The sequence below is a fragment of the Xenopus laevis genome, chromosome 2S, assembly GCF_017654675.1.
Source record: "Xenopus laevis strain J_2021 chromosome 2S, Xenopus_laevis_v10.1, whole genome shotgun sequence".
Classification (NCBI taxonomy): domain Eukaryota; kingdom Metazoa; phylum Chordata; class Amphibia; order Anura; family Pipidae; genus Xenopus; species Xenopus laevis.
The window spans coordinates 61,143,912-61,288,090 of NC_054374.1; the positions used below are offsets into that span (position 1 = coordinate 61,143,912).

The 144,179-nt window shown below is 39.7% G+C and overlaps 2 protein-coding genes and 1 long non-coding RNA gene across 4 annotated transcripts; 2 read left to right on the forward strand and 1 right to left on the reverse strand.

Annotated features, from left to right (window-relative positions):
• Nucleotides 1-11,202: 11,202 nt before the first annotated feature.
• eps8l3.S (EPS8-like 3 S homeolog) lies at nt 11,203-85,546 on the reverse strand. Of its 2 annotated transcripts, none has more exons than XM_018248397.2 (17): nt 85,353-85,546; nt 70,706-70,747; nt 70,332-70,405; nt 68,332-68,396; nt 65,974-66,129; nt 64,976-65,119; nt 63,858-63,934; nt 63,582-63,700; nt 63,253-63,377; nt 60,646-60,721; nt 60,470-60,534; nt 59,456-59,530; nt 59,219-59,367; nt 56,102-56,201; nt 54,268-54,302; nt 54,061-54,151; nt 11,203-11,731 (listed from the first exon to the last, which is right to left on the reverse strand). In XM_018248397.2, the coding sequence occupies exons 2-17, from the start codon at nt 70,729-70,731 to the stop codon at nt 11,624-11,626; spliced, it is 1,485 nt and encodes a 494-aa protein (XP_018103886.1). In that variant the 5' UTR covers nt 70,732-70,747; nt 85,353-85,546; the 3' UTR covers nt 11,203-11,623.
• Nucleotides 33,544-41,145, forward strand: gstm1.S (glutathione S-transferase mu 1 S homeolog). Its single transcript, NM_001087371.2, is given in 8 exon segments — nt 33,544-33,602; nt 33,747-33,822; nt 36,353-36,417; nt 37,282-37,363; nt 38,571-38,671; nt 38,754-38,849; nt 38,999-39,109; nt 40,891-41,145. Coding segments are annotated over 8 exon segments (660 nt in total). The 5' UTR covers nt 33,544-33,566; the 3' UTR covers nt 40,984-41,145.
• Nucleotides 45,534-52,431, forward strand: LOC121400546. Its single transcript, XR_005965804.1, has 2 exons — nt 45,534-45,945; nt 52,032-52,431. It is a non-coding gene; the product is annotated as an uncharacterized LOC121400546 (long non-coding RNA).
• Nucleotides 85,547-144,179: the final 58,633 nt, after the last annotated feature.

The window sequence follows — 144,179 nt, forward strand, 5'->3', positions numbered from 1 at the left end:
GTGTGTTTAAAAAAGCGAATAAAGCTCAAAATCCTTATAATAGCTTTTATTTCCATACACACAAATGCACTGGGAACACGGCACATTATATTCCAAATCAAAACATGAAGAAAAATATAAGAAATTTGTGTTATTCCTTTACAGAAAGTGAAGAAAAGGGAATATTTGGCTCTTCCAAAAAAATAGTAGATGCAGATTCTTCTTTATAAACTCAAAGATTCACTGTATAAATTTAAAAATGTTTCAAGATTTTGCTTTCCTTTGAATCACAGAACTAATATTTAGTTGTATAAGCACTGTTTCTGCGAACTGCTGAACATCTGTGTTGCATGGAGTCCACCAACTTCTGGCACCTGTTACATTCCACAATTCTTCTGTATTTCTTGGTTTTGCCTCAGAAACAGTATTTGTCACTATACTATACACACTATGGGGCAAATTCATCATGGGTCGAATATTGAGGGTTAATTAACCCTCGATATTCGACTGGGAATTAAAATCCTTCGACTTTGAATATCGAAGGATTTTAGCGCAAATAGTTCGATCGAACGATCGAAGGAATAATCCTTCGATCGAACAATTAAATCCTTCGAATCAAACGATTCGAAGGATTTTAATCCAACGATTGAAGGATTATCCTTCGACCAAAAAAAACTTAGGAAAGCCAATGGGGAAGGTCCCCATAGGCTAACATTGAGTTTGGTTTTAGATGGGGTCGAAGTTTTTTCTTGAAGAGACAGTACTTTGACTATCGAATAGTCGAACGATTTTTAGTTTGAATCCTTCGATTCGAAGTCGAAGTCGTAGTCGAAGGTCGAAGTAGCCCATTCGATGGTCGAAGTAGCCCAAAAAAACTTCGAAATTTGAATTTTTTTTACTTCGAATCCTTCACTCGTGCTTGGTGAATTGGCCCCTAAGTGTAGTGGGTTAAGGTCTGGGAATTGGACTGGCCACCCCAATCTTGTTGGTCTGGAACCAAAATATTACTCCTTTACTGGTGTGTTTGGAGTCTTTGTCCAAACACCCATTTCAATGTAATTTCCTCTTTGGCATAAGGCAACATGACCTCTTCAAGCCTCTTGATGTATTGAAACTGATCCATGATCCCTTGTATGAGAAACATGATCCAATAGTATGAAAACATCCTTATATCACGATTCTTGCTCCACCATGCTTCACTGTCTTCACAGTGTACTGTGTCCTGAATTCAGTGTTTGGGGTTGTCTGCAGCCCCTAGACCCAAAAAAGAACAATCTTGCTTTCATCAGTCCACAAAATGTTGGGCCATTTCTCTTTAGGCCAGTTAATGTGTTCTTTGGCAAATTGTAACCTCTTCAGCATGTCTTTTTTCAACAATGGGGCTTTGCAGGGGCTTCTTGCCGATAGCTTGTCGTCACATAGATGTCTTCTAATTGTAACAGTACTCACAGGTAACTTTAGACCTCCTTTGATCATCTTGGAGCTGTTCATAGGCTGAGTTTTTTCCATTCTGGCTATTCTTCTATCCATTTGAATGGTAGTTTTCCATTTTCTTCCACGTCTTTCAGGTTTTGGTTGCCCTTTTAAAGAATTAGATCGTTATAGCAGCCTATATTTTTCTTCTTTATATATTTTCCCTCTCCAATCAACTTTTTAATCAAAGTACACTGTTCTTTTGAACAATGTCTGGAACAACCCATTTTACTATGCACTATAACCAGCATGCATAACATTTGTGGCCTTCCTTCCTTAAATAAGGGATGTAATTGACACCTGTTTTTTCACAGAATGAATTACCTTACACATTGAACTCCACACTGCTATTATTTGGAACAAGCCTCAGTTAAAGGAACAGTAACACCAAAAAATGAAAGTGTTTTAAAGTAATGCAAATATGTACTGTTGTCCTGCACTTGTAAAACTGATCTGCTTACTACTATAGCTCATATAAACAAGCTGCAGTGTAAATTGAAATTGAAAAAAGGCACAGGTTTAATAGTGGATAACAGATAACACCATTATGTTCTACAGAGCTTATCTGCTGTGTAACCTGAGCCTTTTCTCCTTTGAATGACTGCCCGCATTGCTACACAGCAGCTTATTTATAATAACAAACGTTGTATTTCTGAAGCAAACACAGCAGTTTTACCAGTACGGGGCAATACTGCATTATATTTGTATTGCTTTAAAACACTTTAATTTTTTGATGTTACTGTTCCTTTAATGATTCAATTACAAAGAATCAGCAGCATGCATGTCATGGCTGTTGGGTCTGTGGGTCTGTTGGTTTTATATTATTCTACTACACCTACTAGTAAATTATTTTCCATGTAGAAATCGAATTTCTACCAAAAACAGTGATTGATCAGGTTAGTATTTCAGACTGATATTATTCTGAACACAACTGTTCAGGGAAATAACATTCTGATACAACAGATTATGCTGAGTTCTCTATAATTTATTAGAATCACAATATTACAATTCAATTAATGAAGTGGCTGACCAGCCTAATATCCACTATTAATTAAAACACAATAATAATAGTAGTATAAACACATCAAACACATCAAAGCTCCAATCTTGCTAATACAATCAACATTTAACAATGACATCATTGCAGATTATGATAAACAGATTATGCTGATTGGAGCAACATTCCAGATGATATATATTCTCAAAGGAAGTTTTACAAGTTATTCTGAATTGAGAAAGCCAGTTGGATGACTGGTGAAATTTTGTTAAGGAAAAAACACAGCAAGTCCAGTTGATTTGACTTATTTGTATAGATATACCATGTCTTGAATGAATGAATGAATAAATGAATGAATGAGAATCTTCACAAACTATAAAAACAAAGGAATTCATATATTATTACTGCTTAAAAAGCAAAGTTCACAAAATCCATGAGTGGTCAAAAAGCAAAGTTCCCTAAATTGTGAAAGTTACAAAGGCAAAGTTCACAAAGTTCATATGAGTGGTGTTGAAATAAATAAGGAGTGGCTGGTATGAGGACAGCGTCTGTCTGTATAGTGTGATATACTGATTAGGAACAATAGCTTGTTGATCCATCTCATTGATAATATGCAATACCAACCTCACTGGTTTTATATCCTTAGATATATTAAAAGGAAGTGAGATTGGTCAGGGGAGTAACTACCGCGGGTACAAGGGATGAAATTGCACCCTTGGGTCCCTCTGAATGCTTGTGCCAATGTAAAGGTGTGCTGAAAACTGGAGGTGGGGGGCCCCCAAGATCATAATTATGTTATTGAGATTGGTGTTTGGGTTTTGCCAAATTGTTCAAGCTTTGAATATTTGCATGAGGAAGCTGTTGTTAGGGAGAAATGTGTTACAGAATAAAAGTACTGAAGACTTTGCACTTAATTCATTTTTAAGCAACATTGCACTTTACCAAAATGAGTGCAGTCTGTATGCATTCATCAGATTCACTGGAACACAAGGAGTAGGTAAAATGGTGGCCTTGCTCAATGCTCAAGCCTTTATATATATATATATATATATATATATATATATATATATATATATATAAAGGCTTGAGCACACACTTAAATAAACTTATACCTGGGTGCAAAACAGAGAGATTTATATAGTAATAGAATGCTGATGCACACCAGGATTTGTCTTTAAAATTTGCTTACTTTCTTTAATCGACGTTCCGGTCCACGTCTGGGACCTTTATCAAGTCTTGATAAAGGTCCCAGACGTGAACCGAAACGTCGAAATTAATCCTGGTGTGCATCAGCATTCTATATATATATATATATATATATATATATATATATATATATATATATATATATATATATATATATATATATATATATATATATATATATATATATATATATATATTATGTGGTAGAGTGACCAAAACAATGTGGTACTAAGTGTCTTTAAGACGGCCTCAGTTGGAGCGCCGAAATGTTGAGCAAGAATAAACTTTCACTTGGCTTTTGAGACACAAAGTCCTTGGAGTGCGGTTTGTTTGTTTTCTTCCTGTGAGTGTCGCTTTCTTCTGCAAATATCCATTTACTTTGGCTGGCACCCAGGTTTTGACGCAGTTAACGGAGTGCACCTTTGGATTTCGTATATATATATATATATATATATATATATATATATATATTGGGGCAGACAAGCAAGTGAAGAGTGTGTATGAAGTTAGCATGGCAGGGACATCAGTCTGATACCTTGGTGAGACTATTCCCAGTGGGGGCACAGATAGGGGAGCAGGCTGACGCTAATATACAGGCACATCTCTGAGGGGGATATAAGGATGTGTCACAGACTATATACATTCAATTCAGGTCCAGATTTGTGGAAAGGCTACAAAGACCCAGACCTATGGTCACATAATCTTCAGGGGCCGCATGCCGCTCAACCATGACCACATTGGTTTGGAAGCACTGGGGATTTGCAGGAGATACAATAACTTTTAAAATTCCTGTGCACCAATCCAGTACTCCAGATCCAATGCTGAAATTTTGTGCATGTACACAAAAGAAGGGGAGGGGATGGGGGTGATGAACAACAGAGGGCCTAGGGACGCCTGCTATGTAAATACAGCCCTGGACAGACGCTGTCCTCATACAAGCCACTCCTTATTCATTTCAACACCACTCATATGAACAATGTGAACTTTGCCTTTTTAACATTTTGTAACTTTGTTTTTAACCATTTATATTGATTTTGTGAACTCTGCTTTTTAGGCAGTGATCAAGTATGAACTCCTTTATTTTTAAAGTACATGAATTGTTCTTCATACTACTATTATTATTGTGTTTTTATGAATTATGTATAGTAGGTTGGCCAACCTTTATTATGCCACTGCCTCAGAGTCTACATTTATGGGTTTCTATTTGTTCTATTTCTGGGCGTGTTTATGTCAAAATACAGCACAGGCAGATCTAAAATCCGCTGCCTGTAAAGGGTTAAATGTATATGTGATTGTGTTTTTTTTAACCTTCTAAAACATTTTGATTTGTTGCTTGAAGCAACTGCAGTGCCACATTATGGAGCAGGCCCGGACTGGCAATCTGTGGGTTCTGGCAAATGCCAGAGGGGCTGCTATAAGGTCCCATAGAAAGTCAGTATTTAGTGGGCTGGTGGGGGCTGTTTGGGCCTCTATGTGGGCTGATTGGGCCTCTGTATACCTAAAAATGCCAGGGCCTATTTTAAATCTCAGTCCGGACCTGTTATGGAGTCAGGAAGACAGAGCAACATTGTCTGTGCTTGAGAGGAATATTTAAAGTTATAATGTAAATGTTCTCATTGGTTGTAAATTTTCACGGAAACATGCCGGCATATTTAATTCTGTACAGAGTTTATCTGCAGTTTTGCAAAAACAGGACTCCCACAATGGAAATAAGTGTAAAAGAAAACAGTAACATGATAGATAAGGTCCAATAATGATGCAAGCCATCAATTTCAAGCTTTTTGCATATGTGACTTTCAGTAAATATTAACAAAATTATTATTTTAATTTATCAAGCAATAACTTTCATATAAAGTATCTTTCAGACACAGGGTTATCTTTAATTAACAGATAAAGAACAGCCACATACAACGTCTCCCATAATCCATAACTTTCTGTATAATGTCCCCTCCAACATCATGAACCACATAATAGTGCTCTTTAGAAAGATGTATTGTATACCTAGTTCAATGGTAGAATTTCAGATACCCTCCCTTACTTTTAGCAGCTTAGAGATGGGACCCAAACACCTTCGATTATCAATTATGGTGACTGCTTGTGCAAATGTTTGGCAGGTGATTGTATTTTTTATCTGTTATTTATATAGCACTTTAGTATTAGTCTAAAGTCACACTTACATGCAATAGGGCCAATTAGGACCCAATTAACCTGCCTGTATGTTTTTGGAGAGTTGTAGGAAACTCACACAGTCACTGGGAGAACATACAAACTACTTGCAGATATTACCCAGACATCAGAATCATACTTAGGACCCCAGAAGTACTACCCAATGAGCCACCTCGCTGACTCAGATTGTCCTTCTTGACAATGGAAGGCATTTTTCTGCAGCTTTGGCACCATCTTCTAAGCCAGGACTGTCCAACTGAAGGCACCCGGGTATATGTAGTGCTCCAGTCTGCTCATGGGCTCCATAAAAATCACTGTATGACATAATCATTTTACTGCGATCCAGTTCTCCAAACTGCTGTATGAAATATAATCTCCCCACTATACAGTATATAACAAGTTGGACAGAACTATTCTAGACAATTGACAGAACTAATTCTTCCATGCGTATCCAATTTTAATCAATGTGGTAGTGGATGTTCAGGCAGTTTTCTTTACCTGAAACACATAGTGCAGCTTAGTCCGATCAGACACGATGGGAGGAAACAGATGCGATGAGACGGATGCGACAAAAATAAGTTAAGTAATAGCAATGTTGGACCTTGTCATTGCGTGCCTCTGACTCCAGATGCGAAAACTGTACATTCCATATTCATCCGACAGTCGTGTTGTGCCGGATGCACGCAGTGGCAAGGTCCAACATTTCCATTACTTACCTTATTTTCATTGCATCTGTCTCCATGCATGTGCTTCCTCTCAGCGCGTTGGCTCTCAAGAAGACCCAGCATGTAGTTCCAGCCTAAGAGCACAGGCTGAAATCTGCCCTGTGTGCCATTAACTGGAAAACCTCCTTTGTACCCAGGTTCCATAGAGGTTTAATTAAAAACGATTTAAACATTAAATTAACCAAACAGGATATAAATTTAGGATAAGGTACAAGGCAGTACTTTAAACATACAGAGGAAATCATTTTTTTTTACAAAAATGTTAATTGTTTGCTTAAAATGAAATAAATGGGAGATAGCCTTCACGTAGTTTGGTAGTTTATGAACAAGGTATCCCAAGGTGTCATAGCAAATGTTTGTGAAAGTTCTCATTCATCCAGGTCATGGTATATCTATAGAAATAAGTCAAATCAATTGCAACAGCAAGTCCAGTTGATTTAGCTTATTTCTACAGATATGTCATAGCAGAATTAAACTGCCATTCAGTCATAGCTCAGGTTCAACATCCTTCTAATATCTAATAATAATCTGGGGAATATACAGACAGAGCAATCTCCCTTACATTCCCCAATGATAAAGTTGCCATAGCTGGCCTAATTGCTATGAAAATTACAAGAAGGCTAGATCTCTTCTGTTTAAAATGATTTTTATTGTTTTACCAAGTTAAACAAGCAGAAACTTTGACAAAAGATTAAGGCTGAACAGTGAAGCTCATTTAGTTATAAAACAATAGATGGAGCCATCTTGATTGTTCAAGAGATTAAGCTAGATCTCTTCTCTGATATGCCCACCAAAGGCAGGGCGATATTGTGCTAATCAGATCATTCCACCTTAGGGTCAAACAACAGTTTTATAATGATGAGAATAGGTGCTGATGGGACAAGATTGCATCAACTTGCCTATGCTGTCCTTGATCGCAGGGGAAAATCAAACCTGCCTGATCGATATCTGGCTGATTTCTAGTCAGATTTCGGTCTGGGGGGCCTGTCGGAAGGCCCCATACATGGGGTGTATGGCCACTTTTAAGGGTAGGACTACATGGACGTTTTCAGAGCGATCCGACACGCTGAGACAAACTGGCTGCACGCTGCGTCTGCATCCAACAGTAGTGTCACATCGGATCAACGCTGCAACTTCATCCGACATTTCTATATCTTACCTTATTTCTGTTGCATGCCATTTGTCTCAGGCGTTTTGTCGCAGCGAGTCGGATCGCACTGAAAATGTCCATGTAGTCCTACCCTAAGTAAACAAAGTTGGGCAAGAATCATCAGCTGTGTGAGGATTGAAACACTAATTAACCTGGGTGTGACTGCTATCTGCTTGGCTAAGCAGTATATATAGAGAGAGTTTGCCTGCATATTCCACAAGATCTTTCCTTTGCTGCACAGCAAACATACCAACAACAGGTGGGGGGGGCTGAAAACCTCAGTTAAATCTGGAACAAAGTGACTGAATTAAAATAATCACATCTTTATGGTTACAGAAGTGCAGCAAAAATGACTAATAAAGTAAATAAAATGTTTTTTTTTATATTCGTATGGATTAAGTGAGGAAATTCGTATCCACAGAAAATAACCTGGTTATTAAACTGGTCAGGCATGAGTTGCAGCATGCAGCCAGATCCAAGGAAGAAGTGCTCAGTGAATACTCATGGGGCATACTCACGTGCTCCTAGTCCTATTTTCTTCCAAAGGAGTTTTTATGACCATAAACCCACCCAATTGTGTCACAGATGTGGTACAGACACGCTTTTATAAAAAAAAAGGGTTTTGCACTTTTTCACTGGATGCATTCTGAAAACAGACTTTAGAAACATCTTGGCCTGCCTTTTTTCCTTGAAGAAATTAACATTTATAATCCTCTATTTTGCCTTGGAGTTTTGTCACTATAACTGATTTTATATATTGTTTCTGTATCTTGTATTTTTTTCTATTTTTTTCCCACTAGAGAGTGACATAGCCTTGGTTTTCTTCTCATGTGTATTGAAATCAGTCACAGCCTGTTCAGTCAGGAGAATGTAGCCATGCATAATAGTTTCAGGGTTGTATGCTTTCTCTATAGTTGAATACCTACTGAGGCACAAGTAGGGGACATGAGTGGGTGGCTGGGGGGGTTTAGCTGGGGTGGCCAGGGAGGGGACCTTCAGATGTGTTGTCCAGCTGTTTTCAGATCAGCAGAAATAATTACTTTTTAAATATGTGATTGGATTAGTGATGAATGAATCTGACTCATAATTCATATGTTGCTAATAATTGCTAATAGATGCTGCTGAGAAACATATCAACTAAATGTAGCAAATTGTAACATTTCAGAATCTGCACCTGGATTTCTGAGCTGACAGACTGAAACACCAGAGACAGGAACATTAAACTTTAAACTTCAATCTTTGGGAAAACGTTAAAATATTAAAGATGGAAAGTCTTCTGATGAAAATAAAAAAATAAATAAAAAGTAAATAAATTAGGTGAAAGCTGATATTAGTTCAAACAATATATAGGCAGACATAGAAACTAACACTTTCATGGAAGAGGATTTTGGATATGTTAAAAAAAACAGTTATTTGTCAGAAAAGTAAATAACATAGTAAAATAGTAAACAATTTTGAGTAGTTTGTCCGTTGCGAAGAAATTAAGATGCGTCAATATGTCACAATTTTCCTCCAAGCCCTAGAAAATAGGGCCCTGATATGTGGGATCACTAGTCTGGATAGGACTATACACGACTTGATTTGTCCACAGAGCCAATCGAAAGCTTTACAACCAGCTGCAATGGTATATGACTTTGCTCCTTATAATTTATTAAATAATGTACATACAAGTGGAGGAAAAAATACTGGGGAAGTCAAGCTAAGCATTGGAGTAACAAACACCATTTTGGGATATATTACATAAACATACACAGGAGAAAAAAAGTAGCATTTTGAGGATATTTATGATATTTGGAAAAAGGTTACAATTTTTCCATAATATAATAGGATGATATTGTTTTAAATGCAAGGATCAGCATAAAATTATTTTCGACACAAAGATACAGCTTCACCCCACAACTTGTTCTTGGAGGTCCTCGCAGGCTAAGTGTGAAAATATATTGCAACTTTAAAACAGGCCCATAGTGTTTTCATGTCTGAAAGAATACAGAAGAAAATGCATTGGCAATATAGGTATATGAACTTTTTAAAACTTGCAAACTATATATTACTATACAATCCTTAGTTCTTGTTTGCATACATAATTACTACCAATTCATTTTAGTGCCAAGCATTATTTTACTATTTACAATATGGTGAACCTGAGCTTGTTCTAGCACTGTCAGTTAAAGGGACACTATTATGAAAAATAAATGTATATATCTGTGCTTAAAGACAAGTTGCATTGTTTCCTTGCAAAAACAGATGTAACAATTTGCTTTAAATACAATAGGACTTATTTACAGATGGTGGACAGGATGCAAAGTGCAAAAAACAGTTCTTTCCACTCAAAACACTTGACCCCACCCTCTTGCATCACTGCAGCACTCATCAAATAGGTGCATATACCACATGAATGGTGTCCTAAGAGGTGCAACAGCACTACCTACAGTATCTACTATAAAATAATGTCTGTTTATGTTTATGGCTGCCTACACACCAATGTTACAACTAAAATTGTACATTTATTGGTTTGGGAATAATGTGTTTTTTCGTAGAGTGACCTATTTGTAATGTAAACAGTGTAATTTAGAAAATAAAGTCTACACCATAATAACCATGACAGAATCCCTTTATAGTTACCAGGAGTGGCATTTTGCTAACCCTTGTAACCTGCAGGTAATATTCTCACCTTGCGTCATGGCAGAAGCGCCCTGTGCCCTGCGCATAGACTAGATTACCATTTACATTTGTACTTCTGCCTATGCAAAATACTCAAAATAAAATACAAATACAAAATGTGTTTCAATACGATGGAAGTGCTACTGATTTGGCCAATTATTAATGCACATTCCCTGGTCCCCTGTCTCATAAGTAATTCAGTAAATATGCAAGTGCATGTGTTTACAAAAACAGTGTTTTTTAGTTACAAAGTTATGATCATGAAGTTGATAAGCCACCATACCACGTTAAGGTAAACCCCGTACTGTGGTCCCTAACTTGTTTACCTCCGGTCATAGTATAAAAAGGCTTGTACCTCTCTGCATAGTAGCATTACATTTACTAGGGATAAGTGTCTGCTGAACCTTGGTTTCAGTCTGAGGTCTAGATCCTCCCCCACCACTAGCTTTTGCGTTTTTTTTGCGGAAAATACTCGCCACCCATAGCCCAGTATGAACTAAGGAAATTGCTGTCCCCATATTGCTGTGCTGTCTGTCCAGATTGCTTGAAAAACATGAGGGGGCGATAAGTACAACTGTGCTATGGTGACAATTGGTTGGTGCAAAAGAATGGTGCAGTGCAGCATGAGTATTAATACTGACATGTTACTTATAATTATAGGAAGGCTGGTATCTCTTTAAACAACTAAACCTTAAAATAATTTCCCTTTATCCCTCTCAAGATTTTTTTCATTGACATAATCATACCTTCATATCTGCATGTCCCCTTCATTTAATATGAGGTAAATTTTCTAACAATGTTTTAGAGACAAATACGTACAATGAATAAACATTTGCACAGGTAAGCACAGGTCATGTCTTTTATTAGTCTCCTTTCTTATCTTTGTTACCAAAGCAAAAGGCCAAAACTTTAAATCTGAATTAGGAAAACTGATATTTTCTAAAGATATAATTGCATTTGAAATAAAATATAGTTATGCTGTTTAGTATTCAATCATGCTAGCACAATTCAACCACATCCATAGGTGGGCAAGTATAAATATGTAAAATTTGACTGGGAGAAAGTCATCCATTCCATGAAGCATTCATAAATCCTGGTTCCAAAAAACAAGAAGAGGTTCAAACTAAAATGAACATATTGTGTAAATCTGTAAATTATTTATATGTTGTATATTTTGTCTTGTTTTTCTTCCGTTTTCTTTCTGGGATTTATAATGGTCTCTGGTTGCAAGGGTCAGAAACTATATAACTTCCTCAGTTCTTTCCTTCACAGTACCTGACGATCATCTGTATTCTCCAGGATGTTGCTTGGAATAAATCCCTGATGGCTCTGAGAATTTTGCACCATCCACCACTGCCGGCTTTGGTCCAAAACCTGCCAAAAAAAACAGGCAAGCTACACTGATAACAGGCAAAAATAACAACTATAGGTATACACTGGACAGTTCCAATTTATATTATTACTGACTAAACATTTTCATGTATAACTGAAAGTATTGTTTTTTTTCCAGCCTGTTCCTAAAGTTATTTCTCAAAATAAATCATTATGGCAGTTCTATTTATATTACAAAATTTTAAACTTAAATTTGTTTAAACTTTTAAGAAACCAATCTCTGAATTCCGGGAAAGTCATCTCCTATTGTTTAATATGGATAGTCCACTACCCAAGAATTGGACAAGGGAGGACAACCCTCCATATTCATATTACCTGTATTACATGTATGCCAATATGACTGTTCTCAATCATATGCGCAGGTAAGCACATTGAATCCATTTAGAGATAGAGGATAAAACGGTATAAGCTAAAACAACATATGTTGCTCTATAATTTTGATTAATGTTCCTGATTTTTCTGTCTTTAAAAAAAATGTAGTGAAAGTATTGCATGCTGGGCAATTTCATAAGTAGCCCTGAAGTTATTGAAGTTATTATTATCCATTATAAATTATCCTTATTTTTCTTTGCTTTAATATATATACAAAAATTTAAACCACAGCAGTTAAAATGGTACCAGCATGAACTTGTGTACAAAATGAAAGAACTATCTGAGGCAAGGAAATGTAACGTTTTTTTGCTCAGTAGAGTAAGTTTTCCTTCAAAGTGGGGTGGTCTGCTGCCATATATTGGGAGCAGCCCTGGCGGTGTGTGTGCAGGCAGGGCAGCCATCAGGGGGGGACCGGGGGGTTGTAGGGGGCTCCGAGGGTAAGGGGGGTCCGGCCACGCCACACTTACTTGATTAGCTGGGCCCCCCATCTTTCTGAGAGCTGCTGACTTCGGGAAGGCATGGATGTTTAAGGGGCCCTGGCCACCAATTTTCTCATAATGTGGGGGGGGCCCTGGCCACCAATTTTTCTTTTCTCATGTGGGGTCCTAGCCACCAATATTTTTAATGGGGGGGGCTTGGCCACAAATGTTTTTTTATGGGGGGCCCTGACCAACAATATCTTTTTATTTTTTATTAACATGTGGGAACCCTAGCAACCAATATTTTTTTTGTTTTTTTACTGTGTGGTGGGGGGCAGACCTGTGGGGGTGGGGAGGGAGGACCTGTAGGTGGGCTTGCAGTGGGTGCAGCCCGGGGGCCCAGGAAATTTTGTTGTATGGGGCCCTGCGATTTCTGATGGCGGTTCTTTGTGCAGGCCCCCAATGCGGCAGCCTCAGTGGGCCCAGACCCCCCCCCCCAACAGTGGCCAAGTGACCCCAGTGGTAGTGTTATTATACATTTAGGCAATAATAATAATGTGATATTATAAGGTGACATCAGTATCATCACAGAAATAGAAAGCTGATACAATATATTGAGCAAGTCATCCCTTCAAACGTGCCAGTTGTGTTGCCACATACTGGAATCCCTGTGTCACAAAAGCGACTCACTCAACCACACTTAACTCTTGGGTTTGGCTACAAGGGGTTACAATCAGTCTCTCAATCACCTTACACACAGGTTAGACTAACATCAGACACCCCAAAAACACACCAACACCCACAAAGTTCATTCGCTGCCACCATCTATCATTAACAGGCGATAGAAACCTAATGTGACTATTCCCCTGCCCTCTATAACAGGTAATAACTCACACTACACAATACATCAAACACTCTCTCCTATGGTAGTTACTCAGGGTAAGATCCTACAAGTCTAACAAGCACTCCAGCAGCCAAAGGGTTAATCTACATTCAAACACACTTTCCTGCTAGCCGTACTAGTTATCCAACATACAAATAGGCAACTTTCCCTTTCCACACATACGAAGAGTTCATACACGTAGGCACAAGCATTCATATGGGCAATGAGTTCGTTTAGAGCACAAGGACTAACGTATTAAATGATATTTAATATTTAAAAGAAACAGTGCATATGAATATATATAAAAATAATATTACAAAGATGACATAGTTGCAAATACAGTAAATAAAATAAAAGGGAGTAAAAACACAAAGAAAACCCTTACTTTACCAAGTTTTGAAGTTGTCAGTGTATTTCCTCTGAGGCACGAGTTGGAAGCTGGACATACAATCCACTGAATAAATGGAGCCTCCTTGTATGACAATGTGATATTGGGAATGTCACCTTTTTATTTCCTGCTGGGACACTCCCCTCATTACCTTATGCATGAGGTAGGAGTGCCCAGGAACATGTCATTTACGACCCCCTGCAGGGGGTTTGCTACTCTCAGGCAATATTCCCCAATATCCCTTAATGAAATATGGGTACTTGCCAGTACCCAATACTATAATAAAAACATGGGCAGGCTGTGATCCATATGTGGGCAAGAAGAACAATACCAAACACTAATAGGTTCCCACTTTCCAGTCCCCCAGGAACCAGCCCTCCTAACAGGTGGGTATAGGCTAGCCCTGTTTGGTATTGTTAGGAAGCATGTGACCTCCTCATAACCAATATGTAAGTTATAAGGTTGTGAATCCTATGACACAGGAGATATGGATACTTTCCTATAATCCATAATTTTCTACTAGCTATCCCCCCCTGCTGCTCTAGGTCCACAGCTCTGTTCTTTGATCAGCCGATCAAAGAACAGACTGGCCCAGCTTCCTTGCCCAAATGGTGTGGCTCCAGACCGTCTCAGATGACAGATATGGATGTCACCTTTCCACAGCCCCCTGGTGAGATATACAATTAAGGGTCTCTGTGTGAGCCTGAGACTGAGTAATTATAGTATTAACTTTTAAAATGCCAGTGCAAGGTGGCCCTGGCATGACACCCTGTATGGAATTTTATCAGGCAAAACTGTTACATAGAGAAAGAAGTAAATTAATACTTTTTCACCAGTGGATTACACCATATCCCTGAACTGAAGAAAGAATCTGGAATAAATGTACAGATAGATTTTTCTTAAAAAAATCTTTATTTGTCCCATGAAAATGGCTGTTTGTCTGTTTCCACACTGGACTAAAAACCATTTATTTCTGTTTTTACATGCAAAGGCGCCGGGGATTCCATACTTTTGTGCTGCGGCCACATTGTGGGGAAGCGGGACCAATTCATCATTTGGTGTCTGCATACATGCTATCTCAGAACATCTCACATGGACTCTTATTGCGCAAGGTGATCACACCAAATATGTAACATTCCTCATTTAACTTATAGATACTATCATCAAATAAAATGTTTTTGCTTTACTTTTGCCTGAAAACAATGTGTATTAATATAAAGTGTGCAGTATTAATGAAGTAGTGCAGTATTGGCAAAAATGTTGATTTACATGTTATTGACATGTTATTGCCATTTTAGGCCAGTTTTGAATGCTGTTTTTTTCTGCTAAAAGGGCAGTGTGCTTGTGCTGTTAGCCTAAAAAGTTTCAACAGAATCAATGAATGTGACTATTTCAATTTCACTTCTTACAAACAAGAGACTTATCTTGGTTTATGGATTTTAGATTTATAACAAAAATACTGGACCACGCAACAAATAAAGATTGTGTATGCTTCAGCTAAATGGCATGCAGATACAGTTGCTGATTTAACAACGAGAGTAGATGAAATAAGGAAAGTTAAGTGATATAATTTATAAACTATATAAATATATGAAATATGAACCTCTAAGGCTAATTGCACATAAAGCATTTTATATATATATACAGTGACAGACATGGGGAGGCCCATTTATCAAAGGTTGAATTTCGAAATTCATGTGAGTTTTTTTTAACTCTAATAAATTTGAATATACTTGAAATTCAATTGGGAGGGTATTTAAGCAATAAAATCAAATATCTAAAACGAAAAATGGATATTACCGACCTGAAACTCGATTCGAATTTGACTAAACTCAAATCGAGTTTTTTCTACGAAAAAAAAAACTTGTATATCAGGAAGGCTAACATCTTCAAATTGGTCACTGGACCTTTCCTATTGACTTATACATGAACTCGGCAGGTTTAAGGTGGCAAATAGTGTTATTCGAATTATTCCCAAGGTATAAGTTAGATAAATCTCAAAATCTGAATTCAAATTAAAATTTGAATCAAGTTTGGATAATTCACAATTCAAATTTGAGAGTAGCTGCTTAACTACCTACTAAATCCAGAGGAGCTGAGCAGAATGGGGTGTTACCTTTCTTCTTCTGCCTAAAGGCCTCCATACACGGGCCGATAAAAGCTGCCGATAGGCTTATTGGCCCATGTGTGAGGCCATCCGACGGGAGTCCCCAATCGATATCTGGCCGAAAGTCAATCTTTTCGTTGATGCTGTCCCGTGATACTACCGCCCGTATGACCTCCATTCTGCCCAATATCGCCCACCTCAATGTGGGCATATCGGGAAGAGATAGGCTTGTTTGTTGCCAAACGAGCGGATCTCCCTGTGTATGGCCATCTTTACTGTATGTGCAGTAGAGCAGGACCCTTTGTGCATAACCTCATCACAGAGTACTGGTTGAGTTCCAGTGCCTAAGGCAGAACCAGACCTAAATACACCCCTGGCACTGTGGTATTGTCTTAGGTGTGATTACTTCTCTTTAGGGACATATTTATCATATATGGAAAGTAACTTTTTCAACCAAACCTAATTGGTTTAATTTGTTCTTGCAGTATTTCCTTGAAGAACTTTTTAGAGACTTTTCTCTTCTTTCGTCAATAAATATACTCAATTACAATGTGTATGTTTTCTGTATTTGCTGTCATAACTTGCTCTTTTTAAAAGAGAACCCAAATTGTTGTGCAGCTGAAATCCTAGGTATGAATGTAAAGAAATGTCACTTTCAGAACTACAGCAATAAGTTTCCTCAGTACCCAAACAGTTACAGAATGCTTTTAAAAGAAGAGGTTATAAGTGCTAGAAGTGGCAAACATGACCCTGTCTTAACTGTTTTGGAACATTTCGCCGGAATCAAATTCAAAATAAGCATATATTTTTCAAAAAATTTCTCATTTTCAATATTTGACATGTTGTATTGGTACTATTCTCTATTACATTTAGGGGCAGATTTACTAAGGGTCGAATATCGAGGGTTAATTAACCCTCGATATTCGACCAGGAACTAAAATCGTTCGACTTCGAATATCGAAGTCGAACGATTTAGCGCAAATCCTGCGATCGAACGATCGAAGGATTATTCGTTCGATCGAACGATTAAATCCTTCGAATCGAACGATTCGAAGGATTTTAATCCAACGCTCGAAGGAATATCCTTCGATCAAAAAAAACGCAGGCAAGCCTATGGGGACCTTCCCCAAAGGCTAACATTGAGTTCGGTAGCTTTTAGCTGCCGAACTAGGGGGTCGAAGTTTTTCTTAAAGAGACAGTACTTCGATTATCGAATGGTCGAATAGTCGAACGATTTTTAGTTCGAATCGTTCGAATCGTAGTCGAAGTCGTAGTCGAAGTAGCCCATTCGATGGTCGAAGTAGCCAAAAAAACACTTCGAAATTCAAAGTTTTTTTAATTCGAATCCTTCACTCGAGCTTTGTAAATGTGCCCCCTAGAGTTTAAATGTTTTTCAAATCATTTAATTCATGTTCATTTACATTCTACACAGTGTCCCACAATGTAATTTGTTCTATAACTAGCATTACACCATTTTTTGTAACTGAAATGCCCTCTAACCTTCTGTTCCAGTAAGAAATATGATTTTATTTACAGATTTTGTTATGGCTGAGCAGACACACACTATCTGTAACTGTGACTGTTATTTCTATTATACTGCAGCTGTGTAGTGGTAAACTATCCCCCGTCTTTATCTTTGCAGCAGGGCACAAGACTAGTAACTGCTAACTACTGAATGGTTGCTATGGATTGCCTTGCACAGGTTCACACATTCTTAACAACTTAGAAAAGTTAATTAAGGTTTTAAATTAATGAAAAGTACAAGTTTAATGTTTGCCAATAATTGCTTTTTCTCATGTAGGAGCCTTTAATGGAAGAATACAGCATTGCAACCCAAGTGTGGAAATGGAGCACATGTGACATGTGCGAGCTGGCAAGGAACAGTGTGTTAATGAGTGGCTTTCCACACAAGGTAAATACATTTTCCCAAAATTTGAGCCTACATGTCCATTCCTTGCCCGTTAAAGCAAAAGAAGAACAAGGAAACCATTGGAAATTTTCTTTATGATTCAGTGAGGTAATACAAAAGTCTCTTAAAAGGCAATGGAGTAAAATCAAGACAATTGAAATATATTTAAATGAAACCTGAGTTTAAATGCAATAAATTCTTAGGGCCAGGGCTCGCAGACCATTGGCTGTGCTGTTCTCAGCCCGTGTTTTTTTTGTGGGATTAGAGAAGCAGATCCACTCCCTTCCCCAGCTCTGTATATCTGCACTAAAAAGTGCAGCTTCTGCTCGCGTGTAGGCACACAGTGTGGAAGTCTGCCTGAAAATGCCTGCATATGTGTTTTCAGGCTGTCACTCCATGTACCGTCAGCCTTAAGGGCAAGGTGGTACAAAAAAACCCTACCAAATCAATAAGCTTGACGTTATTACATTGGGATTTAAATGCAAGATACTAACAAACAATCCAAATGATTGTCACAGACGTGGCTCATTATTAACAAGATATTACCAAAAACTCAAACATAATATGTAATATTGGTTACAAACATTCGCAATTCATATAAATGTTTGTAAAGTGAACAATTTTGCCTTTGTGAATACTTTGCCCCTCACACGACTTAAGATTTGAGGTATTGTTATGTATGCAAAACTTTCAGGGTACAGACCTTCCTTATCCCATGTTCTTCAATTATCCTTTGTCTTGTGCACTCCCCTTCTCCACTTTTCGTCTTTTTTATTCCTTTTCCCACATGCAATTTACTACTATACTTTCCTGTCTCTTGTGTTCTCCTTAAATGCTTTTTTATATGCTTTTTCCAATTTTTTACTTTCTGTTGTGCTTTCCTCTTTTCTGCTCAGCTCTGCTAAGCTCTTATGCAATTGTATTTTTCTTCTATCCCTTTATCCTCTGTTTGCTTTTGCATTGCTGAGCACCATATAGCCACATATCCATGATCTGTGGCACAGTAATTGTTAAAACTACGGTGTGCAGAGCTAAAACTTATTGTATTCTCCTTTTAGTAAGTTACTGATGTTGCGGGCATGTCCATTTCCTATGAAATTACTCCAGATTTTTACTTTCACCCCTTACGAAATATGCCCTAATGTATCAGGAGTCAGATTTAGCAGAGTTTAAAAACAGACCGATATTGCTTCCAATAGCAAATACACTTACAAATAATTTTAAACCCACTTGAAATCTATAATTATGTATATTATGTATATTAGAAAGTTGCTTATTTTTCATGCAAGCTAATTGATGGTTTTAAAAATATAGCAGCATTTTGGAAAGAGGATATTTCCCAAATAAAGGATCTACTATCCAGAAAGCTTTTAAATATCCAGAAAGCTTTTAAATATGACACTCCCATTTATCCTACAGGAGAACTAAACCCAAACAACTTTTTTTGCACCATGAAAGAAAGAAAATAGTATTTTTTTCATGGTGCAAAAAAAGTTGTTTGGGTTTAGTTCTCCTGTAGGATAAATGGGAGTGTCATATTTAAAAGCTTTCTGGATAGTAGATCCTTTATTTGGGAAATATCCTCTTTCCAAAATGCTGCTATATTTTTAAAACCATCAATTAGCTTGCATGAAAAATAAAGATTCATTTGAATGAAGCACATTGTGTCATTTTCTGAAGCGACTGTTGCTCATATGACTTAACTTTATATATTTGTTTCATTACTTATGTGTGTAGAAGGATCACCGGCACACCGGAGTTTAGTTAAGCGGGGCAAGCTCTTGACCAAAAGGGGTTCTAAGTCTACCAAGTCCTCACGCATACCTTTCATTTCTTCCTTTGATTCTAATTCTCTGTCATATAAAAGGATTATTCTAAAATACTGGGGGATGTTGATTACTGACCCCAAGTTTGGTCATTTGTTCCAGACTCCCCCACTCTTTTCTTACTGGCGTGGGCGGAGTGTTGGGGATCTGGTGAAACGTAAATCCAAGGGCCAAGAGGGGAGTGGGGTCCCTAGTAGATCACATGGTACCTTTCCCTGCCGTAATTGCGGGCATTGTAATGGGATTATTGCTGGAGATTATGTTACACACCCACTACAGGACTCTAGATATCCCATAAAAGGTTTTTTCACTTGCGATACTAGTAATGTCATTTACTGTCTAAAATGCCTGTGTGGTTTGGCCTATGTGGGCCAAACAACCATATCTTCTAAGACTAGGTTGTATGAGCATAAATCGGCAATAAGAAATTATCAGCCACCAGCAGCACCCTTGCACCCAGCACAACTGAAAGGGGTAAAAAATGAAAAAGAATTGGTGAAAATAAAACGTGAAACTTTGGTAGCGAAACATTTCATAATCATAGGGTTGCGCAACTCCGCTGGCAGATCCTAGAGAGAATACCTGGCAAGCAAGGGCAGATTCTTAAGAGGGTTCTCTCACAGAGAGAATGCTTTTGGATCTGGCAGTTGCAAACCAGGTCCCCGAGGGGCCTTAGCGAGGAATTCAATATGTCCTGTTTTTATAAACATTTAGATCTTTGTAGCATTTAAGGTTTATCTTGCCTCCAGCTCTCTTGATACAATTTATCTTTTTAAGTAATTGTTAATTTCAACGCCTCTCCCTTTCAGATAACAAGCTTTGTTTGATTACCCCCCAGTAACAGGTAATGTTTATTTTCCTTATCTGGTAGGGATTTTATCTTCCAAGTGGATACTGTTTTTATTATTACTAATTTGTTGCCACTGTTGTGGTTTTTATCTTGTTTTTAGGTTACTGTGTTTCACAGTCAAAATAGCTTTTTTCGCACTGCACTAGTTTATTGCAAAGGACGTTGTGAATAATCTTCCACGGGGACTTGTGTCTGAAATGTTTTTGTAGGTATTTATTTATATGAAATTTTATACTTTTTTACCACATGGTTGTTAATTGTATGCTTATTGAACACTATTTAAATAATGCCTGCACTACGTCCACATTATGCTTGACAAAGGGGCGTGCAAGGGCTTGCCCTGCTTAACTAAACTCCTGTGTGCCGGTGATCCTTCTACGTACCTTGACTGGGTGGCTGCCGATTCCCCCATCACTGAGCACCAGGTAACTCTGCTGGGGTTTGTGAGGTGTGCGGTTTTTCCAAATTGGCTTGGAACTGTCATTACTTATGTGTCCAAGTTTCTCTAATAATATTTGTGCTTGTGAGTAAGAGCTGCATATTGCTCCTTAAGAAATGGTCAGTTTGAAAATTATTTATAGGCAGTTCATCCCCAGTATTACTTTCTCTAGTAAGAGAATGTCTAGTAACACAGGTAGTGATGCTGGTGGTAGTTACAGGGACCTGAGCCAGACACTTGTGTTTTTATGATACACCACAACCTTGCTGAGTCTGTGAGCTGTGATGTGATGAGTTGGGGCAAAATTTTGTGCAAGATAAGCACAAGCATAAATTGTAACACCTATTTAGACAAACGTAAAAACATACCCATATATCTAGTATAGGTCAATCTAAAAACAACTGGACTTGCTGAGTAATCAATGAAGACGTTTCACTACTCATCCGAGCAGCTTCTTCAGTTCAACTGACTGGTGTGGGAAGTTCTCGGCATATAAACTCTTCCACTAATCCATTTACAATGGCACATTGTAACTCTTGAAAGAGGTGACATCTGAAGAAATTCACAGAGGTAACCTCTGTGAATTTCTTCAGATGTCACCTCTGTACGCCAATCCCCATTGCTCTGGTCCTGATGATGAAAATGTGATGAATAAAAGGGAAGGGACAGGGCGACGAACATCAGTGAGCCTAGGGGCACCTGCTATGTAAATCAGGCCCTGATCTTATACATATAAATACATGAGGCAGGTAAAGAGCAATTTGTGTTGCTTTAGGTGAAAACACCTTAATTTCAGTTTATACAAGGGGTTTCTTGTCCTTTATTCATTTCTATAAAGAAGAAATACAGCACAACTAAAAAAACTCCAATCTTGTATGCAGTAATGAATAATACATATTACTGGTTTAATTTTGGCTTAAAATTAATATTATCTAAAAATGACTCCTTTGTTTGAGCTCCCCATAAATCTGCTATGGCCCCTGTCCGTATTTCAAATGAGGAGTAGGGTTTCCTAATGGTCCCTACCAGAAGCACAGTATGAGTGAAATAGCCAATCAAAGCCTTGCAGCTGCACAAGCAACCACAAGCTTCAGTTCTTTATTAGGAGAACTAAACCCTAAAAATGAATATCACTAAAAATATTACATATTTTATACACTGAACTTATTGCACCAGCCTAATGTTTCAGCTTCTCAATAGCAGTAATGATCCAGGACTTCAAACTTCAAAGGGGGTCACCATCTTGGAAAGTGTCTGCTCACATGTCACTCACATGCTCAATGGGCTCTGAGCAGCTGTTGAAAAGCTAAGCTTAGGGGTCATCATAAATTATCAAGCAGACAATGAGGTTTGCCTGCCACATAAGCAGATGCTACAAGGCTGTAGCTGATGCTAGTTGCACTGTTTTCTGTGCTGCCATGTAGTAATTATCTGTATTAATTACTTATCAGCCCTATATTGTGACATTTATATTATATATAGTCACTATATTTTGAGTCGGTCCCTAAGCTCAGTAAGTAACAGCAGCACAGAGTATACGCAGTGAATCTACAGAAAAGAAGATGGGAAGCTACTGGGGCATATTTGAAGGCACAGATCTTCCTTTCTAAAGGGCTGTGGTTGCCTGGGGCTGGTATAGAAGCCCCAAGCATAATATACAACATTTCTAGCCTACTTCTTTAGTTAGGCTTTAGTTTTTCTTTAAAGTAGGGGGTTACCTTTAAGTTGTCAGGGCCTTACGGCTAAGATAGAGAAGTTAGGGCCAAGGAGGAAGCACAGAGGTTAAAGTCCAATGTGTAGCACAAAAGGGATGCAGAATCGTAATCAGAGTTCAGGAAGGAGTTCGTAAGTCAGGCATCGGTCAACATAGTCAAAGAACACGGCAGGGGTCAAAATCTGTTTAGTAAATAATTTGAAAGCACCCAGGAAGTTATGGAGGAATTGATTGAGCTGAGAGAAAGGAATGGATTGAGCTGAGAGAATGGAATCTGATGCCAAGCCCATGTGTAAAGAATAGGATGAAAGGAACATGGTGGCTCTTTCAACAGAGGACCCAGAGCAGCAATACTGTGAGTGTTTTTGGTTGTATTTACGTAGACCTTTCTGATAAAGTTTATTTTGTTTTAACCTTTCGTTCTGAAAATAAAGCTGAAAAACTTCTGTGACCAGTAAGGAAGAGAATGCTGTTATTGGACAGATTATTATTGGGAGATGCAGCCACCTGTAATCAAGTAAGTGCAACATGGCAGCCCCCCCCCTTAAATGAAAGAGTGGGAATTGAGCAGATAGCCCTAAGTGTGCAGATAACAAATACATTTGTAAACCCTTCATTGCTCTTTTTTTGTTGTTATATTCTTTATTTTAGTCAGTCCTGAATATTGGTTATATCAGTAGGAATTCCTGTCAGCAATATGTTCCTGAGTTAAGTGGTTCCTGTTATTGTATGGAGCTGGGGGGGGGAACTTCTGGGTAGGGGCCTAGTGGCCACTTGGGTGAGGGACACTGGCCAGCAATGCTTGTTTTTTGACAAAATGGTTCTTATTTATACATTAGAAAAGCAAATTCTAAAGCTGTGTGCAACTTAGGTTAGTGTAGGAACCTACTTAAAGGACATCTAAAGCTTAACTAAAGAAGTAGGCTAGAAATGTTGTACATTACGTTTTTTGCTTCTGTACCAGCCCAAGGTAACCACAGCCCTTTAGCAGTAAAGATCTGTGTCTCCAAAGATGCCCCAGTAGCTGCCCATCTTCTTTTCTGCGGATTCGCTGCACATGCTCTGTGCTGCTGTCACTTACTGAGCTTAGGGACCCACTCATAATATACAGTACACATAGAATAGAAATGCAACAATATAAGGTTGATTAGTAATTACTACAGATAATTACTACATGGCAGCACAGAAACCAGTGCAATTAGCCTCAGAATTTAATAATCAGTCCTGTAGCATCAGCTTATATTATAGACAAAACCTCATTTTCTGCTGGATAATTTGTGATGACCCGTAAGCTTAGCTGAGCTACTCAGAGCCCACTGAGCATGTGTGTGTCACAGACACTTCCCAAGATGGTGACCCCCTGTGACAAGTTTAAAGTCCTGGATCATTGCTGCTATTGACAAGCTGAAACTTAAGGCTGGTGCAATAAATTCAGTATATAAAATATGGCATGTTTAGCCATATTCAGTTTTAGGGTTTAGTTCTCCTTTAAAGAGTCTACCTTAAAGTAGTGGCAGGCTTAATCCTTAGACCAAAAATGTTTTTACTGTTTTAGCACATATGTCTGTGTCCGTCACTACCGGCATACAGCAGAGATTTATTCTTAAGGGGGTGGGGTGAGAGGAGCGGTGGCATCTCCTCTCCTGCTCCTACCTATTCCCTAACTTGCGCAACTGTTGACACACAAGTTAGGGTGTGCCAGCAGTTGTAGGCCACAAAGAAGTCTTGTTAGTACAGGGCTACCTTGCACCCACCAGCAGAGCACTCTGCATTAGGTTATTTAACCATTATGAGCTGCAGAGCACAGCAAGACCCAGGCACAAGGACATCTTAAATTAACACCAAGGGCTCCGTTTTGCACTGCCAATTATCAAGTTGCTTAAACATGAATAAATTGACCAAAAAAAAACGCAAAACACAACATTACAATAAACATGAACGTGATATATATGTAGAATCTAACCAGGCTAATAAAACTTTGTGAACTATGATTATTTAGTATCTGCAGTTAAAAGAATTTCTTCTCTTTCACAAGAAAGAATCACCCAGAAGAGGCCGTGCCATGCAGCTACGAGACCCCTCTCACTCACCATCTGTAGCTGCTTGGACAAGGGTCATTTGGAAAGTTAAGCAATTGATGGGATTTGGGCCAACAAAACTACATTAAAATCAAGTCAGGATAATGAAATATTTGTTCCAAATGTGCCCTGCATTGTTGCTAGTGTGAATAAGCTGATTATCTTGGTTTAATTATAGTGGCACTAATTCTTTTAATAGCTAATTCTTTGTCACAGTGTCATATTGTAGAGGTATCCCCAAATGAAACCTTCTAAACTTTTTTAATTTCAATTCCTTTCTCAAGTATCATTGGCTTATGGTGGCCATTAAGAGCATCCTGAACAGACCCGGATTTAGGGCAAGGCCACAAAGGCCCGGGCCGAGGGTGGCAAAATTTCAGGGGTGGCATGCCTCCCAGACGCATTGTAAGAGGCGAAGTGGAGCTGCAGCTCCTCAGTGAACCAGCGCATCGTTCGCTTGCTCATAGGGGGCTGTGCGCCAAACCAGGCGGGAGCTAGGACCTGGCGGCCTTGGGTGCCCCCTCTACTATGAATTCATATTCCTGAAAACTCAGTGAAAGCACATGGAAAAGTGGGTGAAGTCCAAAAAGAGTGGCCAACAAGTGAGTATGGTCAAAATTTGCCTATTCTTCTTATCCTGCCCCCTCCCCCCCAGCCAAAAACATCTTCTGCTGCCTATGGTTGAACTTTATGGACTTTGGTCTTTTTTTAACCCAACTCAACTAAATAACTACAGTATGTTTAACTGAGTATAGTTCTGGTTAGTTATATTGTGAATCCCATAATACGTTTTTCCCATACCATCCATTGTCCCTGATAACCAACCACAGAGCATGAGAATATATAGGGTATTAAGGACAAAACCCATTTCAGTGAATTTTTCCACTTTTCCCTAGTCAGAAAAAGGTAATTCTTTTCACACACAAATGAATGACATGATATGTGCTGTTGTAATATTAAATGACATTATAAAGACTCACTTGCACATCAAACTTCTCCAATGGATAAAGCTTGGTGCTTTGGCTGTATGATCAACATCCACCAAGTAACAGCAGTATGCTTGGTAAACCATTGTGTAATTTATTAAAGGGGTTGTTCCCTCCAGTGTTTATAGAAAATTGGCTCCAAGAGACTCTAGGCCCAAATACCTTCTCTCAAGTCTTTATTGTGGAAAGAGCTCATAGAGTTCCAACAAAACCCCCACCACCCGGTGCTCCCACGCGCCCTTTTCTCCTAAAACTGCTCAACTACAGAGATAGGGATGCGGCCCTTACAGCAGCCAGAGTGAAAGGCCCGATTCGCTTCCAAGGGGCAACAGTATCACTTTACCCTAACAAAGGGCTGAATTTACAAGGGTAAAGGCTCGACTCAGAGAGGCGCAAATCAAGTACAGTATGCAATACCCTGCGCGGATGCGCATTCAAGATGGCGACCACGCACACTTCTTCACCTCACCTAAGGAAGTGGAAGACTGGCTCAACCAACGAGGCATTCGCCAATCTCCCAACCGGAATCCCAGACCTGACTAGCTAGCAACCTCCCAGAATCCCCATTTCTGATCTAGCCCACGAGGATCTCTGCAAGTTGTTGTTTCCCACACCCACTAGGGCATTCTATTGACTTTGGCAGTTTGTGTCAAATACTCTTACCCCAACATTATTCTGCAGGACCGTGCGTATTCCACTCACACTATCTTAGGTACTAGCAATGTAGAGCTGACTATTTGGTGACCATCGCACAATGTTGGGTAAGCATGCAAATAAGCACCCCAGCTGTCCCTCAAACATAACTGCCTAGTTTCCCTTTGTTCTACCCATGGAACGCTTACCCCCTAATGTTTTTGCCTAAGGGATCAGCCCTGCAACTCTCCAAAACGGTCACCACAGAGGAGGCATGACCCTCTTTTGCATCCTAAGGACACCATTTACTACCTGCAAAAAAATGGAGATGCAACTGACTTGAAGGAGTCTGTTAATAATCCTGCAGTTTACAGTTCCCCCCCCCCCTTTTTTTTTTTTTTTCCCTTCCCGGCCACGTCGGTACCCTACTGCGGGCCGCCCCTGGTCTTTTCTTACGGGGCAACTGCCCAATATTTCAGCTCGGTGCCTGACAACAGGCAGTTACTAACTTTAACACCCGCCCTAGACCCCCGGATAGGGACTGTTTCTTAGCAGATGTCTAGGGGATAACCCCCATTATTGTTATAGATTGTTATGGGTAATAGACTCACCCGAGTTTGGGGGGTGAGTAGGGAGGGTTGGGGATGTATATGTTTTGGGTTTGTATATCAATCTATTTTGCAGACTATTCACTCTCAATTGTATGGCATAGTAACTAAGCATGTTGCACTTTATATGTTTCTCTTACTGATGTACCTGAAGGGATGGACACTTCCTCTGACTCGGCATATACCTGCTACTGTATGCTATGGCTAATATATCAATACTTTCTTGGAACGTGAGGGGCCTTAATTCCAAATTTAAAAGGAGCTTGTTGTTTAATTACCTCAAGAGATATCCTCCCTCTATCCTTCTCCTCCAGGAGACGCATCTCTCCGGGCAAAAAGTTCTCGCACTTAAGAAACCATGGGTGGGTTGGCATTTCCATTCTACTTTTTCAACTCATTCGAGGGGGGTCTCCGTATTAATTCGCAAGGGTCTGCCATTTGAACTTCTAAAGCTCCACTTAGACCACTACGGCAGATTCCTGGTATTACATGGCCTTATCGCCAACAAACCCATTCTATTGGTCAATCTATATATGCCTCCGCCATTTGCAGTGTCAATCCTGGATATAATGATGACTAAACTGTCTGAATTCCCACCTAGCCCCCTCTGTATTATCGGGGATTTTAACTGTTGCTTAAATCCGTCCTTGGATAAACTTAACCCTGACCCCCATACGCTTACAAAGCTCACCACGTGGACTTACAACTGACTGACCCCTGGAGATGGAAATACCCACTCCAAAGAACCTTCTCCTGCCACTCTCCAACACACAAAACTTTCTCTAGGATAGACCTGGCCCTAGTATCTCATGACCTCCTGCCTATGATTGACCAAATCCGATACCTACCCCAATCCCTATCCGACCACTCCCCACTTCAAGTTACTTTTCGCTGGAATCCTGAGGCCTCAGACAAGCTATGGCGCTTAAGCCCTCTTTGGCTTAAAAACACTACAGTGGCTGAAGCGAATGCCCAGGCCTATGGCGACTATTGGGTCCATAACGTGGGGTCCACCTCCCCTCTGACTCTGTGGGATGCTTCTAAAGCAGTCATGAGAGGAGCGCTTATGGGGGCAATCTCACAAGCGAGGAATGATACTTTAGACCAGGTTAAAGCTGCGGAGAATGAACTCCACAATGCTTCAGGAGCACATACTCTGAACCCTACCCCTGCCAACTATGCTGGTCTCCTAAGCGCCCAAGACTCTCTTTCCAGAGCCTCCATATCACTAACTACCACCTTCTACCAAAACCTCTATTCTACCACAACTACTCACTCTAGAACCCAACTCCTTCAGTTCTTGGACTCAATCCCTATCCCATCTCTTTCACTTAGTGACAGAACATTTCTGGATGCACCTATAACGCCCCGAGAAATTGCTGATGCCATTGCCTCCCTACCCCCCAATAAGACACCAGGACCGGATGGCCTCCCTCCAGACTGGTATAAAGCTCTCTCAGAACAATTAGTCCCAAAATATCTAGAAACGCTGCAAAGTGCTTTTGATAGTAATTCTCTACCTCCGTCATTTACAGAGGCCCTCATAGTTGTCATCCCTAAACCGGGTAAAGATACAACTCGCTGCTCTTCATACCGCCCTATATCTCTCCTAAATACAGATGCTAAAATCCTGGCTAAGGTCCTCACTTCCCGCCTCCAACAGGTAGTCCCTGACCTTATCCACCCTGATCAATCTGGCTTTATGCCAGGACGCTCCACTTACATCAACCTCCGCAGACTCTTTACCAACCTGCAGATTGCCCATACTGAAACAGGCACCAGAGTAGTTGCCTCCCTTGACTCTGCTAAGGCTTTCGATTCGGTGGAGTGGGATTACCTATGGGAGGTTTTAGCCCGTTTCGGATTTGGCCCTAGATGCATATCCTGGATCAAACTTCTATATAAGAACCCCACGGCACGTGTGAGAGTTAATGGCCATATCTCCCCCCCTATCTTACTAACAAGGGGAACAAGGCAAGGTTGCCCCCTCTCCCCAATTCTATTTGCCCTAGCAATAGAACCACTAGCAATACTGACCAGACAATCTCCTTTAATCAAGGGTTTAACCTACGGCACTATTCAGGAAAAATCTCCCTTTTTGCAGACGACCTCCTTATATATTTGGCAGATCCCAATGATTCTCTCACTGCCCTCCTTGACCTGGTCAACCGGTTTGGCTCATTTTCCGGACTACGAGTTAACTGGGAAAAATCTGTTTTATTCCCCATTGACCCTGACCAACCTCGATCTCTACCACAAGAGACCCCACTCGAATGGGCCACCCAGTTCAAGTACCTAGGAGTGATAGTCCATACAGATCTCACCAAATACACTACCTTAAACCTAGACCCTATTTTACTTAATCTGACCAATACCTTAAACCGATGGACTAAACTCCCTCTGTCTCTCTGGGGTAGAGTAAATGTCATTAAAATGATTTACCTCCCTGAAATTCTCTACCTACTCCATAATGCGCCAATATTTATTCCCAAAAAATACTTTAAAAGTATAAACCAAATCGTGACCCCCTTTCTCTGGAACAAGAAAACACCCAGAATCGCTTGGTCAAAGTTATGTGCACCATGCGACAAGGGAGGACTGGCCCTCCCCAACTTCCATTGGTATTTCATAGCTTCACAAATATATTACCTCCACTGGTGCTTTAACCCTGACCCGTATAACCCAAACTCGCAGTTACAAGCTCTTTTACTATCCTCGTGGGAGAGCCTCTGCAACTTTCCCTATCGGAGTCCCAGGGATTCTGGCCCGCTACCGACGACACTGACTACCCCACAGAAGGCCTGGCTGATAGCTCTCAAAATCTTGGGCCATTCACCACCCCTCCTATCCCCTCACCTCCCACTCTGGAGAAATTCCTATTTGAATCACTTTAGATCCTTGCAACACTCTGCTTTCTGGCCCAGGCAAGGCATTAAATGCTTGAAGGACCTCCTTGAGAACCATACCTTTGTCACCTATTGCACACTACAACTTAAGTGCCAGCCAACGCAAATTCCACTATTTAAATACCTACAATTACGAAATACCTTCTACTCCCAATTTAACAGTCTTACCCCCCAGCAATCCTGCCTAGTCATAGAAGAAATTCTTCATGATCCCAACCCAGCAAAGCTGGTGTCCCGGCTCTACCAGCAATTCCTTTTATCCGGCCCCAAACCTTTTCAATCAGCACAAGACTGGTGGAATACCAAAATTATAGGCCTTGACCAAGATAACTGGGACGAAGCGACAGAATACATATACACTGGCCTGATATCGTTGAAAGACAAACTAATACAATATAAAATTATGCACCATATTTACATAACTCCCACACGACTCAAACTGATGGGCCAGATCCCTTGCGACTCCTGTCCCAGGTGTCACCAACAAGCTGCGGATTTCTTCCATCTAATCTGGGAATGCCATTACATACTGAGCTTTTGGACACAAGTTGTAAACTATCTAGCGGATAATCTTGACTTCCCAAGAATAATTTCACCTGCAGTTTGCCTTTTGGGGGTCCTAGAAGAGATAGTCCCAGCTAAATATACTCAAATCTCTTTTCGTATCCTACTCTTTTATGCAAAAAAAATGGTAGCCCTTCACTGGATGGGTAACCTCTCACCCTCTCTCAATGCGTGGATACAACTGGTTAACAAAGCAGTACCCCTATATAAGCTCACCTACGAAATTAGGGGAACACCAACAAAATTTGATAAAATTTGGGGCTTGTGGAATGACATTGACCCGACCCCTCTATAGTAGGTCATAGCCGAGTCCATCTCCTACTATGAAACCCCTCATGGTTTGCTATCCTTCGTATCCTCGAGGGTCCCAACCTAACCGTCAGATGTATAGTTCACCTGAGTTTGATAGTGTCCATCTCAACTGCTCAATAACTGTATTGTGTTATGCTTGGTGATAGCATGTGCCATATTTTCTTCCTGCCTAAATTGTACAGTCTAGTCTGCGAGTGTACTTATTGTTGTACGTATGATTGTTGTATGTGTTTAAAAATGAGAAATAAAACTTACCTTTAAAAAAAAAAAAAGGGGTTGTTCACCTTTAAATTAACTTTTGGAATGACGTAAAAAGTGATATTCTGAGACAATTTGCAATTGGTTTTAATTTTAAATTTTTTGTGTTAATTTAGTTAACTTTTTATTCAGTAAGCTCTCAAGTTTGTAATTTCCTCATTGTGGTTGCTAGAGTCGAAATGACCCCAGCAACCATGCACTGATTCAAATAAGAGACTGGAATATGAATAGGAGAGGGCCAGAAAGACAAGTGTTAGTAGCCATAACAATAATTTTGTAGCCTTACAGAGCATGTGTTTTTTAGATGGGGTCAGTGGGCTCGAAAGACTCAGAAAGAGAAGGCAAATAATTTAAAAACTATAAAAAAAAAAATGAAGGCAGATTGAAAAGTTGCTTAGAATTAGCCATTCTATAACATACTAAAAGTTAACTTAAAGGTAAACCACCCTCTAAGTTAAAATCAATGTTTGGGGCAAGCCTGGTCCATGCTTACATTTTGTTGAACAGTAAAAATGCACTACATTTTTACTGTAGCTTGCAAAACTCTATACTATTATCCGCTATCTATGGCAATAAACTGTGCATCTCTCTTTTCACTGACCCCATCATATAGTTCTTTATTAACTCTTTCGTATTTTCTAATTGCTGGAAATTAATAAATAAAAAATAAAGAGTACCTGGAAAGGATGGAAGGATGTTCTGTGCTCAAGAAAGGGAGCCTAGTAAGGGCTGCGCCCACTGGTTAAAGGGTCTGGTACCCCAGGAGGACAATCTGACACAGGCCCAGATTTAGGGTTGTACCTGTCTGGATTTCACCTAGATAGCCCTTCCAAATTGGGGAATGTGGACAGGACTTTGAAAACAATGACATGGCGATCAGCAATCAGTCCTGCCCCTGACATCACCAGCCCCATCTCCTACATCATCAACCTTCCCCTGACATCATCCGCTCCGCCCCCCCCCTGCCCATTTTCCGGTAGCAGAAAAGGTGCCAACCCTACCCAGATATTCCTTTTATTATCACGGGAGACTTCAATATCCCTACTAATATGTATACCTCACCTGCCTCTCCTATTTTTTTTGCTGACCTTGAACTTGAAATCTACCTCTGTTTTCTATAACATTGTAGCTGTGACTACATGCAACCATGTTATAGATAACATTGGCACGCAAAGCACATATTTCACAATAAAACCACTCCCATAGGCTATGTCATTAGAGAAAAACTTCAAGATTAATTGAACAACTACAAAACTTAAGGAAAGCTTTGTATTCTGTCTTCCACTAGTGGGTCATCTTTAAAGAGAGCCTACAACATCAGAAATGTTTTCCCCACCAGATGGGCAGACAATATTATTTTTTAAGAAAAGCACCTAAAGTCCTTTGCACCCCACACAAGGAAGTAGCTCCTGGTGCAGGCAGCCATATTGTGTTGCATGCATGCACATAATGACACATCACTGTAGGGCAAACATTTGTGATGTGGTACATGCCACTTTACATATCACTTTAAATGGCACTTTGAAATTCACTTTGGTTGTTGAGGGTTACTGATCCGAGCAACTAAAAACTAACATTTACTAACAATATGTTAGGCAGCACTGTGCAAAAACTGTCACCATGTCACCATGTTTCTTTTTGTATTTTGCACCTTTCCCCAACATCAGTTAACTATATTAATATGATCTATTTATTAATTAGCTATAAACTATAAAGAATACCAGTATATGAGATTATTAAGTGTTTGGGGGACACTGCTGCAAACTTATTTGTTTACAATATTAATGTGATTCTTGTGCGCATAAAAAATTTATCCTTTTAATAGCAACATTTTTTAAAACATTCATAGGCAAGAGATTAAATCAATGCAGGTTATGGTATTCTGTTTTAGAGCCCAGATACCAGATTACTTTTAAGGGCTAGTCCACACGGGGAGATAGCGACGCGTTTGCGGCGACAAAGCGCCGCGACAGTCGCCGCGACCGGCGCAGGCGACAGTTTTGTATGGGCGAGGCATTTTCAGGCGACTGTTGAAAAGCGCATCGCCTCGTGTGGTTAGCACAGGCGTTTTTACATAGGCGCCCATACAAAACTGTCGCCTGCGCCGGTCGCCGCGACTGTCGCGGCGCTTTGTCGCCGCGACCGCAAACGCGTCGCTATCTCCCCGTGTGGAATAGCCCTAAAACTGGACTCCTATCTATGCCTTATTCTAGTCTGAATTGAATATCCTTCTTAACTAGATGTTTCACCTGGGGTGTTCTGGTAATCTTGTGTTGAACAGAAAAACACACTTTAATATTTATCAGTATGCATTTGGTGGTGCCTTTGATACAGGTATTTTTTCAGATACTGTTAAATAAGCTGTTGTCCCTTTAACAGATCTGTTACTGAGAAACAGTAGACAGGGGAGGGGAGCTTGGAGAAGGGAGGGTGAATAAATTCTTTCTCTTGATTGGCTCAGAACCCAGAGAGCACATGAGCAGCTGTAAAGCAAGCTAACTCGTTAGACTGTTAAGAAGGCTTTAGAAGCAGGACAAAGGCTCGCTGATAGTGTTGGGGTTCAAGATGGTGGTGATACTAGGATACTGGGACATCAGAGGGGTGAGATTATTATGAAAGATGGATAAAATGTATCTCCTGATACCAAAAAATGCACAGGAATGGAAAAAAACAATTATACCACAAAGGGCTAAATGAAGATCTGCTCATTCTGTTTTTATAATGGGTTTATTCTCTTTTCTTTAGTTGGCTCATTCTATCCGTCTCCTGCTTGAATACACAGGCACGCAATACGAAGAAAAACTTTATGTAACAGGGGATGGTAAGTTCAAGGGTTAGAGGGTGGGTACTATATACTGAGTATACTGTGTATTTTGTAGCAGCACCTAATTTTTCTTTTGAGTTGTTTCTTCAGCATAGAATAAAAATCAGATAGAACAAGCTGCAGTTGTGTTTTATTTGCTTATCAGGTGGGATTCATTTCAGCTTCAATGAAGTCTGTATAACTTAAACTTTAATATAATTTAAAACTGGGGTATGTACTGTCGGTGTTGCAAGATGTGTTTTTTACAGTGTAGAACAATATTCTGCAGGTTGTTTTATCAAATAGGATTCCGTACAGTTAATTGTTATTGGAGGTATTCCCAATATGTATGATGATGGATTTTTATTCTGATAGACCGGTGCGTCGCCTGGTAGGATTTATGATTAAACGCCAATTGTTGCTCTTTTATTGTTTGGAATGCTGTGTGGGTCTGAACACTGGTTAAAGACATGTAGCAGTGTAATATGAATTCCTGAAATCTGATCTGTGGGCGTGTAAAGCAACTTAACCATTTTCTACTTTCTGTGCTGCTGGCTTGATGCCCAGATTAAATGAAATGGCCGACGAAAATCCTGATATTCAGCAATTTCAAAGGGAAATAGCTGAAAGAATCCGATTTTGTAGGAAAATAATCAATTTTATGGCTTTGTATTTATATTTGTGGTGTATTTTAAAAAAAAAAACCCCAGCTATCATTCAGATATAATTTTGGCAAATCCTTGTAATGGTAATAGTGGTGCGTCTGTTCTGACTAAAGATCTTGCTTTGTCCTACATAAAGTGCAAAGTAACTGCCAGCCATTGTGTGGAGGGAATAATAGACTGGTGGATTTTGGCAAGAAGAACATTTGGCCTGTCACCAATTGTAGCCAATTAAAATGTTTTCTCACAAAGATTATTTTACATGGTAGTTCTTTAGTCCTTTGCACATAATTGCTGGAGCTGCAAAAGCAATTTTCTTATTTGTTTTTATTTTTTTTTTAAATATTCAGTGACCCGGTATTAGGGTTGCCGAGGGCTAAACAACCTAATCGCTGATTGGTTGCTACAGGTTACTGCTCAGGTGCAGATTTGCTCAGTGGTGATAAATGAGCCCCACTCAGGGTCGGACTGGGGGGCCCAGGGCCCACTGGGACTAATGTCCAGGGCCCCCTCCGACCCCTCTCCCCTACGTGCATGGATGCAGGCGCCGCGGCACTCCTAAATCAACAGGTGCTGAGCGCATGCGCAGTCGGCGATACGCAGCGCCTGAAAAAACTCCACCCCCCCTGTATCTGATCGGGAGAGGGGACTGGCCCGGCGGGGGCCCATTAAGGGTCGGGGCCCACCGGGTTTTTTTCCTGGTATCCCGCCGGGCCAGTCCGACACTGGCCCCACTAAAGGAACTATTCCCTTTTTAAAGAGTATGGATGATTTACTTCCAGTAATCTTGCAAGTACCTCTAACATTGTTTTGACCAAAAATGCTTGATCAGCTAATGATTCCCCACAACCATCCTTTAAATCACATTTTATATGTGTATGGGATCCAGAAAGCCCTGAACTAAGGAAAGGCCATCCATTTCAGACTCAAATTCAAATTTTGAATTCGACCCCTGATAAATCTGCCCCTTAATGTTTTAATGATTTTCTAGTAGACTTAAAGGCATAAAGATCCAAATTATGGAAAGATCCATTATCCAGAAAACCCCAGGTCCCAAGCATTCTGGATAACAGGTCCCATACCTGTACAGTAAACATGACTTACATGATCTAATTGTTTCATGTCATTAAAACCGAATTGTCAACCTTTTCCAGTGGTAAGTAGGGCCATGTGGGTGCTCTTTGTAATGGGTAACCGATCATGAGAATTAGAGGAGGTTAAAGGTTGCAGGGAACTCCCTGAAAATACATTTTGGGGCTATATTTTATGTGAAGTTATGTTTACTTGCTTAGTCAAATAAGACTGGCAATCTGTGGGTTCTGGCATATGCCAGAGGGGCTGCTATACGTTGCAATAGAAAGTCCATATTGTGGGGGCTGTTTGGGCCTCTGTGTATCTGAAATGCCAGGGCCTATTTTGACTCTCGGTCCAGAGTTGGCCCATAGCAACCAATCAGCAATTCGATTTCAACCAGGCCCGGATCAGGTCAGCCTGGGGGCCACACACAGTGGCACAGTCATGCACTTTGCAGTTGTAGTGTAAGTCTTGTTCAGCTGGACTAGGGGTAGGCAGCATGGTAGGTACTTACCTGGCGCCCCCAAAGCTTTGCACTTTAGGCACATGCCTCTTCTGCCTACCCCTAGTTCTGGCCCTGTCACCTACACGTTGGAAACAAAAACAAGGATCTGATTGTTTTGGCAACATCACCGATGTTTGTGTCTGTTTTACACATCACGATAAATGAGTGCAGCAAGGCTAAAAAAAATAGGTTGATGCCTATATGGAGTTATGTACAGACAAGCATAAAAGCGTGTGTAGTGCTTTATAATTATGGTTTTGCAATACAATATCTCCATTAAAGTGTCACTCACGTTTCTCTGTTTCAGCCCCCAATTATGATAAGAGCCAGTGGCTGAATGAAAAAGAGAAGCTGGGATTGGACTTTCCCAATGTAGGTGAACCTAAAATGAAGGATATGGGGAATGGGATTACAGGATTTTATTATGGATGAACACTGTGGGTTTAATTTAGAGCTTCTTTAAAACTCTTCACATGTTTTGCTTTCTGCTTGGCACTACCTAAAGTGACTCTTTGGCAGGCCTAGTCATTCTTTTGAGTCTGAGTTTCTGCATTTTGACATGGACCATAGGCCACCCACCAACAAACTAGGTTCTTAAAGGAGAAGGAAAGGCCTTGTGCCCTTGAGGGTGCCAAATCTTAGGCACCCCTAAGTGATTGTATTGACTTGCCTGAAACCCTGGGCCGGTGCGCCTATCAGCAGAAAACTGCATCGGCCTAGGGTTATACCAGTGAGCACCACTTCCGTCTTCTTCTTTTTCCGGGGCAAATGCATGCACAGTTGAACGAAGTAGCTGACTTTTTAGTTAAAGTCCGACTTCTACTGCGCATGCGCAGCCGCATGAAGAAGGAAGACAGAAGAAGATCGCTCCGTGGTGTTCACTGGTATAACCCTAGCCCCATGCAGTTTTCTGCTGATAGGAGCACCGGCCCGGGATTTCAGGTAAGTCAATACAATCACTTGGGGGGTGCCTTAACAATTTGGCACCTCAAGTGCTTCTCCTTTAAGAAATATAAGTAAGGAGCAAAAGCTTGAAATAAGCACATCTTTTTTTTTTTTACTTATCTTTAACTGTCATAAGATATCCCTTAGGTTAATCACATCATTATATTTCATAACAGCATCTGCCCCCCACTTAGTCTGTTTTCCCACATTTTATACCACTTATTCGATTGCTTTAGTTTTTTCGTGTGATTTCATTTTTTGTTTCATTCTATTAACATTCTTATTCTGCAGTTACCATACCTCGTGGATGGTGATGTGAAGCTTACACAGAGTAATGCAATTCTTCGCTATATTGCACGCAAGCATGGACTTTGTAAGCATCCTTTAGCATCTGTGTAAAAACTTTTGCTTATTATATTTTCTCCTTATACCATGCCCTGTTATGTCATATACTGTATAGCTTTAGTGGTATTTTTTATGTCGTAGTCACTAAATAAGCATTATGGGTAAAGTCTAAATGCTCAGACTTGTCCAATTGGAATCAGGAAATAATTTTTTACCCTTAAAAGTCAAGGGCTACCGATACGGTTCTTCCCTTCTGAATCAAATATCCGTTAAGCTGACCATACAATATAAGATCTGTTTGTTTGCCAAATTCGTTTTTTTTTTTACCACAATATGGCCACCTAAAGTTGGCCATAGATGCCAAAATAATGTATGTATGAATATATATTTTTATTTGTAAAGCGCTCCTTGAGGGCAAAGCACTGTACAGCAAAACAATAAATTAGTAGTAACAAACAAGGGGTCATTGGAATAAAAAGTACCAATAAGTGCATTATTAGAAATACAATTCACATAAATATAAAAAATATAATTACAATACAGATTAAGTGCTCAGTGTCAAGGAAACAAAAGGCTAGAGGACCCTACCCCATAGGGCTTCTTCTTGATTGGTTGTTTAGTCCATCGAACAGGTTAGAAGATTTCTATTGGCTAACGATATGTCTGCATGTATTATGAAATAAGCGGAGATTGTCACTACTATTTGTCAGACATAACATTCGTACAAATGCTGTCTATTTATCATCTGATTTGTTCTCTTGATTACTTTTATTTATATGAATCATAGTTTGGAAGATTGCAATGGTGGATCGTTCATCTGACATGAGAATAAATCTGCATTTACACGGCCATCTTAAGATGTGCAATATCTGGCTAGGGCCAAACGATTTGAAGCAGTTGGAGCGAGGACCACATTAAAGAGCTGATGAGGTCCTCAATCTGACATGAAAAAGCACGCCTGCCCAATCAACATCTAGCTATTTTCAGCCAGATGTTGGTTGGGTGGGCCTGTCTGAGTAGGGTCCCATGCACAGGTATATAAGCTGCCAAAAGAGTCTGAAGGGCCCAATTCTGCAACTTCAACCTGCCTGTGTATGGCCTGTATTAGTCAGGTTTCACTTTTTAATAGGTTGAATTTGACAAATGTCTTTTTTTATCAACCTTAGCACTTTAGAAATTTGTCATGTAATGCACTATATAAATAACAGCACACACCATAATTGTGTCCTCTTTAGGTGGAGAGTCAGAAAAAGAAAAGAACTATGTTGATCTAATAGAAAATCAAGCGATGGATTTTCGCATGGGTCTTGTTGTAATTGCTTACAGTCCTCAATTTGTAAGTACATTTCGTGGCAATTTGAAACTATTTGTATTAAAATATTGTCATTTATTACAATATATATCAATTTTCCTTTCAGGAAACACTGAAGGGGCCATATTTAGAGAAGCTGCCTATTGCTCTGAAAAAGTTCTCTTGCTTTCTAGGAGATAGATCTTGGTTTGCAGGAGATAAGGTACCACTAAACTTGTTTTGTGCTGTATACTGTAATTTGCATTTTCTATTTTGTGCCTCTGCGCTTTTATTTCTCCTTTTTAACTTTTTGAATGTCCCACCCAGACCTGGCTTGTTTTGTAATGGATTGTAACTTTACAATTGTTCCAGATCACTTATGTCGATTTCGTGATGTATGATGTACTAGATCAACACCGGATATTAGATCCAACTTGTCTGCAGAATTTTAAGAATTTGCAGGCCTTTCTAACCCGATTTGAGGTAAAGTATTTATCCATGGTTATCTGTATAGGGGTTTTAATAATAGTTTGTGAAGTCGCAGTTTACTATTGATAACAAATATTTATATCTAATTTATCTGTTATATACTTTAAAGACATTGGACAAGTGAAAAAAAAACAATCTTGTAGGCAATATGAATAATACATGGTGCTTGTTTCACTCTGGGCTAAAAATGATCATCTTTAAAAATGGCCCCTTTATGGATCTATTGATCTGTGTTACAAATGAAGATAACTGTCCCTGCCAGAAGGAGGGGGATAGCCAATCACAGCTCTACAGTCACACAGACAGGCTTCCGTTCCCTATCAGGTTAGACCAGCTGCTACAGTGCTGAGTGCTGCCAGCTCCCCTGAGCAGTCTGAGAATAGCGGCAACAGGACGTAGAACAGATGGGTGGGACTAGAATTGTTTTTGCATAAACGTTCAATAAATCAACCCAAAACACAACTCATTTAAGCACAATCCTGTTTTTAAAACCGTAAGCACTGGCACATTCTTTATTTTCACATAATATATCTCCTTTAAAATGTATATCAATTATAACCACAAGGAGTAATTTAGAGATACTGATACTTGACTAATTGCAACACTGAGTTATTAAAGGGGTTGTTCACCTTCCAAACACTTTTTTTTTTCAGTTTAATTGGTTTCCGATTGTTCAACAGAAATAAACTTATTTTCAGTTGTTTTTATTTTTTTACCGTTTTTCCAAAATTGAAGTCTGAATTTTAATGCTCCAGGTTTGGTGTTTCAGCCTGGCAACTCAGTGATTCAGGAGCATTCTGAACTGTTACAATTTGCTACATTTAGTTGCTACATTTTTCAGGTGCCTCTGTTTAATATTAGCAACTATTGCATCAAAACAGCTGCCTTCTCTTTCATTTTAAGACTTCAATATTAGAAAAACGGTTGCAAATAGAAAATAGACAGTAACTGGATAAAGTCTTCTGGTGAACAATCTGAAACCAACTGAACAGAAACAGTGTTGGAAGGTGAACATTTTTGTTAAATGTTCTCCTCTAGATCTCTCGAGTTCTTTGTTGCTGGTGATTGACCTTTAACAGGTTAAATGCATTGCTGTACAGTTCTGACCCACAACCCACTACTTGCAAACCCCTGCTCTTCTGCTCTCAAAGTTCTTCATTGTTTTATGTCCCACACCTAATCCATCTTCATCTATGACAGTGGGACACTTTATAAAGTTCACGCATCTCCTATTTATTGGCATTTTGTTGATTTCCCAAAATGACTGCTGTGCAGGATTCCTTTTTTGTGTGTATGAAGACGCACACATTTTTGCAAAATTAAATGGGTGTTTGTGTGAGTGTGGCTGCTGGGCATGTTCGTAATGCAATATATTTTTTTTTTGTCCCAAAAGTTGTGGTGTTAACTTGGAACGCAGAATTTTCGCAATTTATGTATATTTGCATATTAAAGCTCCTAAGTACAATTGCAATGCAAATAAAAATTCAGTTATGCTTGCACATACCAGTCTTGCCCAGCTTTATAAATATAATCATGAGCACTGTGTGAATTGTGCGCTGTGTGAAGTTTATAAATGAGCCCTACAGAGTCATCATGGTGACTTCACTGGATGGGCAGGGGTTGGTATGTGTAATCACCAAAGAAGGGTGTTACTCATGACTCTGGTTGACTTAACTTTTTTTTATTTTGTTTAATCAGCCTTATTCTTGCAGTTCATTTTAGTCATCTGAGATTAGTCTGCATTAATAAAAACTGCCCTTTTTATACCTCATAAGGCCCTCCCTGCTATTGATGCTTACATGAAGTCCTCGCGTTTTATGAAGACACCGATTAACAACCGCATGGCATCCTGGGGCAACAAAAAATAAGGCATTCTACACATGGAAGACTTCACTCTTTTGTTTCACACCAGAACATGTCCACTGTTCTGTTTTTGTTTGTGTAGCCATCAGATCACTTTCTCTCTCCCCTACCTGATGTCCTTTTGTTTGGTAACTCGGTTTACAATAAAGCCATCCAATAAGTAACCAGCATTTACAGTGTGAAAAGTGTGCTTTGTTGGATTTCTCAAGGCATGGGTAAAAATATGTGGGAAAGGTTTGCAACCTGTGAAAGGCAAAGCATTGGACAAAAGCAGGCAGAATAGACTGCTGCAGATGTCCGGAGGATGTGAGATGGATATAGTGATAGAGATGATTAGTAATATCAAAATCCTGGCAGACTTTATTATAAATAAGATGAAAACTGATGTGGGATGGGCAGAGGTGCCTGTTACCATTTGTGACAATCCAATAAATGTAGGATCAAAAAATTACTAGTTTACTCCTAATCTATCTATCTATCGTCAATCCAATGAATTACTAGTAAGTTTCATCTATATATAAAAGATTGGTGGATTCCTATTAAGTCTCATCTTTGGGTGTTACTACAGAGAATATTGTTTTAGCCATGAAAAAATATTCAAAATGATACTTTCATTAAGCCCATGAGGGCTCATGGCATTCATATTGAAAATCCACTTGCTCTCTTTAACTAGAAGAGCTGATTCTATGTTATTCCCCCCCCCCCTAATTCCTAGGGATATATTGGATAACCCAGTGGCTTTGAGTCCCTTACTTGAACTATTATGGTGTTCAAAAAAGTGTCTACTGACTGGAGGTAATTTTTCTTTTAGATTCAATCCATTCCAATGCGTTTTCCATACTGGCTACATGTTCCAGAAACCTTTTCGCAAAAGCCAGATTAGTTTTGCCAATATAAATTTTGTTGCACGGGCAAGTGAGCATATAAATTACACAATCTGTGGTACAGGTAAAGTTGTGGGTGATTGTATGTTGTTTATCAAACCTTTGGATAATTGATGACTGGAAAGGCATGTAGCAACAGGCTCTGCAATTGGCACATGGAAATGTACCCACTCGTACTGATTTGTTTGTTTTGCCCTCTGGCAACATGTTAATGGCCTAGGACCAAGTGATGCAGCAAAGGTTGGATTGGTTAATAATATGTGCCAATGTTTTTTGAGCACTGAATTAATGATTGACCATTGTTTACAGTAAGTGCCAATGAAACGTACTGGTTGTGAGTCCTTTACTCAGGCTTGTCATGAGTTCTACTGATCGTTGTTTAAAAGTGGCTAGATCAGAGCAGTTGCATCACAGTCTTATAAATTCACCCACAGGGATACCTCTTTTTTAGTTGTAATGGAATGGTGTCTCTGGAAATGCAAAAGGGAGTTGGTGTCTGTAGTTTTGCGGAACCGATCTGTTGAAATGGTGCCATCTTTATTCAGTATTAATGTGACTTCCAAAGAGTCAATGTGATGGTTATTAATATGTGTTAACCTGATCTTGAGGTCATTGTCATTTAGTAACATAAGAAATGAGTTTAGCAATTCATGGGTCACCTGTTCAGAGAAATATCGGATCATCAATAAAACTATACCAGGTTGATATGTGTTGGGTATAGTGAGACATTGAGTCACCAAAAACCCAATAGGCTTCCCACCAGCCCATAAAGAGGTTTCCATAAATTGGTGCAAAGGCAGCTCCCATTTCAACTCCCCTCACTTGCAAATAAAATTTGTCATTAAAGGGATCCTGTCATCGGAAAACATGTTCTTTTTCAAAACACATCAGTTAATAGTGCTACTCCAGCAGAATTCTGCACAGAAATCCATTTCTCAAAAGAGCAAACAGATTTTTTTTATATTCAATTTTGAAATCTTGACATGGGGCTAGACATTTTGTCAATTTCCCAGCTGCCCCTGGTCATGTGACTTGTGCCTGCACTTTAGGAGAGAAATGCTTTCTGGCAGGCTGCTGTTTTTCCTTCTCAATGTAACTGAATGTGTCTCAGTGGGACATGGGTTTTTACTATTGAGTGCTGTTCTTAGATCTACCAGGCAGCTGTTATCTTGTGTTCAGGTGGCCATACATGGAGAGATCCGCTCGTTTGGCGATGTCGCCAAACGAGCGGATCTCCCTCCGATATGCCCACCTTGAGGTGGGCAATATCGGGCTGATCCGATCGTGGGCCCTAGGGCCCAACGATCGGATCCTAACGATGCCTTAACGGGCGGTTGGATCGCGGGGCCGCATCAACGAACAGATGCGGCCGCGATCCGACGGGATTTTTAGTCCCATCCGATCGAGATCTGTCTGACTTTCGGCCACATCTCGATCGGGGAAGCCCGTCGGGGACCCCCATACACGGGCCAATAAACTGCCGACTTGGTCTGTCGGCAGCTTTTATCGGCCCGTGTATGGCCACCTTTAGGGAGCTGCTATCTGGTTACCTTCCCATTGTTCTTTTGTTTGGCCGCTGGGGGAAAAAGGGAGGGGGGTGATATCACTCCAACTTGCAGTAAAGAGTGATTGAAGTTTATCAGAGCACAAGTCAAATGACTTGGGGCAGCTGGGAAATTGACAATATGTCTAGCCCCATGTCAGATTACAAAATTGAATATAAAAAAATCTGTTTGCTCTCTTGAAAAATGGATTTCAGTGCAGAATTATGCTGGAGCAGCACTATTAACTGATTCATTTTGGAAAAAAAAAACCTTTCCCATGACAGTATCACTTTAAAGACAAAAAAGTTATGGTTTAGACAGAATTTAAGTAGATCAGCCATAAAGTCTATAAATTGGCTGTCCCAATCACTTTCAGTCTCTTTTTAACTGATAGAGCTGTAATCAGTCCTGGAGCGGTTTCTCTACAGTAGTTTGATACATATTATTGAGATTAACCATCTAGTTCTGAGCTGCACTTTGGAACTCAGCTCACAATAAGCTCTGTCCTAATTGTATTTTTAACTACACGTTCGTTAAGGTGGCCATACACAGAGAGATCCACTCATTTGGCGATGTCGCCAAACAAGCGGATCTCTCCCCGATATGCCCACCTTGAGGTGGGCAATATCGGGTTGATCCCATAGTGGGCCCTAGGGCCCAACGATTGGATCCTAACAATGGCTTTACGGGTGGTCGGATCGCGGGACCGCATCAACAAATAGATGCGGCCGTGATCCAACGGGATTTTTAGTCCCATCCGATCGAGATCTGGACGACTTTCCGTCGGGGGGGGGGGGCCAATAAGCTGCCGACTTGGTCTGTCGGCAGCTTTTATCGGCCCGTGTATGGCCACCTTAAGAATCTTCATTTCTGGCATAAGTACCAGGACTAGAACTATGGTGAGGCAGATGCGGCTTGAACCCCTGGCACATCATTTAGGGGCAAAGTTTAGAACCCTTTTCTAAATTTGCATAACCACCATTTTCCTCAATCGCTACTTCTATGTTACGGATGTGCTCATCCATAGGCACAATTGCTTTGTTTATTTCAGGGGCAATCTCTTCATATATAGTATTCATAAAATGTCAGCAGGGACAGAGACCAGCAGTGGGGGGATATGAGTTTAGATGGGGGAGAGAAACAGCAGGGGAGCTCTGTGCCTATGGCGCTAAATCGCCAGGGTTCAGTAGAGATAATTTAAGGAATATTACCATGTAGAAGTGAACCCTCACAGCAGTAATACAGTTGTGTTCAGAATAATAGCAGTGTGTTTAAAAAAGTGAATAAAGCTCAAAATCCTTTGAATAGCTTTTGTTTCCATACACACAAATGCACTAGGAACACTGCACATTCTATTCCAAATGTAAACATGAAAAAATTTTTTATAAAATTTACAGAAAGAAGAAAAGGGAATATTTGGCAGATGCAGATTCTTCTTTATAAAGACTCACTGTATAAACGTAAAAATGTTTCAAGATTTTGCTTTCTTTTGAATCATTGAACGAAAACGTAGTTGTATAAGCAGTGTTTCTGAGAACTGCTGCACATCTGTGTTGCATGGAGTCCACCAACTTTTGGCATCTGTTACATTCCACAATTCTTCTGCATTTCTTGGTTTTGCCTTAGAAACAGTATTTTTGATGCCACCCTACAAGTGTATTGGGTTAAGGTCCAGGGATTGGACTGGCCATTCCAATCTTGTTGGCCTGGAACCAAGATTTTACTCCTTTACTGATGTATTTGAGGTCTTTGTCTTGTTGAAACACCCATTTCAATGCCATTTCCTCTTTGGCATAAGGCAACATGACCTCTTCAAGTCTTTTGATGAATTGAAACTGATCCACGATCCCTGGTATGAGAAACATGATACCAATAGTGTGAAAATATCCTTATAATCTACAGTCTGGTCATTTCCCTATGGGACCAGACTGTAAATTATATCTTTATAAACAGCGCGTTCTGGCGTCAGAACGCGCCGTTTATAACTCAATGAGTCAGCAGTGGTCACTGACGCACGCTACCTGCAGCTTTTCTTCCTGTCTGTCCGCCTCACTTATCACTTCCTCCATCACGTGGTGTGCTCGCTCGTGCCTTCTGTTAGTCTTGCTGGCTTTTTTTCCACTCTCCCACCCTCTGCCATTTCCTCCCTCCGCATTTCTCTCCCTGTTCTCTTCCTCGTCCACCTCTAATCTCGCTCAGTCTGCGTCTCTCTCCCTCTACCGCCCCCCCTCCAAGCCCCTCCCACACCCTGTCACTCTTTAGTCGATCGTTACTTCTGCGTATACCACCCTCCAGCTAACAAACTTCAGACTTGCTCGTCTACGTCTATTTCCCTCTTCTGCTCCTTCTCCAGTCACAGTCCTTCTGCCTCTCTCACATCCTGACACTATTCGCTCTTGTTACTTCTGCCGCTCCCACCCCCTCCCACTATCAAACTTCCCCCTCCTTCCCTTGCATTCAGCCATCTCTGATGCAGTGGAAGACGTCACACAGAGCGGGCTACTTTAAAAGAACCTGAAGAAAGCAAGAATAAATACAGGTACCTAGTCTCTTAAAAGCGCTGCAGGGAAAGATAAAAATAAACAAAGAGAGACACCAGCAAAATAGACTAGTTGGCATTATGGCATTATGTAAAAAGCAAACAGAAATCTTCAGGAAGTAAAAGCTGAACTCAGAAAACTTTAGATTATAATGGATAATGTACCCCCTACTTAAAATTTATAAAGATATTAATAGTCACCTCGGAGTTATGTGACCTGTATAAAAGCACTCGGCCTTCGGCCTCGTGCTTTTATATGGTCACATAACTCCTCGGTAACATAATATCTTTATAAATTACAGTAGGGGGTACATTATCCACTATATATCATGATGCTTGCTCCTCCATGCTTCACTGTCTTCACAGTCTACTGTGTCTTGAATTCAATGTTTGGGGGTCATCTGACAAACTGTCTGTGGCCCCTAGACCCAAAAAAACACTCTTGCTTTTACCAGTCCACAAAATGTTGGGCAATTTCTCTTTAGACCAGTCAATATGTTCTTTGGCAAATTGTAAACTCATCAGCATGTCTTTTTTTCAACAATGGGACTTTGCAGGAGCTTTTTGCCAATAGCTTGGCTTCACATAGGCGTCTTCTAATTGTAACAGTACTCACAGGTAACTTTAGACCTTCTTGGTCTTCTTGGAGCTGATCATTCGCTGAGTTTTTGCCATTTTGGCTATTCTATCCATTTGAATGGTAGTTTTCCATATTTTTCCATGTCTTTCAGGTTATGGTTGCCATTTTAAAGCATTAGATCATTTTATCATAGCAGCCTATCATTTTCTGCACTTATTTATATGTTTTCCCCTCTTCAATCAACTTTTTAATCAAAGTACACTGTTCCTCTAAACAATGTCAGGAACACCCCATTTTACAAAAATTTTCAGAGAGAAATGTACTATAACCAGCATGCTCAACATTTGCTGCCTTCCTTCCTTAAATAAGGGCTGTAATTGACACCTGTTTTTTCACGGAATGAATTACCTCGCACATTAAACTCCTCACTGCTATTATTTGGAACAAGCCTCAGTTAATGATTCAGTTACACAGAATCAGCAGCATGCATGTCATGGCTATTGGGTCTGTTGGTTTTCTATTATCCTACTACACCTACTAGTAAATTATTTGTTGTGTAGAAATCTAATTTCTACCAAAAACAGTGATTGATCAAGTTAGTGATTTCAGACATTCAGATATTATTCTGAACACAACTGTTCGGGGAAATAACATTCTGATACAACAAATTATGCTGAGTTCTCTACAGTTTATTAGAATCACAGTATTAAAATTCAATTAATTAAGTGGCTGGTCAGCCTACTATCCACAATTAATTAAAACACAATAATAATAGTAGTATAAACACATCAAAGCTCAAATCTTGCTAATACAATCAACACCTAATTTAAAGACATCATTGCTGATTATGCTAAACATATTATCTTGACTGGAGCAACAGTCCAGAGGATATAATCTCAAAGGAAGAGTTACAAGTTATTCTGAATTGAGAAAGCCAGTTGGATGACTGGTGAAACATTGTCAAGAAAAAAACAGCAAGTCCAGTTGATTTGACTTATTTCTATAGCTATACCTGGATTAATGAAAATCTTCACAAACAATAGTAGTATAAATAACAATGCAGGTACTATACAAAACAAATGAATTCATATTTGATTACTGCTTAAAAAGCAAAGTTCATCAAAAGAAAGTGAGATTGGTTAGGGGAGTAACTACCATGGGTAAAGAGGGTGCAATTGCACACGGGCCCACACCCCATTGGGGCCCTCTGGATGCTTGTGCCAATGCAAAGGTGCACTGAAAACTGGGGGTGGGGGGCCCCAAGATCATAGTTACATTATTGAGATTGGTGTTTGGATTTTGCAAAATTATTCCAGCTTTGAATATTTGCATGAGGAAGCTGCTGTTAGGGAGAAATGTGTTACAGAATAAAAGTACTGAAGACTTTGCACTTAATTTTATTTTAAAGCAACATTGCACTTTGCCGAATTGACTGCAGTCTGTATGCATTCACTGGAACACAGGGAGTAGGTAAAATGCTCAGACATTTTATGGTGGCCATACACTAAATATATATATAATGGGGGAGACAAGCAAATGAAGAGTGCGTATGAAGCTAGCATGGCAGGGACATCAGTCTGATACCTTGGTGAGACTATTCCCAGTGGGGGCACAGATGGGGGAGCAGGCTGACACTAATATACACTTGTATAGGTGTGTTCAACTAGAAGTCCCTAGGTTGCAACTCACTCACCGAGGAGGATATAAGGAATGTGTCATAGACTATATACATTCAGTTGACAGCTAAATTTGCACAGAAGGCTGTGATACTTATATATGTGTGGATTAATGTTATATCTAGGCCACAAACAGATCTGGAACCAGTATAGGTCATTAATGAGTCCTATCATCAGCCTTTAGTCCCTAATTGGTATATTGCACTATACAGACAGACACAGGCCCAGGTTTGTGGAAAGGCCACAAAGGCCCCCAGAATCTTGGGGGGGCCGCATGCTGCTCAACCATAACCACATTGGTTCGGAAGCACAGGGGATTTGCAGGAGATACAATAACTTTTAAAACTTCCTGTGCACCAATCCATTACTCCAGACCCAATGCTGAAAATTTGTGCATGTGCACAAAAGAAGGGGAGGGGACAGGGGTGACGAACGTCAGCGGGCCTAGGGTTGCCCACTATGTAAATCCGGCCCTGCATGTGTATCCAATTTTACTCAGTGTGGTAGTCAATCTTAAGGCAGTTTTCTTTAGCTCAAGAGCTGAAACACACGGTGCGATCCAACGCGATGAGAGGAAACTGATGCAGAGACGAATGCAACGAAAATACAATAAGTAATAGAAATGTCAGACCTTGCCGCTGTGTGCACGTTGTTTCTTCATCCGACAGTCGTGTCATGTTGGATGCATGCAGCAACAAGGTCTGACATTTCTATTACTTACCTTATTTTCTGCACATCTGTCTCTTTGCATGCGCTTCCTCTCAGCGCATCGGATCTCAAGAAGATGCATCATGTAGTTCCAGCCTAAGAGCACAGGCTGAAATCGGTCCTGTGTGCCATTATCTGAAAACCCTCTTTTGTCCCTAGGTTCCATAGAAGTTTAATTAAAAATTATTAAAAATTATTTAAGCATTAAATTACAAGGCACTGCTTTATACATACAGTGGAAATCTTTTTTTTTTTTTTTTTTTTTTTTACAAAAATCAGAATTATTTGCTTAAAATTAACTAAATAGGAGATAGCCTTAATGTAGTTTCTGAATAAGGTATCCCATAGGACACTTAGCATAATTAAACTGGCATTCGGTCATAGGTCAGGCTCATCATCCTTCTGATATATAATAATAATCTATTAGTTTCAAATGGGTGAATATACAGACAGAGCAATCTTACTTACATGCCCCAATGGTAATGTTGCCATTGTTGGACTAATTGCTATGAAAATTACTAGAATGCTACATCTTTCCCCTGAAATGCCCACCAAAGGCATGGAAATTCATGCTAATTAGATCATTCCACCCTAGGGTCAAACAACAGTTTTATAATGATGGGAATAGGTGCTGATGGGACAAGGACTGCATCAACTTGCCTATGTGGTCCTCGATCGCAGGGGAAAATCAAACCTGCCTGATCAAAATCTGGCTGATTTCTAGTCAAATATCGGTCTGGGGGACCTGTTGGAAGGCCCCATACATGGGCAGGTAAGAATCTAAAGGAACCAAATTGCCAGCTTAAATCTGCCCGTGTATGGCCACTTTTAGTTGGGCAAGAATCATATAGTTAAACTGTGTGAGGATTGAAACACTAATTAACCTGGGTGTGACTGCTATCTGCTTGGCTAAGCAGTATATATAGACAGAGTTTGCCTGCATATTCCACAAGATCTTTCTTTTTCTGCACAGCATACAGTATATACCATAACAAGTGGTGGGGTTGGGGGGGGGCTGAAAACTTCAATTATGTGTGGCTAAACTAAAATAATAACATCTTTATGGTTACAGAAGTGCAGCAAAAATTACTAATAAAGTAAATAAAATGGTTTTTATATAAATATGGATTAATTGAGGAAATTTGGATCCACAGACACAGAAAATAACCTGGTTATTAACCTGGTCAGGCATGAGGTGCAGCATGCAGCCAGATCCAAGGAAGAAGTGAATTATCATGGGGTGTACTCATGTGCTCCTAGTACTCTTGCACTTCTTCCCTGGACCTTGGTAAATGATCTTGTTCACCATAATGCAACCTATTTTTGCATTATGGTGAATGAGAGAATTCACACACATGAAATGAATTAAAATTTATTTAAGAAGATAATAATTGAGAAATACATCAATATAGATTGGTATGGAATAAATATTGAATGAGTTTACTGTTTGTATGTATATAAAAAAAATTGTTTTTAATTCAGAGTGTATAGCTTTAAGACGTGTGGTGAGGGTGTTTATATGATTATCTATAAAGCTATGCCATTTTATATGACACAATCATGCCCTGAGGAAGTGGCCCATGAGGTTACGAAATGCATTGGCAGATATGTAAGCATTGAAAATGTAGCTTTTAAATGAAGAAATAAAGAAACTATGTTTTAACCTAATTGGTGAGAGACTGCAGTTGATCTTGGACAGCAGGTTTTTTTTATATGAGTCAAACGCTGTTTTGCTGAGTGGGAGTGTCTAGGAACCTCTGGGAATGCAAGGGATCTCTGGATAGTGTGGTTCCTTGACTCGTACACGAGAGAAACCATAATAACCATGACAGAATCCCTTTATAGTTAACAGGAGTGGCATTTTGCTAACCCCTTGTAACCTGCAGGTAATATTCTCACCTTGCGTCATGGCAGAAGCGCCCCTGTGCCCTGCACATAGACTAGCTTGTCATTTACATTTGTACTTCTGCCTATGCAAAATACTCAAAATACAAAAAAGGGGGGTTGTGGGGTGCACTCCAAGGCTTAGTTAAAAAGTGTTTAAATACGATGGAAGTGCTACTGATTTGGCCAATTAATTAATGCACATTCCCTGGTCCCCTGTCTCATAATTAATTCAGTATATTTACAAGTGCATGTGTTTACAAAACAGGGGTTTATAGTTACAAAATTATGATCATAAAGTTGATCAGCCACCATACCACGTCAAGGTAAACCCTGTACTGTGGTCCCTAACTTGTTTACCTCTGGTCATAGTATAAAAAGGCTTGTACCTCTCTGCATAGTAGCATTACTTGGGATAAGTGTCTGCTGAACCTTGGTTTGAGTCTGAGGTCTAGATCCTCCCCCACCACTAGCTTTTGCGTTTTTTTTTACGGAAAATACTCGCTGTGGTGTCTGTCCAGATTGCTTGAAAAACATGAGGGGGCGATAAGTACAACTGTGCTATGGTGACAATTGGTTGGTGCACAACAATGGTGCAATGCAGCATGAGTATTAATACTGACATGTTACTTATAATTATAGGAAGGCTTGTATCTCTTTAAACAATTAAACCTTAAAATAATTTCCCTTTATCCCTCTCAAGATTGTTTTCATTGACATTATCATACCTTCATATCTGCATGTCCCCTTCATTTAATATGAGGTCAAATGTCTAACAATGTTTTAGAGATAAATACGTATAATGAATAAACATTTGCACAGGTAAGCACAGGTCATGTCTTTTATTAGTCTCCTTTCTTATCTTTGTTACCAAAGCAAAAGGCCAAAACTTTAAATCTGAATTAGGAAAACTGATATTTTCAAAAGATATAATTGCATTTGAAATAAAATGTAGTTATGCTGTTTAGTATTCAATCATGCTAGCACAATTCAACCACATCCATAGGTGGGCAAGTATAAATATGTAAAATTTGACTGGGAGAAAGTCATCCATTCCACGAAGCATTCTGATGTGTTATAAATCCTGGTTCCAAAAAATAAGAAGAGGTTCAAACTAAAATTAACATATTGTGTAAATGTGTAAATTATTTATATGTTATATTTTTTTGTCTTGTTTTTCTTCCTTTTTCTTTCTGGGATCAGAAACTATATAACTTCCTCAGTCCTCTTCTTCACAGTACCTGACGATCATCTGTATTCTCCAGGATGTTGCTTGGAATAAATCCCTGATGGCCCTGAGAATTTTGCACCATCCACCACTGCCGGCTTTGGTCCAAAACCTGCCAAATAAAGACAGACATGCTACACTGATAACAGGCAAAAAAATAACAACTATAGGTATACACTGGACAGTTCCAGTTTATATTATTATTGACTAAACATTTTCATGTATAACTGAAAGCAATAATTATGGCAGTTCTATTTATATTACAAAATTTTAAAAAAGCTACTCATATCTTTATGAATTCCGGGAAAGTCATCTCTGATAGAGCCTACTGTAAGAAAATAATTATAGTTTTTCAAAATGATTATCTTTTTCTCTGTAATAATAAAACAATAGCTTATACATGATCCTAATTAAGCTGCATGAACCCATATTGCTCGCAAAACAATCCAATTGGACTTATTTAATGTTCAAATGATTTTTAGAAGACAAGGTATGGAGATCCAAATTACAGAACAATCTCTAATCTGGAAAACACCAGGTCCCAAGCAATAATGAAAATGCTGCTGAACAGCCCAAACTGCTTCAATCGTGTTAAAAATGGAATGATCAATGTACATTCTCTGGGCCCATGTTTACTGGTAATTTATTCCTTGCAGGTGTATACAGTGTTAAAGGAACAGTTCAGTGTAAAAATAAAAACTGCCTAAATATATATATAAAGTGACCAGATATCTAACATAACAGAACAGAACCCAACTTCCTGCTTTTTAGATCTCTAACTCTGAGTTAGTCAGCGACTTGAAGGGGGGCCACATGGGACATAAATGTTCAGTGAGTTTGCAATTGATCCTTAGCATGTAGCTCAGATTCAAAAGCAACAGTTATGGTCCATGTGCCCCCTCAAGTCACTGATTGGTTACTGCCTGGTAACCAATCAGTGGAAACCAAGAGAGCTGCAAAGCAGGAAGTAGTGTTCTGGCTATTATGTTACACATCCAGTCACTCAAGCCTTTATACATTAGATTTTTGGCTAACTAACTATATTAGAAGCATTTTTTACCTATTTACCCAGTTTTTATTTTACACTGACCAATTCCTTTAAAAATGAGGGGTTTAGTAACCAGTTTATGATAACAAAATTGCTAAACAGCATAGGATATCATACTAAACCCCAAATGGTGGTACCCTGACCAGAAATAGTTATTTAGGATCACTGTATGGTGTTTACCTTGATGTTTTGGTGACTTTTGGTTTGACAACTTTATGCACTTGTTGATCAGTAGCATTTCCAATTCCAATACTTATACATTGATTAGCCTTGCTCTCACTACTCCTTTTGTGTGTGTGAGTATGTGTATGTATATACAGTAGATAGATAGATAGATAGATAGATTACCTCCCGAAACTTGAAAAATGGAAAGAGGGACAATAAAATCTGACGCATGTAATGCAGTGAAAATTATTTTTCCCTCACAGTTCTCCCAAGAGACTTGCTTATCTTAAATAATTACAATTGTATCTTTGCTTATCTTAAATTGTTACAAATGTATCTAAGTGCAGGTATTGAGTGTTCCGGGCACTCTGCTAAAAAGCCTCATATTTAATTAAATTTCAGAATTGTTGTGCAGGAGATCAAAGACAAACTTTTTCAATAAAAATCCAGGACTGTCCTACTGAAAATTATATTCATATATATTCACACACTAAAAACAACCACCACCTGGATGGAAAGTACAGAATTTTGTAAAAAAAATATTTGTGAACATTATTCAAAGTTCAGTTTTTATGTATATAAATATATATAGATGTATGTGTGTTTGTGTGTGTATATACAAAATCATGTGAATTAAAATACTATATTAATCATTTAATCCATTAAATAACAAATTTGTTTTAACTATGCGTGCATACTGTGTATAAACATACACACATCTATATATACATAATACATTGAAAGTATAACTATTCTGCTGTTCATTTTCACAAAATGGTTAAAAGACATCAGCTTTTTTCCCAACTTTTTGACAAAATAGTCTCACCTTCACAATATCGCCTCTCCTTACTGACAGTTCGCGATTATTTCTTGCTTCAAAGTCATGAAGGACATTCATAAGAAGTGGCTGAAAGTTCCTGCAACAATGAAAAAGGCTGTGATAAGTGTATCTAAATCAAGAAAGGAGCTCAGAAGCAACATGATATATTAATGAGTGTGATGAGGGTTATGATGTTCAGCAACGTGCACTCACCTGTTGCGTATTGGTGTTCCTGGACTATGTGACTTCTAGAATAAAAAAAAAAAGTTTATTAAAAAACAAACTCTAAGTAATTTTACTATACAAATATGTATCCTTGCACCTAATAAAAAGTCTGCTTCTATTATTGACAATGTATGTTCGAGAAGACAAAATAAAACAGATTGTTCACATTTGAGTTAACTATTAGTATGATGTAGAGAGTGATATTCTGAGACAGTTTGCAAATGGTTTTATTTTTTTTAATATTTATGGTTTGAATTTAGATTTTTATTCAGCAGCTCTCCAGTTTGAAATTTCAGCAATCTTTTCACTAGGGTGCAAATTACCCTAGCAACCATGCATTGATTCGAATAAGAGTCTGGAATATGAATAGGAGAGAGCCTGAATAGAAAGATAAATAGAAAAATTTATAGAAAGATGAGTAATAAAAAGTAGCACTAACAATAAGTGGCATATTTATCAAATATTCGAATTCAAAAAGACCAACCGAATGGTGGTCGAAGTGGGCCGAATTCGGCCTACTTCAAATCGTACGTACGTACTTCGATCGGTCCCCCATAGGCCAAAACAGCACTTTGGCAGCTTTTAGCTGACGAATGGTCGAAGTCGAAATTTTAAAGAGACAGTACTTCAAAAAATTCGACCTTCAAATCTCGAAGTTTTTTCAACTTTGAATCGAAATATGACTATTCCCTAGTCGAAGTACACAAAAAATAGCTTGAAATTCGAAGTTTTTCACTTTGAAACTTCACCTCGACCTTTAATAAATCTGCACCTAAATGTCTAGCCTTACAGAAAATTTGTTTTTAGATGGGATCAGTGATCCTCATTTGAAAGCTGGAATTAGTCAGAAGAAGGCGACCAATAATTAAAAAAAAAAGGCCACTTGGAAAGTTGTTTAGAATTAGCCATTCTATAAAATATTAGGGTAGATTTATCAAAGGTCAAGGAGAATTTTTGAATTTTGAGCTATTTTTTGTGTACTTTGAATAGGGAATAGTTCAAATCCAATTCGAATCTGAAAAAAAAATTGAAAATTCTAATATCGAAATTTATTATGTACTGTCTCTTTAAAAATTCAACTTTTACCATTCGCCATCTAAAACCTACCGAATTGCTGTTTTAGCCTATGGAGGACCTCCTAGAACCTATTTGGAGTCAATTGGTGGACTTTGAAAAATCTGAGTTTTTTCTGGGAAAAACTTTGAATCGAATTCGATAAAATGCGCTATTCCTTCGATTCGAATTCGGTTGCATACAGACCTATTCGATGGAAAACGGACCTATTCGACCAAAAAAAAAACTTCGACTTGATTTCAGTTGGTCTTTTTGAAATTGAATTTCTAATTTTCTATTCGAAATTTGACCCTTGAAAAATATGCCCCTAAAAGTTAACATAAAACTTATAGAGTGAAAACTACATACAGGTTTCTAAATACCTTGTATCTATCTGATGCATTGTTGAAGAGTTTTGGTAGCTTACCAAAATATTTGAAAACTTTTAGAGCATTGCAAGGACAAATATGCCAGCATAAATTGCACCTTTTCAGTTTATTTATTTGGACACATTGAATATATTGGTCTTAAACCTGCCTCAAAAATATTTAAAATAAACAAGAAAACAGTGCCAGAGCATTCCCTAACCATAAAATTTTTACTTCCAATAAATATCTTGCCAGCCATTGATTTGAATAGTAGAGGAATTATGATTTTGACATGTGCTCTGGAACAGGCCTAATAACAGCATGAAAAAATTGTCTATTGATATAGCCTTAGGTTCTTGTAAATAGAATAATAATGTGTTAATTTTCTTCCATCTACATACCTGGGATGAAACATCACTAAAGGGGATGTCAGGGATGATCCACCCATCAGAAAAAGTTGGAAAATACTGAGGAATATTCTTTCCATTTGGCCATTCAGCTCTAAGGATTAATATGTTGAAAATATAATTGATGTTTAACATATTTTAAATACTTGCATATTGTAATTAAGTGTAATTATTCATAAAAGGAGTACCATTATCTGAATGTTATAACCATTTGCAACAATGAGTCATTTTATCAACCTGCTTTTTTAAATCAGTTCTTTTAGCTACTACCAGTACTGGATGGTTTTGCTCTGTGCAAAAGGCAAAAAAATAAAATCACATTTTACTTTCTTTAATGAAAAAGAAACCTATCTCCAATATACTTTTATTAAAAAATGTCTAGCGTTTTTATAAGAAACCTGACTATATGCAGTGAAATTCCCCCTTCGTTTTACTTGCTCTGAATGCTGTGGATAGGAGACGGTCCCTAGCTGCTCTGCAGGGAAATCATCATATTTTTGAACAGCAGGGGGCAACCCTGCCACCTTACTTCCCAGCCGTGCAGAACTCAAGCAGCTTTGTTTGTTTCCCTGTAGAGCAGTCCGCGACTGTGTCGAGATTCATATTGGATTTTATTTTTATCTTTACATCCCCTTTAATGTTTCCAGCTCCAGTGGAAGGGACAAAGATCATGGAGCCAGATTTAAACAGATAACATGGGATTCTCATTGAAGGATTATTTTGCTGCAGCCACTGGTTCTGCAGAGTTGGAGAAAGTTTGTATTAAGCAATCAAAAAACTATAAAATCCACATTAGATTACATGACAAACACAGGACCCAGTGCAGTCTGCATATTCTGATTATTAATCAGTCTTGCTGTATCGGCTTCCAGCAGAAATTATTTGACTTGTGCTGTTTTGATAATTTATGATCCCTAAGCATCCCAGACCACACTGAGCATGTGCGTAGTCTTGGTTTTGCAACAATGTTTAGCAAAGTTACAAGATGGTGACCCCCTGTGGCCAACTTTGAAAGCAGAGATCATTTGTTTTATTTGGCTTCTGGTGCAGTAGGTTCATGTTTATGTTTAGTATACAAAATACAACATTTCTAGCATTATTCTATCTTAGACTTTACTTCCCCTTTAAAGGGGAACTCCACACAAACATAACCCAAGCTTTTTTGAAAAGTAAACATAATTTCAATCAACTTTGCAAATTTACATCAATTAAAAAATATGCAGACTTTTCACGATTTTTAATGGTTTGGAATAGTTCCCTAAGCCTAGCCCCCTGCTCTCCTGTGGATCTGTCTGACTGCTTTGCTGAGCTGGCTGACTGCTGCTACTTTATATCAGAAGCCATCTGTCCTTAGCCTGCATCCTCCAACCCCCACAAATCCCTGCACATGTGATTTCAATAATGAACGGAACATCACAGTGCAATGTGTTGTGGGTTATGTAGTTCCTGCATGCTGTCTGTAAGCTGTGGAGAAGTTGTTACAATTTGTAACATCCGTGTTTTAGTTCCTCCTTCCCTGTCAGGATTTCAAATGATGCAGAAAGAGAAGAACTGTTAAACAGCTGGATTTTAGCATAGAAAATGGCATTTATTCATACTTTTTGAAGAAACAGGTAACTTTGATGGATATATTAGGGGTTTCTGTGTTATGTGGGCCTCTTTATCAAATTTTGGTTTGGAAGTTGGAGTTCCGCTTTAAATATATTAGTTAACTAAACCCTAAAACCAAATATGGGTTGAAACTGCTGTATTTTATATACTGAGCTTACTGCACCAGCTATCTACAGGTCTTCCGTTGTGCACAGGAGGTCATCATCTTGGATTTTGTTAGGCATGTCATTAACACTCAATTCTGAGGCAAATTGCACTGGTTTCTGAGCTAACATGTAACGGGAATCTGGATTAATTACTAATCAGCCTTGGATTGTTTTGTTTTTTTTTACATTCAAGATATGCAGTATATTGTGAGACATACTGTGAGATATTGTTCCTAAGCCCGGGTCACTAACAGCAGCCCAATGCATATACTGTGATACAGAAGCCAAAGCATAATGCACAGCATTTCTAGCCTACTTTATTTTCTAACTTGAATGGTGTACTGTACAATTAGGACAGGTATGGTACCTGTTATCCAGAATGCTCTGGACCCTGGGTTTTCCAGATAATGGGTCTTTTGATCATTTGAATCCCCATATCTTAAGACTATCAGAAAATCATGTAAACACTTAATAAACCCAATAGGCTAGTTTTGCATCTAATAAGGATTAATTATATCTTAGTTCGGATTAAGTGCAAGGTACTGTTTAAAGGGCATGTAAAGGCAAAAATATAAAATCCCATTTTTACTTTCTTTAATGAAAAAGAAATCTATCTCCAATATACTTTAATTAAAAGATGTCTACAGTTTTTATCATAAACCTGACTGTATGCAGTGCAATTCCCCCTTCTTTTACTGCTGTTGATAGGAATTGTCAGACGGTCCCCAACTGCTGTGCAGGTAAACGATCATACTTTCAAATGGCAGGGGGAGCCCCCCACCTTACTTCCAAGAACTCGAGCAGCATTGTTGGATTCCCTGTAGAGATTTGTATCCAGAGACGCAGTGCAGTCTCTATATTATGATTATTAATCAGTCTTGCTGTATTGGCTTCTATGGCAGATATTATTTGACTTGTGCTGTTTTGATAATTTATGACGATCCCTAAGCTTAACCTCCCAACTGAAGCCCAGACCACACTGAGCATGTGCGAGTCTTGATATTGCAGAAATGTCTAACAAAGTTACAAGATGACAGCCCCCTGCGCCAACTTTGAAAGCATAAATCATTTGTCTTATTAGGCTGCTGGTGCTGTAAGTTCATGTTTATATTTAGTATACATAATACAGCATTTCTAACATTATTCTATTTTAGACTTTAGTTGCCCTTTAATTACTACAGAGAGAGAAAGGAAATCATTTTTAAATATTTGGATCATTTGGATAAAATGGAGTCAATGGAAGATGGCCATTCTGTAATTCTGAGCTTTCTAGATAACTTTTTCTGGATAACAGATGCCATACTTGTACCTGCTATTTGTAACATCTTCTATTAAATTATGTCATTATTCTAACCTGGTCTTCATCCAGGCAACCCCCAAGCTTTCCCAGAATTTTTTCTCTTTGTCTGTCACACAAGAACTCAGAAGCATCAGTGCTTTCTGAGTAAGTAGTGGAGATACCACAGACTGTGGCAAGTCTTTCCATGGACATTTCCCCACAATCTATACAAGAGAGAATTATGCAAGTTAGAACAGACTATCTTAGAAGAACAAATTGTATAATGGTAATGCATGGGTCAGCCATCCTAACCTTGGCCAGAGTATCCATAACCAAATGGATGAGATCAGAAGCACTTGGTTGCTGCATTCGTTCGTGGACGTTTCCCTAGTGAAATAATTTTAATTGTATAAAAAAAGTTATTTTGATTAAATATATTAATACATTTTTCAATTTTCAAGACCTGAGTGCAGTTTTATATGCTGGTATATTGTTTTTTGTTTTGTTTTTTAATTCTGGCACCCAGACAACTAACTTTTACAAATGGAGAGCAAACTGCACACTGATTGTAATTACTTTTGAAAAGGAACTGATATCTTCTAAAGATTGCTGTCATTATTATCTAGCTAGTACATATCACCTTCATATCACTTTATGTTTCAGATTAAAAGTTCAACTCTACAACTTCATTTAGTGTACAAATCCCTAATGATAGTATTTCCCCCAATTACAGATGAATTGTGGCCTTTTGTTATTATTATTTTTATGATAGTAACAGTACAGAACTGTACAGTACAGTACAGTTGCTACAAAAAATTAAAGTGTTTTAAAGGAATGACAATATAATGTACTGTTGCCCTGCATTGGTAAAACTGCTGTGTTTGCTACATCAACACAACTATAGTTTATATAAACAAGCTGCTGTGCAGTCATGGGGGCAGCCAATAAAGCACAGGATGCACAGTAGATAAACGATAAGTTCTGAAGAATCGAATTGTATACTACATAGCTTATCTGTTATCTGCTATGTATCCTGCTGTTGTAGAATTTCTGAAGCAAACACACCAGTTTTACCAGCGCAGCACAACAATACATTATATTTACATTACGTTAAAAGACTTTCATTTTTCGGTGTTACTGTTCCTTTAAAATCGTATCGCAAAGCAAACACTGCAGGATTTTTTATCTTTATGCAATATACCGCATATGTTGTGTTTTAGAGATACCAAATATGTTTCAAACTATTGGTGTACTTTACTGTGCTTGTAGGCTTTCAACCAAATGTACCCCAAATCTGTTTCATACTCATAATGCATAGGAACTTACCAATAAAATAAAGGCATATTTGACTTTCTGCAGACAGTCTAAAAATTCTGAATCAGGAAGCTTTGCTGTGCACAGATTGGTAGAGAATGTGGAAGAAAAAGTTAATGCATGATAAATTACTTTTTCATTTCAACATTTATTTTTAAATCTGTATTTCTGTTTTTAAATGTGCTCACCTTTCTTTTTCTTCTTATCAATATTCAGTTTTCTAACAAATAACTCAATGTCACCAAGGACATGATTCAAAACTTCCTGTGGGTGATATAGATAAAAGGCTTGCTGCATTTAATATATACTCAAGTTTTGTCCAGTTCATATCTGAATACACAATGGAATAAATGTTTGCATCCTGTCCTTTACTATTGTGCATATTAGCATAATTACAGTACTCTGGTTTAAAATACCACTAGAACAGTCAAGGGACAATATCAACAAAAAAATAAAGTCTGTATGTGGTACTGAAAATGTTTAATAAAGTAGATTTATTGGATTATTAACAAGTTATCACCTTAAGAAACACATAATCACAATGTAATCACAACAGCAATTCTGTACTACTTAATGAGTGAGATTTTATCTTTAGACCATTCAGACCATTCAACATCCAATCTGAAACCCACTATTTACATGACTGCTGTATATTTGTAATAAAAAAGTAAACTGTTAGAATTCCTATTAGTAACCTCCATCAGCAGCTAAACCATTATTTCCACTCAACCTTCCACTCACACTTCTGCTATTTCCATTCAACATATGCAGGTCACTATGTTGTAGAGGTGCTGAATTCATCAGAATTTAAAGTACTTTCTATCTTGAAATTATATAATACGCAAGAGTCATTAATATATAGTAAACTATATCGTTATAAATGGTGCTTGGTGATGTAATTAGTGTCACGTGACTAACTGAAACTTGTTTATAACAAAAGTATTGTACCCCCTTTTGTAAAATACGAGGCTATTACACGTCACCTTCAGTGTTATGTAACTTGTATAAAACCACTCTAAGGTCTTGTGTCGATATATATATATGGTCTTATATATGGTATATATTGTTGGTGTTTTCTTTATTTATACTATAAATAGGGGGTACATTATTCCATATATAACAATATTTTGTACACTATATATTTTAAAACATCATATAGCATCATATTATATTAGTCTCAGTTTGTGATGAGGTATGCAGTCCTGCTGAAAAAGAAAACCTTTACTATCCATGTAGTCACTTCCCATCGATTTGAATAGGAAATGTACATATCCACTGTCAGATAGGGTACATGAAAAATGCAGAAGTGAGTACTTTGGAGCATTCCTTGGATTACGGTACAGGTATGGGACCTGTTATCTAGAATGCTCTGGAGCTTTCCGGATAAAGGATCTTTCCATAATTTGAGTCTTCATACCTTAAGTGGCATATTTATCAAGGGTCGAATTTTCGAATTGAAAAAGACCAACCGAAATTAAGGGGCCGATTCACTAACTTCGAGTGAAGGATTCAAAGTAAAAAAACTTCGAATTTCGAAGTGTTTTTTGGGCTACTTCGACCATCAAATGGGCTACTATGAACTTCGACTATGACTTCGAATTGAAGGATTCAAACTTAAAATCGTTCGACTATTCGACCAATCGATAGTCGAAGTACTGTCTCTTTAAGAAAAAACTTCGACCCCCTAGTTCGCCATCTAAAAGCTACCAAACTCAATGTTAGCCTATGGGGAAGGTCCCCATTGGCTTTCCTAAGTTTTTTTTGATCGAAGGATATTCCTTCTATCGTTGGATTAAAATCCTTCAAATCGTTCAATTCGAAGGATTTTATCCTTCGATCACACTATTTGCGCTAAAATCCTTCGACTTCGATATTCGAAGTCGAAGGATTTTAATTCCCAGTCGAATATCGAGGGTTAATTAACCCTCGATATTCGACCCTTTGTGAATCGGCCCCTAAGTCAAAGTTTTTTTGGGTCGAATAGTACCGTATTCGGCCGAATTCGAATCATTCGAATCGAAGGAATATCGCATTTGATCGAATTCCAAAAAAAACTTAGATTTTTCAAGATTCACCAATTGACTCCAAATGGGTTCTGGGAGTTCCAACATAGGCTAAAACAGCAATTCGGCAGGTTTTAGATGGCGAATGGTCGAAGTCGAATTTTCAAAGAGACACTACATGTTAAATTTTGATATATAACAATTTTTTTCAAATTCTAATCGAATTTGGACTATTCCCTAGTCGAAGTACACAAAAAATAGCTCACAATTTGCATTTTTTTCAATCGAAAATTCACCTCTACCTTCGATAAATCTGCCCCTAAGTCTACTAGAAAGCCGTGTAAACATGTTAAAACTCAATAAGCTAGTCATGTTTCCAAAAGTTTGGATCAAGTACAATGTACTGTTTTATTATTACAGAGAAAAAGGAAATAATTTTTATGGATAATTTGGATAAAATGGAGTCTATGGGAGATGGCCTTTGCGTAATGCAGACGCTTTTTGAATAACGGGTTTCCAAATAACGGATCCCATCCTGTACCAGCATTTGTTATTTAAACAGAATAAGCAATTTTGTCCTCAGTAGTTCTTAGTGGCTCAAAACATGCTTTGAACCTTAAACTAATATAATGTGCAGTGATATATTTTTATATGTGATGATTATTTCAAACATAACAGCACATTACAGTTCCAGGCAAATCTCCATCCCTACTAAATAATTATCTATATGCTTATACATACTGTACATACATAAGACCTTGTGATTTCACAGGACACAATACAAACACTCACAATATCACGTTCTCTCTCTGTCTCTGAATTGAGAGGGGGTGGTTGGAAGGATGGAGGAGGCTTGGTGCTTGGAGGAGGATGGAATGCTTCAAGGTGCTCAAATCTTGTCTGCTGAATAGGAGATTCTGAAATAAAATAATTCACTGAGAATAATATTTAATAACACATGCAAAATATCAAAACGTCATCACATCACAACTAGAGTCTGAAAATGTATTGAGACTGAAATTCTTTTGTGGACGCTTTTGTTTCTAAAACAAATAAAATCTTTAATTGCACTGGCATATTTAGTTACTTTTATATTATAAATAAACTGTATTTTGACGCACCATGAGGGGAGTAGATTGGTTGCCTTTGTAATCTGTTACTGTCCAAGTCTCCACTGGACTGTGGCGATTGACTCCGTCCAAAAAAATGATTTTGAGGCTGGGAGTTCTCTAAGTTATACCTGAGACAAAAAAGATACATTTATTGTCACAAACCTCCATACAGAATACATAATTACTATAATTATATAATTATTAGTATCATTGTTAACAATTATTTATAAAGCACTGACATATGCCACAGTGTTGTACGATAGAAATATGGTGATTCCAAAATACCTGTAGGTATCCTTGCTTTCTCTGTTTAATCTGAATTGCTTTAATGTCTTTTCCAGGTTTGCATGAAGAACATCAGCCTAAGACAGAGAGGAAGATATACAAGAATTAGTAAAACATGTAACCTCTAGCTTCTAGGGATGTCGCGGACTGTTCGCCCGCGAACTAATTCACGCGAACATCGACCGTTCGCATCAGCCGAATGTTCGCGAACGTTGCGCAACGTTCGCCAATTTGGGTTCGCCTTAGCTGGCGCTTTTTTTTGCCATTTCTCCCCCAGACCAGCAGATACATGGCAGCCAATCAGGAAGCTCTCCCTCCTGGACCACCCCCACACCCCCTGGACCACTCCCCTTCCATATATAAACTGAAGCCCTGCAGCGTTTTTTCATTCTGCCTGTGTGTGCTTGGAAGAGCTAGTGTAGGGAGAGAGCTGTTAGTGATTTGAGGGACAGTTGATAGTAACTTTGCTGGCTAGTAATCTACTTGATACTGCTCTGTATTGTAGGGACAGAAGTCTGCAGGGATTTGAGGGACATTTTAGGTTAGGTAACTTTGCTGGCTAGTAATGCCACCTAGCTGTGTGAGCTTGTTCACATTCTGTCTAAATAATAACAATAATAATTCCGTGTCCGTAAACACCACCTGAGTGACGTTTTTCAAGCAGCAATAATATATTCCGTATCCACTACTGTATACGTTGACCTTGCAGGCATTGTTTGCCCAGTCTTTAACCAAGTGCCACCTAGCTGTGTGAGCTTTTTCACATTCCGTGTCCAGAAACACCACCTGAGTGACGTAGTGTGATTTCTGCCCTTTACAGCACAAAACGCAGCGCTGTGTCAACAATGTATTTTTCAGAAACATTTTTGCCCTTGATCCCCCTCTGGCATGCCACTGTCCAGGTCGTTGCACCCTTTAAACAACTTTAAAATCATTTTTCTGGCCAGAAATGTCTTTTCTAGCTTTTAAAATTCGCCTTCCCATTGAAGTCTATGGGTTCGCAACATTCGCGAACCGTTCGCATTTTTGTCCGGACGTTCGCGAACATGTTCGCGAACATTTTTTCCGACGTTCGCTACATCCCTACTAGCTTCTACTATTGTAGGGGCATCACTCACTGGCTGTTCATCACATTGGAAGAAGAAGATGCTTGTTTTCTGTTGACTCTGAACTTTAATGGTGAGAAGGGAATTGTATGTAGAGCCTCCCAACACAGAACTGGAGTTATCAACATTTTTCAGAGGCACTTGCTCCAGAGTGTCCTATAATGAAGACATGATGTAGAAGTCAAATTAACTAAACTGGGTAGTATCATAAAAATATCATTCATATATATATATCATTCAATATATCATTCAATATCAATAGCAGGAACAGTTATATTTAAGTGACACTAAATCTAAACTGCAAGTTGATCCAATATGGAAATGAAGAAGATAACATTCACATTTAACACAAATACTTAAAAATCCACAAAAAGGCCAAAAGTTACATTGAGTTAATGCCTGCAAGTCCAAGTTTAGTGGCAGCAAGTCTGATGAACATAAGAAATATGGTTACACCAATGACTAAATCCTTATTTATCTTTGGATATGATGAGGTCTTATTGACATTGGTTATTGTTATTTTAAGGTAATATTGGTGATTCTACAGACTATTAGGGAGTTATTTATCAAAGTACGAATTTATCTCAATATTTTCTGCTACAAACTTTCCTTTTTATGCTTATTTATTATTGTATTTTCCAGTAAATTTGCGGGAAAAACTGATTTTCATTATTTTTCCGGATTTTTCCATCCGATTTTCACGATTTTAATAATTTTTTCAGAATTTTCACCCGAAACCCAGCGCACATCAAAAAATCATTGGGACTTCTCCCATTGACTTATATGCAACCTCGACAGGTTTGAGATGCCGGAATTTCAGATTCTGACTTTTCCATCCTCGTGGTTTAATAGATTCTGAAAAATCTGTGATTTTTTTTAAAAGTCCAACTTTATTTAAAAAAAATCACAATTTTGTTTGTGATTTTTGCATTCGGAGTTTAGTAAATAACCCCCTTAGTGTTTTTAAGGTATACCATTTTAAATGGTTACATTCCTGCATAAGGTCTCACCTTTGTTTCTGGGTCCTTCAGTAATATTTCTCCGTTATCCAACTGTAGAATCAATCCTTGACCCCATATTCTTCCCTGTGCCTCAAGGAAACTAAGATGTTTCAAACAGTCTTCTACATTGCGAAGTTCATTATCCAGATCACATGTCAAGAGGTGCTGATGGCAGAAAAATCCAAATATGTAGTATGTGATTATTGATTGCTGTGTCTTTTCATATTTATCTTTGAAATATTTGCTTTTTTAAAAGCAATTTAATGTCTGACATAGCCAAGATTATTACACAGTCACACATATGCTTTGTTAATTGTGTGTTTTAAGTGCTAATACTCTATCTATCCTCGGCGCAGATTCTGCCAGCAGAGTTCCACGCATCCATCTTCCAGGTCCTCTGTAAGCTGACTGGGAGATCGGCAATTTCCGTTCAGTTTGGCGCATGTGCGCAACTGCACATGCGCCGACATATTGATCTCCCAATCATCTTACCGAGGGCCCGGAAGATGGATGCGTGGAACTCTGCTGACAGATTCTGCGCCGAGGGGTAAGTATAAAGTATGGGGTATTTCCCCCGGGGGAGGAGGGAGGGGGTTACGGGGTTTTTTTTATACAGGGTTGAATTCGCCTTCAAGGAGTAAATGTAGAAGCACTAAGAATCACCCAATCATGTGGATTAATTTAGAAGTAAAGAAGTTATTAAGAAAGAAGAGAAAGGCATTTAAAAACTGTCTGTTTGGACAGAACCTGCATTTAATGAATATAAACACTATAATAAATATTGTAAATCACTAATCCAGAAGGCAAAGACAAATGCCAGACAAATTTGATTGCTTTTTATCATGAGGTAAGTAAGATGCTGGACAGTGGGAGGGGGGGGCAGTAGATGTGATCTTGCCAAGGCGTTTGATACCGTGCCCCACAAACAACTGCTTTCTAAACTAAGGTCTGTTGGGCTTAATGAAGTCGTTTGCATGTGGATAGGAAACTGGTACAGGATCGGGTACAGAGGGTGGTTGTTAATGGTACATTCTATGCTTGGAGTAAGGTTCTTAGTGGGGTCCCTGATGGCTCCATATTGGGTCCACTTGTATTTAACTTGTTCATTAATAACTTAGGGGAGGGTATTGTAAGTAATGTATCAGTGTTTGCAGATGACACAAAACTATCCAGCCCAATTAATTCCATGCAGGATGCAGTATCCTTGTAACATGATCTTGATAAACTGGCAATCTGGGTAGCTACGTGGCAAATGAGATTCAATGTTGATAAGTTATGCACTTGGGATGTAAAGAGGTGATATGATAACTGTGTATAAATTTATAAGGGAATCATACAATAATCTCTCTAATGCTTTATTTACCAGTAGGTCTTTCCAGCTGACACAAGGTCAACCATTCCGATTAGAAGAAAAGAGGTTCCGTATAAATATTCGGAATGGGGTTTTTTTTAAGTGAGAGCTGTGAAGATGTGGAATTCTCTCCCTGAATCAATTGTACAGGCTGATACATTAGATAGCTTTAAAAAGGGGTTGGATGGTGTTTTAGCAAGTGAGGGAATACAGGGTTATAGAGAGATCTCATAGTACAAGTTGATCCAGGAACTAGTCCCATTGCCATCTTGGAGTCAGGAAGGAATCTTCCCCCTCTGAGGCAAATTGGAGAGTTTTTTTTTTGCCTTCCTCTGAATCAGTTAGGCAGGTTAAAAAAGTTAAAAAGTTGAACTTGATGGAAGTGTTTCTTTTTTCAACCTAGCTTACTATGTTACTATAACTATGTTACTATTTTATCTATATCTATCTATCTATCTATCTATCTATCTATCTATCTATCTATCTATCTATCTATCTATCTATCTATCTATCTATCTATCTATCTATACCATAAAACAGCAGGATTCAATAACTAAACCACAGTACAAGTAAATATATTATTTTTGCATTGTGCTTCATACATGAAAGTACCTGTTCTGGTTGAGCTTTATGTTATTTCCTTACAGAAAATCTGTGAGGTTCTTTGGGGTGTTTATTTTATGGTCCTGCTCAGCTGTCTGTTCAATCTTTAAAAATCATATTCCTTTAGCTATAAATTATATTCACTACATGTTTGTTATAACAGGATTAAACATAATAAAGGAACTGTGTGTCATGATTCAGAAGGTTGTGAACAGGCGGCATAAGACAACTGCAGCTTAGATAAGACTTAAGCAACAAGTAAAATAATTGTACATTCCTCCTTTAATATATTCATTAGACAAACAAGGAAAATTATAGTAAATGTATTGACCCTAAGACATTGATTAATACATATGCACCATATCAGTACTTATAATTATCAAAAGACAGAGGTTATTTAATGTAATTTATACCTCTACTCGGTGCTGAAAGTTGGTAGATGTTGTAGATAATGATTGGGCGTAGTCTTTCCTTTGTTCTGCACAAAATTTGAAAATAACAGAATTATATGAAAACTCACATATTATATTCCTAATTTCAAAGTTGCCATGAAAGCATTGCATTAATATTGGTAATAAAAGCTGCATGATGTTGCACTACAGACAGGGTGTGCTTTCTATAATAGTTGATAGAAACCAATCCCAATAATGATATCAGAATAAGGCTGACAAAATGTCCAACTTTTAGAGGGTTATTTACTAAAACTCAACATTTTCTCACACCAAATAAAATTTCTCGAAAAAATTGGTGCAAAGAAATTGTACAACATAACCAATTGTCAATTCAAATCATGCAACTTTTTCGAATTGTCGCTCCTAAAACTTTTTTTGACTTGTCGTCAGAAAAACTTTAATAATTTGGATTATCAAAAAAAAAAACAGTGCAAACAGCCCAAAACTAACCCCCTCTTCTGAGCTCAGAGTAACCAAGCAGGACGGTCATCATAGTAAATTCTGCCTGTGTAATTTGTACCTGTGTAAGCCTGCATTATTCAGTTGTGTGAAATTTACATCACATATGAATCTGTTTTTGTTTTTTTTTTAAAAGGCTAAACCTGGAAAAATTAAAGATAAATGTTTTACCTTGAAAATGTAAACGATAATTGAGAAATGACTTAACTTAATGGTTTCAAACTTATTTTTTAAATTCTTTGTGTGCTATGTTGAGATTATGTAAACTGTTTTAGGATATTTATTTTAAAATGGTGTGTTGGTTCTATTAGACCTTTTTTGTAACCATTTAAGGGGCAAAGTAATAAAACTCGCAAAGAGCAAAACAGTTAGCACAAATAAGAATAAAAAGCCTCATTTCGCAATGTAATACTCTTCCTTAAACTGTTATTACGTTGCCAATTTTAATTGCACATTGCAAATTTGAATTGCGTATTGCCCACTTTTAAGAAGTGCTTGAAGGTGTCCTAATCTTTTGGAGCAAACATAACAACTTTTTCAGTAAGAAGTTTTATTACATTCACTGCACACTGGCGCTAACTATAAAATTCGCAGACATTCTTCCACTGGCGTAAGTAGTCGCTAAACAGTTTCAGGGTTCGCAAAAGCTATATTAAATTCGCACAAAGGCAAAGTTGTTCGCACAGAGACTTTTCGCCTTGCGAATATTTTTTCCATTACCGACTTTTATTACATTCCCCTAAATCTGGTCATGTAATAAAAGGCACCAAGTTTGCACAGGAGCAGTAATATAGCAAGCAATCAGCAAGTACAATTTACTGGTCATGTGTTTAATAGTAAACTCCTGATTGATTGCTACAGGTTACTGCTACTTAATGCCTATTATTGCTTATATGGATTTGAGGTTTTCAGATTTCTTTCGGGTTTTTTTGTTAGAAAAACTTACATTTTTAGAGATATTTGTATTTTTTAGCCCATTGTTCAGCTTTTCCTTTCATTTGTACTTTGTATATTCAGATATTTCAATAACTTTCATGGCTTTTGTGGTTTTAGAGAAATAGAGCTTAATCATGGTTTCAAAAACCTCTAAAACTAAAAAAATTGATATTTAATAAATAGAATTTATGGTAGTTATATTGATGAATTGACACATCTTTAAGGAAAATGTACTTTGGAAAATTTAGTATTATCTAGATGTTAATAGCAGCTCTTCAGTCAAGACTATACAGCATAAACTAAACTATGCCTTTGCTAGAGTGTTACTTTATGACAGTAAGTTATTTAACCCCCATTATAGATTAAATTTACTGTATTCAATGCCCCATGATATGTTACTTGGGCCCAGCCCATTCATAGATTTTTATCTCCAAACTATTGTTAAAGTTCCCACGTTTACCTGATCACAAGTTGGAAAATGCCCTAAGATACTGTATATGTAGTGTAACAGACCTAAGAAGGTCTACAGAGGTAGTATAAGATCATTTCATAGAGAAAATCCTTACGATAGATATTCTTGGCAGTCGGTCTACTTATGCTTCTGGATCGGGTCAAGCCTTCATGCTGTGCCAATACACCACTGTAAAAGGAAAGAGGTGATAATCCATCCACCGATGAATCTAGTAAATGTTATAGTTCAATATTGCAGGCATTTTTACAGAAAAAATACCAATCTTATATCAATATCTTTCTTCTCGATGAAGAGAATTGACCACATTTTATAAAATACTGGTCATGTGACAACCTTTGTTACAAGCTGCGGATGATTACTTTAGAATAATGCACAAATTGGTTGTTAACAGAAGTCAGTTGCTCCTTACCAAATATTAAACATACATTCTAAATCTGTATGAAAACATGTTTAAAAACAAATACTTACTCAATTGCGTCTATGTAATTATTCATCTTCAATATGAAATTTCTGAAAAGAGAAAAATAAATAAGACTAACAAAACACAAGAAAGTAATTCTAACTAGGGATGTGGCGGACTGTTCACCCGCGAACTAATTCGCGCGAACATCGACTGTTCCCGTCCACCGAATGTTCGCGAACGTCGCGCGACGTTCGCCAATTTGGGTTCGCCTTAGCTGGCGCTTATTTTTGACCTCTCACCCCAGACCAGCAGATACATGGCAGCCAATCAGGAAGCTCTCCCTCCTGGACCACCCCCACACCCCCTGGACCACTCCCCTTCCATATATAAACTGAAGCCCTGCAGCGTTTTTTCATTCTGCCTGTGTGTGCTTGGAAGAGCTAGTGTAGGGAGAGAGCTGTTGAGTGATTTGAGGGACAGTTGATAGTAACTTTGCTGGCTAGTAATCTACTTGATACTGCTCTGTATTGTAGGGACAGAACTCTGCAGGGATTTGAGGGACATTTTAGGTTAGGTAGCTTTGCTGGCTAGTAATCTACCTTCTACTGCAGTGCTCTGTATGTAGCTGCTGTGGGCACTGCTTCTGATCTCTCATCTACTGACTGCTGCCTGTAACCCAATAGTCCTTGTAAGGACTGCTTTTATTTTCTTTTTTGTTTTTTTACTTTGCTACTATAAGAGCCCAGTGCTATTAGTCTAGCTGTGTTGGGGAGTGGGACTGGTGTGCTGCTCCTAGTAGTTCAGCACCAACCAGAGTAATTTTTTTTTTTTTAATATATATATATATATTTTTATTTTACTTATCTTACTGTTCTTTAACGTGTCCAGTGCTGTTTGCTGTTCTTCATAGTAGTGCACCAATAGTAGTGCACTTGCAGGCATTGTTTGCCCAGTGTGTTCTTCAAACAACTGCCACCTAGCTGTGTGAGCTTTTTCACATTCTGTCTAAATAACAATAATAATTCCGTGTCCGTAAACATCACCTGAGTGATGTTTTTACAGCAACAATAATATATTCCGTATCCACTACTGTATACGTTGCCCTTGCAGGCATTGTTTGCCCAGTCTTTAACCAAGTGCCACCTAGCTGTGTGAGCTTTTTCACATTCCGTGTCCAGAAACATCACCTGAGTGACGTAGTGTGATTTCTGCCCTTTACAGCACAAAACGCAGCGCTGTGTCAACAATGTATTTTTCAGATACATTTTTGCCCTTGATCCCCCTCTGGCATGCCACTGTCCAGGTCGTTGCACCCTTTAAACAACTTTAAAATCATTTTTCTGGCCAGAAATGTCTTTTCTAGCTTTTAAAATTCGCCTTCCCATTGAAGTCTATGGGGTTCGCGACGTTCGCGAATATGTGCGCGAACAATTTTTCCGCCGTTCGCTACATCCCTAATTCTAACTGAAGTAATCTTAATCTGGGTACATATGGTTAAATCTGACTACTTGACCTAGAGTACACCCTGCAATTTATCCACATATAAATATACCGACACACATAATGTGTGACTTATAAGTGGAATCTATCTCCCATATACATGTGTTTATATATAGCAGTCCACGAAAGCACTCACAGCAGTCGTCATCGAGTATGTATCAACAAATCTTTATTGGTGCATGGTGTATCAACGGATTTCGGCTCACATAGAGCCATCGTCAGGATAACGACAGGAAGTGTGGCACATCATTAAATAACCCCCTTATCCAATCAGTGTGAAAACCTAATTAAAACATCACATATAGGTAAAACATTCTGTTATAATTATAGAGGGTGCACATAATAATCTCACATCTGTTAGGTGACCATTATTCATTTACATATATCAAGTATCCATCTGTGCAGATTTTGGTGCCTAAAAGTACTAAAACGTTGAGTGAAAAAATCTTAAAAAACACAAGTGTAAAATATTGCAGATAAATGCAAACAAAATTACCAAGTTACCTAGAACATGTAACAATCTAATTCATACAATGTTGCCAGCTAAAATGCCTAAAAGCATTATGGAAGGAAATCTGAGTGTATGAGCAACAGCAAAATCAAATGAACATCTCTCAAACAAGTCATATAAGGTACAACAATGTCATGTTGAATACTCATTCATATGAATAACACCTACCTACCTACCTACCTACCTTCTAATGGATCAAATATCAATTACAAAATAAGCATCAATTTGGACAAAACTCCACTAAAGACACTAAATCATAAGTAACTAGCCAGGGAGTACATTTCATTCAACCCTCTAGGGACCACTGTATCCAGGGTCCACATCCATTTAGCCTCACGTTGTAATAAAAGTTTAGATCTATCACCACCTCTCGTGGGGGGGGGATATGATCAATTAGTAGTGTAGGTAGAGGATGTTTACATCCTAGAAAAATTGTAGCCAGGGGGGAATCCGCTTTACCCGTGGCCAAAGCTGTACGTATGACAGAGCGATGATTGTTCATGCACATACGGAATGACGTTACACATTTCCCAACATAGTAAAGGCCACACGTGCACAGTATGCAATATGTGACAAAATCCGTGGTGCAAGTCAACCTATATGGGATCCGGTATCGCTTTCCACTAAGTGGGTGGGAAAAAGTTTCACCGGTTAACAAACATCCACATGTCTTACAACCCACACATCTGTAAAAGCCAGTCTTATTAGATCTGAGCCAAGTATCAACCGTATTAGTGCGTATATCCGTCACCATTAAGGTCCCTTAAGGATCGGCCTCTGCGGTACACACATATAGGTGATGCCACCCTGATTGGATAAGGGGGTTATTTAATGATGTGCCACACTTCCTATCGTTATCCTAACGACGGCTCTATGTGCCAAAATGCGTTGATATATCATGCACCAATAAAGATTTGTTGATACACGCTCGATGGGGACTGCTGTGAGTGCTTTTGTGGACTGCTACAATTGTTTTTGGTTAGCACCTGTTGCAGTAATTGGTTTTAAGGTGCTGTAACATTTTTGCTTTTTTTTTGATTTGGGAAGTTGGCATACATTACTCATGCACACTCTGAATGCTGTACTAAGAACTATTGTGCTACCTGAATGAGAATATGTATGTGTGTATATATATATATATATATATATATATATATATATATATATATAATTTTTATTTTTTTTTATTTTAATACAAGATTGTAAGTATAAGTTATACATCTTTTGATGGTTATTGATGTTCTTTGTATAAAAGGAATATGTTATGCTTATAAAGGGGCCCACCGGATTGTATATATATATATATATATAAATAATGGTACCAATATGGCTGTAACAGATGCAGAAAAGTAAATCAGCAACAGTATTTCCTTCAGTGTATACAATAGAGGAGTCAGAGTTCCCATGCTCAATTCATAGCTGCACTGTTGGCTCAGCTCAGTCTAGTCTGTGGCTGACTCAGGATATGGTTCTTAAAGCTTTAATAAAAATTAATGTGAACAAGGCGCCAGGGCCAGATGACATAGACCACCAGGTTCTAAGAGAGCTTAGTTCAGTTTTAGACCGGCCTCTAGTTCCTCTAGTTCCTCTAGTTTCTCAAATTCAATTTCATCTGGTATGGTACCTATGGATTTGAGGAAAGGTTATGTAATTCCAGTATTTTAAAAAGGGATAACAATCTCAGCCTGGCAATTATAGGCCAGTAAGTTTGACATCTGTGGTGGCAAATTATTTGACAGCTTGTTAAGGGATCACATTCAAAATGTTGTCCTAGTGAATGGCATTATGAGCAGCATTAAGCATGGCTTTATGAAGGATGGGTCATGTAAGACAAATTTGATTGCACTTTATGATGAGGTCAGTGAGATGCTGGACAGAGGGGGAGCAGTAGATCATCTTTTTGGACTTTGTGTTTGATACCGTTACCATGCCCTACAAATGGTTGCTTTCTAAACTAAGGTCTGTTGTGCTTCAAGTTGACATATAGGATAAATAAAAATAAAACCCTGATTTTGTAGGCAATAATATATACTATATGGTGCTGGTTTTACCTTTGGCTGTAAATTAATACTGTCTTAAAAAGTTGCACCTTTATTTGAGATCCCTATTGATGATCTCTGGTCCCTGTTTCAAATGAGGAGTGGGCGTGTCCTAACAGTCCTTGCAATCACACAAGCTACTGATTGGTTCCTATCCTACAGTGCAGTGTGTTAAGTGCTGCCGATTCCCCTGCACAGCCTGGGAAAGGAAGTGGAACATTTGGTGGGACTAGTAGGGTTTTTGCAGAAATATTTAATGAATCAGCCGAAAAACACTACCTTGTTTAGAACATTCCTTCTATATTTAAAAGAATATAATACACTGGTAGGTTCTTGTTTTTCACACAAAATCTCCTTTAATGAAGTTGTCTGCACATGGATAGGAAACTGGCTACAGAATCGGGTACAGAGAGTGGTTGTTAATGGTACATTCTCTACTTAGAGAACTTGTTCATTAATAACTTGAGAGAGGGTATTGTAAGTAATGTATCAGTGTTTGCAGATGACACAAAACCATGCAGCCCAATTAATTCCATCTAGGATGCAGCATCCTTGCAGCAGTATCTTGACAAACTGGCAATCTGGGCAGCTAAGAGACAGATGAGATTCAATGTTGATAAATGTAAAATTATGCAATTATGCACCTGGGATGTAAAAATATGCAAGCCACTTATACCCTTATGGGACTGCACTAGGCAAATCTATAATGGACTTCGGAGTCCTTGTTGATGATAAACTTGGCTGTAGCAAGCAATGCCAGTCAGCAGCATCAAGGGCAAATAAGGTCTTGAGCTGTATTAAAAGGGAAATAGATTCACGGGAGGAGGAGGTTATTCTTCCACTGTGCAGAGCACTAGTAAGGCTCTATTTAGAATATGCCCACTAAGCTGCTAAAAGGTATGGAAAATTTTAGCTATGAGGAAAGTCCAGGGTCACTCCTGCTATGAGGCAAGGGCAGAGAGCAGCCAGTTAGAAGGTGCGGCAAAAAGCCGCCTTTTGCAACTTTAAGAGCCGAATGTCCGGGTTTTTTTCTAATTTTTAAGCATGGAGCGGGAGAGGGGGGTAGCATCAGGGCTGCTTCCTCAGGCAGCAGCAGCCCCTGAAATGCCCCTGGTAAAGATATATGACTATGTATAAATATATGAGGGGATCATATTATAATGTCTCTAATGCTTTATTTTCCAGTAGGTCTTTCCAGCTGACACAAGGTCGACCATTCGGATTAGAAGAAAGGAGGCTCCGTCTAAATAGTCGAAAGGGGTTTTTTTACAGTCAGAGCTGTGAAGATGTGGAATTCTCTCCCTGAATCAGTTGTAAAGGCTGATACATTAGATAGTGTTTTTAAGTAATGAATAAATAATGTACTGTTACCCTGCACTGGTAAAACTGATGTAGCTATGGGGGCAGCCATTCAAACAAATGGTAGATAACAGATCGACTGTTACATATGCTGTGTATCATGTGAATTTTCTTTTTTTTCAGCTTTGAATGGCTGCCCCTGTGGTTACTCAGCAGCTTGTTTTTATGAAGTATAAAGTAAAATTGCCCTGCACTGGTAAAACTTTGTGTTTGCTTCAGAATCCCACTATATACTACAGAGCTTATTTGTTATCTGCTGTGTATCCTGTGCCTTTTCTCCTTTTTCACTTCTCTATACAGTATAACCTATATTAAAGTTTCTGCAGCAAATACACCAGTTATACTAGTGCAGCAATCAGTACATTTTATTTTCATTACTTTAACACACTTTCCTAGTCTTGAATGTTATGCTTGCCCAAGAAGTAATCCAAACTACTTCTAAAGGCATTAACTAATGATTGTTATTATTATTATTATTATTGCTATCACTTATTTATAAAGCGCCAACACATTCTATAGCTTTGTACGTTAAATGGGTGTAAAAACTGAATATACAGATTTACATGCAAAGTAGCCAATACATGATACAAGCTACAAAGAGGTCCCTGCCCAAAAGAGCTTATGCAAAATTGGCACGCTTCAAAATTAACAAAATTTGTGACACAGCAACATTTAATAGAAATGCATTGGAGTCAATTGGAAGCCAAATGACATTGCAATTAAGGTGCTTTTAGCACTCCAGTAGCATATACATCACTCTAGCTTATTATAGAAACTCTTTTCCACTATGCTACATCTGACAGCTCCTTAGATAGGGAGGGCTGGGGAGGGATCGGATCCATCTGGAGAATGACAAGTTTTCAGCTTTTCTGACAAAGAAGATCTTTTTTATGGTAGTACAGGATGCAAGGTGAAATTCTAGTGTTGATTCTCTAAATTCTTGCCACCAAACTATTCCACCTCAGAAAGTTTTCTCATCTATAGCATTAAGAGAATCTTCCATTTAAACACAACAAGCAGGGTAATCGACAACCTCATTGCCAAGAACTATATTCACTTCTTGGCTCTTGTTTATTGATGATGTGTGATTTTTTTCTCCACAGGCATGGATTTGTGGTGAAATTCCGCACTTCGTAATCTGCATATTTTTTCACTAAACTGCGGCAAAGTCTGCCACGAAAAATGTAGTTAATGACAACAATGTCACCAAGACAGAATTGTCTCATTTTGGACAAAAAAAGTTGCAGAGACAAAAAAGTTGCAGAGACAAAAAAGTTGCAGAGACAAAACAGTTACCACAAGAAAAATGTCCATTGACTTTGCAATGAGAAAAAATTGTCTCGCATGTAAAAAAAGTATTGCATGTAAAAAAATTGACTTCAATGCATTTAATCATCACTACTACTGTTCTCTGTTCTTTTCTATGTTGTCCTCTAATGTAATGTAAAAAAGTAATCATGTGCCCTCGTAAGTGCCTTTTCTCAAATTTAACCCCGAACTTGACAAACTTTTCTCCCAGTTTAAATCCTCCATCCCTTTTACCAGTTTTATTGCATGTCTCTGCACAATCTTTCCAGCTCATTAATGTCCTGGTATCCAAAACTTCACTGGATACTCAAGTTAATGCCTTACCAAGGTTCAATAAAGAGGTAAAATTATGTTTTCTTCCATCAAGTTAATGCTCTAAGCAAGACAGTACTTTATTTGCTTGAGTGACACTGCCTGAAGTTACACAAATATATAAAAACATAAAATCATTCACAATAAAGGAGGCCTCCAACCATGTAGTGTATAACTTGCATTTATGTTATGTGCATCACCTTGCTTTTTTTAACCATTGAACCAAATTTGCAAAAAAATTCTGTCAGATCAAACAAATGTCTCTGTGAAGTGGCAACACCCTGGTCCAATTTGCTCTATTTACCACCAATATCCTTCAGTCAGTTATTTGTCAGTTATTTGTCCAACACATATTGAAGGCTGATATTCATTAATTTAACCAATAATCTTCTATATGGTACTATATTAAATGCTTTAGGAAAATCTAAATTGATCATACCCACTGTCTCCTTAATGTCAAGACTTCTGCTGTCCTCCCTATAGCAGGGAAATAAATTTGTGCATCAAGATCTGTTCTGCCTAAGACCATTCTGGTACATACCTCTAGTATTATGCTTTGTAATGTATTAAAGTATCTTATTCCTTATTACCTCCTCTGCAACCTTTCCTACCACTGATATCAAACTAACCAAACTCTCTGTACCTTAGACCATAAAGAATTCTGGAAAATGTAGGTCTTGTAATAACAGAGCTAAGCTCTCTAAGTACCTTGGGTCTAATGGAATTTTATCTACTTTCACATGTCTCTGTTGAACCAGCCATCAATATTTGGAAAAACCCTTAATTTGTTGGCTCCTCAATTGTGTAAATAGATTAATAATAATGATAATAACATACTTATTACCAGCTGCTAGTATTCCTTTCTTGGGGTGGGCTAACTTGACATGCTTTGTCTTGCAATTCTGCAGATTAAAAAAAAAAATAGCTACCTAAAAAAACAGTTTCCTAGAATGATTGGGACCTGAGGTTTTCCATATAAAGGTTATTTCCACAAATTGGATCACCATGCCATAAAAGCTAAATTTACAATAGTTATTACCAACATAGATTTATATCAGCTCAGTTACCAGAACGGAGAAGGTACTACTTTAATAATGCAGAATGGGTTTCCAGATAATAGGGGTCATCGACTACAGACCAGGGGAAGAGCTGCAGAGCGGTGCATGAGCATATCCATTGGTGCTTATTCAAGCAGCACCTCCCTTCATGCTACAGGCTGGGATGGCAGTGTTGTATCCCCCCTCCCCTAGTCCTATGCAGGCAGTGGGGATGGGTTGGTGGCACCCACATGGGCCAGGGCCCTGGGGACAAATCATTAGATTTTATTATAGACTCAACAGAGAGATACCCTAAGCATAAGCAATACATGAAAGTATTCTCCTGTACTATACATAATTATTTGAGGAAGTAGAGGCTCTTTAATTTTAATTATTATACCGTAATATTGTTAGACATCCAGGATTTAACATATGCATGCAAAGAATTTTAAAGGCAAATACTGTTAATCATCCAATACAGTTAATCATCTCTCGCCCCAGCTTCAGCCAAACACAAGAGGTTACTACACATCAAATCCAAAGTCCAACTGTTACTGCTGATTTGTTACCAATTAAGGCTCTGCTTGATGCAATTTGTAAGGGTTAGTTCACACGAGGAGATTCGGGGAGATTTTGTCGCCTGGCGACTAATCGCCTCGTCTTCTGAGCGACAATCTCCCCGAACTGACTCAGCGTGTTTTCCCACAGGCTACAATGAAAAGTCGCCTGTGCTAATGCACACGCGGCGATGCGAAGTTGCCGGGCGACTATGGAAAATGCATCGCCGCATCTGCATTAGCAAGGCAACCTTTCATTATAGCCTTTGGGAAAACCGAGGCAGTTCGGGGAGATTGTCGTTCTGAAGGCAAGGTGATTAGTCGCCAGGCGCCCTGAATCTCCTCGTGTGAACTAACCATAAGTGCTGATATCGTGTTTGTTGAGCAACAAATAAATTTGACCTGCATCTAAGGTCTATCAGACTTGAGATTTTGCAGAATAGTTTTAACTGTGCTAGATTTCATATAGTAAAACAAATATATTGCTGGTGTTATGATTGAGTAAATTGTTTTCTGATACTGCACAGCAGTAAGAATGGGTACAGCTCTTACTTAGTTATAATATAACTGATGGGCACACAGGCTGCATGGTTAAGTACTAAGTCATTTTTCACTTGCCATGGATGAAGCCCAGACTATCTGATTATCAAAATTATACAAAAAGTTCAGTTCATCCACATTACTGGAAATCAGGTCTTATGATTGGATTGTGTAACACAAAACCATTTTTTTTTAAATACTTTCACATACAACACATATGGTCACCAGGTAGGGATTTTTTTTAAAGAGACTAGTCAGCAGCACCCTTCTGCCCCTCCCCCCAGACAAGCTCAAATCGATACTTTGGAAGATTTTCTTTTACATTTTCTTTAAATTTTTTTAGGCAAGCAGGTTTGGGGAGGCTTAGCCTCCCGAAGCCTTAATGAAAATCTGTCTATGATGACATTCCATTATAATTGTATTGCCCCAAAACTCAAAATTATAAAATTACAATTTATTCAAAAATGTATATTAAAAACATTTCAGCATACTGACCCCATACCGGAGGGTACAAAATTCATAAGGTGGAGACCTTTTGCATTTTGTACCCTCCAGCACTTACTATTTCTGTGGATCCCTACTTGCTGGAGGGGGTGGTTGGTACCAAAAGAGCCGAAGGTGGAGGCAGGCCTCAGTAGGAGAAGACAGTGTGAGGACAGTTTTTGTAATAGCTTGCTCTAGGAGTAAGAAGCAGGATCAGGGTAGTTAGTGGAGCATACAGTGGCTCCAATGACTGCACCAAAAAGGTTAGTGCCCTGTGGTGTAATGAGCCAGTATAGTGACTCACCATTAGTGGTTAGTATTAGGAATAGTGGATTCATGGCGTAAGGCACCACTGTTCTGGGGATAGATTAACCCATAATTAAGCAATGCCTCTGGGGTTTTTATCTGGTAAAATTGTGCTGTACATATTTACATTTCATCCTTCTTCTGTGCAGTACAGCATTTGAGCTCCCGTAGCAGTTTGGTATCCAGTAATAAATTAAGAAAAATGGGAGTGTGTCTGCCACAAGAAAAGATATGTAATGTAAGTGGTACCACTCTAAATACCAAAAAATGTCAAGTAAATAGCAAGGAGATTCACTCAAAGTTCACCTCAGTCCCAAGGTGCAAAATCCAAAACACTAAATCCAAAAGGAAGAATGTGAGGATCTCCAATAATCAAGAGCTAAATATTGTTTAAAAAAGTAGTAAATTTATTAGGACATAAAACCTTATAAGGTTTTATGTCCTAATAAATTTACTGCATAAATGAACAAATGTATCTGTATTTAACAGCAGCTGAAGTTAATAAAAACCTGGAGATCCTGGAAATAAAATGAAAGACTTCTTAGATTAAAACAAACTTTACTAATCACTGAAGCAAAAAACTTGTCAGACCTGCAGACTGGTAAACAATTTGCAGAGGTCAGGGCAAAATGACATGGTATACAAAAATATGCTGTAATCTGCAACTATGGGTTTACTTTTATTGTTAGGATATTTTTTACCATAAATATACATCAGGCTCAAGATTAGCCTTGCAACAATGGGTTTACTTTTATTTCCAGGATATGTTTACCATGGATATAAGGGCTCAGGAAGAGTATAGTAATAGCAGGAAGATAGTAACGATAGGAGCTAAACTGGTCTACTGCAAAAAAAAAAAAAACCATCTAGTGCTGATATGGATTACTAGACTTGAAGCTAATGATGCACCCTTAACTGCACATTGACATTTTTAATTTTGGCAGATGGTGCCCCATGTAGAAGAAATTAAGCTGAGAGTATATGTAATGCTGTGAAGGAGGCCCAATGGGTTTTGCTATACCTGGTTGGGGGTAGGTTAGATTGTGGAAACAGTAGATATGACATGTTATTGGGCAGTTCCTGGATAAATAAAGGAGGAACTTCCCATAGGTTGGAATGGCATTAATCATGAGCTTTGGTTGTGTTTTTGTGGGCAGACCTGAAGTGGAGAAAAATAGTAATTAGCTACTGTAAACCCAGCAGACACCTGGACAGAACAGCCCTCATCCATGTAAAATACTTGTGAACTTACAGCAAAGCGAATAAGAATATCACCACTAGGTGATCATCTAAATAACCTTCTAGTGTAAGAAGATAAAACCAAAGATAGATCATTTTGCTACTTGCAGCAGAATCTGAAGACCTTAGTGTGGTGGTTGGTTGGCATGGGAGGACATGTATGAAGGGGTATATAAGGAGGAAGGAGCCTCTGGGAATGCTAAAGGTGATGAGACACATGGATTTTTCACAGTGTGTGTTTTTACCTGCTCAGATTCCCTTTGTGCTCTCTTTGGTTTGAAGGCATACAGAGGAACCTACAGTATGTTAGATTATTGACCCAATATGAATAGAATTTTTTTAGATATAGGGTGGTAAATTGGTTTTGTATGTCTTTATATCAAAGATATTTATCAAATAAAGTGCATCAAACATTATTCTAACAGTATTACCAAACATTATTCTACTTTTAGTGGATAGATTGTAAAGGTTATATTTAACAGCTGTCGAATATCTCTTATCACAACTAACTTCCTTATAGAAATTCTTCAGATTTCTTCCTGATTGATGGTACTGAACTTTGAGCTTTGTGAAAATTTTACATTTATTATATGAGCTACAAGGATAAACAAAAAGCTAGTTAAATAATTACTGGCTTAAAGGAAACACAACAGTGGAATGTATCCCTTATTTATGTAGATTAAATTATAGCTAGAACAGATACAAATATACGGGTTCATTTCTGTGACTCATCAGGTTGAACACTCAATCTATTTTTTGCCTATTATCAAAACACATGTTGTACCTACTATGCATATAACTTTGAACTCAAGGGTTCCCTTTGAAACTTGCTCCTGTATGTGTTCTTTTTTACGCAAGTACAATTGCACACTGTTGCAACCAGAGTAATAGAACACAAATTAACTCTAATTCAGCAACAGGAACAGTTACTCACTACTAACCAAATAAAACGCTCCATATTATATAACCAGTATTAAAGTGTGTAAACCAAGCAATCTAGTAAACTGTAATTTTCTCAAATTAAGGTACACAAATAATACATTTGACAGATTTTAATTAAATTAAAGTTAAGATTATTTATGTATTTCTTAACAATTAGGTTCAGAAATGCTTTTCTGTGGCACGTATCTGTTATAATTGGCATGTCAGCCTTTTAAATGGGTGCAAACTTTACAGTCAATAACAATTCTTTATATGGGAGAATCATTGCAATAAAAATATTTATATACACATAAGTGAATGCAGTTACAAAGATCAAGTACCACATGTTAAGAACCATGGGCAGAACAGTCAACATCAAATGCTGAGTAGTCTGGGGATAATGCAGTTTGTGCAACGCACCACTGAAAATTTGTGGACTTGGGTTATGATGTCATTGGGCATGCGCACAGTACACATGGCATCATAGAATACACACAAAATATCTAGAAGCTTTGACAGCCCAGCATCAAAGCAAGACAACAGAGCAAGGTCAAGTAGTATTTCTGCTCAAGACAATTCTACTTGGTAGGGAACCCAGTCAGTTTGCCCACTTACAAATCACACACCATCCCTTCCACCATTGCTCCTCCTCCCCTTACCAGGCAGGGTCGGCCCATTTGCTGCCCATATAGTATGCTGGGCAAACTAGATTTTTATCAGTCCTACGCTGCCCTTTGTATCTCTGATTTAAGATTTAAAAAAAAAAAAACACTCCAAGGTCCACTCGTAGGGTAAAATCATCAAAGTTTATTTCAGCAGATTAAAAGAAACATTGTTGTCCTGACGCATTTCGTATCAAGGATACGTAGGCATAGTGCCTAAAGACACTTGCAAGGGGACATGATAACCGGTATGGGATCTGTTATCCGGATACCCGTTATACATAATGTTCCAAATTACGGAAAGGCCTGCCCATAGACTCCATTTTACTTAATAATCCAAATTTTTAAAAATTATTTCCTTTTTCTCTGCAATAATAAAACAGTAGCTTGTTGATTCCATCTAAGATATAATTAATCCTTATTAGAAGCTAAACCAGCCTGTTGGGTTTATTTAATGTTTTCATGAATTTCTTGCAGACTTAAGGTGTGAAAATCCAAATTACGAAATATCCATTATCTGGAAACCCCCAGGTCCCAAACATTCTGGGAAACAGATCCCATACCTGTACATTAGAAGGCATTATAGACAGCGTGGGATCTTTTTTCCATAAAAGGGATCACTGCACCGGAGCCATCCCTTTACATTAGAGGAAAAAAACTGAGAATTCACTCTGTTAGCAGAAGACAAATTGCCTAATTCTTTTACATTGGGGTTCACATGAATTGGCAGAGCCATTTGAAGCCATTTGAAGAATGTAAAAATTCAGGAGAAGGCATTTAACGTTGTTCAAATGTTCTACCTTTGAGTCCTACTTTTGTGCTCTTTCAATGTCCATGGGGAACACAAATTCACATGTGCCACTGCCCTTAAGTTTACAAGTATAATTTCACAAAAAATGTCTAAAGTTTTTGAAACTCATCTTAAACCACATATTGAAAGGATAATATGCTGCAGGTACCAGTTCCTCGTTTCCTTTAGGCATACAGAGATATTCAATCCCTCCCTGGCCTTGTTAAATGTAAATGATGAAGTGACAGATTCTTTTTCAAAGAATCTGTATGCTTCCCACTATGGAAAACAAAAGGACTTTGAGTCTCAGAATCCATTAGATCACAGTTCAACAAGGCGAGGAAGGGGTTGCACCACCTTGTTATTCTAAGGAGGGTTTAGGAAATGTTTGTTAAGAGTATCATGGCTTTCTTTTAGTCTGTGTAAAAACATGTAAGAACATTTATTTTTGGAATTTCAGATTGCAGGTTTTGCACCTTGCATTAGCCTGACTGAATGAGCTCATTTAAAAAATATCACTTTAATGGCATCCATTCTGAATAAAGATTACAGGTGACTCACATATAATTTAAAGCATTTATTTGTTATGATGGCAATTTGTGGTAGAGAGAAATTGTGCTCCTGGCCTCCTCCCTCGACCCTCTCCAGCACATAAAGGTGAGTGCACAGATGAGGGGGGGCGGAAGCAGCGGCAAGCTGCCTCAGGTAACGATGGGGGCAAGATCGCCCCTGCGCTGGGCCCCTCCAAGGATTTATTTTGTGGGGTGCCCTGGCAACAGCTAGTTATGCTACTGATTGTGAAATATGTATCAAGTAGCAGCAATGTTTAAAAAAAATAATTGCATGTTGCAGCAGCTCTATTTTTAGTGGAAAAACCAAGTAACAAATGTAGTACAATCTCAACCAGTACTTATTAAAAGAAGAGTGTTTATTCAAATACAGTATATGAAGTTAGAAGATTCAGAAGTAGCTCTCATTTTAAAAAAGAGAAGCTTGCAATGTTCACTGACAGCAGATTTATATAAATATCTACAATATTTACAACATTCTTTACCTAGGTTTGAAATCTTTCCCTAATAAAAGTAGATTCCCCTTAAAATAAGATACTTAATAAAGTATAGTATATGGAAAAAAAAGATGTTTCTTACCGTCTTACTTCATCTAAAATTGACACCCTTGAATGTCAGAAGTTCATCCACTATAATTGATGTCTTGGTCAGAAATGTTTATTATATAAATTAATGCAAGAATTGTATAACCAAGGCAACTGTCTTCGTATTCAGGCACTCCTTGTTAATGAGCACTCACTGGTCTTCCAAGAGATACTCCCTCTGTCCTTTGCCCAGGCAAATTAGCTCCGCCGCCTCTTCCTACCACACCTGTGTCAGTTTCATTCCTCCTCCTACTTCCCCATGAAGCTGTGTCACTGTTCCTCTGCCTTCTGTTATTCTTGTATGTAGTCCTGTTAAATACATTGTTATTCATGTTAATACAAATGAGATATTCTATAATGTACAACTGAGGTATTCTGCGATGCATCACTCTGCTATTTACCCTATCCATCCAGATATGATGATGGTTTTTTTTTAACAATATAGGGTTAAACTGCAATTAGTAGATGATAATAACGACATAGTATAATAGTAAGTTAGGTTGAACCTATCATTCTTTATTTGCTGAGTATGAATTTAGCTGCTTCAGTTCTATGAAATACCGTAATGCCATTGGTCAAGTAAGTAGTGAGGTTTATACAGGACATCATCCAGGAACTCAAGCAGGGTTACGTGGAAATAGACCCCAAAACCTTGGTACATTTGCTGTCCTTTAATATAATACACTGCTGAATAATCCTCTGCAGTGATTAGCACATTTTTCTACCAGGCATGGATTTGCAGCTAGTGATGGGCGAATTTGCGAAATTCGGGAAACGGCGAAAAATTCGCGAAACGGCGCCGGCGTCTCGTTTTCGACGCCGGCGCCCGTTTTTGACGCCGGCGTACGTTTTTTTGGAAAAAATTTTTGACGGCGGCGAATTTTTTCCGCGAATTTTCACGGGCGTTTCGCGAATTTATTCGCTGGCGGCGAATCGCGCAAATTCGGCGCAAATTCGCGCCTGGCGAATAAATTCGCCCATCACTATTTGCAGCAAATTTCTGCATTTCACCATCTGCTAATTTTTTCGTGAAACTGTGGCAAAAATCCGCCACGACAGAAAAGTCACGAAGACAAAATTGTCGCCAACACAAAAAAAAGTCACCATAAGAAAAAATGCCCAATGACTCTAATGCATTTGGACAAAATTTCACTGAGACAAAAATGTTGCTGAGAGAAAAAAGTCTCCAAGACAAAAAAGTTAATAGGTTAATAGGTTAATATAATATTGCATAAGATAAAGGAACATACTGTATGTCCCAAGTGAAATACAAAATTAAAATGCCCATGCCATAGAGCTTTTGTAGTTCAGCTGGGTGTGACTATTGTCAAAAATTATACTATATAAAAGTCTGATAATGGACCCCCTGTCTTGGTGGTCCCAGAGCAAATGCGCCTTTTGCCTTTTATTAAAACGTCCTTGCCCTGTGGCCTATTCCATACTCTTTGGAATGGGACTGATAGGAAAGTGAAATTAGAGGACCCTTTTTTCAGCCAATAGAAGTCCTTGACTTCCTCTCAGATGAAAAGTTGTGTGGCATTGCATGCTCAATTGTATATATATACTGCAGATGCATCAGCTCACAACTGGTATGTCCAGGGCTCACTGGGGCTGCCATCTCGAGCTCCTTAACCTCTCAGGGCACCCTTCACCCCAGTTTTTGAGTTGGTGCCGCAACCCAATGCACCCTTTTCATATTTTCATATCTTGTATTTCTCTGTTGTGCCTATGATTGCAAAAGGTCAGGTGGAAGCTGCAAAAGTTTTTGGAGGGGAGTAGAGAAAGAATGGGTCGGCGGGTCCCATGAAGGCTGGGGCCCACCAGTTTTTTTCCTGGTGTCTCGCTTGCCCAGTCCAAGTCTGCTGACATGTGAACCAATGAGAAAACAGAACTGGGACAGGACAGGTGCATTTAAACTGAAATTTACTTTATTACAGGTACAATGTAGGCCCTGGAACAGACAAGACAAGCAAAGGCCACCAAAAATCAGAGGCACAGAAGGAATTAGACAGGCTCAAAGCCCAAGTCCAGGCATTGCATCAATGAAGGCAATGTACAAACAGGGTCTTTAACAGGACAATAATCAATAACAAGAACAGGATTTTACACAGCAGGCACTCACAGAAGGAGTGCCTACCATTGGTAGGCTAATTTCTTGCTTACATGGGCATACGTTTTTCTTACTTCATCTTCACTTTCCCAAAGATTGCAATCTTAATTGCATTTAAAGAGGCAATATATTTTACAACTCAAAAGCAGTTAACTGATGTAAAGAACTAATGGGTCATCATTGCGAAAGAAGTAGTCATAGTTCCTAACCTCTTTCATGTTATATAAACTTCTTTAAAGCAAAATAAATAAAAGTCACTTTACAAATGGTTCTTAATATATCAGTTTAACAGAATGTCTCAGTTTGTCATCAGTACTGAACATAGTAAATAGGAACCTCCATGTGAAATAGGTGAAAGTATTTTAATTTAAGTAATACTGTATATTAAACTTGTAATAGTAGCATATGTTAAGCAGAATATGGTTCTAAGTGTAATCAGGGGTGCACCAGCCATGAGATAAGGTGAAAACATTGCATCAGGCAGCATTTCCCTGTAAGTTACCAGGGACGGTCTCTTCTTTACTTGGCACAGGCCAGCAGAATAGACACAGATGGTTGAGTGCCAAAAATGTTTAAATAAAACTGCATTCTTTTCCTGGTTTTTAAAATTCATCTCTAAACATTAGTCATCATCATTTATAACACAAAATAGAGCAGATGACATCTTGACATGTGTTGTATATACATTAATATCATATGGAAGTGATAAACTTTGACCATTACAAATGTATAATCTATGTATACAAGTCAGTTCCCTTGCAATTTGTACAATGGCTGTTGACATATGAAAATATGTAAGTGCATATCATGCACAAATAAGAAATATTTTACCTTTCACATTATTTATCCATATCCAAATTTACAGAGCAGTGATATCAGCACGTGTGTAAGGGCAACTATGTTTAAGAAGGTCTGACAAGCTGTGTGTGTGAGTTATAGAGACTATAATGAACCTGTTTATAGCTGTGTAACTACATTCATTATTGAATCTTATTTAGAGTGCATCTCAGTGCATTTTCCACAAAGCACATTAACCCCTACAGTTCCTTACCTTGCTGCTCCATTGAATCCCCCACCTATCCATGGCCTCACTCTATTTACTGTCCTCTTTTACCCTTTCCCTTCTCATTCTGCTGAGTTTCCTCCACACTCACCTCTCCGTCTTTAATAACTCTCTGCCTCAATTTATATATCTGTATAGCTAGAAATATCAATAATATTGTAGTATATATCTCATCCCCCTTTCCTGCTCCTGTCCTGTATTCACCTCATTGTTTCTTTTTGGATGACGCTTATCTTTAAACCCTTATGCCACTCTGGGAACAAAGCAGCTTTCCCATAGACTGAAATAGAATGTATAAACATATTTAGGGACCCTGCGATCTGGGTTAAATTACTCAGGCAGTTCCCCTTTAGTATTTGGACACCTAAGGGTCCTTTAGTTAACTCAGGAAGCTCTGTCCCTTGCTGGGTCCACATTAATTCATGGAGTTTGTCCACTAGGTGGCAGCAGTATAAAGTATAAAGGGGTTTAGCACCATGTGGTCGGGGTCTGTCCTGGGACTTTGCCTCACTGAGAGGTACTACAGGTCCAGGTCTGCCGGTGAAGTTGGTTAAGAGTGATTTAGTGATATTGAATACGGTAATAGTCACTCTAGGAGTGAGAGTCAGCACAGGGTAGCTAGTGAGCAGATGTGGCTCCAACAAGGAGAAATAGTGGGGTTAGGACCCCGTGGTATGTGAACCACTGGAGCAGGGACTACAGTGGGTGAGTTGAGGACCAGATAGGGTAGGGTACCAAGACCCCAGGCTGAATACAGTGGGTGAGTTGAGGACCAAGTCGGGTGCCAAGATACAAGACCCCAGGCTGAGAAACCCAAGCTTTAGTGTTCGTCCGGAGGTATAGTGCCTAGTGAGAGTGGTAACTATCTCCTAAGTATATTATTGCTGTTACTCTGATATATTGGATATTAGCTCACCTGGAGCACCTTGTACCCTCTGGAGGGAATATTGCTGTTTGAAGCTTTCCTATTATGACTGTGAACATCTAAGTACCTGTGAACTACTCCATTGCAACAGTTCTCTGTTAATAAACAAGTTTAAGCAACTGCAAAGAAACTTGTCTGACGATTATTCTGCTGCATTGATCTACACCAGGTACCGGGAGTTTCACGGGTACACTGGGGGGCCGGAGCACACTTCAAGCAGTTTTACCCTGGTCACACATCTTAATACACAGCAAAAGTACACTCAAGGGTGTGCTACACATACTAGTGACATTTTGTTGTGCACAACCTCTTCCTGCTGTTGTTACACTACTTTATGTATAGTATAACCCCGGTTTTACATTTTCAGAGGACCAGAAAAAATGGTGTAAAGTCATGGAAATCATGTATTATTATATACAGTAGAATATTGGTGAGACCACAAAAAATGGTATAACATATGGAAAAACTTAGGGTATGTAAAATGGAGGCTTCACTGTATGTATCCAGCTGTAACTAGGACTCTGGAGGGAAGAACATTCTGCAAACTGCTGGCTAGTAATTGTGCTAAGAAAGTAGAAAATACCAAGTGGCAAACAAGAAGTTTGTGTAACTAACAGAATGGCAATGCTTTACATGTGCAACAGTCACTACTTTATATATTTATATAAAAGCTGATGTTAGGTTTGTGTGGAAACCAAAATATGGGTACAAGTAATTTGTATTATATATTTTCTTCCTTGCCCCCATGGAAAACTTTCTGTGGATGACAGAGCTGGGCCAGGCCGGTCCAGGCTGTCCCGGCGCCAGCTGGGCGAGCACACACTAAATGTTGCTTGCACAGCACAAGAGCGAAATGACGCGGCACATGCGTGAATCAAAGCGTAGAAATCGATGGGGAGAGAGGGGACCGGACATGGGGTAGGTGACAGAGAAGGTACGTACCCTAGGCTACCCCTATTTCCGGCCCTGGTGGACGACCATGACTTGGATGAGTCTCCTGTGTTCTGTGTTCTGCTTTTCATGCTGGATTTACCCTGGAGCTTGCTAAGTAAGCAGTAGAGGGACATGCTCTTAGAGGATTAGTACTTGTTAAGTAAATTGTCACTTAGGTCGCTGCTTACCAAAGTAAATTCTGTGTCTAGGTGTGGCAGTCATGGGAGCAGATAAACTGTAATCACATAATTGGGGTACAAGATTAAAATATGAACACTGAAAAAATTTGGCTAAGGGAAAAAAATTAACTTTTTTGCAGCAAATGCTTTTTTCTTTTTTTATATATTTTTTTTTGATTTGAGTGCCACATTGATATTTATATTATTATTATTATTATTATTAACATGTATTTATATAGCGCCAACATATTACGTAGCACTGTAAAGTAAATGTGATTATAAAATTAATCACATGAATTATATACAAAGAACATATGGAGTTACATACATCACAATCAATACAGGTACAAAAAGGTGAGGAAGGCCCTATGCATAGGCATACACTCTAAAGGGAACGGAGTAATACACAAGGTGTGGGAGTGGGCAAGATCGAATTAAGTGGGTGAGAAATGTGGTATTGTATGTGGTGTTGCATTTGGTAGTTAAGCAGAGTGAGGGTAGGCTTCTCGAAAGAAGTGCGTTTTAAGAGATTTCTTGAAAGCAGAAAGGTTGGGAGAAAGTCTGACAGACCGTGGGAGAGAGTTCCAGAGGAGGGGTGCAGCCCTTGCAAAGTCTTGAATGCGAGCATGTGAGGAGGTAATGAGAGAAGAGTTGAGTAGCAGGTCAGTAGAGGAGCGTAGTAAGCGATTGGGTGAGTATATAGAGATGAGTTCAGTGATGTAGGGTGGGGCAGAGTTATGAAGTGCTTTGAAAGTCAGTGTCATTAATCTGAATTTGATTCTGAAAGGTAATGGAAGCCAGTGCAGGGATTGACAGAATGGCGAGGCAGAGGAGGAGCGGTTGCTGAGGTGTATAAGTCTTGCAGCAGTGTTCATTATGGACTGGAGAGGTGACAGTCTCTGGCGGGGAATGCCCATTAAAAGAGAGTTACAGTAGTCTAGATGTGATAGGACGATAGATTGAATAAGAATTTTGGCAGCATCTTGGGTGATAAATGATCGTATTTTGGATATGTTCCTTAGGTGGAAGTGACATGATTTAATAAGTGACTGGATATGAGGAGTGAATGACAGGGCAGAATCTAGGATAACATAACATAACCATTTACTATGAATGGTATAACTTTTACATTTGACGTATGTACTACTGTATGTGCTTCACTTGCAAATATCTGCTGTTCCTTATCTTCCAAGCACAATATGACGTTCTCCAGACTTCCAAGGTTCAGGGATGATTTCTGATAATGTTTAGCATTTCATTCTTCCTTTACCTTAAAGTCAATTTATGAATCCAATAAAGGGACCATTGCAGCCTTAAAGCCTTGGGTAATTAAATATTCATTCACTTAGGAGGTTATTTATAAAAACTCGACTTTTTCTCACTTTTATTAAAAAAAAAATTTGACCAAACTCCCAAATCCGAATCCCCTTAATTTACCAATAAAAGCAACTGTGTGACAAAAAGTCGCAACAAAATCGAGTGTCAATTCGAATCGTGTGACTTTTTTGAAACTTTGCCCCATAAAGTCGAATTTACCTGATTGCTGAATAAAAACCAGTGCAGACAACTTGAAACAATCGAGAATCCTGAAGGTAAAAAACAAGTTCCATATTTTCAGATTTGAATTTTTAACCGCTTCGGAGCATAATAAATCTTGAAAAATCAAAGGTTTTTTCTCTCTAAAAGTTTTTCCCCTTTAAAAAGTCAAGAACAAAAATGTGAGGTTTAATAAATAGGCCACCAATTATTTATCCTCATATATTATGTATCCAGTAAAATACTAGCTGTAGCCATATCAGGTTAAAAAAATGCTCCAAAGTGCATTGGAATTCCTTGTACATGTGCATGGATGAGTGACATATTATGATACAGGATGTTATAGAGTATTCAAATTATTCCCTCTAGTGATATATTCATAAAACTGCCATAGATGTAATATCAGTAAGGGCACATTAGGACTTAAACTAGGAAGCAAGAGGGTAACGAATAGTCGTTTTAAACGTTTAGCTACTTCTAGAGAGGTGCTGCATTTTGAAACAATAATTCATAGTATTGTATAACTACACTTCCTCCCTTGGCAAATTAATAAATTCGTATGGTTTCCACTACCACCTCTATGCTGACGATACTCAGATCTATCTCTCATCTCCTTATCTCAACCCAGAACTCCTAACTCGCGTCTCCTCCTGCCTGTCCGCTATCTCTACCTGGATGTCGCAACGCTACCTTAAATTAAACCTCTCTAAAACTGAAATGGTTCTCTTTCCTCCAACTAACACCAGTAGCATCCCCGAAGTATCCATCATAGTTAACAATTCCACTATCACCCCCTCTCCCCAGGCCCGGTGCCTTGGGGTTATCCTAGATTCTGCCCTGTCATTCACTCCTGATATCCAGTCACTTATTAAATCATGTCACTTCCACCTAAGGAACATATCCAAAATACGATCATTTATCACCCAAGACGCTGCCAAAATTCTTATTCACTCTCTCATCATATCACGTCTAGACTACTGCAACTCTCTTTTAATTGGCCTCCCCCTCCAGAGACTGTCACCTCTCCAGTCCATAATGAACACTGCTGCGAGGCTCATACACCTCAGCAACCGCTCCTCCTCTGCCTCGCCATTCTGTCAATCCCTGCACTGGCTTCCGTTACCTTTCAGAATCAAATTAATGACACTGACTTTCAAAGCACTTCACAACTCTACTCCACCCTACATCTCTGAACTCATCTCTATATACTCACCCACTCGCTTACTACGCTCCTCTACTGACCTGCTACTCAACTCTTCTCTCATTACCTCCTCACATGCTCGCATTCAAGACTTTGGAAGGGCTGCACCCCTCCTCTGGAACGCTCTCCCACGGTCTGTCCGACTTTCTCCCAACCTTTCTGCTTTCAAAAAATCTCTGAAAACGCACTTCTTTCGAGAAGCCTACCCTCACTCTGCTTAACTACCAAACGCAACCAACCAAACCAAACCACATACAACACCACATTTCTCACCCACTTACTTCGATCTTGCCCACTCCCACACCTTGTGTATTACTCCCTTCCCTTTAGACCAGTGATCCCCAACCAGTAGCTCGTGAGCAACATGTTGCTCCCCAACCCCTTGGATGTTGCTCTCAGTGGCTCAAAGCAGGTGCTTATTTTTGAATTCCAGGCTTGGAGGCAAGTTTTGGCTGCATTAAAACCAGGTGTCCAACCAAACAGAGGCTCCTGTAGGCTACCAGTCCACATAGGCGCTACTAATAGTCAATCACAACCCTTATTTGGCACTACCCAGGAACATTTTTCATGCTTGTGTTGCTCTCCAACTAATTTTACATCTGAATGTTGCTCACGGGTGGAAAAAGGTTGGGGACCCCTGCTTTAGACTGTATGCCTATGCATAGGGCCTTCCTCACCTCTTTGTACCTGTATTGATTGTGATGTTTGTTACTCCATATATTCTATATATGTAATTCATGTGATGTAGTTGTATAATCACATTTACTTTACAGTGCTACGCAATATGTTGGCGCTATATAAATACATGTTAATAATAATAATAATAATAATACACAGTAGTGAACATGCCTATGCAGAATGTGTGCATAAAAGCACCGTGCTTTTGGTTCTATATATTTCTTCCACCCAGTGTAATAGTAAAACAGTTAGATTATTGGTAGTTTATTTTAACTAATCTCATATGACAAGATATAAGGTAAGGTTCTTAACACAAACAAATGCTTTTTAGCAACATAGACCAATATCTGTATTACAAAACCTTAAAATTAAGCTCTGCAAGTCACAGTTTTTCAGAGTTGGACTGGGGGCCCTGGGGCTGCCTCAGGAGGCCACACACTATACAATATAGACAATATTTAGATACAGAAATATTTTTATGGAAGTACATATTATTTACGGAGATATTTTAGATATCCCAGGAGGAACAAATACAGGTACGGTATAAGTTATCCAGAAACCCGTTATCCAGAAAGCTCCAAATTATGGAAAAGCTGCCCCCCACAGACTCCATTATGATAAAATAATCTATTTTTTTTTTTAATTATTTCCCTTTTCTCTGTAGTAATAAAACAGTACATTGTACTTGATTCAAATTAAGGCATAACTGATCCTTATTGGAAGCAGAACCAGCCTATTTGGTTTATTTAATGTTTACATGATTTTCTGGTAGAATTAAGGTATGAAAATCCAAATTACAGAAAGATCCATTATCTGGAAAACCCCAGGTCATACATAAACATCACAGGCTAAAAATATGACATAGGCATTTTTAATTCAAGTCACTAAAAACTGATCAGGTTCCATCCAGTTTCTTGCCAACATTGTAAATGATTAAACATAACAGCTATCATGTTTCTAAAGATACTTAACCTTTATACTCTACATAACCTTTGAATTTTCAGCTGTGCTGATGCACATTTAGTCTAACTGCATCATCACCAGCCTTGCTATAATTGTGAAAACATTAACCATAAATGTACACACATACTAGCTGATGTACAGGGAATAATCTTGTGTCCATGAATTCTACAGAAAATTCCAAGAGCTTGAGATACATATGTCTAACTCAAGTTCCAGAGCCTCAGACCAAGACTTAATGCATGAAGTGATTGAAGGAAGTGATGCCCCAAGCAACCATAGTTGCTATTTGTTTCATAGTTGCCATTGCTGTCAGTTAATATTTCTACCATAGTTATTATTTTTCCATGGCTACCATTTCTACCATATTTACTATTGTTTCCATAGTTACTGTTAAGGGGGTGTATCCGTTATCGCTGTTTATGCAGATGTTCGATACTTAACTCCGCCTATTTATTCCTTAAAGAACTACTCTTAATTGGCCTTTCACTATGTACGCTATATACTGTACTGTACTAACTATCTGCGTGCGATTACTACTCTACTTACCATAATAACAAACACACCACAGAAGTTACAAATAACACAATATATTTAATACGACACTCAACAATAAAAACAGTAACTACCTCTAATGCAGATATACCAATTACACAACATAAAACAACTAAATGAAACAATCCTCATTTACACTAACAATCCCCAAAATTCACCCACAATCTAACTACACATACACAATCACACATGATATAATTGCCCGCCCTTCCTGGTGCTAAACTTTCCCTGAACCAACAAAAGGGAGTTGGGGTACAGGGGATAGGGATCGTTGGTGGGATAATAGGGGTTTGGGTGGGATAGCAGGGGTTTGATCAGCAGGGGTTAATGGAGTAGGGGTTTGATGGGAATGGGAGTTAGTGGGATCGTTGGTGGGATAGCAGGGGTTTGAATGGATGGGATTCGTTGGTGGGATAGCAGTAGGGGTTAATGGGATTCGTTGGTGGGATAGTAGGGGTTGATATACTCAGCCAGGTTTAAATGCTCGTTGTCCAGGGGGGTGATGTTCTCCGGGCGATGCACACAAGAAGAAGAGACCGAGTGCAGCTGCGCCGGGCCTTTTAAACCCTGCTCAGTCCTGCCCAGCAGCATGCACACGCCCCTCCTCCGACACACACACTACTCTAACATGTGGGCCGCATGGTGATAGGAGGATCAAAGCAGATCCTCCGGCCAGACCTTGCCTGGCTTTCCCTCCCTGCTGGGAGGCAGGGAGGGGTTGGGGGGGATGGGACCCATCCTTCCCTTACAATCCCCCTGTTGTCGGGTATACGACAATTAACTTTGGCGGGAAGGATGGATATGTATTTGCCCTTCTCTACCCCACTCTTGGTGACAGTTCAGGAAGGACTGAAGTATACTATGGTCCTTAGGTACCTAGACATCACCCACTGCGACTATCTCTGACTTGCCGTTCACCGTAACCTTAGTCTCCATCCTCAGAGTATCCGTCTTCTCTCTGCATCTTGGTCTTTCTTTCACAGTCTTTGAGTCAATTTCCGTAGACTGGCCTTTCTTTCTGTAACCAGCTGCAGTCTATGGTGGTCTTTGAGGTTTCAGCTGCTCACGCTATCGTCTTTTAGGGGCCATACTTTCTGGAATGGCTTCACCCTCAGTTTTTAGGCCAATCCAGGTTACAATCTTGGACTGGGGTTTTTTTTTTTTTTTATTTTATTTTTTTTTTTTTACAATCTTCAGGAGTCGGCCACCCCCAATGAACCTGGAGTAGTCTCTCACACTGGCCTTTCTGTTCTCTGTTAGAACTGGACTTTTGTAGGCAAGACTCCCATCAGACATGTTTCTCTTTATCTTGATTGCAGAGGGGGTTCTCCCATGGACGGATAGATAGGTCTTTTGTAGGCAAGACTCCCATCAGACATGTTTCTCTTTATCTTTTTTTTTTTTATTATTCTTTATTTAACAATTTTCATACATCGGGGTACATAAAGAAAAAAAAAAAAAAGAAAAAGGTGTTGAGGGGGGGCAGTTTTACACCTCACATTAGCAGGTATTAGCAAACCATTACACATTTTCCATATCCTATTTTCCTATATCCTATTTTTTATATATAGATGGGTATCTACCTTCCTCAGATCTGGGATCTATCTACCACCTTCTGCTCCCATCAGTTGTCTATATCTAATCCAAGGCTGCCAAATCTTCCAATAGGTGGCGCTATCATTATATTTTATCGCTGTAATTTCCTCCATTTCCCTAATCTCCTCTACGGCTTTGACCCAGTTCATAAGTACAGGCGCATCTTTCGCTTTCCAAGTCTTAGTAATTATAGATCTAGCCGCTTGTATCAACTGGAAGATAAGTGGGTTCTCTAATAGTTTGTAGCTCTCAAGGTTTATATTTAAAAGGATTAGTGTGTAATCCTCCTTCTTAATCTTTACCTCAGTTATTTTATAAATGCATGTTAACACATAATCCCAGAAAGCTTTAAGTATAGGGCATGTCACCCATATATGTACATGTGAGCCTTCCTGTTGATTACATCTCCAACATATCTTTGATATCTCTGAATTCATTTTGTTAAGTTTAACAGGTGTGTAGTGCCATCTAGTTACCATTTTGTATATCGCTTCTCTACTTTTCATAACCTTTGTTATTTTAAAACCATTTTTAAAGATCTTTTTCCAGACCTCATATGGAATGGCTTTACCCAATTCTTCCTCCCATTGTCTGCAAAACGGCCACGTTGTAATTCCTTCACTAGTTAATAATCTATTATATAATTTTGATACTGGTTTAATTATGTCTTGATCTTCTTCTATTAGTTGTTCCCACCATGTTGAAATTCTGTCCCAGTTCTTATTTCTATTCAAGTTCATATAGTGATTGAGTTGGCAGTATCCCCATTTATCTCTAGGGTGTGTTCCCCATATTGATTGTATCTCCTCTAGTGGGATCAACTTTCCCTCTCTCATCATATCCTGCATTCTAGTAAGTCTTTCATCTTTTTTCTCCCACCTCGTGAGTGCTCTCTTTTCCATTCCAGGGGGGAAGTTTGGGTTATTGCATAGTGGTTGTAATATGTATGGGGTGTTTGTCAAATGAAATTCCAGTTTAGTTCTGTGCCAGATTTTCAAAGATGCGTTAATTAGGGGATGTTGTGTTATTTGTTTATTTGCCCTCCATTTATCATCCCATAGCAAATTTTCTATAGGTATACTGCCCCAAACCTGTTCTAGATTACACCAGTCTTTTTTCTCTTTCCTAGAAGTCCAATTCAGTATTCTAGCTAGGTGAATTGCTATGTAGTAAAGATATGGGTCGGGAACTCCTTGTCCTCCCTCTTCTTTGGTTTTTGTTAGGATCTTGAAGCTTAGTCTTGGGTTCTTCCCTCCCCATATAAATTTTGTGAAGAGGGTATTAATTGATTTGAAAAAGGATTGGGGTAGAGCTATTGGTAAAGTTTGTAGGAGGAATAATGCTTTGGGCATTACCATCATTTTAATAGCTTGAATTCTTCCAAGCCATGAGATCCTGATATTTTTCCACTTATCGATTGTTTTTTGAAGAGTTATTAACAATGGGACATAATTATCTTGGTACATTCTGTCAAGATCCCCACTCAGTTTTATCCCTAAATATTTTATATAAGAATTTGACCACTTGAATGAAAAATTTTCTTTAAAGGAGAAGGAAAGCTACGGAGGCATTTTATTGCCAATAGATTAGCTGCAATAGTGCAAGCTAGAATGCTATATTTATTCTGTAGAATGTTTTACCATACCTGAGTAAAAAGCTCTAGAAACTCTCTCTGTTTGTTTAGAATAGGAGCTGCAGTATTAACGTGGTGTGACATCACTTCCTGCCTGAGTCTCTACCTGCTCTGGGCTCAGATTACAGTAGAGTACAGTAGTGAAGGGAGGGGTGGGGGGAGAGGAACAAACTGAGCATGCTCTTGCCCAGGGCAATGAGGTTTAAGCTGAAGGCAGGAAGTCTGATACAGAAGCCCATGAGTACACAATAGAAGGAAAGAAATGCTGTGTTTCTTTTGACAGGGGACTCAGAGCAACATTACTTTGGGGGTTTACTGGTATATTTAGATGGACCTTTCTGATAAGGCTTACTTAGTTTTAACCTTTCCTTCTCCTTTAATCTGATTCGCAGTCTCTTTATCCAAGTTTATATTCAAGATCTCTGACTTGGAAAGATTAATTTTAAAATTTGATACTTCCCCAAATCGGTTAAACAGATGCATTGCATTTGGTAGTGTAACCCTAGGATTTGTTGTGAATAATAGAAGGTCATCTGCAAATGCTGCACTTTTATATTCTTTGCTCTTTACTTGCAGCCCTGCAATGTCTACTGCTGGCAAGGGTGGTCCCAAACACTGGCGTTGTATTACAAACACCTTGGATCGTTTGGGGCCCTTCCATACCATACAGTTTACCAGATCCAGGATCCACCCATTCTGTGTCATCACGTCCGTTCCGATGATGTTATCAGAGCCGGGGTAGTACCACATTGGGATCTTAAGAGTCATGTATCTGGCAATCTGAATGGTTACTTCATCAATTCTGTGGGCCCTCACCCCCCCTTGTTGGTGATCAAATCCGATCACCACACACTGAGGGCTATTGGGGTGTAAATCATGTTTGACATTGGTAATGGAAATTTCCGCACCAGTGTCCAGCATGATTTTTGTGTCCTGATCTTTTATGGTGGCTGTAATGTGGGGTCTCCCTGAAGAATCCAGTATAATAGGACATACTGGAGCCAGCTCTTTAGGGAGCCCTAACTTTCAATCGATATCTACCAGACTCCCAGTAGGTACCTGTGAGGTACATACTGCTACTTGTGAGTTCTTGCTCTGATCCTTCGGTATGGATTCATTTGATTCCATAAACTCTGGGGTATTCACAATAGCCACCCGTTTTGGTGATTGGCTATGTAAATATCCCAGGTCTGTATCCACATGTTCCCCTAATGAGTTGTAATAATTAGGTTTCAGCTTGAAACCATTATTATTGCCCGTCTTCTGAGGGATAGTGCGACTCCTTAGCCATTGCGGACAATTCCTTTTCATGTGTCCGGTTTGTAGACAGAAAAAGCAACGAATGCTCCCTGTCCGTTCAAATGGCGGGGCCGTGGGGCGAGCATTTGAGGTGAATTTGTTGTGCGGTACCCGTTCATCTTGCGAATTAACGTGTACTGGCACACGCTCCCTAACTTTAACAAATTTCTTATTGTGCAGTATATCCTGTCTGTACTGCTCAATAATTATGGCCGCATCCGCAAGGGAAGGTTCCTTGGCTGTGCTTAACCTGATTGCAGTATCAAGATATGGGAACTTTTCCACAAACATGCGGACCATGCCTTGTGGGATTCCCATACCCTGATCTTTAGTAACCCTCCTGTACATCGCTTCAAACCGACTACACAGAGACAAAGGTTCGTCCTGTATAGTGGGCTTGAATTTTGACAGAATATCTGGAGTGACGTCCCAATGCCCTGTTGCCAGTTTCATGAGAATGGAGAGTCTTTCTTCCTTATCATAATACTGTCCATTCATTGGTTGTGTCCTCCCTGTTACCTCATACCTTTGGTTAAAGTGTGTAGGTAACCAAAGTTTAAACAACTCCATGCGATATTTAGGAGCCACTGAATACTTGTTACAATGACCCTCAAAAAGATCACATGAAGTAAATGGATCAACATTAGGATCATATTTTGGGATCTCCTTGCAGATCCGCAACAGGAAATTTATCCTTTCCATACTGGAATGGTTAGGATATACCTCTTCCTGTCTATCCGGACGAGTTGGCGGATTGGAAGTGGAAAATGGCCATCCACTCTCCTGTCCCCAACTGTTGTCCTGTTCCTGGAAGCGGTCGTTCCATCTGTTCTCCCCGGGTGTTGGAGTGAACTGTAGCGACCGTTCCACCTGTCCCCTAGTGTCTATTGCCTCGGATCTTTGATCATTGGGAGACCTTGGCGCTATCGCCGCTGTCTCCCCCTGTGCCGTTCCCGAAACACAAACCTGTTTCGTGGGCACCGTGCTATTAGCACCAGGCCGCGACAGATTGACAATTACCTGCTGCAAATCCGCAATGATTTGTGTTTTTGCAGCCAGATCCTGTCGCAACTGAACAATCACAGCATCAGTAGATACTGCATTGTTCCTCAACTGATTGATTTCAGTGTACAGTCCGAGCAATTCTTTGTCCATGTCAGAGTAGAGGCTCTCTTTATTCGAGAGCCTAGACTCCAACACACAAATTTCCCTGCCCCTCTCCACTGTACACTGGATTTTCTCTTGCACCTGCGTCTCTAGCGCATGTATTTTTGCTATATTTTCTACACAACAATTGCAATGAAAGTTTAGTGCATTTGAAACCTCCCCTGCCTTTCTATTGCTAGCTAGTGTCTCCATGTGTTCTGGCTTCCAAATGATATCCTCAAAGGTGTAAACCAATTTAGCTAACATTTGGAGGCGTTTGTTAGTTTTATTAAAGACACCCCTACTGATACAATTCTTATCATGAGCATATGCCTGGTCCAACAAAGCAGACCATAGCAGCTCAGTAGATTTGTATGCGTTGGGTATTATGGGATTAAAAGTGCTGTGTTTACTCAAGTGTTGAAGTGTGGAAAAAGTCATACTCACTTTTGGTTGAGATGTCATCATTCAATCGGTGCTAACCTTTGTCCTTGCTGCTTGTAGAAGGTCCTTTAACTTCCGGAACGCCTTTCTCCCTACCAGACTAGACTTTTATCATGCTCCGATAACGATGGATCTCTTCTCGTGACGTGATTTTTCCTTTCAGCAATGCGTACGCATCCGTGAAAGGTAATCAAAAATAAATAAAAAATTTTAGTAACAGATAGATTATAGATTCTCTGCTTAAGCGTGATTTACGTTTGGTACTAAACTATAACTCGCGTTACCTGTCCGAATTATCAGGGCAGACATTCAACCTTGTCTCTACCGCCTGATAATCACAGTATAACCGATCCCTAGCCTCAAAACCGAACGCAGAAATAACGCTATATGCAGGGGCCGCTGGCTCGCCAATGTTAAGGGGGTGTATCCGTTATCGCTGTTTATGCAGATGTTCGATACTTAACTCCGCCTATTTATTCCTTAAAGAACTACTCTTAATTGGCCTTTCACTATGTACGCTATATACTGTACTGTACTAACTATCTGCGTGCGATTACTACTCTACTTACCATAATAACAAACACACCACAGAAGTTACAAATAACACAATATATTTAATACGACACTCAACAATAAAAACAGTAACTACCTCTAATGCAGATATACCAATTACACAACATAAAACAACTAAATGAAACAATCCTCATTTACACTAACAATCCCCAAAATTCACCCACAATCTAACTACACATACACAATCACACATGATATAATTGCCCGCCCTTCCTGGTGCTAAACTTTCCCTGAACCAACAAAAGGGAGTTGGGGTACAGGGGATAGGGATCGTTGGTGGGATAATAGGGGTTTGGGTGGGATAGCAGGGGTTTGATCAGCAGGGGTTAATGGAGTAGGGGTTTGATGGGAATGGGAGTTAGTGGGATCGTTGGTGGGATAGCAGGGGTTTGAATGGATGGGATTCGTTGGTGGGATAGCAGTAGGGGTTAATGGGATTCGTTGGTGGGATAGTAGGGGTTGATATACTCAGCCAGGTTTAAATGCTCGTTGTCCAGGGGGGTGATGTTCTCCGGGCGATGCACACAAGAAGAAGAGACCGAGTGCAGCTGCGCCGGGCCTTTTAAACCCTGCTCAGTCCTGCCCAGCAGCATGCACACGCCCCTCCTCCGACACACACACTACTCTAACATGTGGGCCGCATGGTGATAGGAGGATCAAAGCAGATCCTCCGGCCAGACCTTGCCTGGCTTTCCCTCCCTGCTGGGAGGCAGGGAGGGGTTGGGGGGGGATGGGACCCATCCTTCCCTTACAGTTACCATTGCTAGCAAAGTTACATTATTTCTATATCCCAGTACTACCATAGTTACTATTTTTTCCATAGCTACCATTGCTACCATAATTACTATTTTTTCTTTAGTTGGTACCATAGTTACTATTGTTTCCATAATTATCATTGTTACCATAGTTGCCATTGTTTCCATAGTTACCATTGCTATCAAAGATATTATAGTTTCCATAGTTATCATTGCTTCTATAGTTACTATTGTTCCCATTGTTACTAGAGTTACTATTGTTTCCATAGTTACCAATACTATCAGTTACTATTGCTCCCATCGTTACTATTGTTTGCACAGTTTCTATTATTAGAAACTGTGAAAAACCACAAATAATAAAAAATGAAAATCAATTGAAAATGATCTTTGAATATCACTTGCTACATCATACTAAAGGTTAACATAAAGGTGAACAACCTCTTTAAAACAGAGGCAAACAGGAAAAATGAAGCTTCTTCATGTTGGGTCCTTGCAAGGTAGATAATTAGATTATAAGTACACAGATAATTCCCCCTGCATAATTGACTCCTGCTAACAAAGCAAGGACAAAACCTGGAGTAACTTAAATTTCCCTGTTTGCCTTGTTTAGCTCAATGTCTATTGTAATTAAAACAATAGGTAAAAAGTATGTTCACTATTAACCCTATCCATTGGACATTATTGGTAAGTAGCATTTAGGCAATGTATGTTTCGATTTTTTTTTAACATAATTCACAACATAGGCATATAAACCACTAAAAGTTCCAGGATGGACGTAGGGGGCAGTGGCGCTCAATGTAGTGGCTCTCAAGCTCTTATTCTGGGAAATCAGCTGCAGGAAATTCCTCAGGAGCTGGCACATATGGTAACAATGATGTGTGTTAAGCTATTTTGGCTATAATTCATTAGTAGTTACAGTTTTTTTCCAATTCCCTTATTTGTATTTGTAGTCTTTTGTAATTCTGTAGGCAGAAGGTTCCATTCAAAAACTTACCAATATGCATATTTTTTCTTACAGGGAAGTTTATATAGTATAAAGGAAATACAGATCAGGCAACAGTGACAAGCAATGTGTAATTAATTTGGGTGTTAAAAAAGGAAATTAGAAAGTAGTTCATGTTAAAAGGGACCCTGTCACCCAAACATAAAAAAGCAGTTTAGAAAAACTCCTCTTCAAATTCCCAAATTCTTTTTATTTCACAAAATCCACATCTGCTATAGTTGTATGGGGGCTGAAGTCTCATGAGTGGGAGCTCTTAAAATGTTACTGACACTAAAAATTTTCTTTGAAAAATATTAATCTATATTAAAAGTTACATATAGGTCAAGTGGATGTTTTTTTGGTGATAGTTCTACTTTTTTAATAAGTAATTATTACTTGAAGTTTCTAAACCTGACTGTTTTGCCAACCTGACTGTCCCTTCTCAGAGTTTCTAATGCTAACGGACTACTGCTGCACAAATATGGTAGCCCCCTTGTAGAGGAATATGGGGGTAAGAAAGGTAATGTAAAAGCATCAGGCAAGTACTTTTATGGCAAAATTATAAATAACATTCAAAGATATTGTTATAATAGATATAAAAAAGGTTATTTTCTGGTGTCAGTATCTCTTTAACTAATTGTAAAGAGTCCAGCAAATTAATTGTAGGCGTATCCTATAGATCTCCTAATGTAAGGGAGGAGGAGGAGGGTAAGCTCCTGATGCAAACAGAAAAGGCTGCTAGTTTGGGGAAAGTAATGATAATGGGGGATTTTATTACCCAGATATTGACTGGAGCAACAGTACTGTCAGGGCAGTTAATAGAAACAAGTTCATAAACTTGTTGCATGACAATTTTATGGCACAAGTTGTTGATGAGCCAAACAGAAAAAATGCTATTCTGGATCTCAAGATCTCTAATGACCCAGAACGTATAGCAAATGTGCAAGTAATTTAACCCCTGGTAATAGTGACCATAATGCAATCTCATTTAATGTCTGTTGCAAAAAACTAATATACACTGGGGTAACAAAAACCCTGAATTTAAGAAAAGCTATTTTCAGCACCTTAAAGGAAAACTATACCCCCAAACAATGTAATAAACCAACACTAAATCATTTAATAATAAAATACTTTTTTAGTAATATGTGCCATTGGGTAATCATAAATAGAAAATTGCCATTTTAAAAAATAAGGGCCGCCCCTTGGGATCATAGGATTCATATCATACTCAGATCATACGAACAAACTAAACAAACTATACTTCTTAGGTCACATGAGCCAATTAACAGACAGAGTTCTGTCTTTTGCTTCTACACTTCTTCCTGTTACAGTGAGATCTGCAGTATTTCTGGTCAGGTGATCTCTGAGGCAGCACACAGACCATCATGAAATGGTGGTTCAACGCAAGAGATGTAAAAGGGCAATATTTACTTAAATATATATTCCAGCTTGGTAAGATCTTATATGCCACTTAATATGATATAAATCTGTTGATTAAGTATTCATTTTGTGGGTATAGTTTTCCTTTAAGGGCTGCTCTTCAGAGCATTGATTAGGGCATTATGTTTTGTGCTAAAAACACTGAACAGCAATGGCTGTAATTTGAAATGATATTAAATAGTTAATGTTCACAATATATTCCCTTAAGAAGTAAATGTAGAAGCACCAAGAACCACCCTATTTGGCTTAATATAGAAGTAAAGAAGTTAATAGAAAAGAAATAAAGATATTTAAAAACTGTGGGGAAAGAAGCTGCATTTAATGAATATAAATACTATAATAAATGTTGTAAAACAGCAATCCTGAAGACAAAGATAGGAAATGAGGAGCGCATTGTGGCAGAGGTAAATGGCTAACCCCAAAAAGTTTTTGAAGTATATAAATAGTAATAATATGCTGGTTGAGATTGTTGCTCCTTAAAATAATGGTACAAGTATGGTTGTAACAGATACAGAAAAGGCACATATGCTAAATCAGTTCTTTTCTTCAGTGTATACAATTGTGGATTCCCAGGCTTGCTTCATAGCTGCACTGTTGACCCAGTTCATTCTAGTCAGTGGCTCACTTGGGATATGGTTCATAAAGCTTTAATAAAAATGAATGTGAACAAGGTACCAGGGCCAGATGGCATACAACCCCAGGTTCTAAGAGAGCTTAGTTCAATTTTAGACCTGCCTTTATTTCTGATTTTCTCAGATTTTAAAAAACCAGGTGTGAGGGTGCTACAACCACATGGAAGCTTTGACTGCATAATAACTCTTAAACTTTATGCAAAATAACTAAGCTAAAGTAAAAAAAAACAAGAAGGATCACTCCAAGGCTAATTAAAAATAAATTAATATAATGGAAGTGAGATCTGACCAAAATAACTACAAACAAACAAAAGAGAAGGGATTGGTCAATTCACATTCGCAGTCCCCTGTTTCTAAGAAATGTAATATTTATGCAAATACATATATTTTCAAGAACAGTGGTTTTTAGTTATAAAAATATGATCAAAGTTCTGATTACAAAATTGGTAACAGTAGAAGTAACAGATGCTGCTTCATTTTTGGCCCCTTATTTCTCTATAATTGTGGAAATTTTTAACAGATACTATTAAATTGTGTAATGAATGAATGGAATTGGATGCTACATTGGTCTATATAATGGATGCTTAGGCTATGGGCACACAGGCTGTTGGCTCTGGCTGTCAGCTGGAGTATTTTTCCAGGCTCAGGGAAGCAGATCTGCTCATTGCCTCTGCTCCATTGATTTGAATCCGATCAGCCTCTGTGCAGTCACACACAGTGGGGCTGAAGCTGAGGTCAGTGTATCAAATGTTTCATGTACAGTAGCAATACTGTGAATAATGAGAAAAAACTGCATAATTTACCTCAAGCCACTAAGTAATAAAATGAGACTATGAATATAAGAACACAACTGAAAAAGTTAGCTATGAAAACTAGAGAAGGTAAAAACAAAAAACGAAATTGTACAGGTAGTCTATATCATCAGTCAATGAAAATCCAGGCACAATAGAGGTCCAAGGGTTTTCTTGTCAGAAATATAAAATTGGTTATTAGTGAAAATCTCAGGTGAACATATTCACAAACAAAGTAATATGGTAGATGTTGGATCCAAGCATTCATACTCCAAACTTTCAGAAATCTGTCATGGGATACTGTCCTGGGAAAAACATTTTTTTTTTTTCAAAATGTATCAGTTAATAGTGCGGCTCCAGCAGAATTCTGCACTGTAATCCATTTCTCAAAAGAGCAAACAGATTTTTTTTATATTCAATTTTGAAATCTGACATGGGGCTAGACATATTGTCAATTTCCCAGCTGCCCCAAGTCATGTGACTTGTGCTCTGATAAACTTCAATCACTCTTTACTGCTGCACTGCAAGTTGGAGTGATATCACCCCCTCCCTTCCCCCCCCCCAGCAGCCAAACAAAAAAACAATGGGAAGGTAACCAGATAACAGCTCCCTAACACAAGATAACAGCTGCCTGGTAGATCTAAGAACAGCACTCAATAGTAAAAACCCATGTCCCACTGAGACACATTCAGTTACATTGAGAAGGAAAAACAGCAGCCTGCCAGAAAGCATTTCTCTCCTAAAGTGCAGGCACAAGTCACATGAACAGGGGCAGCTCGGAAATTGACAAAATGTCTAGCCCCATGTCAGATTTCAAAATTGAATATAAAAAATCTGTTTGCTCTTTTGAGAAATGGATTTCAGTGCAGAATTCTGATGGAGTAGCACTATTAACTGATGCGTTTTGAAAAAAAGCATGTTTTCCGATGACAGAATCCCTTTAAATGTTTTTTGTTGAGTTTTTCCAGTCAGGCCCCAATTTAATCCTTCAGCGCCCTTAGGCAGCCAGGTCCTAGCATCCTCCCGGTTTTCTGTACCGCCCCCATAAGCGCACACACCAGTTCACTGGGGAGCTGCGGCTCCCCTATGATTCTTAGGATGCAGCTGGGCGACATGCCTCCCCTGGAATTTTGCCGCCCTAGGCCCAGGCCTTTGTGACCTTGCCACAAATCCAGGCCTGTTTCCAGTAAAACATACAGGACAATTTAACATTACTATTAATTCCAAAAGTACATACAATTAAGGCTTAAGGCATACCATTGTGGATCTTCAGCAGGAGGAGAATACACCCATTTCCAAAAACTGGTAACAATGGGACAGGTCCACCATATACTGTATAGTACATTGAACCAGATTGCAGAAATAACACAGTTTGCACTAGCATTTTGTACATACTGAGTATTCTTTTGGGGGTCAAATACCATCTTAGTAGGACTTTATGTGAGTGCTCCAATAATATTGTAAGGGTGGTCCTGAGGACTAGTTATTTTACAGGAACAGTTATACAACAAAGTTATCAAGCAAGTAGGGTGAGAGGCAAGTAGGGCAAGAGGCTTGTATACACCATCTCTTAAAAAAGGACATGTTACTGGATGCATTCAACCACTGGATGTAGCACCATAATGTAAAAGGTGATTTGTCCTAAAATATTCATTTGTAGGGAGTTGTAACTGATCTTGAAGGTACATGGGGGGTCACTGGGCCTGGGACTGTAAAAAGATCTTAACTAATTTGTTGTCACGCCACCACTTAAAAACGATTTTGACCTTGGGTGAATGCGGCGTACTTAAATATGGGGCCTCAGAAGACCAAGGGGTCATGAGACCTGATGAATATTTGATGGGACCATATTAGGATTCAGCAGTGTCGGGATCACAAAAATGCAGACCCAAATGTAAAGTAAGTATAGCAGTAAGCTGCACATGGTAAAAACAGAGAGCCTCACTTTCCTCACCAGCCTCATGGTTTGCAGGTTAAGCTATTTAAAGAGTAGGAGCCTTTTACATACCTAAAGGACTGTTGGTATCAATTTGTTTTGTATTTAATTTTGAGCTATGAGACAGGGCTGCATTGACAGGTCATGCACAAAATTTGTGCAATAACCTAAATCTCTTTCTTTTCATAGTACATTGAATATAAGTTTATACGCAATTTTTTGTATGAATACATTTAGAATATTAAGACGTTTATACATAAATGAAACCTAAAAAAACAACGCCTCAAGAGCTTTTCTCAAGGAGACTTAAAACTGTTTACACTCATAATTAACAAAGTATTATATTTCTGTTCTCTGGTTCAATGTCCTTCCTGTTCACTCCATGTAAAAGAAACATAATTTTTCCTGTTATCTTGGGAACTTGATTGGTTTCATTCCCAAATGCATCATAATGTCTTTAAAGTTAAGTCTTTCTGTGTGAGATTTAATAGGGAGGAAGCACAAATAATGAATACGAGAGAGTTCTGCAATTCCTTGTAACAGCTGATGTAATATGTATTTGGCTAAAACATGGGAGTCAGCCTGTGAAGTTCAGGGAGAAAGGGGAGTAAGATATCGAGGTTAGGGAAAAAGTTTTGCGAAAACACCAAGGAATACATGACTCAGCAGGGGGAAATTGGGTCAAATAGCTCCATTCAAATACCCAATCCTGCAGTGAAGTACATATATTATATTACTATATAATTACTGTATAATTCCTTCTACACATGTCTAAATCCCCTCTCAACCTAACTATTGTTGCATCAAAGAGGACATCACATGGTTGATATTTTTTGCTTATGCAATACCAAAGCCAGTGTTCCATCTTATTTCTGGTAGGCTGTGAGTGCAGTGCTGAGGGTGGCTGAATGGGTTATATTATTTTTGGCATTTTTCATGTTTTGTTGCCTCACAACCTGGAATTATAATGGACTGTTTGAGAGTTTGTACCATTTTATTTACAGAACATGCCTACAACTTTGAACAACAAATAGGACAAAATAACAGAAATCTTCAGTGTGCATAATTATTCACCCCCCCTAAAGTCAGTACTCTGTAGAGCCACCTTTTGCGGTAATTACAGCGCAAGTCACTTTGGATAAGTCTCTAAGAGCTTGCCACATCTTGCCAATGGAATTTTTGCCCATTCTTCAAGGCCAAAACTGCTCCAGCTCCTTTATGTTGGATGGTTTTGGTTTGTGAACAGCAATCTTCAAGTCTGGCCACAGATTCTCAATTGGATTGAGGTCTGGACTTTGACTAGGCCATTCCAACACATTTAAATGTTTCCCCTTAAACCACTCGAATGTTGCTTTAGCAGTATGCTTGGGGTCATCGTCCTGATGAAAGGTGAACTACATCCCAGTCTCAAATCACAGGCAGACTGACACAGGTTTTGCTCAAGAATATCCCTGTATTTAATAACATCCATCTTTCCCTCGACATGGACCAGTTTCCCAGTTCCTGCTGCTGAAAAACATCCCCACAGCATGATGCTGCCACCACCATGTTTCACTGTGGCGATGGTGTTCTTGGGGTAATGGGATGTGGTGGGTTTGCGCCAGACATAGCATTTTCCATGGTGGCTGAAAAGTTAAATTTTAGTCTCATCTGTTAAGAGCACCTTCCATACATTTGGGGAGTCTTTGCCTTTTGGCAAACTCAAAACATGCCTTCTTATTTTTAACTTTAAGTAATGGCTCTTTTTCTGGCCACTCTTCCATAAAGCCCAGCTCTATGGAGTGTACATCTTATTGTGGTCCTATGGACATATACTCCAGTCTCTCCAGCTGTGGAAATCTGCAACTCCTTTAGGGTTACCTTTGGTCTCTGTGCTGCCTCTCTGATTAATGCCCTCCTTGCCCGGTCTGTGAGTTTTGGTGGGCAGCCCTCTCTTGGCAGGTTTGTTGTGGTACCGTGTAAGAAAAGGTGTGTTTATACTGACAGATCATGTGAGACTTAGATTGCACACAGGTGGACTCCATTTCACTAATTATGTGACTTCTGAAGGTAATTGGTTGCACCAGGATTTTTTACTGGCTTTATGGCAAAGGAGGTGAATACATATGCACATGCCAATTTTCAGTTTTTAATTTTTTTTTAATTCCTTTTTATTTACAGGTTGAAATGTAACAAAATAGGTAAAAAGCCAATGGGGGTGAATACATTTGCAGGACAGTGTATATATAGTCCGTCCAGTGAAGTACAGCACTCAACAGGTCTTGTGCAAGCAAAAATAAGTTTTTTATAATGTCATTTACAAACCGGACGTTTGGGTCACTATAGTTGTTTCCACTATAGTCTTTATTTAAAGGGGAATTGTAATAACTATAAACATGCAACCAAACTGTGGAAGTGGAAAATGTAAAAAAGTGCCTATTTATGTGCTCTATTAACCTGCAAATACCTGCTGCAAATAACTCAGTACAGTGGTTCCACATGCTGAAAGCAAATTTGGACTAATAATCTTGAGTTATTAGTCTAAATGAAGTTGCTTCGATTGCACCTTCGCTTTTTGTAGCGTTGGGTGCAGTTTGCTTCCCCACTGCCAAGGGAACTGGAGATTGCCAAAGAAACTGTGCTGTAGCACTCCCAAAATGGTGATTAATCCGTGTTTATGAGTGCCAGAAAAATAGGCAACGTCCTGCCCTTTCTCAAGCACAAAATCACAAGAACAAAATATATTCTTAAATAAACTTTGGAGATTGAAGTTGATCCACTCATTGGTACAGGTGAAATCATGAATATACCCCAAATTTGTTTATTTAAGAATATATGTTGTTCTTGGGATTTTGTGCTTTTCTGTGTAATAACACCCTTTTTTAAGTTTCTTGACAGCTTCTGATTTTGGGATTACTGGTGTTTTTGAATTATAGACATCAGACCCAAGATAAGAGCAAATATGGTCAATATGTGAGTAGTCATAATTAATAAATTAATAAAAGTGGAACACTAAGGGGCAGATTTATCAAGGCTCGAAGTGAATTCGAGGAAATTTTCGAAGTAAAAAAATTCTAAATTCGAGTAATTTTTTGGATACTTCAACCATCGAATAGTATACTACGACTTAGAATTTACTTTGAATTTAATTCAAAGTAAAATAGTTTGAATATTCAAATATTCGATAATCTAAGTACTGTCTCTTTAAAAAAAACTTCGACTTCAATAGTTCGCCAAATTAAACCTGCCAAAGTGCTATGTTAGCCTATGGGGACCTTCTAATGCATTTTTCAAGTTTTTTGTAGTTGAAGTAAAATCGAATGATTTTACTTCAACCGCAAAACGGTCAAATTCAGTAAAAAAAACTTCGACTTAGATATTTGAAGTCGAAGTATAGCCATTCGATGGTCGAATTTGAAGTATATTTCACTTCAAAATTCGACCTTTGATAAATCTGCCACTATACAAATACTGTGAATGAAAAATAATCTTGGGATTCATATGAACCTATGGATTAATGGGACACTAACATGATGGACAAAAAATTTTTTACTCATGGGTAGAGATGGCGCGAACTGTTCGCCGGCGAACTTGTTCGCGCGAACATCGGGTGTTCGCGCTCGCCGGAAGTTCGCGAACGTCGCGCGACGTTCGCCATTTTGGGTTCGCCATTGTTGGCGCTTTTTTTTGCCCTCTCACCCCAGACCAGCAGGTACATGGCAGCCAATCAGGAAGCTCTCCCCTGGACCACTCCCCTTCCCTATAAAAACCGAAGCCCTGCAGCGTTTTTTCACTCTGCCTGTGTGTGCTGAAGAGATAGTGTAGGGAGAGAGCTGCTGCCTGTTAGTGATTTCAGGGACAGTTGAAAGTTTGCTGGCTAGTAATCGTTTTGATACTGCTCTGTTATTGGAGGGACAGAAGTCTGCAGGGGTTTGAGGGACATTTAAGCTTAGGTAGCTTTGCTGGCTAGTAATCTACCTTCTACTGCAGTGCTCTGTATGTAGCTGCAGTGGGCAGCTGTCCTGCTTCTGATCTCATCTGCTGACTGCTGCAATAACAGTAGTCCTTGTAAGGACTGCTTTTATTTATTTTTTTGTTGTTTTACTACTACTACTACTACTACTATAAGAGCCCAGTGCTATTAGTCTAGCAGTGTTGGGGAGTGGGACTGGTGTGCTAATCTGCTGCTCCTAGTAGTTCAGCAGCACCAACTTTAATTTTTTTTTTTAATATTCATTTTTTTTTATTTTACTTTTTTTTATTTTACTACCGCTGTAGTAGTGTATAAGTTGACCTTTTAGGCATTATTTGCCCTGTAGGCATTTTTTGCCCAGTGTGTTATTCAACCAACTGCCATCTAGCTGTGTGACCTTGTTCACATTCTGTCTAAATATCCGCTGTAGTAGTGTATACGTTGATCTTGTGGGCAGTATTTGCACAGTGTTTTCTTCAAACCGCCATCTAGCTGTGTGAGCTTGTTCACATTTTGTCTAAATATTGATAATATTATCGTCTCTAGAAAAACCACTTGAGTTACTTTTTTTCAAGCAGCATTCATATATTTTACGTAATCCGTATCCACCGCTGTAGTAGTGTATACGTTGACCTTGTAGGCATTATTTGCACAGTGTTTTCTTCAAACCGCCATCTAGCTGTGTGAGCTTGTTCACATTTTGTCTAAATATTGATAATATTATCGTCTCTAGAAAAACCACTTGAGTTACTTTTTTCAAGCAGCATTCATATATTTTACGTAATCCGTATCCACCGCTGTAGTAGTGTATACGTTGACCTTGTAGGCATTGTTTGCCCAGTTTTTTTGGCCGCAGCCACTGAAGCACAGAGGCCAGAAAAAATATGCCATATAAATGCTGAAAATAGTCATTTTTTGCCATACGTTGACTCAACGTATATGGCAAAAAATTACTATTTTCAGCATTTATATGGCATATTTTTTCTGGCAACTGTGCTTCAGTGGCTGCGACCAAAAAAACTGGGCAAACAATGCCTACAAGGTCAACGTATGGCAAAAAATGACTATTTTCAGCATTTATATGGCATATTTTTTCTGGCAACTGTGCTTCAGTGGCTGCAACCAAAAAAACTGGGCAAACAATGTCTACAAGGTCAACGTATGGCGAAAAATTACTATTTTCAGCATTTATATGGCATATTTTTTCTGGCAACTGTGCTTCAGTGGCTGCGTCCAAAAAAACTGGGCAAACAATGCCTACAAGGTCAACGTATGGCAGTTGTTTAAAGAGAACAGTAGATTACTAGCCAGCAAAGCTACCTATGCTAAAATGTCCCTCAAATCCCTGCAGACTTCTGTCCCTCCAATACAGAGCAGTATCAAGCAGATTACTAGCCAGCAAACTTACTATCATCTGTCCCTGAAATCACTAACAGCTCTCCCCCTACACTATCTCTTCCAAGCACACACAGGCAGATTTTTCAGATACATTTTTGCCCTTGATCCCCCTCTGGCATGCCACTGTCCAGGTCGTTGCACCCTTTAAACAACTTTAAAATCATTTTTCTGGCCAGAAATGTCTTTTTTAGATGTTAAAGTTCGCCTTCCCATTGAAGTCTATGGGGTTCGCGAACCGTTCGCGAACCGCTCGAATTTTTGCGCAAGTTCGCGAATATGTTCGCGAACTTTTTTTCCGACGTTCGCTACATCCCTACTCATGGGATCTTGTGAATTAGGAATAATGTTTTGTGAGCATCTTGAATTATTGTTATCACATTTATAAGAAGCTATATACAGTATGTTTAACACGTGATATTTTAAACACTTGTGATATTGTAATACTAAGAATTATGGGAGTTGTAACTGTGTGTGAATGGGTGGAGTTTGCATCCTCTTCCCCAAGTTACACTAATTTAATCGAGTGTGTTGCATAAGAATGTAGGCTTGAGAAAGGACAGGAGCTTGAAATGTTGCCTATTTTTCTGGCACAAATAAAGACTGATTAATCACCATATTTGGAGTGCTGCAGTGCAATTTCTATCATATCTTGAGTAAATTACAGAATCACAATTTGAAGACGCAAAAACAATGTTAGGTCAAGGATCACACAAACCAAACATTCAAATTAATAAATAAAAAACTGTCTGAACACAGGTTTAGCAAACAATTTATTTTAATAACACATACTCTGTTTGCTGGCAAACAAATAAGTACATAGACTTGCTTTTGGTACAGCACAGTCCAACTCTTCCATGTAGTGGGTCAGTCGCTGATACGCTAAATATTTGTAGGTTTATTTATATCAAAATGATGATGTCATACACCATAATTGGTGGATTCTATTGGTAAAAATGGGGCTGTAAAAATACCTAGTCACTCAAGGCTTGGTGTCTCTCAAGTAGAGATGTCGCGAACTGTTCGCCGGCGAACTTGTTCGCGCGAACATCGGGTGTTCGCGCTCGCCGGAAGTTCGCGAACGTCGCGCGACGTTCGCCATTTTGGGTTCGCCATTGTTGGCGCTTTTTTTTGCCCTCTCACCCCAGACCAGCAGGTACATGGCAGCCAATCAGGAAGCTCTCCCCTGGACCACTCCCCTTCCCTATAAAAACCGAAGCCCTGCAGCGTTTTTTCACTCTGCCTGTGTGTGCTGAAGAGATAGTGTAGGGAGAGAGCTGCTGCCTGTTAGTGATTTCAGGGACAGTTGAAAGTTTGCTGGCTAGTAATCGTTTTGATACTGCTCTGTTATTGGAGGGACAGAAGTCTGCAGGGGTTTGAGGGACATTTAAGCTTAGGTAGCTTTGCTGGCTAGTAATCTACCTTCTACTGCAGTGCTCTGTATGTAGCTGCAGTGGGCAGCTGTCCTGCTTCTGATCTCATCTGCTGACTGCTGCAATAACAGTAGTCCTTGTAAGGACTGCTTTTATTTATTTTTTTGTTGTTTTACTACTACTACTACTGCTACTACTATAAGAGCCCAGTGCTATTAGTCTAGCAGTGTTGGGGAGTGGGACTGGTGTGCTAATCTGCTGCTCCTAGTAGTTCAGCAGCACCAACTTTAATTTTTTTTTTTAATATTCATTTTTTTTTATTTTACTTTTTTTTATTTTACTACCGCTGTAGTAGTGTATAAGTTGACCTTTTAGGCATTATTTGCCCTGTAGGCATTATTTGCACACTGTTTTCTTCAACCCGCCATCGAGCTGTGTGACCTTGTTCCCATTCTGTCTAAATATCCATAATATTACCGTCTCCAGAAAAAACACCGGAGTCACTTTTTTCAAGCAGCATTCATATATTTTACGTAATCCGTATCCACCGCTGTAGTAGTGTATACGTTGGCCTTGTAGGCATTATTTGCACACTGTTTTCTTCAACCCGCCATCGAGCTGTGTGACCTTGTTCCCATTCTGTCTAAATATCCATAATATTACCGTCTCCAGAAAAAACACCGGAGTCACTTTTTTCAAGCAGCATTCATATATTTTACGTAATCCGTATCCACCGCTGTAGTAGTGTATACGTTGGCCTTGTAGGCATTATTTGCACACTGTTTTCTTCAACCCGCCATCGAGCTGTGTGACCTTGTTCCCATTCTGTCTAAATATCCATAATATTACCGTCTCCAGAAAAAACACCGGAGTCACTTTTTTCAAGCAGCATTCATATATTTTACGTAATCCGTATCCACCGCTGTAGTAGTGTATACGTTGGCCTTGTAGGCATTATTTGCACACTGTTTTCTTCAACCCGCCATCGAGCTGTGTGACCTTGTTCACATTCTGTCTAAATATCCATAATATTACCGTCTCCAGAAAAAACACCGGAGTCACTTTTTTCAAGCAGCCATAATATATTTTACGTAATCCGTATCCACCGCTGTAGTAGTGTATACGTTGACCTTGTAGGCATTATTTGCACACTGTTTTCTTCAACCCGCCATCGAGCTGTGTGACCTTGTTCACATTTTGTCTAAATATTGATAATATTATCGTCTCTAGAAAAACCACTTGAGTTACTTTTTTTCAAGCAGCATTCATATATTTTACGTAATCCGTATCCACCGCTGTAGTAGTGTATACGTTGACCTTGTAGGCATTATTTGCACAGTGTTTTCTTCAACCCGCCATCGAGCTGTGTGAGCTTGTTCACATTCTGTCTAAATATCCATAATATTACCGTCTCCAGAAAAAACACCGGAGTCACTTTTTTCAAGCAGCATTCATATATTTTACGTAATCCGTATCCACCGCTGTAGTAGTGTATACGTTGACCTTGTAGGCATTATTTGCACACTGTTTTCTTCAACCCGCCATCGAGCTGTGTGAGCTTGTTCACATTTTGTCTAAATATTGATAATATTATCGTCTCTAGAAAAACCACTTGAGTTACTTTTTTTCAAGCAGCATTCATATATTTTACGTAATCCGTATCCACCGCTGTAGTAGTGTATACGTTGACCTTGTAGGCATTATTTGCACAGTGTTTTCTTCAACCCGCCATCGAGCTGTGTGACCTTGTTCACATTTTGTCTAAATATTGATAATATTATCGTCTCTAGAAAAACCACTTGAGTTACTTTTTTTCAAGCAGCATTCATATATTTTACGTAATCCGTATCCACCGCTGTAGTAGTGTATACGTTGACTTTGTAGGCATTATTTGCACAGTGTTTTCTTCAACCCGCCATCTAGCTGTGTGTATTATCGTTTCCAGAAAAACCAACTGAGTTTTTGTTGTTGTTGTTGTTTTTTTAAAAATAATGCCAGGCAAAGGCAGGCCGCCACGCAGAGGCCGTGCTAGGGGCCGTGCTGCTATGCAATCCTGTGGCCCTAGCAAATTGCCCAGTTTTAAAAAGCCAATGACCCTGAACTCCCAAAATGCTGAAGAGGTAGTTGACTGGCTTACACAGCACACCCCATCCTCTACCGTTTCTAACTTTACCACAACATCCTCCTCATCCTCCACTGCTATGGCCACCCCACGTAACACTTCCTCCACCACCGGTGCCCCTTCTTCACTGGGGTCAGAGGAGTTATTTTCCAATGAGTTTCTTGAACTGAGTAATGCGCAACCATTATTGCCAGAAGAAGATGAAGGAGATGAGGACCTTACACCAGATTTAATTCTGGCAGAGAACACGATAGAGATGGACATAATGAGTGATGAGGAGGAGGTCCCCGCTGCTGCTTCCTTCTGTGTAGGGATGTAGCGAACGTCGGAAAAAAAGTTCGCGAACATATTCGCGAACTTGCGCAAAAACGCGAGCGGTTCGCGAACGGTTCGCGAACCCCATAGACTTCAATGGGAAGGCGAACTTTAACATCTAGAAAAGACATTTCTGGCCAGAAAAATGATTTTAAAGTTGTTTAAAGGGTGCAACGACCTGGACAGTGGCATGCCAGAGGGGATCAAGGGCAAAAATGTATCTGAAAAATCTGCCTGTGTGTGCTTGGAAGAGATAGTGTAGGGGGAGAGCTGTTAGTGATTTCAGGGACAGATGATAGTAAGTTTGCTGGCTAGTAATCTGCTTGATACTGCTCTGTATTGGAGGGACAGAAGTCTGCAGGGATTTGAGGGACATTTTAGCTTAGGTAGCTTTGCTGGCTAGTAATCTACTGTTCTCTTTAAACAACTGCCATACGTTGACCTTGTAGGCATTGTTTGCCCAGTTTTTTTGGACGCAGCCACTGAAGCACAGTTGCCAGAAAAAATATGCCATATAAATGCTGAAAATAGTCATTTTTCGCCATACGTTGACCTTGTAGACATTGTTTGCCCAGTTTTTTTGGACGCAGCCACTGAAGCACAGTTGCCAGAAAAATTATGCCATATAAATGCTGAAAATATAAATTTTTTTGGTTGCAGCCACTGAAGCACAGAGGCCAGAAAAATTATGCCATATAAATGCAGAAAATATGCATTTATTTGGTCGCAGCCACTGAAGCACAGTTGACAGAAAAATTATGCCATATAAATGCTGAAAATATAAACTTTTTTGGTTGCAGCCACTGAAGCACAGAGGCCAGAAAAATTATGCCATATAAATGCAGAAAACATGCATTTTTTTGGTCGCAGCCACTGAAGCACAGTTGACAGAAAAATTATGCCATATAAATGCAGAAAATATAAATTTTTTTGGTTGCAGCCACTGAAGCACAGAGGCCAGAAAAATTATGCCATATAAATGCAGAAAATATGCATTTTTTTGGTCGCAGCCACTGAAGCACAGTTGCCAGAAAAAATATGCCATATAAATGCTGAAAATAGTCATTTTTTGCCATATACGTTGAGTCAACGTATGGCAAAAAATGACTATTTTCAGCATTTATATGGCATATTTTTTCTGGCCTCTGTGCTTCAGTGGCTGCGGCCAAAAAAACTGGGCAAACAATGCCTACAAGGTCAACGTCGTTGACCTTGTAGGCATTGTTTGCCCAGTTTTTTTGGCCGCAGCCACTGAAGCACAGAGGCCAGAAAAAATATGCCATATAAATGCTGAAAATAGTCATTTTTTTTGGTCGCAGCCACTGAAGCACAGTTGCCAGAAAAATTATGCCATATAAATGCTGAAAATATAAATTTTTTTGGTTGCAGCCACTGAAGCACAGAGGCCAGAAAAATTATGCCATATAAATGCAGAAAATATGCATTTTTTTGGTTGCAGCCACTGAAGCACAGAGGCCAGAAAAATTATGCCATATAAATGCAGAAAATATGCATTTTTTTGGATGCAGCCACTGAAGCACAGTTGCCAGAAAAAATATGCCATATAAATGCTGAAAATAGTCATTTTTTGCCATACGTTGACCTTGTAGACATTGTTTGCCCAGTTTTTTTGGTTGCAGCCACTGAAGCACAGAGGCCAGAAAAAATTAAACCAGTAGGGTTTGCACCCTAGTTTGTAACGGTGGCGGAGGGAGGAGGAGGACGCTAAAGGACAGCTGTGTGTGGAGTCATGAGGCTTGAAGAGAAGGACAGCTGCATAGAAGTCAGAACAAGTCTTCCGGCGTGCAGTAACCCTCCGAGATCCACCCCTCATTCATTTTAATAAAGGTCAGGTAATCGACACTTTTGTGACCTAGGCGAGTTCTCTTCTCAGTTACAATCCCTCCTGCTGCACTGAAGGTCCTTTCTGAGAGCACACTTGAGGCTGGGCAAGACAAGAGGTTCATGGCAAATTGTGACAGCTCTGGCCACAGATCAAGCCTGCGCACCCAGTAGTCCAGGGGTTCATCGCTCCTCAGAGTGTCGATATCTGCAGTTAATGCCAGGTAGTCCGCTACCTGCCGGTCGAGGCGTTCTTTGAGGGTGGATCCAGAAGGGTTGTGGCGCTGCCTTGGACAGAAAAACATTTGCATGTCTGACGTTACAGACTGGCCAAAGGGCTTTGTCCTTGCAGGTGTGCTCGTGGCAGGATTACTGGCACCTCTGCCCCTGGAATGTTGATGAGTTCCTGAAGTGACATCACCCTTAAAAGCATTGTACAACATGTTTTGCAGGCTGGTTTGTAAATGCCGCATCTTTTCGGACTTGTGGTATGTTGGTAACATTTCTGACACTTTATGCTTGTACCGAGGGTCTAGTAGCGTTGCGACCCAGTACAGGTCCTTCTCCTTAAGCCTCTTGATACGGGGGTCCTTCAACAGGCATGACAGCATGAAAGACCCCATTCTCACAAGGTTGGATGCAGAGCTATCCATCTCCGCTTCCTCATTATCAAGGACTGCATCATCCACGGTCTCCTCCCCCAGCCACGTACAAGACCAGGGGTCCCCAAAAGGTCACCACTAGCCCCCTGGGAAGCCTGCTCCTGTTGGTCCTCCTCCTCCTCCTCCTCCACAAAGCCACCTTCCTCCTCTGACTCCACTTCTGGCACCTCTCCCTGCGTTGCAGCAGGTGCCTGGGTTCGTTCTGGTGATTCCGACCAGAAATCGTGCGCTTCCAGCTCCTCGTCACGCTGGTCTACAGCCTCATCTGTCACTCGTCGCACGGCACGCTCCAGGAAGAAAGCGAAGGGTATTAGGTCGCTGATGGTGCCTTCGGTGCGACTGACCATATTTGTCACCTCTTCAAAAGGTCGCATGAGCCTGCAGGCATCGCGCATAAGCACCCAGTAACGGGGGAAAAAAATCCCCAGCTGTGCAGATCCAGTCCTACCACCCAGTTCAAAAAGGTACTCGTTGACGGCCCTTTGTTGTTGCAGCAGACGTTCCAACATAAGGAGCGTTGAATTCCAGCGAGTCTGGCTGTCAGAAATCAAACGCCTGACTGGCATGTTGTAGCGCTGCTGAATGTCAGCAAGGCGTGCCATGGCTGTGTAGGAACGTCTGAAATGGGCCGACACCTTTCTGGACTGGGTGAGAACGTCCTGGAATCCTGGGTACTTGGAGACAAAACGTTGGACTATTAAATTTAACACATGTGCCATGCAGGGCACATGTGTTAAATTGCCTAGTCTCAACGCTGCCAACAGATTGCTTCCATTGTCACACACCACTTTTCCGATCTGCAGTTGGTGTGGGGTCAGCCACCGATCGGCCTGTGACTGCAGAGATGACAGGAGTACAGATCCGGTATGGTTTTTGCTTTCCAGGCACGTCATCCCCAAGACAGCGTGACAACGGCGTACCTGGCACGTCGAATAGCCTAGGGGGAGCTGGGGGTGCACAGGTGTGGAGGAGGAGAAGGAGGACCCAGCAGCAGAGTAAGAAGAAGAAGAAGACGAGGTAGAGAGCGATGGAGGAGTAGAGGTGGTGGCAGAACCGCGTGCAATCCGTGGCGGTGACACCAACTCCACTGTTGTTGTTGAGCTACCCATTCCCTGCTTCCCAGCCATTACCAAGTTCACCCAGTGGGCAGTGTAGGTGACATACCTGCCCTGACCATGCTTGGAGGACCATGCGTCAGTAGTCATATGGACCTTTGGCCCAACACTAAGTGACAGAGATGCGGTAACTTGGCTCTGCACATGTTGGTACAGGTGTGGTATTCCCTTTTTAGAAAAAAAATTGCGGCTGGGTACCTTCCACTGCGGTGTCCCAATTGCTACAAATTTGCGGAAGGCCTCAGAGTCCACCAGCTGGTATGGTAAAAGCTGGCGGGCTAAGAGTGCAGACAAGCCAGCTGTCAGACGCCGGGCAAGGGGGTGACAGTCAGACATTGGCTTCTTACGCTCAAACATGGCCTTCACAGAAACTTGGCTGGTGGCAGATGACTGGGAATGGGAACAGGTGGTCAAGGTGGAAGGCGGAGTGGAGGGTGGTTCAGACGGGTCAAGGAGAGCAGAGGTAGAGCAGTAAGATGCTGGACCAGAAGGAGTGTGGCTTTTAGTTTGCCTGTTGCCTTTGAGGTGTTGCTCCCAAAGTGCTTTGTGCTTGCCGCTCATGTGCCTTCGCATAGAAGTTGTACCTATGTGGCTGTTGGGCTTACCAAGGCTCAGTTTCTGACTGCACTCATTGCAAATTACAATGCTTTTGTCAGAGGCACACACATTAAAAAAATCCCACACTGCTGACTTTTTGGAAGTGTGCGATCTGGCGGTAACAGTAGAAGTTGGCGGAGTTGGCGGTATTGGCGGCAATGGCGGGTGCGTTGGCCGGCTGAACACAGGTGCCGATACATGTTGTTGCCCTGCTGATCCCTGCGGGCTGTCCTCCCTGCTTCTTCTAAGTCTTATTCTCCTACTGCCTCTCTGACTCTCCGTCTCTCCATCTGAACTACCCTCCTCTTGCTCTCTTCTACTAGGCACCCACAAAACATCAATCTCCTCATCATCATTCTCCTCAGATGCATCAATTTCTTCTGACACATCACAGAAGGAAGCAGCAGCGGGGACCTCCTCCTCATCACTCATTATGTCCATCTCTATCGTGTTCTCTGCCAGAATTAAATCTGGTGTAAGGTCCTCATCTCCTTCATCTTCTTCTGGCAATAATGGTTGCGCATTACTCAGTTCAAGAAACTCATTGGAAAATAACTCCTCTGACCCCAGTGAAGAAGGGGCACCGGTGGTGGAGGAAGTGTTACGTGGGGTGGCCATAGCAGTGGAGGATGAGGAGGATGTTGTGGTAAAGTTAGAAACGGTAGAGGATGGGGTGTGCTGTGTAAGCCAGTCAACTACCTCTTCAGCATTTTGGGAGTTCAGGGTCATTGGCTTTTTAAAACTGGGCAATTTGCTAGGGCCACAGGATTGCATAGCAGCACGGCCCTAGCACGGCCTCTGCGTGGCGGCCTGCCTTTGCCTGGCATTATTTTTAAAAAAACAACAACAACAACAAAAACTCAGTTGGTTTTTCTGGAAACGATAATACACACAGCTAGATGGCGGGTTGAAGAAAACACTGTGCAAATAATGCCTACAAAGTCAACGTATACACTACTACAGCGGTGGATACGGATTACGTAAAATATATGAATGCTGCTTGAAAAAAAGTAACTCAAGTGGTTTTTCTAGAGACGATAATATTATCAATATTTAGACAAAATGTGAACAAGGTCACACAGCTCGATGGCGGGTTGAAGAAAACAGTGTGCAAATAATGCCTACAAGGCCAACGTATACACTACTACAGCGGTGGATACGGATTACGTAAAATATATGAATGCTGCTTGAAAAAAAGTAACTCAAGTGGTTTTTCTAGAGACGATAATATTATCAATATTTAGACAAAATGTGAACAAGGTCACACAGCTCGATGGCGGGTTGAAGAAAACACTGTGCAAATAATGCCTACAAGGCCAACGTATACACTACTACAGCGGTGGATACGGATTACGTAAAATATATGAATGCTGCTTGAAAAAAGTGACTCCGGTGTTTTTTCTGGAGACGGTAATATTATGGATATTTAGACAGAATGTGAACAAGGTCACACAGCTCGATGGCGGGTTGAAGAAAACAGTGTGCAAATAATGCCTACAAGGCCAACGTATACACTACTACAGCGGTGGATACGGATTACGTAAAATATATGAATGCTGCTTGAAAAAAAGTAACTCAAGTGGTTTTTCTAGAGACGATAATATTATCAATATTTAGACAAAATGTGAACAAGGTCACACAGCTCGATGGCGGGTTGAAGAAAACACTGTGCAAATAATGCCTACAAGGCCAACGTATACACTACTACAGCGGTGGATACGGATTACGTAAAATATATGAATGCTGCTTGAAAAAAAGTAACTCAAGTGGTTTTTCTAGAGACGATAATATTATCAATATTTAGACAAAATGTGAACAAGGTCACACAGCTCGATGGCGGGTTGAAGAAAACAGTGTGCAAATAATGCCTACAAGGTCAACGTATACACTACTACAGCGGTGGATACGGATTACGTAAAATATATGAATGCTGCTTGAAAAAAAGTAACTCAAGTGGTTTTTCTAGAGACGATAATATTATCAATATTTAGACAAAATGTGAACAAGGTCACACAGCTCGATGGCGGGTTGAAGAAAACACTGTGCAAATAATGCCTACAAGGCCAACGTATACACTACTACAGCGGTGGATACGGATTACGTAAAATATATGAATGCTGCTTGAAAAAAGTGACTCCGGTGTTTTTTCTGGAGACGGTAATATTATGGATATTTAGACAGAATGTGAACAAGGTCACACAGCTCGATGGCGGGTTGAAGAAAACAGTGTGCAAATAATGCCTACAAGGCCAACGTATACACTACTACAGCGGTGGATACGGATTACGTAAAATATATGAATGCTGCTTGAAAAAAGTGACTCCGGTGTTTTTTCTGGAGACGGTAATATTATGGATATTTAGACAGAATGGGAACAAGGTCACACAGCTCGATGGCGGGTTGAAGAAAACAGTGTGCAAATAATGCCTACAAGGCCAACGTATACACTACTACAGCGGTGGATACGGATTACGTAAAATATATTATGGCTGCTTGAAAAAAGTGACTCCGGTGTTTTTTCTGGAGACGGTAATATTATGGATATTTAGACAGAATGTGAACAAGGTCACACAGCTCGATGGCGGGTTGAAGAAAACAGTGTGCAAATAATGCCTACAGGGCAAATAATGCCTAAAAGGTCAACTTATACACTACTACAGCGGTAGTAAAATAAAAAAAAAATGAATATTAAAAAAAAAATTAAAGTTGGTGCTGCTGAACTACTAGGAGCAGCAGATTAGCACACCAGTCCCACTCCCCAACACTGCTAGACTAATAGCACTGGGCTCTTATAGTAGTAGTAGTAGTAGTAGTAGTAAAACAACAAAAAAATAAATAAAAGCAGTCCTTACAAGGACTACTGTTATTGCAGCAGTCAGCAGATGAGATCAGAAGCAGGACAGCTGCCCACTGCAGCTACATACAGAGCACTGCAGTAGAAGGTAGATTACTAGCCAGCAAAGCTACCTAAGCTTAAATGTCCCTCAAACCCCTGCAGACTTCTGTCCCTCCAATAACAGAGCAGTATCAAAACGATTACTAGCCAGCAAACTTTCAACTGTCCCTGAAATCACTAACAGGCAGCAGCTCTCTCCCTACACTATCTCTTCAGCACACACAGGCAGAGTGAAAAACGCTGCAGGGCTTCGGTTTTTATAGGGAAGGGGAGTGGTCCAGGGGAGAGCTTCCTGATTGGCTGCCATGTACCTGCTGGTCTGGGGTGAGAGGGCAAAAAAAAGCGCCAACAATGGCGAACCCAAAATGGCGAACATCGCGCGACGTTCGCGAACTTCCGGCGAGCGCGAACACCCGATGTTCGCGCGAACAAGTTCGCCGGCGAACAGTTCGCGACATCTCTACTTCTGTGATGTGTCAGAAGAAATTGATGCATCTGAGGAGAATGATGATGAGGAGATTGATGTTTTGTGGGTGCCTAGTAGAAGAGAGCAAGAGGAGGGTAGTTCAGATGGAGAGACGGAGAGTCAGAGAGGCAGTAGGAGAATAAGACTTAGAAGAAGCAGGGAGGACAGCCCGCAGGGATCAGCAGGGCAACAACATGTATCGGCACCTGTGTTCAGCCGGCCAACGCACCCGCCATTGCCGCCAATACCGCCAACTCCGCCAACTTCTACTGTTACCGCCAGATCGCACACTTCCAAAAAGTCAGCAGTGTGGGATTTTTTTAATGTGTGTGCCTCTGACAAAAGCATTGTAATTTGCAATGAGTGCAGTCAGAAACTGAGCCTTGGTAAGCCCAACAGCCACATAGGTACAACTTCTATGCGAAGGCACATGAGCGGCAAGCACAAAGCACTTTGGGAGCAACACCTCAAAGGCAACAGGCAAACTAAAAGCCACACTCCTTCTGGTCCAGCATCTTACTGCTCTACCTCTGCTCTCCTTGACCCGTCTGAACCACCCTCCACTCCGCCTTCCACCTTGACCACCTGTTCCCATTCCCAGTCATCTGCCACCAGCCAAGTTTCTGTGAAGGCCATGTTTGAGCGTAAGAAGCCAATGTCTGACTGTCACCCCCTTGCCCGGCGTCTGACAGCTGGCTTGTCTGCACTCTTAGCCCGCCAGCTTTTACCATACCAGCTGGTGGACTCTGAGGCCTTCCGCAAATTTGTAGCAATTGGGACACCGCAGTGGAAGGTACCCAGCCGCAATTTTTTTTCTAAAAAGGGAATACCACACCTGTACCAACATGTGCAGAGCCAAGTTACCGCATCTCTGTCACTTAGTGTTGGGCCAAAGGTCCATATGACTACTGACGCATGGTCCTCCAAGCATGGTCAGGGCAGGTATGTCACCTACACTGCCCACTGGGTGAACTTGGTAATGGCTGGGAAGCAGGGAATGGGTAGCTCAACAACAACAGTGGAGTTGGTGTCACCGCCACGGATTGCACGCGGTTCTGCCACCACCTCTACTCCTCCATCGCTCTCTACCTCGTCGTCTTCTTCTTCTTCTTACTCTGCTGCTGGGTCCTCCTTCTCCTCCTCCACACCTGTGCACCCCCAGCTCCCCCTAGGCTATTCGACGTGCCAGGTACGCCGTTGTCACGCTGTCTTGGGGATGACGTGCCTGGAAAGCAAAAACCATACCGGATCTGTACTCCTGTCATCTCTGCAGTCACAGGCCGATCGGTGGCTGACCCCACACCAACTGCAGATCGGAAAAGTGGTGTGTGACAATGGAAGCAATCTGTTGGCAGCGTTGAGACTAGGCAATTTAACACATGTGCCCTGCATGGCACATGTGTTAAATTTAATAGTCCAACGTTTTGTCTCCAAGTACCCAGGATTCCAGGACGTTCTCACCCAGTCCAGAAAGGTGTCGGCCCATTTCAGACGTTCCTACACAGCCATGGCACGCCTTGCTGACATTCAGCAGCGCTACAACATGCCAGTCAGGCGTTTGATTTCTGACAGCCAGACTCGCTGGAATTCAACGCTCCTTATGTTGGAACGTCTGCTGCAACAACAAAGGGCCGTCAACGAGTACCTTTTTGAACTGGGTGGTAGGACTGGATCTGCACAGCTGGGGATTTTTTTCCCCCGTTACTGGGTGCTTATGCGCGATGCCTGCAGGCTCATGCGACCTTTTGAAGAGGTGACAAATATGGTCAGTCGCACCGAAGGCACCATCAGCGACCTAATACCCTTCGCTTTCTTCCTGGAGCGTGCCGTGCGACGAGTGACAGATGAGGCTGTAGACCAGCGTGACGAGGAGCTGGAAGCGCACGATTTCTGGTCGGAATCACCAGAACGAACCCAGGCACCTGCTGCAACGCAGGGAGAGGTGCCAGAAGTGGAGTCAGAGGAGGAAGGTGGCTTTGTGGAGGAGGAGGAGGAGGACCAACAGGAGCAGGCTTCCCAGGGGGCTAGTGGTGACCTTTTGGGGACCCCTGGTCTTGTACGTGGCTGGGGGGAGGAGACCGTGGATGATGCAGTCCTTGATAATGAGGAAGCGGAGATGGATAGCTCTGCATCCAACCTTGTGAGAATGGGGTCTTTCATGCTGTCATGCCTGTTGAAGGACCCCCGTATCAAGAGGCTTAAGGAGAAGGACCTGTACTGGGTCGCAACGCTACTAGACCCTCGGTACAAGCATAAAGTGTCAGAAATGTTACCAACATACCACAAGTCCGAAAAGATGCGGCATTTACAAACCAGCCTGCAAAACATGTTGTACAATGCTTTTAAGGGTGATGTCACTTCAGGAACTCATCAACATTCCAGGGGCAGAGGTGCCAGTAATCCTGCCACGAGCACACCTGCAAGGACAAAGCCCTTTGGCCAGTCTGTAACGTCAGACATGCAAATGTTTTTCTGTCCAAGGCAGCGCCACAACCCTTCTGGATCCACCCTCAAAGAACGCCTCGACCGGCAGGTAGCGGACTACCTGGCATTAACTGCAGATATCGACACTCTGAGGAGCGATGAACCCCTGGACTACTGGGTGCGCAGGCTTGATCTGTGGCCAGAGCTGTCACAATTTGCCATGAACCTCTTGTCTTGCCCAGCCTCAAGTGTGCTCTCAGAAAGGACCTTCAGTGCAGCAGGAGGGATTGTAACTGAGAAGAGAACTCGCCTAGGTCACAAAAGTGTCGATTACCTGACCTTTATTAAAATGAATGAGGGGTGGATCTCGGAGGGTTACTGCACGCCGGAAGACTTGTTCTGACTTCTATGCAGCTGTCCTTCTCTTCAAGCCTCATGACTCCACACACAGCTGTCCTTTAGCGTCCTCCTCCTCCCTCCGCCACCGTTACAAACTAGGGTGCAAACCCTACTGGTTTAATTTTTTCTGGCCTCTGTGCTTCAGTGGCTGCAACCAAAAAAACTGGGCAAACAATGTCTACAAGGTCAACGTAAGGCAAAAAATGACTATTTTCAGCATTTATATGGCATATTTTTTCTGGCAACTGTGCTTCAGTGGCTGCATCCAAAAAAATGCATATTTTCTGCATTTATATGGCATAATTTTTCTGGCCTCTGTGCTTCAGTGGCTGCAACCAAAAAAATGCATATTTTCTGCATTTATATGGCATAATTTTTCTGGCCTCTGTGCTTCAGTGGCTGCAACCAAAAAAATTTATATTTTCAGCATTTATATGGCATAATTTTTCTGGCAACTGTGCTTCAGTGGCTGCGACCAAAAAAATGACTATTTTCAGCATTTATATGGCATATTTTTTCTGGCCTCTGTGCTTCAGTGGCTGCGGCCAAAAAAACTGGGCAAACAATGCCTACAAGGTCAACGACGTTGACCTTGTAGGCATTGTTTGCCCAGTTTTTTTGGCCGCAGCCACTGAAGCACAGAGGCCAGAAAAAATATGCCATATAAATGCTGAAAATAGTCATTTTTTGCCATACGTTGACTCAACGTATATGGCAAAAAATGACTATTTTCAGCATTTATATGGCATATTTTTTCTGGCAACTGTGCTTCAGTGGCTGCGACCAAAAAAAATGCATATTTTCTGCATTTATATGGCATAATTTTTCTGGCCTCTGTGCTTCAGTGGCTGCAACCAAAAAAATTTATATTTTCAGCATTTATATGGCATAATTTTTCTGTCAACTGTGCTTCAGTGGCTGCGACCAAAAAAATGCATGTTTTCTGCATTTATATGGCATAATTTTTCTGGCCTCTGTGCTTCAGTGGCTGCAACCAAAAAAGTTTATATTTTCAGCATTTATATGGCATAATTTTTCTGTCAACTGTGCTTCAGTGGCTGCGACCAAAAAAATGCATATTTTCTGCATTTATATGGCATAATTTTTCTGGCCTCTGTGCTTCAGTGGCTGCAACCAAAAAAATTTATATTTTCAGCATTTATATGGCATAATTTTTCTGGCAACTGTGCTTCAGTGGCTGCGTCCAAAAAAACTGGGCAAACAATGTCTACAAGGTCAACGTATGGCGAAAAATGACTATTTTCAGCATTTATATGGCATATTTTTTCTGGCAACTGTGCTTCAGTGGCTGCGTCCAAAAAAACTGGGCAAACAATGCCTACAAGGTCAACGTATGGCAGTTGTTTAAAGAGAACAGTAGATTACTAGCCAGCAAAGCTACCTAAGCTAAAATGTCCCTCAAATCCCTGCAGACTTCTGTCCCTCCAATACAGAGCAGTATCAAGCAGATTACTAGCCAGCAAACTTACTATCATCTGTCCCTGAAATCACTAACAGCTCTCCCCCTACACTATCTCTTCCAAGCACACACAGGCAGATTTTTCAGATACATTTTTGCCCTTGATCCCCCTCTGGCATGCCACTGTCCAGGTCGTTGCACCCTTTAAACAACTTTAAAATCATTTTTCTGGCCAGAAATGTCTTTTCTAGATGTTAAAGTTCGCCTTCCCATTGAAGTCTATGGGGTTCGCGAACCGTTCGCGAACCGCTCGCGTTTTTGCGCAAGTTCGCGAATATGTTCGCGAACTTTTTTTCCGACGTTCGCTACATCCCTACTCTCAAGCACACACGGTCTTCTCACCTTTAAGCTTCAATTCACCTTGATCCCACAGTAAAGATCACTTTCACTTGAATCCATTAAAGATGTGAGTGAAGCACAGAGCTATACTGCATAATGTTGTAGATTATTTGTTACAACGAGTCACATTGGACTCTTTATTGAGTATGTAACAAAACCATTACATACTTCATAAAGGGTCTGATGTGTAATTATATGCTTCACTCACATCTGTAATAAAAATACCTTTTAGGACTGGTCCTAATAGTCTAAGTTTCTGATGAAAGTTTATATAATTCATAATTTAATAAAATATCAAATGTATTATTAAATAATTAATGTATATGTACAAATTGGTTAATATCACTTGGGATTATTTATTAAAGTCTGAATGTCAAAAACTAGAAAAAATCGTTTTTTTTACTATGAAATCCAAATTTTTAGTGGAAAAAAACACTTGAATTTTTCGAGACTTATTATCCGCCGAGGATGGAAAAAGTCTGAATCTGAAAAACCAGCATATCAGACCTACTGAGGTTGTATACACAGCAAATCAATGGGAGAGATCCCTATCCTGTTTGGAAGTTTCTGTGGTCTGCACTGGAATTAGCCCAGAAATCCAACTATTTTTGACTTTAAGGGCAGAAAAAATCAGGGCTTTTGGGGAAAAAGCCAGAAAAAAAAGAGCTATTCGGGAAAAAGTCAGAAAATAGCGTACGATTTGGATTTTTTCGTGTTTGTCCCCAATCTGATTAAATCGTGCTTTTTTAATAATAAATAAGAACCAATTATGGTTTCTAGTTTTGTCAGAGTTTTTTCATTTAAATAGTCAGAAAAATTCAGATTTTTATAAATACGGGCCTTATGTTTATATAGCCTAGTTGTACTAATCTTGTCCATGTAACATTTTTGGATTTTCTATCAGGCATTTGCCCTTTTATAAGTCGATTAAAATGTCAATAAAATAAGAAAATCAGTGGTTAGTTATTCCCCTCTACTATATTAATATGTAATCCTAACTGTTGTATGCATTTCAGACTTATTTGTCTTTTGTGGTTTGGTCCCTATGTTGTTTTTTTCCCTGACGAATGCTACACTGATTGACAACAGATGTTTCTTTGACACAATAAAGACCACATATTCTACAATATTGTTGCTTTTGTTAAAGTTTTACCTCTTAACCACCACACTTTTGAGGACCAGGGTCAACAGGGGTAGGTTTCACGTCAGAAGGGTCAACCACAATGAGTTTAATATACCTAAGACTGTGGTCTGTCCACAAAGGAAAGCAAATAGAGTGGAATAGAAATGTTTGGAAATCAGACTAAATCGAGGTAAGCCAGCAAAACATAGATAATATCTTGAATCCGCATACAAACAAATCACAGAATCATACATTATTTATGTGCATTACATAATGAGTTACTTCCACTGAAATCCCCTCATCAAGGGGTTTCCCTGCCAAAACATTAAACTGAAGATTGTTTTATTTGTGTCTATGTAAATAAAATTGCTATAATCAAGATTTGTGGCTCATATAGGAAGTTCGCTAAATAATATCTTTTAATCTCGATAAAACTTTGAAGTTACTATGAGGCGTAACTTGAAGTTACTGGTTCCCACAGAAAACACATTTAGTGCTTTCCTAACCTTTATAAACCCTTTCTTTTAGAACTTTCTATACATTTTGGACCCCCCGAGAAGTTGAATATTCAGTTTTCTCCTGAAGTGGCTGATATCTTTTCATCTATTAAGTGTTTTCCAGTTTTAAGATATTTTGGTCCCTGTGCTGTAATATAATGATGCTATTAGTGGACCTGTTTTAACAATTTTGCAAAACGCTAGTTAATTAGTACTCAACCATGGATTAAATGGTTACATAAAACAGAAATAAATCCATTGCAAGTGATGACACTGAACCTAATGTAACAGTTGTTGTGTAGATAAATGAAAAAATGCAAGCATTTGTAACAGTATTTATTTAATACACATTAGTGCTGATGATGCCATTACAATGTGCAATTTTTAGTTTTTTTTTATATTTCACATATATACATATTGTTTATAAGGCGAAACTTTAAATATTTAACTATATTTAACTGCTTTTTCTTTTCTTTGCTCATATGCATGTTACAATATAGCCACTGTTATATTTTATGCTAAATAGATGTTTTATAATTTGTGCTGACTTAGGATGCTGTGCTAGGACTGAGACCATGCAAATTCTTTGTGGAGACCATGACTGAACTGATTAAAGTGTGAATCAGAACACAGACTAGAATGAGCATTGTTGGGCATTCTTCAACCCTTGCTGCAGAGGAACTACAGCACTTGCCACAGCATTTGACATTTGTCTAGGATTTACAGAACAGTAATAGCTTGGCTGCAATCAGTTTTTATCACACTCCCATCATAGTGCCCAGCGCCGGATTTCACTTTTGGGCGCCCCTAGGCCGCGCGGTCCGACCAGGCGCCCGCGCGGTCCTAGCGCCCGCCTTCCCAGCGCGCCGGCGAAAAAACACCGGCGCAGCTGGTGCAGTTGAACGGCGGCTGGGCGGCATGCCGCCCCTATTTCTTTGCCGCCCTAGGCCCGGGCCTATGCGGCCTTGCCGCAAATCCGGGCCTGATAGTGCCTCACCAATCCTTTCACAGGCCATTCACTATTTGTCCAGTTGTTCAATGTTCTCAATTCCATCTCCCTATTGCAGTCTCCTTGCCATTACAACAATGTAAAGATGTTGCCAAGTATCACCAGTCAGTGACTTATGGTGCCAAACACTGTTTTACCATTCAAGGGTCCAGTAGATGGATACTGTTTTACTAATTATCTTGCATGATAGGAGCTGAGTATACTCTACTTTCTCATCTGAGACTATCATGCACCAGCCAAAACATGTTTGTCCATTTCAAAGAGCTAAAGATTCTGACAAAAAAGTGTAGATTGTTGGCAGAGAACAGAAAAGCCTCTTGCACGCTGGCTCCTTTTAACCAATTCCAGTTAAAGGAGCAGTGTACCTCCTTGTTTATACAATGAATAGGGTTTGGACTGAATATACTTTTTGTATATTGTTTCAATAATAAAACATCATCCAAAGTCTCTTCTTTTGCTAAATGGGGAAATTGAAGCTACTCAATCTTTGTTTCTTGTGATAGATAATTATTTTACCAGTATACAACCCCACTTCTTTCCCTACTATTGCAACTGTTTTGTTGTTGTTTTAATCCATCATGCAGGAGATCATTTATGTGGGGGATCAAATCTTAATCAATGTAAGGTACCTGTAACCGCAGCCGGGGCGCAGACACGGGGGTGCTTAGGTTCCTGAGGATTCCCGGCGTCTGTCGCGCACGCGCGCGTCTGTCGCGCGGGCGCGCGTCCGTTTATTCGGACGCGCGCGCGTCGCGGTGGACGCGGGCGCATTGACGCTGCGTCATTACGTTTTGGCGCCAAACTTGTCCCTTTAAAAAGACGTCAGCAAGAGCAAACAGTGCTTGGTGATTTCCTTGCTTGTGCTTGTTTCTGTGTTCTCAGATTATTCTTTGGATTTGTCTTTCTTGTTACCGACCTCGGCCTGACCTGGACTTCGATTACCTTCTGCCTGCCATCGACCTCGGCCTGTTCCTGACTACGAGTATTTCTGCCTGCCTACTGACCTATTGCCTGATTCCCGTTTACGAATATCTTCTGCCTGCCTCCGACCTCTGCCTGTCCCTGACTACGTTTACCTCTGCCCGCCTACCGACTCTCTGCCTGTTCTCCGACCACGCTGTTGGCTTGCATCTATTCCTTCGGGTCAAGTTCAGCAAGCTGTACACTAACAGCAGTTCTAACTGCTCTTCCTATCGAATCTCCAAAAGAGCCTTTCAGAATCAGAATCACCAAGCCAAAATGGAGCATTCGGAAGAGTTGCCTACCCTGGTCGACTTGTCTCAACAAATCGTTTCACTCACCCAGGTAGTGAGAGAACTGCGGGGAGATTATTTGCATGTGCAAGAACAGTTGCAAGATTTACAGATTTCTGCGATGCCTCCAGTCGCTCCCACATCTGGACAATCTGGTGCTGCCGCCGGAGGAGCAACTTCTTCTTCTCATGAACCTAAGGTAGCTATGCCTGACAAATTTTCTGGGGACCGAAGGACTTTTAGAACCTTTATTAATAGTTGCCGTCTTCTGTTTACATTGAAACCTCAGTCTCATGCTACCGATCAGATCCGGGTGGGAGTGATGATTTCTTTGCTTCAAGGGCAACCTCAGGCGTGGGCTCACCGTTTATTGGAGCAAAATAGTCCTCTCTTGGCTACAACGGATTCTTTCATTCAGGCCCTGTCTAAAATCTATGAAGACCCTCATCAAGTAGATACAGCTGAGGCAGCTCTACGAAACCTTCGACAGCTCCGTCGTCCAGTAGAAGAGTATGTGGCTGAGTTTCGTTGCTGGGCTCCAGATACCCTCTGGAATGACAGAGCCCTTCGACATCAATTTCGTATGGGACTGTCCGACACCCTAAGGGATGAATTGGCAAGGGTTGGTCTACCTTCCTCCCTGGAGGAAGTGATTTCTCTCGCTATTCAAATTGACCAGAGACTCAGGGAGAGGCGCCAAGAAAGAGGTGTCACCTCATCTACTCCGGACTGGGTGCTCCCTACTGCTCCCCCTCCAGTTTTCCCAATTTCTCCTTCCTCTGACCCAGAACCCATGCAACTTGGTGTGGTCCGTAAGACACTTTCGGTGGAGGAGAGACTTCGATGTAGACGTCTAAATCTATGTTTGTACTGTGGCCTGGCTGGACACCTGCTTAAGAATTGTCCCACAAGACCTGATGGTAAAATTTCTTCATCTCAAACTTACAAGTTGCCCTGCATCCCATCGCTACAATCTTATATTCTACTTCATCTCTCGTTTCAGTGGAACCAAAGAAAGTTTGAAGTGGATGCCGTGGTGGATTCGGGAGCCTGTGGATGTTTTATTAACCAGGCTTTTGCAGATCTTCATTTGATTCCGCTCATTCCCAAGACCCAGCCCATTCCTGTCAAGATGGCGGATGGAAATCTTGTTGCTTCGGGACCAGTATCCCTGGAGACCCCACATATTCCGACCTTTTCTGTTCAGGGGCATTTTGAGTTATTAAAATTTGATGTGATGGAAAATCTTCTTTTCCCTGTCATTCTTGGAATTCCTTGGTTAAGAAGTCACAATCCCTGTATTGATTGGCAGTCTGGGACACTTGTTTTTAATTCTAATTACTGCCGTAAGAATTGTCTTCCTTCCTCACAAGTTTTAGGCCTCACCACTGTGGATGATGAGACTCTTCAATTGGTCCCTAATGTGTATCACGATTTTTTGGATGTCTTCAGTAAGAAAGCAGCGGACTCCCTTCCTCCGCACAGAAGCTATGATTGTCCTATCGATTTACTTCCCGGTGCAGCCATCCCTTTCGGAAGAATTTATCCTTTATCCGAACCTGAACTGGCTACTTTAAAGGATTACATCGATGAAAACCTTGCTAAGGGTTTTATCCAACATTCTACTTCTCCCGCTGGAGCAGGCATCTTCTTTGTCGAAAAGAAAGACCATTCTTTAAGACCGTGCATCGACTTCCGAGAACTCAATAAAATAACTATCAAGAATCGTTATCCGTTACCCCTCATTCCTGATCTTTTTCAAAGACTTTGTCGTGCTAAAATCTTTTCAAAGTTTGATCTCAGAGGAGCCTATAATTTGGTTCGTATTCGTGAGGGGGATGAGTGGAAGACTGCTTTTCGTTCTCGTTATGGTCATTTCGAATACACTGTCATGCCTTTTGGTCTTTGCAACGCTCCTGCCACTTTTCAGCACTTTGTCAACGACATCTTTCATGATCTGTTGGACCAATTCGTCATTGTTTATCTTGATGATATTCTAATTTTCTCTAATTCCTTGGATGAACACCGTCTTCATATAAGAGAGGTGTTACTTCGCCTCAGGCAACATCAACTTTATGCCAAGGCCTCCAAATGCGAGTTTGAGAGATCCAGCATTGAATTTTTGGGTTTTTTAGTTTCCGATCAAGGTTTCAAGATGGATTCCAAGAAAGTAGAGGCAGTTGTTAACTGGCCTCCGCCTGTGGATCGTAAGGGTATTCAGCGTTTTGTTGGGTTTGCTAACTTTTACAGAAGGTTCATCAAAGGTTTCTCTTCCATTATCAAACCTCTCACCGACCTTACAAGCAATAAAATTAAATTTTTCTGGTCTCCGGCTGCTCAACAAGCTTTTGAATGTCTAAAGAAGTTGTTTGTCTCTGCCCCCATTCTCGTACATGCTGATGTATCCAAACCCTTTATTCTTAAAGTTGATGCCTCGGAGGTGGCCATTGGGGCAATTCTTTCCCAACGCACAGGACTTAAGGACATTTTACATCCAGTAGCCTTCTTTTCTAAGAAATTATCCCCTACCGAGAGAAATTATGACGTGGGAGATCGGGAACTGTTAGCTATTAAAGGAGCCTTAGAAGAATGGCGACATCTTTTAGAGGGAGCTGTACATCCAATGATCATTTTTACTGACCACAAAAATTTGGAATATTTACGCACAGCAAAAAGATTAAATCCTCGACAAGCAAGATGGGCACTTTTCTTCTCTCGTTTTCAGTTCCATATCACATACAAGCCTGGTTCTAAGAATATGAAGGCGGATGCTCTTTCCAGAATTTTTCCTGTAGAAAAGGAAGATGTGGCACCTGACACGATTCTTCAGCCTGGACATTTCTTACTTCTTCAATCTTCTTTTATCGAGAATTTAAGAAATTTCCCTCAGTCACTAACGGATTATCCTGGGGTTAATGATTTGTCTCTTCAAGATAACCTTCTTTTTCGAAACAACAAGTTGGTGGTTCCTCCCAGTCTTCGTCTAGAGGCTCTTAAACTTATTCATGATCATCCCTTAGCTGGACATTCGGGGATTCGAAGATCGTTGGATTTGGCTAGAAGATTCTTTTGGTGGCCTTCGTTAGTAAAAGAATGTATCTCTTTTGTACGTTCATGCGAATCTTGTGCAAGATCTAAACCATCCTGTAACAAACAGCTAGGGTTACTTCGCCCCTTACCCTTACCCGAGAGACCATGGAGTTCGATCTCGATGGATTTTATTGTGGAACTTCCCCCTTCTGACAAATATAACACTATCTTTGTGGTAGTAGATCGTCTTACAAAAATGGCTCACTTTATTCCGCTTCCTCGGTTACCTTCTGCAGCAGTTACTGCAGAGGTATTTATTAAGGAAATTGTGAGACTGCATGGCTTACCCAATGAAATTATCTCCGATCGAGGGTCACAATTTACCTCTAAGTTCTGGACTGCTTTATGTAAGGCTTTAAGTATTTCATTATCCCGGTCTTCTGCCTATCATCCACAGACTAATGGCCAAACCAAGAGAACCAATCAAACTCTTGAACAATATATTCGTACTTTTTCTTCTTATCTCCAGGACAATTGGTTTTCACTTCTTCCCTGTGCTGAGTTCTGTTATAACAACTCTATACATTCTTCCACAGGTCAAACACCATTCTTCTCTAATGTGGGATTCCATCCTATTATGTTTCCAGATATCTTGCCTGAAATAACCCTTCCTTCGCTCCAGGATCGTTTGAAGTTTTTGAAGCAAAACTCTGAGACTCTGAAGATACACATCAGCAAGGCTCAACAAAACTTTAAGATCTTTGCAGATCGAAGACGAGGGGAGGATCCGGAATTCAAGGTGGGTGATAAAGTTTGGCTGTCTACATTGAATTTACGCCTTTCTAACCCCTCCATGAAGCTGGCTCCGAAGTTTCTGGGACCCTTTTCTGTTAAAAGAGTTGTTAACCCTGTCTCTTTTGAACTTGAATTACCAAAGTCCTTGAAAGCTTATCCTGTTTTCCACTCTGCTCTGCTCAAGAAGGTTGTTCCAAATACTTTTCATGGTCGTATCCTTCCTCCTCCTCCTGTGGTTTCTTGTCAAGGCGATGCGGAATTTGAGGTAGAGAAGATTCTGGATTCAAGGCTTCGAGGCAGGAGATTACAGTATCTTGTCAAGTGGAAAGGTTTTCCTAACGAAGAGAATTCTTGGGAACCAGTGGAAAACGTTCATGCTCCAAGGTTGGTTTCAGCTTTCCATAGGAGTCACCCTGAGAAACCTGCTGAAGACGTCCTGAGGCCGCCCCTCAGGGGGGGGCAATGTAAGGTACCTGTAACCGCAGCCGGGGCGCAGACACGGGGGTGCTTAGGTTCCTGAGGATTCCCGGCGTCTGTCGCGCACGCGCGCGTCTGTCGCGCGGGCGCGCGTCCGTTTATTCGGACGCGCGCGCGTCGCGGTGGACGCGGGCGCATTGACGCTGCGTCATTACGTTTTGGCGCCAAACTTGTCCCTTTAAAAAGACGTCAGCAAGAGCAAACAGTGCTTGGTGATTTCCTTGCTTGTGCTTGTTTCTGTGTTCTCAGATTATTCTTTGGATTTGTCTTTCTTGTTACCGACCTCGGCCTGACCTGGACCTTCTGCCTGCCATCGACCTCGGCCTGTTCCTGACTACGAGTATTTCTGCCTGCCTACTGACCTATTGCCTGATTCCCGTTTACGAATATCTTCTGCCTGCCTCCGACCTCTGCCTGTCCCTGACTACGTTTACCTCTGCCCGCCTACCGACTCTCTGCCTGTTCTCCGACCACGCTCTTGGCTTGCATCTATTCCTTCGGGTCAAGTTCAGCAAGCTGTACACTAACAGCAGTTCTAACTGCTCTTCCTATCGAATCTCCAAAAGAGCCTGACAATCAAATTATTGGCATTGCAAGGACCAAACGTGGAGTAGATTTGGTTTCCTCTTTTGCCCTGCTCAATATACAACAGTATAAAGTATGTTCAGAACAAGTCCTACTCATTGAGCTCATTTTGAACAAGGGGTGTTCTGTCCACACTTGTTAATTTTATAACAAATACAAATAGATAGTCTTATTTTGGTTTTCTTGAGTATCTAGCATAGATTCTCTATTTCCACCTGAGTGTATTTATATTGTGACCAAAGGAAATGTTTGATTTGCATATTCCTATATATTTCTAATATTATAACTAGCAAAGTTAGTGCCTGTTAGGTAAATTAGATGCGTATAGGACATTACGTTATCTATTTGAAAATCTACAAAAAAATCTTTGAAAGGCACAGGCTCACATCCATCCTAAACGTCCCCACCTCCACCTGCCCGCTCACCACATGGCCGCTCCTCCTATCCAGTCATGCTCCCTGTCAGCTCAAAGGTAGTAAAGTAGCTGGGAAGAGAGAATTCTATAGAGGAAGCAGACCCCGCAGCCAGACCCCCTTTTCCCCACCCACACAGACGCCGGGGTCTTCTTCCTATATAATATAGTTATGTCACTTTTAAAATTAGCAAACAAGCTAATTCCATTACACACTAACATTACTACATAGTGAATACCTTTATCATGACAGGACAATACTTATATATTTATATGAATCTATATGGCAGCTTTGTTATATCCTTCTTCACTTTTATTAACGACACTGCTGTGTTCCAGCAATGTCCCTACCTCCCAAAAATGTAATCAGGAATGCTATGCAAATTTATGGAGTATTTATGAGTAAGCTCTGCCTACAACCCACCCATCTCTCCAAATAATCATTACTGAATACATTTTCCTGGAAGGATGAATGAAGCTATTTATAAAAATAACACATACTTGCTTAGACTTCCTCCTAATCCCCCTGTTCCTCCCAAACTCTAACGGTCAGGTTAAATCCCTCAGAATGATATTGCTCATGGTTTATATGTGCATGTATAGACCTTTACACGGTATGTTCTCCTGAGGCAAGGACAGGTGTAAATATTTAATGAAAAAAAACAATAATAATAAAGGATTGTTTAGTAATTATTTTTTTCACAGTTGCATTAACAATGGCCTGTCCATATCTCGGCAGCAGCAGGAATCTTCTGTTAGTCTCTTGGCTCCTGAGCTGGAAATATTTAGCATTCTTTCACCCTTGGACAGATGACCACTTTCTGACTGGACAGGAAAACAGATGGCTAAAACATTCTTATTTAATACAAATTAACAGAGATTGTACCTCAAACATCTGTTTCCTTGTTTCCATTAAACCACTGATTAACATAAAACCAAATGTCTTAATTTAATATCTTTGAAAAACATTTAATTTATATATTTGAAACTGAAGTACAGAATGTGACCAGGACTGTGGCAGTATTAATGCACACATGGTTGTAGATAACATTTTGGTTTACACCATGTTAGTGGCATCCCTTGAATTCTTTAAGTTTATAGCCTTAGAACTGAATACCTAGGAACTGGTAGCAGATTCTGTGACTGGTTGGTGTTTCATAATGGCTCCCCAACATCTCTAATTACACATGCGCAGTAAAAGTTATTTTTTATTTTTATTAGTCATATATATGCACTAGCACCTATCTACAGTGCTTTACAAAGTTTGTTCACACCAGGAGCTTACATTCTAAGGTCCCTATTGCATACACTAGGGTCAACTTTATCAGAATCTGGTTAACCTGCCTGTATGTTTTTGGAGTGTGGAAGAAATTCACTGAGAAACAAGGAGAACATACAAACTCTTTGCATGTTTTGCCCAGGCTAGAATTGAACTCAGGACCCCATTGCTGCTTGTGACCTAAATTTTTTAATGCCTTCACATTTTTAATGCTTTCAAATGAATCACAGCTTTCCTGAAAATCTCAATTTCTAGTAGTGAAAAAGAGAGAGGCAAAGCAGCTAAATCTATAATAGACGTAGGCTGGATATAAACTCTGTGCACTAGTATAACATCCCTTATAAGCTATGCAAATACAGTAATACTACATGACCAGTAATAGGTGCTGAAGGTTCTAAAGAGGTTCCTTGCAACACAGGCATTTTCCATAGCTGGAATAATCTTTACTATAAGCATGCTGATTCCATTTTAGTGCAACTCCGTAGAGGAGATTATTCATAATAGCAAAAACCCAGCATATACACATACAGTAGAAGACATTTAAGGGATACTGTCATGGGAAAAAAAAAATTTCAAAATGAATCAGTTAATAGTGCTGCTCCAGCAGACTTCTGCACTGAAATCCATTTCTCAAAAGAGCAAACAGATTTTTTTATATTCAATTTTGAAATCTGACATGGGGCTAGACATGTTGTCAATTTCCCAGCTGCCCCTGGTCATGTGACTTGTGCCTGCACTTTAGGAGAGAAATGCTTTCTGGCAGGCTGCTGTTCCTGTTTCCTTCTCAGTGTAACTGAAGGAGTCTCAGTGGGACATGGGTTTTTACTATTGAGAGTTGTTCTTAGATCTAAACGACAGCTGTTATCTTGTGTTAGGGAGCGGTTATCTGGTTACCTTCCCATTGTTCTTTTGTTTGGCTGCTGGGGGGGGAAAGGTAGGGGGTGATATCATTAAATCTTGCAGTACAACAGTAAAGAGTGATTGAAGTTTATCAGAGCACAAGTCACATGACTTGGGGCAGCTGGGAAATTGACACTTTGGGGCCGATTCATGAAGCTCGAGTGAAGGATTCGAATTAAAAAAACTTTGAATTTTGAAGTGTTTTTTGGGCTACTTCGACCATCGAATGGGCTACTTCGACCTTCGACTACGACTACGACTACGAATCGAACGATTCGAACTAAAAATCGTTCGACTATTCGACCATTCGATAGTCGAAGTACTGTCTCTTTAAAAAAAACTTCGACCCCCTACTTCGGCAGCTAAAAGCTACCGAAGTCAATGTTAGCCTATGGGGAAGGTACCCATAGGCTTGCCTGAGTTTTTTTGATCGAAGGATATTCCTTCGATCGTTGGATTAAAATCCTTCGAATCGTTCGATTCGAAGGATTTAATCGTTCGATCGAAGGAATAATCCTTCGATCGTTCGATCGCAGGATTTGCGCTAAATCCTTCGACTTCGATATTCGAAGTCGAAGGATTTTAGTTCCTAGTCGAATATCGAGGGTTAATTAACCCTCGATATTCGACCCTTCATACATCTGCCCCTATGTCTAGCTCCTTGTCAAATTTCAAAATTGAATATAAAAATATCTGTTTGCCCTTTTTAAAAAAGGATTTCAGTGCAGAATTCTGGTTACCTTCCCATTGTTCTTTTGTTTGGCTGGGGGGGGGGGAAAGGTAGGGGGTGATATCATTAAATCTTGCAGTACAACAGTAAAGAGTGATTGAAGTTTATCAGAGCACAAGTCACATAACTTGGGGCAGCTGGGAAATTGACACTTTGTCTAGCTCCTTGTCAAATTTCAAAATTGAATATAAAAATATCTGTTTGCCCTTTTTAAAAAAGGATTTCAGTGCAGAATTCTGCTGGAGCAGCACTATTAACTTATTTATTTTGGAAAAATGTTTTTTTCCCATGACAGTATCCCTTTTAGCTGCCAAGTATGATGGAAATGGCAATACCCTTTGAAATCAGTTTCCAACCCCTCATATAAGCAATTACCCTTTTGAGTACATTGCAGGATTGGTGAGATATTAAGAGCTCTTTTGCTTATATCTTCACACAAATACAATGTTAAAGTGCAACATGGTTGCTCTGCCTTAAATATATGACTTCAGAATCATCTAAAAAGCTAATAAATGTATTGCTACCCTACAGCGACCTGGGTCTGTAAGAATAACAATTGATTACAAATTAAGTGGATGAAATGATTTTTTTATAAATCACTAATAGTCTTTTGGTGCCATGTAAAGTAAATAAGGGAATATCCTACCCTACTTAATGGATGAAATACATTTTTTAAACACCATTTATTTGTATACTTGGGGGCTGATTCACAAAGGGTCGAATATCGAGGGTTAATTAAGCCTCGATATTCGACTAGGAATTAAAATCCTTCGACTTCGAATATCGAAGTCAAAGGATTTAGCGCAAATACTGCGATCGTACGAAGTATTTTAATCCAACGATCTAAGGAATATCCTTAGATCAAAAAAACTTAGGAAAGCCTATGGGGACCTTCCCCATAGGCTAACATTGACTACGGTAGCTTTTAGCTGCCGAAGTAGGGGGTCGAAGTTTTTTTTAAAGAGACAGTACTTCGACTATCGAATGGTCGAATAGTCGAACGATTTTTAGTTCGAATCCTTCGATTCGAAGTCGTAGTCGAAGGTCGAAGTAGCCCATTCGATGGTCGAAGTAGCCCAAAAAATACTTCGAAATTCGAAGTTTTTTTACTTCGAATCCTTCACTCGAATTTAGTGAATCGGCCCCTTGATGTGTTGTAAAATGTTATTATGATTTTGTGACTAAATGGCAAGAATAGGAATGATGCTACATTTGCTAATATTTATGGGCATTTTTAGTGGAAAATATTTTCACAAATCCCACATGCCATGCCACCATTATTCATATTTCCTATTGAATATACATTACATTACACAGAATGTGTGTCATTACTAATTTAAAGTGTACATTTTGGTAATTTTCCACTTCCCTATTTTTTGCAATATGCTTGCTTCCTGTGGTTTATGAAAACCTGTTATACGCGTAAAGTCATATTTAAGTCATATTTAACTTATGTTATCGGCATAGAAAAACAAACAAACAAACTGCATCACACTCTCTGGTCTTAAAATAGAAATGTTTATTTTTGAACCAACATTTCAGACACCCTAGAGATGTAGATACTTTATACACACACACACATATACAGTATATGCAAAAACTAAAAATACTACTGCATTCAGTAAGTTTTGAAAAATAATTTTATTACTCGAGACTTCAGCAGTTACACTGTAGGACATTTGCCCATATGGTGGTTTATAATGGCTTGTTTGCATGCTGTAATACCGTAACATACTGGTGCAGGAGATTTAAAGGGGGGCATTTTTAAGTGATCAAGTGATTAAGTGAGTTATATCCCTTAAGTACAATACTGTCTGGACAACTGCTTAAAAAAATGATCTAGAACTTGGTCACCATTTGCAAAACAGAATCAGTGTCTGAAATCATAGGTTGACCTGGGGGTGGGTCGCTAACTTGGATTTTATGCATTGTATAATGGAAGCCACCTTTGGAAAGACTGTGACAGGGAAATTAATTGTATTAGTATA

What these genes read in the sequence shown, in the direction of transcription:
- eps8l3.S (XM_018248397.2), bottom strand. Translation starts at nt 70,731, where the DNA reads ATGAATAATTACATAGACGCAATTGA. An exon ending in GACTGCCAAGAATATCTATC is followed by an intron (nt 68,397 to 70,331) that starts GTAAGGATTTTC and finishes AATTTTGTGCAG; the next exon opens with AACAAAGGAAAGACTACGCC. An exon ending in ACTTTCAGCACCGAGTAGAG is followed by an intron (nt 66,130 to 68,331) that starts GTATAAATTACA and finishes TTCTGCCATCAG; the next exon opens with CACCTCTTGACATGTGATCT.